At 45.4% G+C, this 101,177-nt stretch overlaps 1 protein-coding gene across 1 annotated transcript; it reads right to left on the bottom strand.

The window, feature by feature from the left end:
* Positions 1-30,604: 30,604 nt before the first annotated feature.
* Positions 30,605-99,142, bottom strand: TRIP11 (thyroid hormone receptor interactor 11). The gene is made up of 21 exons (XM_056133647.1): positions 98,945-99,142; positions 92,992-93,041; positions 87,519-87,629; positions 86,003-86,281; positions 82,103-82,171; positions 80,386-80,551; positions 78,086-78,367; positions 73,243-73,283; positions 72,366-72,449; positions 67,337-67,543; positions 63,277-66,246; positions 60,382-60,522; positions 59,485-59,678; positions 55,369-55,532; positions 53,373-53,476; positions 47,408-47,507; positions 42,494-42,575; positions 40,217-40,331; positions 39,309-39,425; positions 35,131-35,275; positions 30,605-32,496 (listed from the first exon to the last, which is right to left on the bottom strand). The coding sequence occupies exons 1-21, from the start codon at positions 99,081-99,083 to the stop codon at positions 32,276-32,278; spliced, it is 5,781 nt and encodes a 1,926-aa protein (XP_055989622.1). The 5' UTR covers positions 99,084-99,142; the 3' UTR covers positions 30,605-32,275.
* Positions 99,143-101,177: the final 2,035 nt, after the last annotated feature.

Raw genomic sequence — 101,177 nt, 5'->3', positions numbered from 1 at the left:
GTCCTGGTTGTCAACGCCCACAAACTGCCTAGCGCATTAATGGCCATGATCCAGAGACTCACAAATGAACCTCGAAACTGAGCAGCCCACTGCAGGGATAGCTCCAGACCCTAATAATTTTAGAATTCCAGGAGTGCGTGGCTGTTTAATATCTCACACTACTTTTTTTACTTTTTTGTTGAATCACTGTGAGACAGACATTTACAGACATCTTATACATTCATAACAAGCAATACAAAATAGATTATCTAGCATCTGCCTGTAGGGCAGGCTTGAGTGATGGTGGGAAACTTCGAGATAATGGTGGTGGGAAGGTGTAACGGTGGTGGGATTGGGGTTGAAATATTGAATGTATTCAATTACTGTGAACAACTTTATGAAAATAAAATGTCAATCTTTTTTTTAAAAAAAGGGGGGGCTGGAGTGATAGCACAGTGGGTAGTGCATTTGCCTTGCACGTGGCCAACCTGGGTTCGATTCCCAGTATCCCATATGGTCCCCCGAGCACCACCAGGAGTAATTCCTGAGTGCAGAGCCAGGAGGAACCCCTGTGCATTGCCAGGTGTGACCCCCAAAAAAATTTTTTTTAAAAAAGAGTACCTGATCTCATTAGTAATCAGAAAAATGCAGACTGAAACCACAAGAAGATAACTAGGGCCGCAGCTCAGTTTAACACACTCTGCTGTTGGAGCCTACCTCAACCACAAAAACACAGCCCTCTCCACTTCAAGTTCCAAAATTCTGACAGAGCTGAGAGCTGCCAAGGATAGCAAGCAGAACTCTTAGACACCACTAGAAGATAAAATGGGATAACTGCTCTGGAAAACATTTTGGCATCATCTAATAAAGTTGACAGTGCTTAAAATGCAATCCTTTTTATATTGCCCTGATATTTCCCTAAATCACTGGACTAACACAATATTAAAACACGCTTTTTAGGCCTGGTGAGATAGTACAGGCACTTGCCTTGCACGAGGCCAACCCTAGTTCAATCCTCAGAACTGTGTATGGTCCCCAAAGCACTATCAGGAGTGATCCCTGAGCACAGAACCTGGAGAAACCCCTCAGCACTGTCAGGTGTGGCCCACAACACACACACTCACACACACACACACAATAATATATTTGACGTATAAAAAAAATTTAGTTATGCTCTCTAGTCTTAACTCTAAAGGGTCTAACTGCCTGCCTGCCGGCTTTTCTTCACCCCTTGGACAGGCAAAGAACCTCACCAAGATTCCCTAGACCGAAAATCTAACTGAGGAGCTGGAGTGATAGCACAGCGGGTAGGGCGTTTGCCTTGCAGGCGGCGGACCCGAGTTCGATTCCCAGAATCCCACATGTTCCCCCGAGCACCGCCAGGAGTGACTCCTGAGCGCAGAGCCAGGAGTAACCCCTGAGCATTGCTGAGTGTGACCCAAAAAGCTAAATAAATAAATAGATAAATAAAATCTCACGGAGTCAGCCACAGTCCCGGGACAGGCGGCCTCTGCCTGGCTCACACGCACCCTGCTGGAAGTGCTCCAGGACCATCTGCAGGTTGCTCAGGGACAGCGCGTACTGCTTTCACCTGCTCCCACGCTACGGCCAGCTGTATGGTGTCGTCCCGCTGCCTGGTGATCACATTCAGCTGTTCCTGCAAGGACTCCACCTACACATTGGCTTGGTGGCTTCAAATAAAATGGAGAAAGTCAAACTGCTTCTATCTGCCTAGGTCCTTCAACCAGATAAATACCTTTTCTATGCTTTTATGTTGTGGTGAAAAAAGACAGATAGACTTCACAATTTTAATGATTTGGGGGTAGACATCTCAATGGTACTATTTTTTTTTTTTGCTTTTTGGGTCACACCCAGCAATGCACAGGGGTTACTCCTGGCTCTGCACTCAGGAATTACCCCTGGCGGTGCTCAGGGGACCATTTGGGATGCTGGGAATCGAACCCGGGTTGGCCGCATGCAAGGCAAACGCCCTACCCGCTGTGCTATTGCTCCAGCCCCCCAATGGTACTATTTTCATTCAACTTCCACCCTCCTCTAACTCTATGAAGCATTCTCATCCTCCCACGTCAAAATTGCATGCCTTTTGAGCAAAAGTTCCCCCTTCCCCCAGCATTTTATGCCTCTGTGGGTTTACCTTTCCATAGCACTGTAGCACTGTCCTCCCATTATTCATCGATTTGCTCGAACGGACCCAGTAACGTCTCCATTGTGAGACTTGTTATTACTGTGTTTGGCATATTGAATACACCACGGGGAGCTTACCAGGCTCTGCCGTGCGGGCAAGATACTCTCGGTAGCTTGCCGGGCTCTCCAAGAGGGGCAGAAGAATTGAACCCAGGTCAGCTGGGTGCAAGGCAAATGCCCTACCTGCTGTGCTATCACTCCAGCCCTACTTTTCCATACATTTGATTAAATTCAAATGACATTTCAAAGTAACTAGCAGTTCCTTTGATCCTCAGTGTGTCTGCTTTCATTCATTCAATTATGCTTCCTAGAAGAACTTTCAACAAATAGGTGACAGTTGAATGAGTGGCCTGGCCCCCAAATAAATAAGTAACTTAAAGCTGTTTATTAAAGCAGCTACCTGGGTTTATATCATTTATGTGCTTTATTAATGTCTAAACATGTCCCTTCGAAATATTGAACTGGCCTTTCCCAGGTTAGAACTGCTCACTTTGAAGACATTTTACCCTATGGCGCCCTCTTGTGGAATGAAGGGTAAACTGGTAATCAAGTGTTCCATTTCTTGTAAAGAAAACTTTACAAATAACACAATTTTCATGTTTCAAGCTAAAACTCCAAGTGTAAGTTAGCATTGTATTTTGAGTTACAAGGTATCTTGGAAATCACTTTGCCTTACTTCCAACCTAACTATCAATGAATTCTATAAAACCCCTTCAACGGGCAATGGATTCTATAAATCCTCACCTGGGATAGTTGCAGTTACAGGGTCCTCACAGTTTCCAAGGGCTATCCTACCTAGAAGTTTCTTAGCTAATTATTAGTAAATTGTTTTGATTGTCATCATCCTGCTTATATGAGTATAAACCATTTTCCTGGCTCCAAATAAATCAATAATCTTGAACGCTATTTATTAAAGCACCTACCGGGGGTTATATCATTTATTTACTTTTTTCTGATTTTTTTTGGGGGGGTCACACCTGGCGATGCACAGGGGTTACTCCTGGCTCTGCACTCAGGAATCACCCCTGGCAGTGCTCAGGGGACCATATGGGATGCTGGGAATCGAACCTGGGTCGGCCGCGTGCAAGGCAAACGCCCTACCCGCTGTGCTATTGCTCCAGTCCCCTATTTACTTTATTAATGTCTAATTTATCTCCCTTCAAAATGTTGTACTAGCCTTTCCTAGGTCCTTAATTTCCAGTTAAATGATTATTCAAGAACAGCTCACTTTGAAGACATTTTACCCTGTGGCACCCTCTCGTGGAATGAGTGGTAAACTGACCATCTGAAAATTGAATTCTGCCCCCTGGTGTCCCTGACCTTCAATTTGACTGGTTAGTATATTACAAAAGGCTGAGTGGAAGGAATGAAATGTGGTGTTACCCAAAAAATTAGTAAAAAATCAGGTGATACTACTGTCAAAGATAGATACTTTTGAAGATACTTTCAATTGGTCTTAATTCAAATTGTAGATTTGAATTGCTGACCCAAATTTATTTAGCACCTAGTAAGCTATATGCAATAATATGTGAACAAAACGGATACCATCAATCCTGTATGACTTTACATCTCCTTTAGTGGGAGAAAGTATAAAACAAGCAACAATTTGTATCCTTGGTGCCAAGGAAAATATTAGATCCAAGTATTTTGCAGGTTCAAAAACAAATCATCCCAAGGTTTGGCTCCAGGTTTAAAGAATGGGGTGTGGAATAAAGGTTGTTTTTTTTTTTTCGCTTTTCTTTTCAAATAAGGGCACTCCCCATGGTGCCCCTAAGAGATACCTGGCCTGATAGTGTGCACAAGTTTGTGTTCAGGACTGCCAGGGCCACATCCAGCCGGGCTTGGTGACCACCAGGACCACAACTGCTAGTACTCAGGAAACCATGCAGTGCCGGGGACCAAATTCACAGCCCCTGGCATGTGCTATGCATCTTTTCTACCCCAAGTCCTTTCTCCTGACCTCTGAAGAAAGTGCTCTTTAAGAAAGACATACTACTTGAAGAATAGGTGTGATTAATAAAATAAGACAAACTCATAGGGATCAGGCCTACTCTTCAAGCAGAAAATGAAATATGAAATAAAAAAGCAGGGAAAAATAGGAATGCCATAGCTCAATCTAAAAAAAACAAGCAATAGAGTTTAGCTCTGGACACAGAAGGAAAAGTGACTAACGTGGTAGGTGGAACCAATTCTGAACGTTTCATCTGTTTCGTGTGGTGCAATTTTTTATTATAACACCGTGATCTACAAAGTTGTTGATGATAGTTGTTTCAGATATACAATGTTCCAACACCAATCCCACCACCAGTGTGACCTTCTCTTCACCAATATTCCCAGTGTACCCCCCATCCTCCATCCCAGCCTGCCCCCTTAGCGGGAATAAAAATGTTTACTTCATATTGCTTGTTACCACGAAATCACACAGAATTCTCAGAAAATTGATCAATAAGAGTCAAAACTGTGATGACTGTTCTATCTCACAATGGTCTTACTAAGTTTTTGTCTGGGGATTTACTGAGGCGGATGGTGCTAGCTGAGCCTTCTTTGTTACTGTGTTTGCTCATTGATCTTGGTGGGTTTCTACAAAACTCTCCTGCCAAATTTGATACTGAGCAGTTGGAACTGTGAAATTTGGAGGAAGTGGCAGGAGCTAGGGTTGGGCCGTTTATATGGCAGAAGAGGTCAGGTGTGGCCGCTACTGGGCCCATCCAGAAAGGAGGGGAATCTGCCTCTTCCAAGAAGGCCACAGAATTGTCAGCCCATAGTTGGATCTACCTGGGATGGTTTGGCAGCTTGTTGAGATCTTGGTGTTTTGTTTCTGTTTTTTTTTTTCTTTTAAATTTTTATTAGTGAAACACCATGAGGTGCAGACTTACGATTTTTTGTGCTTGGGTTTCACTTATACAATGATCGAGTACCCATCCCTCTGCCAGTGCCCATTCTCCACCACCACTAACAATAGCTAGAATCTGGAAAAAACCTGAGTGCCCGAAAACAGATGACTGGTTAAAGAAACTTTGGTACATCTACATAATGGAGTACTATGTAGCTGTTAGGATGAAGTCATGAAATTTACATACAAGTGGTACTACATGAAAAGTATCATGCTAAGAGTCAGAAAGAGAGGGACAGACATAGAAAGATTACATTTATCTGGGGAACATAAAGTAACAAAATAGGAGACTAACACCCAAGAATAGCTTAGATAAATACCAGGTGGTTTTGTTTTTTTAAGGAAACTCATGATACCAACTCTAATAAGCAAGATTACCCTGGTGGTTTATTCCGAAAGAGAACAGAAAGGAAATGGAAACTAGAAACTATTGGTAGGTCAGAGGATGTTTGGGCCACACCCAGCTATGCTCGGGGCTTACTCCTAGCAGTGCTGGGGAATCATATGTGGTGCCAGGAATTTGAACCAGAGTTGGCCTGTGCAAAGCAAATGCCTTACCCCCGTACTTATCTCTCTGCCCACCCTGAAATCTGTTCTAATTAGGAAAATGAGCAGCTGAACATTGAGAGGAGAGTTTGGGGAAGTGGTTCACTTACAGAAGTGGCATCTTTCCTGGTGCACAATCTCCTCTTTGCCATTTCAAAGTGTGTCTTTACAACCTGAGTGCCCAAGATGACTGGTTAAAGAAACTATGGTACATCTACATGGTGGAGTACTATGCAGCTGTTAGGAAAGATGAAGTCAAGAAATTTGCTTATGGTCATGGAAAATATCATGTTAAGTGAAATGAGTCAGAAAGAGAGGGACAGACATAGAAGGACTGCACTGATTTGTGCAATATAAAATAACATAAGATGAGACTGACACCCAAGGACAATAGACACAAAGGTCAGGAATATTGCCCCATAGTTGGAAGCCTGCCTCATGAGCTGGGGGAGAAGGCAGCTGGAATAGAGAAGGGATCACCAAGTCAACGATGGTTGGAGGGATCGTTCGGGATGGGAGATGTGTGCTGAAAGCAGGTAAAGGACCAAACGTGATAGCCTCTCAGTATCTGTATTGAAAACCATAATGCCAAAAAGGAGAGAGAGAATATGGAGTAAATTGTCTGCCATGAGGCAGGGAGAGGGTTGGGATGTGTGTGGGGAGAGGTACTGGGGACATTGGTGGTGGAGAATGTGCACTGGTGGAGGGATGGGTGTTTGATCATTGTATGACTGAAACTCAAACATGGAAGCTTTGTAACTATCTCACAGTGATTCAATTTTTTTAAGTGTGTTTTTAGTTGAGAAATGTTGAGTTTGCAAAGAAGCTAGCATACAACACATTTCTAGTCAGTGTTTCTATCACTATATCATTCTCTTCCTATTGTTCATGGATTGCCTCGAGCAGGCCCCAGTAACATCTCCTTCGTCCTAGTCCTGAGATTTTAAAACGTGCCACATTTGAGGCTATTTCAGGGTTGGGAGAATGAAACCCATCATTGTTACTGGGTTTTGGCATATTGAATACACCATGGGGAGTTTGCCAGATTCTGCCGTGTGGGCAAGATACATTTGGTAGCCTGCCAGGTTCTCCAGAGTAAGAATGAAATGATAAGATGTCACGCGGCCACAAATGCGGCCACACGCTTCCAGGAGCAGGGTTTTATAGTCTCTGGGTCTTGGCCGTTGATGGGATTACACGGCGCCGGGGGCAGTTGGTGGGTGTAACACCTACATACTGGAAGATGGGGGATCTGGGTGGAGGAGGCCCCAGTCCCAAACCAAGCAGACTTGGAGATCTACGCCCCGGGTCCCGCACACCTGGATTCCTCGGCCGGTTCCTTCATGCGTGAAGCTTGTCCGAATGTGTGGAGATTGGTCTTAAGCATGGCTGTGGCTAGAACCGGAGGTCTTCAGCTGCCGGGGCTTTGCTCGGGGTGGGGAGGGAAACTCAACCCACCCTCCTCCAAGGGTCCCCGGTGAGGAAAGCCAGGCGCATTTGCCTTGCACATGGCCAACCTGGGTTCGATTCCCAGAATCCCATATGGTCGCCTGAACACCGTCAAGAGTAATTCCTGAGTGCATGAGCCAGGAGTAACCCCTGAGCATCGCCGGGTGTGACCCAAAAAGAAAAAACAAAGCACATGGGGACTCTGGTGCCCCATCCTCCATGACAGAGTGACACAAAATTCTGGCCTGTGGGTGGTCCCTGGAGGTCTCTTGCATTAGGAAGACTGAGGCTTGGCCAGGGCCTGTGACTTGTTTTGGTGAAAGTGTTGGTGGTTTATATGGGTCACACTCTGGGCTACTCTGGTGTCAGTACTCAGAGAGCCGTGCTGGCCTCCTGCTGGCCCCGCCCATGCCCCGCCCCTTGAGTCATCTCTCTGGTCCAGGAACTCCTTGGCCCCTGAGGAAGCAGAGTCTCTTTGGCAAGTCAGACAGTCGTGCAGTCTTCCCCAGCCAGGGCGGAGCTCTGCGGGACAGGTCTAGAGAGGCCGGATGGGTCTGCAGGAAGGGAGTGTGGCCAGGTGGACACAGGGCAGGCCTTGTTTTCGGCCCAGGAGAGCCACGCACCTGATCCCACACGGACCCACTGTGCCTGGAGGTCTGCTCAACCCCTCCCTGCCCATACAGACAGCTCTCCCCCGGGGGGGGGGCCCTGCCTGGGAGCAGACCCCCACACCTTCCTCTGCCTGCAGACCTTGTTAAACCCGGGACTCCAGGTTCCCAAGCAAAGAGACGGACAGAAACACTAACTCAATAATGCAACAGCAGTAGGAGTTTTTTTCCAGTATACTGGGGTCGGGCTGGAGCGATAGCACAGCGGTAGGGCGTTTGCCTTGCACGTGGTCGACCAACTGACCTGGGTTCCATTCCTCCGCCCCTCTCGGAGAGCCCAGCAAGCTATTTCACCCGAACAGCCAAGTCTGGCAAGCTCCCTGTGACATATTTGATATGCCAAACACAATAACAACAAGTCTCACAATGGAGACATTACTGGGCCCGCTCAAGCAAATCAATGAACAACAGGAAGACAGTGAGAGTGACATACTGGGGTCAACTCTCTCACCCACAGAGTGGTCTCTTGATAGCGACCCCGACTTCAGGCAGCAAGCAGTTTCTGTAGGGTTTGATTACATAAGCAGTGCATGCCTTATTGTATCAGAAAGAATCTTAGTTGCCAAACAAAGGTCTTTTGGCAAGTGTCTAGGTCAACAGTGGTCAGACAACAGTTAAACAATAGTTTCCACTCGCAGTTTATGATTACATAAGCTAATCATTCTTTGGGGGGTTAACAAAAGGCAATTTCTGGGGCATCGTGATTGATTGATTGATTGAACCCACTTGCTGAGCTCAGAAAACTTTCCAGATGGGTTCAGGTTGGCTAGTTACACGTTGTTTCATTGCTGGGAAACCGAGACTGTTTCGGTTCCAGGAACTGAACCTGAGGCTTACCTGAGTTTTCTCATTTCTGCACCTGTCATGGCGTCAGTTTTGCCCTTCCAACCTGTAGGTCCAGTGAGGACAGGGCTCCATGGTGGTGTGTGCCTGGCCTCTGGGGCACCCATAAAGATTCACAGGTCTGGGGGTGTGGGTGTGGTCACATGTTGACCCCGCTTCTGGGCACCCAGTGAGGGCCCCAGGCGGGGAGGCCAGGCTGCACCTTGGGGTGCAGGTCAGGGGTGGCAGGTCTCCACGGCTGTAGACGGCGGGAATTGGGGGTCCCGGTGGGCTTCGCTCTGTCTCCCCAGGCTCTCTGACAGCCCCGCCGGGGATGCTGCGTCTCCCGTCTGTTCTCTGACCTGCAGCAGGTAGGCACGGCTGCTGGGGAGAGGGTTCGCCCCACCCGCCTTGTGGCTTCATGGACTGCATGTGGCCCATGAGGGCCAGGAAAGTCCTTAAACAGCCCCTGAGGGCTCTGCGACCCCAGGCACCAGCCTGACACCCGTGGGGTGCTTGTGGCTGTAAGGCAGGGGTCCCGGGCCCAGGGTGCTGGAGCCAGGGGTGCTGCTAGGGGCCTGGGAGAGGGTGGGTAGGACACCCTAACTCCCAGGTGAGGGACAGAGGCCGCCGGCTCCGCCTTACTCTGGGAACAGTAAGCTGGAACCCTGCCATTTGGACCTAATCTTTCTGAACCCAGATTCGAATCCAAATTATACCCTTTACTGCACTTACATCAAAATCTATTGAACATCTGTTAGACAGGGTTTCTTCACCTAAGTCCTGACTAGGAAGAGTTGGTTTTTTCTCCAGTTGATTTTACTGTTGTTGGTGTTCTTTGGAAATCAGGAAGAATTGTTTGTGTTGATTTGGGGTCACACCCAGAGGTGCTGCGGGTTCCCTCGGGACCCTGTCTCAGGGACCCTTCCACACCTCACTGCCCAATGCTGTGGTCCAGCCCCCATGGGCATAGGGTCCACTGGTAACTAATAAATTCCTTCAGCATGCAACCACGTCTCCTTGAGAAAGACCGTGTTTGAGACTTCACCATCAAGAATTTTTCTTTGGTATAGTTACACCCAACAACTGCCGTGTAACCCCAACAACAGCCAGGATCCAGAGATTATCACACCAAGCTCCCGGAAGAGAACAAAGTAGAGTCACCTACCCCATGCCTGACTGTTCTCAGTAGGGCCCGACAGCTGAAGACCTCCGGGACCCAGCCAAAGCCATGCAGAGACCACTCTCCACACACTTGGATGAGCCTCACACATAAAGGAACTGGCAGAGGAACCCAGGTACCTGCAGATGAACAAAGGCATGTGGGTCCTGGGGCTGAGATCTCCAAGCCTGCTCAGATCGGGGCTGAGCATCCTCCACCCAGATCCTCCATATTCCAGTAGGCAGGGGTCACACCCACCAACTGGCCTCCTGGCGCCGTGTAATCACATCAATAACCAAGACCCAGAGACTATAAAACCCAGCTCCTGGAAGCTCGTGGCCGAATTTGCGGCGGTGTGACATCTTATTATCTCATTCTTACTTTGGACAACCTGGCAGGCTACCGAATGTAACCTGCCCACACGGCAGAGTCTGGCAAACTCCCTGTGGCGTTCCCAGTATGCCAAATACCAGTAACAATGATGGGTCTCATTCTCCTAAACCTGGGACAGCCTTGAATATGGCACTTTTTAAAATCTCAGGGCTGGACGAAGGAGACGTTACTGGGGCCTGCTCGAGGCAATCGACGAACAACAGGATGACCATGATCGTGATAGTACTTAGCAATTATTTTTTATTTTTTGCTTTTTGGGCCACGCCCAGAGATGCTCAGGGGTTACTCCTGGCTCATGCACTCAGGAATTACTCCTGGTGGTGCTTCGGGGACCATATGGGACACCAGGGATCGAACCTGGGTCGGCTGTGTGCAAGGCAAATGCCCTATCCGCCATACTATCTCTCCACCCCCGAGCAATTTATTGAATGTATTGGTAGACTGTCAGTTAGAAAGCATGTTTAGTTCAATTCTGCACTTGAAGAATGCATTTGTAAGGAACTGGAACTTGAAAAGCAGGACTTGTGACTACAGAGTCTAGAAAAAGTGTGATTTTTATCCATTATAACAATAATAATGGTTCTGGTTTTTTTGGGGGGGGTTTGGTTTTTTTTTTTTTTTTTTGCTTTTTGGGTCACAACCAGTGATGCACAGGGGTTACTCCTGGCTCTGCACTCAGGAGTTACTCCTGGCAGTGCTCAGGGGACCATATGGGATGCTGGAACCATATGGGATGCTGGAATCCGGGTCGACCGCGTGCAAGGCAAACGCCCTACCTGCTGTGCTATCTCTCCAGCCCAATGGTTCTGTTTTAAACCAATCCTCCAGTTACTCAATTAAGATCAGGAGACTGAAATGCAGATGGTTCAGAGGGGTGCATAAACACATCTCCCCCCCACTCCCGCCCCTGAGCCCGAGCCCCACCCAGCAGTCATCCCCATAGAGAGAGCATGGGTTGGGCTCTGTCTGTGCCAACGGTGGGATCCTGTCCACTCATGTGCATCTGCAAAGCCCCAGACTTCTGCGTAGGCGCCTTTACACACACCCTTTCGTTTTGGACCTGAGCAGTGATTTGCTTACACCACTTCCAATCATCCCATGTAGGTTTTATTTTGCCCCTTTCCTTTATAGTGTACTTTCACGTTTCTTTTCTTTCTCTCTTTTTCTTTTTCTTTCTTTCTTCCTTTTGTTGGGGTCAGGAGTTCCCTAGCCCCGGGAGGCACGGAGAGACCAGACAGACAATGTTCCTGCAGGAATTCAAGTGGGGTTTTATTCAAGCCAGCATGCTGGGGCTCCACAGCGTACCCAAGAACGGGCAGAGGCTGGGAGCCTCGAACTCAGAAACAGGTCATCTTTTATACAGTTTGAGAACAAAGACCACATATTGCCAATACGTGTTATTTTGCACATATTTTGCCAAGTCGTGTTTTGCTGGGTTCCTTGCGGTTTTTCTTGGAGTATCTCGACCCAAACTTCTTGACCGTCACATAGTTTCAGTTTCCAGAATGGTCAAAACACTCTATCTATCTTTAAATAGTTATGTCTTATTCTAGCCCATACCTTACACATCTACAGGGTTCAATCCAATTTTGTGACCTCAAGGCTGCTGAACTGTTTGCAGAAAGCAATTTTGCAAGTTAATTAACTCCTTCCTAGCCTTCCTAGCTCCTTTCACCTTTCTTTCTTTTTTCTCTTTTTCTTTCTTTCCTTTCTCATGTTTCCTTCCTTTCTTCTCTCTCTCTTTCTTTCTTTCTTTCTTTCTTTCTTTCTTTCTTAAATGTAAGAGTACTCCTATTATTCAGCCACTTATTGAGCTCACTGAAGCGGTCATAACCACCACATTACTTTTTTTAAAATTTTTTTAACCACATTACTTTTTTTTTCTTTTTGGGTCACACCTGGCGTTACACAGGAATTACTCCTGGCAGTGCTCGGGAGACCATATGGGATGCTGGGAATCGAACCCGGGTCGGCCGCATACAAGGCAAACGCCCTACCCGCTGTACTATCGCTCCAGCCCCCCACATTACTTTTTTAAAAAAATTTTTTTAATGAATATTTGTGAGATAGACCATTACAAAGCTGTTCATAATTGGGTTTCAGTCATACAATGAGCCAGCACCCATCCCTCCACCAGTGCACATTTCCCACCACCAATGTTCCCCGTTTCACTCCCACCATCCCCCAACACCCCTACCACAGCCTCCCTCCCTTAGGGGAGGCGCTTTCCTTCATACTCTCTCTCTCCTTTTCCTTTTGACTCTTACCTTTCTGAGTATCATCCCTTGCATTCAGTCTTGTATCATCCACTCATCCCTTGTATTCGGTCATGGAGCAATGGCCCAGAATTCCTTCCGCCTCACTGACAGGCTATTTTTTTTTATTGGGTACAGGTATGTGCACCTCCTTTGACCTGATGCGGACTTACTCAAAACACGTTCTAAGTAAGCACTGAGGATGTGGCAGCCCCAATCCACAAGGCAGGGGAGGCACAGCTCTCAGTGAACTGCATTTCGGGAGGAGGAGGGAGTCGGTAAACAAGAACTGGATCAGTAGATACCGGTGAGTATTCATTGATTGATTGAACTGAGAACCAGAAAGTTGTGCTTTTTTATTTAAAAAAAAACAAAAAACCTGAAGCGTGGCTTGAGAAATAGTATGACAGGTAAGAAAATTGCCTATAGGGAGCCAACCCAGGTTCGAGCCCTGCACCCCATACTATCCCCTGATCACCACCACAGCACAAAGAGCCAGAAGTAAACCTGAGCACTGTGGCTGTCTAAAAGAAATTTTAAAGAAAGGGACAAAAAAAGAAACTGAATATAGGTAAGTTACCCAGAGTTGGTTTTAACAGCAAAACCCTATTTTAATTAGAAGAGTATCTCAGTGTAGTGTGTAAGTTAGTCTGTCTTAGGTCTTGGGAATGAGCTCAGCACCCTAAAATGCAAAACACAAAATGGCAATGAAACATTGGAGGGCCGAGAGAGAGCTCAAAAGGTTGAGTGCAAGCTTTGTAGGTAAAAGACCTTTGCATGTAGGAGACCCGGGTTCAATCCCTTGTCCTCCTGATGCCCCGAGCTGGCAGTGAACACTGAGCAGAGATCTGTCAGAATATTCTCTGAACACCACTAGTACTGGCCCAAAAGCAGGAAAAAAATTTGATTGGATAGTCACTGTCACTGTCCTCCTGTTGTTCATTGATTTGCTCGAATGGGCCCAGTAATGTCTCCATTGTGAGACTTGTTGTTACTGTGTTTGGCATATTGAATACGTCACGGGGAGCTTGCCAGGCTCTGCCGTGCGGGCGAGATACTCTCGGTAGCTTGCCGGGCTCTCTGCGAGGGGCAGAGGAATCAGTTGGGTAGTATATGATTTAATTTGAAGGAAAAGTTTTCACCACATTAATTTTGTTTTACTGAATCTTTAAATGTTTGTTTTGTTTCTTTCCACTCCATATCATAATATTTTTAATCTAATAACATCACTTGTGAATTTTTGCCAGTTGGGTCTCTAAAAGTCCATGACTACTTTCTTGGGGGGCTTTGTTTGCTCGTTTTTTGTTTTGGCTTTTGGGGGCCACACCCAGGGATGCTCAGGGGTCTTTCCTATTTCTGTCTCTGCACTCAGGAATCACTCCTAGTGGTCCTCGGGGGATCATACGGGGTGCAGGGGATCGATCCAAGGTCATCCACATGCAGGGCAAATGCCCTACCTGATGTATTATCACTATAGCCCCTTAATTCTTCCTTTGTATCAGTGTAGTTTTTCAAGTCTATACAGTTGTTGAAATGACTTACAGGCCAGACTACGGTTCAGAGGCTATAGTGCATGAACCCCACAGGGCATGGCCCCGTTCCACACTCCTAGCCCCACTCTCCACCTCCACCCCAACACACTTCACTAGGTGAAGCCCTCCCTAACACCTTGGTGTGGCACACAACTAAAACCTGAAATGATTTAAGATTTGGATTTGGGGGATAGGGGTGGATGGGCTCTAGGGAAACTAGCAATGCTGATGGGGCCAAGGGTCCATTCCCTGCAATGCTGTTCTGGCTCGGAGAGCCCAGCAAGCTACCAAGAGTATCTCGCCCACCCAGCAAAGCCTGGCAAGCTACCTGTGACGTATTCAATATGCCAAACACAGTAACAAGTCTCAAAATGGAGACGTCATTGGGCCCACTTGAGCAAATCGATGAACAACAGGAGGACAGTAACAGTGACAGTGACTGTTTTGGCTATCCTCAGCAGTACTCCAGGTTACTCAAACTCGGTGCTCAGGGATCACTCCTAGTTGTACTCCTGGGAGATCTTATGTGGTGCTGAGGTCGCACCCTGGTGGACCTTGTGCAAGGCAGTTTCCTTAGCCCCGTCACTGTGTCTTGTCCCCTTTGTGAAGTCTTAAGTGCCATTGATATCAAGACAGTTAAGTGCCATCACCTGGCTGTTTATGAGTCTAAAGTCTGTCATAAGTTTTTTGGGTTTTTTTTTCTTTATGGGTCACAGTCAGTGATGCTCAGGGGTTACTCCTGGCTCTGCACTCAGGAATTACTCATGGCGGTGCTCGGGGGACCATATAGGATGCTGGGAATTAAACGTGGGTTGGCCATGTGCAAGGCAAACGCCCTACCCGCTGTGCTATCACTCCAGCCCTGTCACAAGTTTTATCATGAAAGATTATTGATTAAATTGTTAACATTTTTGTAATAGATGCCTTTGTCACAGAGTGCTAGTTATTTTGATCATAAGTCTCTGCAGAAAGAAATTACTCCAGTGGCATGACCAGTTATTTGTATTAGAATAGCTGGTACATTTTCTTATTTAAAGTCAATATAATTTTAATATCTGCCTAACGTTCATTTCTTGGTGCTTTACAAAACTTTTTGCTAAATATATTGAATTCAGTCTGCTCCACCGCCAAAACTTTCTGTACCTGATCTGAATCATCTGGACATCACACGAATCACGAATCACGACCATCCTGTTATTTGTTAATTGCCTCGAACGGGCCCCAGTAACGTCTCCTTCATCCTAGCCCTGAGATTATATTCAAGGCTCTTTAGGAGAATGAGACCCATCATTGTAACTGATATTTGGCATATTGGGTACGCCACGGGGAGTTTGCCAGACTCTGCCGTGTGAGCAGGCTACATTCGGTAGCCTGCCAGTTTGTCCAAAGTAGGAATGAGATAATAAGATGTCATAATAAGATGTCACGTGGCCACGAATGCAGCCGCGCGGTTCCGGGAGCTGGTTTTAACAGTCTCTGAGTCTTGGCCGTGGATGGAATTACATGGCGCCAGGGGGCCAGTTGGTGGGTGTGACCCCCGCCCTCTGGAATTTGGAGGATCTGGGTGGAGGATGCTCAGCCCCAATCCGAGTAGGCTTGGAGATCTTGGCCCCGGAACCCACGTGGCTTTGTCCCTCTGCCAGTACCTTCATGTGTATGGAGAGTGGTCTCAGCATGGTGGTGGCTGGTCCTGGAGGTCTTTGGCTGCTGGAGCCCTGGTTGGGGTGTTGGGGAGGAAAGCTCAACCCGCTCCCCTCCAAGGGGCCCCGGCGAGTGGACATCACAAGACATAGAAAATTGGATGCCTGGGCTCAGAACTCTGCCTAACACCATGTACAAAGGTAAGATCAAAATGGATTAAAGACCTCAACATCAGACCAGAAACCATAAGATACATTGAAGACAAAGTTGGCAAAACCCTCCATGACATTGAGGCTAATGGTATGTTCAAAGATGACACGCCACTGGCTGAGCAAGTGAAAACAGAGATAGATAAATGGGACTATCTTAAACTAAGAAGCTTCTGTACCTCCAAAGAAACAGTGACCAAAATACAAAGACAGCCTACAGAATGGGAAAGAATATTCGCCGAATACACATCTGACAAGGGATTAATATCAAGGATATACAAAATACTGGTTGAACTCCACAAGAAGAAAACATCCAACCCCATCAAAAAATGGGGCAATGAAATGAACAGAAACTTTCTCAAAGAAGAAATCCGAATGGCAAAAAAGCACATGAGAAAATGCTCTACATCATTAATCATCAGGGAGATGCAGATCAAAACCACAATGAGATACCATCTCACACCTCAGAGACTGGCCCACATTCAAAAGAACAAAAGCAACCGTTGCTGGCGTGGATGTGGCGAGAAAGGGACACTCCTTCACTGTTGGTGGGAATGTCCACTGGTTCAGCCCTTCTGGAAAACAGTATGGACGTTCCTCAAAAAATTAGAAATTGAGCTCCCATTTGACCCAGCGATACCACTCCTGGGAATATATCCCAGAGAGGCAAAAACGTGTAGCCGAAGTGACATCTGCACTTGTTTGTTCATTGCAGCACTCTTTACAGTAGCCAGAAACTGGAAGAGACCTGAGTGCCCAAGAACAGATGACTGGTTAAAGAAACTTTGGTACATCTACACAATGGAGTACTATGTGGCTCTTAGAAAAGATGAAGTCATGAACTTTACATACAAGTGGTACAATATGGAAAGTATCATGCTAAGCGAAATGAGTCAGAAAGAGAGGGATAGACATAGAAAGATAGCATTCATCTGGGGGATATAAAATAATAAAATATGAGATTAATACCCAAGAATAGCTGAGAGCAACACCAGGAGAATTACTCCATAACTTAGAGGCCAGCTGGGTATTCTAGGGGAAAGGACAATTCAGATAGAAAGGGGAACACCAAGTGGAGGGTGTTTGGAGGATCCTCCCAGGAGGGGAGATGCAGGTTGAAAGTAGACTGGACTGAACATGTTCGCCACTCAATGCCTCTTTGGCTGATCACAGCGCCCAGGAGGAGAGAGAGAACAGGGGGGAATGCCCTGCCACAGTGGCAGGGGGGGATGGGGGGATGGGAGGATGGGGGGGGAGGGATATTATCCTGGTGGTGGAAAATGGGCACTGGTGGAGGGATGGGTATTTGATCGGGGTATGACCGAGATCCAAGCACAAAAATTTGTAAATCTACAACTGTACCTCATGTCGTTTCACTAATAAAAAAGAAAAAAAATAAATAGAAAATAAATAATATACATCAGATCTGAAAATTACCAGTTAGAAATAGTATGACTAAGACTAGATCTCTGGAAGGTATATTGCTTTATTTTACCATTCACTGAGCAACTAGATTAATCAAGAAATCAACTCTGAAATTGCTTATTTGCATTTGCTTATTTCCAAGATTCCTTAATAGTATTGTAGTTATAGAAAATATTCACTAAATATAGTGTGGTCACCTCAGAAATATCTCTCTATATAAGGAACAATTATAGTATGGATAGATTGAAAAATAAATGTAGTTAACAATGCAAACTTCCTCAGTGATAAACTTGACGACAGAACTCTGCTCAAAGTGAATACTTCACTTTCCACTTTATTCATGCTGTTTACCTTTTTTCCATGTTTTATTTGGTTAATGAGAAATAAGGCTAATAAAAGTGGAAGATTCAAAAAAAAATTGGATGCCAATTTCTGGGAAAGTTTTAACTATGAAATGGATCCAGTCATTTTTATGTTTTAATATTCCAGGATCATCTAAGCCCTTGAAAGACTTCTATCTGGATGGTAGGATGTAAAGCCAATCTCAGGGCAACTGAGGCAAAGGCAACAAAGCCCATTATTTGGTAGGAGAATATTATCCACCATCAGGACCCACGTGTAGCACTTGTATTTTGGAGTAAATCACTAAATCCCTCTGGTTTCCAAGTGTCCTGGAATTCTAAACCCTTCCAAGGGTCTATTTTGTCACTCCACTCCTAGACTGGAACCCTTTGAAGAAGGCTTTAAGCTTTTGAAGAATAACTTTTGGTGGATGTTATTCTTAATTCCTAATGTAATTTTCTTTTTGATATTCCAAAATCTTAGGAATATAACTAGTCATTTATGATAAAAAGGATTTCTTCCCATGCCTCTAAGACATACTGAAAATATACTAATGGTCACTTGATCACTTGATATCCCATTACTCATCGATTTGCTCGAGCAGGCACCAGTAACGTTTCCATTCATCCCTGTTGCGTGCTAGTGTAGCCCAATGGCGTCTGCTCATTCTAGGAACACAAAGAGCCTCAAACTGATTGTTCAGGGTCTTGACGAAGACTGACCATCTCGTAGGTGGGCAGTCACGTGATCTTTTGATGTCCTGTGGAATCCAGTCGGTAACGCTCTAGTCCAGCAGTAAAGGTAAAGGTAAAGCCCTCCCGTTGTTCATCGATTTGCTCGAGCGGGCCCAGTAACGTCTCCATTGGAGACTTTGTTGTTACTGTGTTTGGCATATCGAACACGTCATGGGGAGCTTGCCAGGCTTTGCTGTGCGGGCGAGATACTCTCAGTAGCTTGCTGGGCTCTCTGAGAGGGGCGGAGGAATTGAACTCGGGTCGGCCATGTTGGCTGCATGCAAGGCAAACGCCCTACCGCTGTGCTATTGCTCCAGCCCCAGAAGTAGTCTCCAAATCTCATTATGTGTCCAACCCATCTGATTTTCGAAGCCTTGGCAAATGAGACAGCGTCCCTGATACTTGATCGTCCACGGAGGTCGGAACTCCGGATTCTTTCTCTCATTTGAGTGAAACATGATACTCCAAGCATAGCTCTTTCCAATTCCTCTTTGGGAGACCCGAATAGCGTTCTCATCCTGTTTGCGTAGTAGGGCCCAGGTCTCTGAGGCATATGTTAATGCAGGAAGAACAGTGGAATCGAAGAGATGTGCCTGGAGCCAGAGGTTCTTCATCCTCTTAGCTATTTCTTTGACGTTCTTGAAGGCGTTCCAAGCCACTCTCTTCCTCCTGCACAGCTTGGGTGCCAAGTCATTTGTCATGTTGACTTCTTGACCTAGGTACACATAACTGTTGCATTCAGAGATGTTCGTTCCGTTGAGAGTGAATGGAACATCAGGAACTAAACTGTTTCTCATAAACATTGTCTTCATAAGATTCAGCTGTAGTCCAACTTTCCCACCCTCATGGTCGAAGTCGGCCAGCATTTGTGTCGCTTGGCTAATGTTTGGTGTTATTAGAACGATGTCATCAGTGAAGCGGAGGTGGTATAGTTGCTGACCACCTCTTTCTTCACTCCCATTCCTTCCCATTCCAGTCATCACATGACATTCTCGAGGGTGGCACCGAAGAGTTTTGAGAAATGGTATAACCCTGACGAATCGCTCTCTTGACATGGATGATCACTTCTTTGTAGAATGGTGAGATCCTGGTAGTGAATCTGCAATACAGCTCACGGAGGATCCTGATGTATTGGGCTTGAATGCCCTGATTGGCTAGGGCTTCAATGACCGCTTCCATCTCAACAGAATTAAAGGCCTTCTTTAAATCAATGAACGTTAGAGCAGCATCTTGAACTCCCAAGAAACCTCAATGAGCTTGGTAATCGTGTGGATATGGTTGATGGTGCTAAATCCTTTTTGGAACCCAGCTTGCTTGCATGGTTGTCCTTCACCTAGTGTTCTGCTAATCCTATTCAGGATGACTCAAGTGAACAGCTTGTAGATGACAGACAATAGGCAGATTGGGTGGTAGTTGCCAATGTTGTGGATGTCTCCCTTCTTGTACAGTAGTACAGTCCTGCTGGTTTTCCATTGGGACGGAACCTTGCATTCAGACAGGTAGCATGTGAAGAGCCAAGCCAGTGTATTGATGAGTACTGATGGTAGGTTCTTCAGGTGTTCAGGTCTGACCTTGTCTGGGCAAGGTGCTCTTTGTTTCTTTACTGACGAGATGGCGTGTCAGATTTTAGAAGGGAGAATAGTGGAATAGTGTCCTGCAGGGCCCGAAGCGTTTACTTTGAAAAAATTAGAGTGTTCAAAGCAGGCCCGAGTCGCCTGGATACCACAGATAGGAATACTAATGGTATCAAGAAGAAATGCTTCAGTTCTATGAATGATAAGACACAATTTATCAGATTGTTATAGGTGATGATTATTTTCATTCTCAAGATTTTATTCAGCCTCATGTAGAAAATCTCAATATCCTGAAGAAATAAACGTCTAGGTTTTTCATGACTACTGTATATTTTGCTTTAATTTCATAATAAATCTGTGTGCTGGAATATCTGTCAAAGTTATATATATGTATATAATATTTATTTCTTCTACACTCTTCTCTGAACATGAGCCATTGGAAAAAAGAAATGGCAAAAGACTTTAGGAAGCTCACACTAAAAAGATCCTATTATAACCCAAATGCAAGAGTGTGCTTAACCTTGTGACCTATAATTTCTTGAACATTCCTGGTATTGCCTGGTTGAGAATTTTTGTTTGTCCATTTTGGAGTTATTTGGGGGTTCATCTGGCTGTGATCAGAGTTTACTCCTAGCTCTGCATCAGGGATAACTCCTGGTGTTGCTTGGGGATGTTGGAGTTCACCCTGGCACGACTCCTTGGCCACTGCTAGAGGTCGCTGGGCCTATAGGGGATGTTCCGAGTTCCGACTTCTCTGGGACCCAGCCTGTTGCCAGGGAAACCCGACATTTTCCAAGAACAACATAGATTAATTAGCCTTGATTGCCAGTATTGGAATTGGCTGGAGATGTGGGAAACAGACATCTTAGGGTCAGCCACGCTTCAACCTTGCCTCTGCCTTAGCGCATCAAGGACAGTGCTCTAGAAGCTTCTTCCTAGTCATAACAATACCTGCCTCCCTCTGCCACCTGCTCATTAGTGCATGTGGGCATTTTCCCTCCGCCTCTGTTTAGCCATTGCCTTTCCTAATAAACTTTGTCATACGACTGCGAGTGTATGGCCTGTGTGGGTGCATTTGGGGGAGATGCCACAAGTCAAGCACTGAAAAAGGAGCAGAGCTCCCACACCTCTCTGGTCCTGTGCTCCCCTGCTTGCTAACTCACTGACCAGAAGCTCCCCCACCCCATCTCTTGCGTGGTCTTTTTTCTTTTTTTTTGGAGGATGAAGTTTCTCGGACCAGACCCAGTGGTGCTCAGGGGCACTCTGAGCCCAGTGCTCAAGGATCTCCCACTGGTGCTCTGTTTTTGCTTTGGGTTGTTTTGGGAACCACACCCAGCCATGCTCAGGGGTTTCTCCTGATTCTGCACTCAAGAATTACTCCTGGCAGCGGTCTCAGGACCCTATGGTATGCCCAGGATCAAACCTAGACTGGATGCATGCAAGAAGCAGGCTAGCGCCCTCATCACTGTGCTATGTCTCTGTCCAGTGGTGCTCTGGAACTGAGGAGTTCCTGGGATCTTGCCTGGGCTGCCTTCTTGCAAAACTGCAGGAGAGTCAAGGTTGCATCCTGTGATGCTCAAGGGATTCCAAGGTGCCAGGGACCACACTCACGTGTCTCCTGCTCCAAGACTTACTCTCAGAAGCTTGTTTAGTTTCAGGAGTTGCTTCCTTTGGATGCTTTGTCATAGGTGGGAGTCTAAGGGATCGTGTTTCCCCCTTGCCCAATGGCAGGACCCAGAGCCAGTGGCAGAGGAGGAGGAGGGGGAGGCCCCCTCCTGGCCACACTTAGTCCCGATGCCCCCTAAACTCAGGAAACACAGAACCCTGTTACCATGGCCTACTGTGGAGACAAATGGACACAAGGCGAGACAGTAAGTAAAATAACAATAATCCCCTGTTCGAAGAAAAAAATGTTATTTTAAATTGTCTAATAAATTCTTTTTATACTTAGCATGAATTTCATTTCCCCCCCTTTTTCTGCTTTGACAAATTTGTGCCAGAAGTTTTGGGTCTTTCTATTTACAAAAATACATAAAGGGCTGGAGCGATAGCACAGCGGGTAGGGCGTTCGCCTTACAAGCGGCCAACATGGCCGACTCGAGTTCGATTCCTCCACCCCTCTCGGAGAGCCCGGCAAGCTACCGAGAGTATTCGATATGCCAGACACAGTAACAACGAAGTCTCCAATGGAGACGTTACTGGGCCCGCTCGAGCAAATCGACGATCAACGGGAGGGCCTTTACATAAAGGATGAAAATCCTTCGCTGTGCCACTTCAGACCTTTGTGTCTTTCTCTGGCTTCCAAGTTCATTTCAGCAAGAGGTGGTGCGTCTTTAATGGGAAGGGTTTTACACAAGGGAGGAAACTGTGGAGAACACACACACACACACACACACACACACACACACACACACACACATGAATCTGGGGCATTTACTCTCACTGTTAGGGACTTCCTGGGGTCAGGCCAGAGACAGGTCCCAGAAGGTCCCAGGCATCCCAGGTTGGTTCTGGGCAGGACATGGACATTAGTGTGTCCGCCACAGTCCAGCCCCAGGACCTTTTCACCACAGTAGCCCAGGCCACTGCTTGTCATCAGAGTCACCTTCTAGGTGACCAGGCTTCCCTCAGGCAACCACTGACCACCTTGCTCCTGAGTATTCTGGCTCGCACATGCCTGAGACACATGCTTGCCTGGGAATCAGGGAAGATGAAGGCTGCAGCTGGTCCCAGATGGCCACAAGACTATGCTTGGTGCCCATGGGCAGCACTTGGAAGCACACACATGATCACATGGGCCGGGTGGCACTTCTAACCCTGGAGCCATCTGCCCGGCCCCAGTGACGGGCTCTTGCTTTTTCTACTATTCTGACCTCTGTAATTTGAACAGCAATTTTAGTGGCGCATCTTAGCCAGAATGAGGGGGACCGATGGAGCCTCTCAGGCCATAGAGAGAATCCACTCGTCACCCTATGTGAATGCAGGGACTTGCTCAGAGAGGGGCAGTGTGCAAGTCACAAGAGTTGGGGAGAGAAGAACAGATTTTCTTGGGCTTGGCAACTTGAGAAGATGTCAGGCTCAGAGCCACGCCCCCCAATCCACCAACTGGGCAAGTTCTCAAGGAGCAGTTTGGGGCTGCTTTGGTTTTGATTTTTGATTTTTGGGTCACACCCAGGGATGCTCAGGGGTTACTCCTGGCGCTGCACTCAAGAATTACGCCTGGCACTGCTTGGGAGACTCTATGGGATGCCGGGGATCACATGCAAGGCAAACGCCCTACCTGCTGTACTATTACTCTGAACCCTACTGTTTTGAATTTTGACCCTGCTCATGGGCTACTCCTTTCTCCGTGCTGAGTGGAGACTCAAGACAATTGTCAGGCAATTGTGTCCTGGCTCAAGGGCTGAAGCAGAGTGAGCTTCACACAGCCAGGCCCCTTAGTTCCCGGACGATCTTCGCAGTCCCTTGAACCCAACTCCTGATTCACTTGGGTTGGCTTCAACCCCAAGAACTGTTCATTCTTACTTCCGTTTCTCAGGTGTTGCAGCATGGAGTCGGGTCTGAGTGTGAATCAAACCTGTCTGCTGAGAACAGCCAACTGACCTCTCCAGTTGGAGGTCTTTGGGGTCTTTGGGGACTTTGGAATAGGCCTGTGGCCATTCTCAGTCCATGCGAGTCAACTCAGAAACAAAAAAACTAGTTCAAATGTTCAGAGCCAGTTTGAGAAAAATTCAGAATTCCATCTAGTTCGCAAGCAAGGTCTTTCAAAATCTGAGGATGAGAGTCATAATTTGACCTCCACGAAAGGGCAGAATACTGAAACCCATTTTTCTCTTTGCCTTCCACTCCTAATCTGCCAAGAATTGCAGGAACAGATAACGCTCATTTCTGATCAACAAGGCCCGCTATTTTGCACAAGAACAATAAGAACTGCTGTAATTATACAGATTTCTTTCACCTGGAACAGTAGATTGGGAACAACCAACCAACCAAATTAGAACAAGGAGGCTAACAGCAGGAGCGGTCGTCATATTTTCCAATCTATAGATCTCAGGCAGGTTGAGCTTTTCCTAACCCCACAGAGCCCCAAGGTTTCAGGGGAAAGAGGAAGGGCTGAGTTGGACAAAGCTTTGATATTTCCCCTCCGGGCAGAGCCTGTGCCACAATCACAATTATGGTGACCAAATACAGCTCTGTGACTTGCGGCCCATAGACTCTCCTGGTCCAAGCAGAGTTGCTTGGTGACCTGCTCCAGGTCCATCTAAACCCTTCGCGGGACTCATGTTTGGATGGTGGGAAGTAAAGACAATCTTAGAGCAACGGAAGCACTAGTCAGGCTAAGTGACCAGGGCTCAGGGCTTTAAAAGAAAACGTTATATACCCTGTGGACGCCCCCCCCCCCCCCGTAACACTTGTATTTCAGGTTTAATCACTCAATCCTTGAGGTTCCCCAAGGTCCTGGGCTTCTTGGTCCTTCCAAGGAGCCACTTTATCACTCCACTGGAAACTTTTGAAGGAAGCATTAAGCTTCTCTTTATTAAGGGTACTCTTGAGCTGCGCGGGAGGAAGAGAGAAGCTTGGAATGCCTCCAAGAGCCTTGAAGAAATAGCTAAGAGGACGAAGAACCTCCGGCTCCGGCTCTGGGCACATCTCTTTGATTCCACTGTTCTCCCTGCATTAACATACGCCTCAGAGACCTGGGCCCTATGCAAACAGGATGAGAACGCTATTCGGGTCTTCCAAAGAGGAATTGAAAGAGCTATGCTTGGAATATCATGTTTCACTCAAATGAGAGAAAGAATCCGGAGTTTCGACCTCGATGATCAAGAATCAGGGATGCTGTCTCGTTTGCCAAGGCGTCAAAAATCAGATGGGCTGGTCACGTAATGAGATTTAAAGACGACCGCTGGACTAGAACTGTTACCGACTGGATTCCACGGGATGTCAAAAGACCACGTGGCCGCTCACCTACCAGATGGTCAGACTTCTTCATCAAGACCCTGAACGATAGGTTTGAGGCTCTTCGTGTTCCTAGAGCGAACAGACGCCACTGGGCTACGCTAGCACGCGACAGGGACAAATGGAGACGTTACTGGCGCCCGCTCGAGCAAATCAACTATTGACGGGAAAGCAAGTGATCAAGTGAATCTTGATTCCCAAATTACTATCCTTTTCCGTATCCAGCATTATAACCAGTTCTCAAATTTTCTATGATAAAGAACGAAAGAGAAAAAGAAGAAAGGGAAAGAGCGAAAAGAGAAGGAAAGAAAGAAAAAGAGGGAAAAAAGAAAAAGAGGGAGGTAGAGAAGAGGGGGAGAGGAAGTGAGAGATGGAGGGAGAGGGGGAGAGATGGAGAGATAGAGGGAGAGAGGGAGGGAAGGAGAGGGAGAGAGAGAGAGAGAGAGGAAAGAGAGAGAGAGAGAGAGAGAGGAATCAGGGATAGAAGGGACCAAGAACCAGAGGGAACCTGGGTCCTTGCTGCCTTTCCTACCCGCTTTTGTCTTTTCAAACCCCCTTTCACTTGCTGAAACCCCCTTGGAGCTGCGGGGGGCTTTTCTTTTCACTGGAGAAAGTGCCCTTTACCTGTCCTTAACTGCTCTCCACTGCGGACCAGGTGCCAGATCAGCGACCCTCGGGATCGGGATCCTGGAGCCTGCGAGGGCCCCGCGTGCCCCGCTCCGCTCCAGACCAGCTGGGGGCTGCGGCTGCATCCCGCCCCCTCCCGGTCACCCCCAAACCTCTCTCCCGGGACTCCCTCGGACGGTGCCGGCCCGGCGGGCGTGGGGGCGGGAGAGACGCGGGCTAGGGGTCCCGGCCAGCCGGCCGGCCGCGCGGGGTGGGCAGGAAAGGGTCAACAGCCCCCCCCAGCCCGCCCCCGCCGTGCCCTCCCATCGCCCGCGGGGGGTGCGGGGCGGGGCCGGCCCCCACACTCGGGCCTGGCAGCCGCCCCGGGCCCGCCGCGCCGAGTCTGGCCAGTGGGTGCGCGCTGTAATCCGAACCAGCTGCGCCCGGCCCGGGCCCCCGTCCGCATTGTTTAACATACTTCGAAAATGAAGTGTTCATTGCTGACATTCCTCCCGCAGCTGGCTTGATGCGGACCCGCTGAAGAGGCCGAGCAAAACCAGGTGCCCGCCGCGTGGGCGCTCAGTGCCCGCCGCCCCCGCCGCCCGCCCGCACGTGCCGCAGGTCCCGCGCCGGCCCCGCCGCCCTCGCTGCCCGCCGCGCCCCGCGGCCCCTGCCTGGACATGCCGGGAATGCAGAGGTGGGTCCGCGGCCGGGGTGGGCACCGGCGCCCCCCGCCTTCCCGCGACGCGGTCCGCGCCGGCCCCGCGGCGGGCTCCTCCGGGCGGCGGGACCTCGACGGGGCTCGGAGACCCCGGACGCGGCGGCCCGTCCCCGCCCGTCCCCTCCGGGCCCCGCGCGCGGCCGCCTCCCACCCCGGGCCGCCTCGGCGCAGGGCCGGGGGCAGCGCAGACCCCGACGGGGGCAGCCCGGGAGAGCCGCGACCGCGGGCAGGAATCGGGCGAGCCCCGCTCTGCTCTTGCCGCCGACGGCAGCTCGGTCCCGGCATCCCGAAGCTTCCAAGGGCTGGACGGAGATCCCGGCTGCAGCTAGTCAGCCCGCAAGCTCCTGCAGACGGCGATGCTTTGTGCACGGTCGTGCGTGTGCGTGTGCGTGTGCGCGTGTACTGAGAGCTCAGCTCCCGCCTCATCCCTCACCGGGACCAGCTCTCCCGCACTCAGCCCCAAGAGTCCGCGGGGCTCCCCGCAGTCCGTCCGGGGACGCACACACGGGTGGTCCCTCCTGCCCTGGAGACTGACCAGCTGGGCGCACCAGAGGCTCCCCAGGACCCCCACAGCCAGGGGGGTGTTCTCTTGGGGTTTTCTCTCGGCTGTTTCCGCGACCAGCTGCAGCTCTCGCGCGCGCTGAGGGCGGCGCTGCGGCTATGATTTCCTAGGTGGAGCCCCCCTAACTAGCCCGGGAGCCCCCCAGCCCCGCTGTCTCTCCCAGCAGGCTGGATCTCTGGCAGGAGCCCTTGCGGGGATGCGCGGGGTGGGAAGAGGAAACGGGGCGGGGGCGTGTGTGTTGGGGCTTTAGGGGCTTGGGGGGGGGGGGGGTCGCTGCCTTTTCCACCAGCTCTTGGACAGGGCGCTGCATCCTGTCCCCTCCTGGGGGGGGGGGGGGCATGGGGGACCTTGGACTTCAGAACCCTGAAGGAAAGCCGGGAGGCTGCAGGGAAACACTGACCTTCCTCAGTGTCCCCAACAACCCCCCCCCCCACCCCGCCTTTATCAGCACAGCTGTGTCCTAATTACTCAGGACTTAATAGATACTGACAGGCGGGGTGAGGGTGGGGAGGAGCACTTGGGAGGAACCCAGTTTTCTATCTAAAAAGGAATGCTTAGAAATGGAAGCGATGATTTTTAGTTTGGTTTGGAGACCACACCTGGTGATGCTCAGGGGTTACTCCTGGCTCTGCACGCAGGTATCACACCCAGTGGTGCTCTGGGGACCGTATGGGAAGATCAAACCCTGGTCTCCTTGCTTGAGACAAGCATCCTACCTGCTGTACTCTCTCTCTAGCCCTGGAAGTGATGATTTCCATATACGGGATAAGGTCACCATCCAGAATTTGTTCATTCTCAACAAACTAACAATACTAAGCCTAGAAGGTTCCAGGGCATTAGTTGGTTTGGTTGGGGGCCTCCCCCGGAGGTGCTCATGTAGAACTGGAATAGAATCTGGGCTCCTGCCTGCAAACTAGGCCTTCCCACCCTCTGCACTATCTCTTCTCTAGAAGGTTCTGAAGCCTGCCCCGCCTGCACCTAAACTCATTTTAAATTTTTATTTCATCTCGATGGGCCCAGGGATTGTGATGAGTCAAGGGACTCGAAAGCATTGGACAAAGGCTTCAAAAACTGAGGATGTAGTTAGATTCCAAAAGCACATTTGAAAGTGTTGATTAGAATCTCGCAGGATTAGCGACAGTTACTTCCAACACCCAAAGAGTAGGACACATTTCACCCGGAGGAACACATGGACCTTTTCCTGCTCTGGTCAGAAGAAACTTCTCCCAGTCCTGACCAGCACAGAAGCTGCCTGGTCAGGGTACATACACCACCCAAATAATCTAAAGAAGCAGCCCTGGCATCGCTGGGCGGGGCCTCTAGGCCACGTGTCCCCCTAACTAGGGTATCCCTGGAGACCCAGAAACTTCCACGCTCCTGGACCCCGTCAGACTTCTCCTCCCCACCTCAAGACTTCTCAGATCTGGGCCTGCCTCCCCACCCTCCAGGAAGGTGCTCTCCCAGTGATTTCAGGGTGCTCCTCTCCATCCCTGACTGCTCCCCCTTGTCTGTGATGGGCAACTGGGGCTCCATCTCCCTTTGGCTGTGTTCATGACTTGCCAAATGCCAGGCAGGGGCTTTGCCCACGGTACCAGTGCTCACCTTTCAGTGGGAGCTTTGTAAAGCCTTTCAGCATTTCTAGAATTTTTTCTAATGGCTTGTATTCAGAAATGCTATGGAAGAAAAGATGGATACACCAAGTACTGAATCATAATCGTAAATATGCCCTGCTCATAAAAATACTGATTGCTTAAATCTTCAGGAGGATGCAATTTTTCATATGGGATTGAATGGAATATAGAGGATGAATAGACCTTTGACCTACAGGAATCTGGCAAATTGTGTCTTATTGTTAATAGAAAAAATATGGGGAAGGATTCTTTCTCTTTGTAATAGAAAAACTTGAAAACTCACTAAATTCCTGAGACTTTGGAATATCAGAAAGAATAGTACTGTAGGACTCAAGATTAACCTCAATAAAGAGTAGCTTAGTATCTTCTTCAAAGGGTTCAACTACCAGTGAGTGACAAAGTAGCCCCTTCGAAGGGCCAAGAAGCCCAACCCAGTGGGGAACCTCGGGGATTAATCATCCCCAAATTACAAATGTCGCAGGTGGATCTTGATGGTGCAGGACACTTAGGTGCACCATCAACTCCTGGTCCCTAAATCCAGAGGATTCTTCTTAAACTGGAGCTGCAGGCACTTCATGCTTTGGGTTCCTGACCTTTGACACTGCGCCTGGCTTTATTCAACCCCACCTGATAGTCTTACCCACTTTCTGGCTGTAACAAACACAGCACCTAGCATCTGTGCGGAACTGCTGTCTCATGAAGCATTTCCGTAAGTGGTAATTTAATATGCTATGAGTAAGTGTTGACTCCTACAGCCCATGAAGGCAAAAGACAGAACTGATTATCTCGAGAAATCACAGAACCACCTCTGAAGAGAACAAAGGCTGCTGAACCCCTCGGCTCTTCTCTCCCAAGATCTTGGGCACCTGTGAAACTGTTCACACTTAGCTTCCCGAGGCTCAGAGGGGACCCCAAGAAGAGTGGACATCCCAGGCAGAGCTGAGACGTTCGCTGCAGTGCTAGGTCATCAAACAACACGCGAAAGTCGGTTCTCCCCCTTCCAAAGAAAAAGGCGGCAGCTGTTTGCTAAAATATTTTTATTGTAGATGACCACATTGCCAACCTACATACGTTATTTTTCATTGGAATATAGATTTGTAATTTTTGCCTTGCAGTGCTCCTGAGAAATTCAGTAAATGCATGGGCGTGAACTCTAAGAAACACAACCCGGTGTCAAGGTTGGGCTGTAAATTACCCACATGTAGATATTTCCCTAAAATCAAATGGCAATTCAGTGAATTTTGACTAGAGAAACCTTTTATAAATTAAAAGGTAGAGTACTGGCAAAGAGTCACAAATGTCAGGACATTAAAAGTACCATTATTTTTCCATAGGAATATATAATGTGATTATCATTTATAGTTCGTATTTGTAAAATTAAAGGTAAGTTTTTCATGGAAGATGTTTTCAATACTGGTATATGAAAAACAGTAGCTTTAAATGCAAACTCAAAATCTTTGACATATAATAGCGCCTTTTCAGTAATTGTTATCAGTCCTTCTGAAGACTGTTCCCCAGCAACCCATGGCATGTGTATTAATTATTGTGTCTTGGTCTTACTTTTCAACGAACCACCCAAAGATAAAAAAAATCACTAAAGGCTGTGTTTGGGGAGATCCTCAAAATTTTAATTGGCTGGTTATAAGCAGGTCATTTCTTTTCCTACTCACACTCTTGCATGGTTTTACTTTGCTTCCTTCAAAACTAATGACAGGAACTGAAAGTCAAAAGACCACAGGGTATAAGATGATACCAAAACCAAATTATTGACTGGCTGGATTGCCTACAGTCGAAAGGCTGAGGCTATTTGGAATGTTGTGGAAAACTGTAGCAGCTAAGGCAGCTTCAACCACCTATTTGGGTAAGTTGAGGGAGAAGCTGACAGTAAGAGGACTGTAGTGGAAACTACAGTAAATGTACTGAGACTGGCGAACTACGGCCTCCACACTGGCCGGCCGTGAAGACTCCCAGGGGCCTGCTTCGGCTCAGTCACACACTGAGGTGCAGTCCAGCCCACTATACCTCCAAGGACAGGACAACAGAAATACAGGGCCGTTTGGCTTTCAGATGAGGCCACATTGATAAAGCGGCCAGGGAAAGTAGGCCAGGGAAGTTTAGGCAGGAGTCCCCTCCCCCAGACAGCTCCGAGAGAGGGATGGCGATGTCCAAGCTATCCAAAAGGCAGTTCAGACAGGAGGACCTGCAACGTATGTACCCACCAGGCCTCTCCTTTAAAGGGAAGGGAATCGGGAGGAGACATGGTCTACTTCTCAATGAAGAACTGATTGTGGCTTAGAGGTTTTTAACTTAGAAACTTTTATTTCAGACGCTCCACACTGAAATGAAACTTCAATGGCAGGCAGCAAATAATTTAGAGGATCGATAAAAGTATCTTTCAAGGGATCATATAAAAACGTATGAGTACTCATTTCACAGAAAAATAATGACAGGTAAGAAGGACAGGAGGAGGCAGCTGACTGTTCTAATATAGAACTCAGTGACAACTACCTTTAAAGGGAAGAAATAAAGCATGGGAACAGAAATAAATTAGCAAAAAAGAAAGAAAAAAAAAGAGAAAGAAATTAGCTAAAAAGATGAAGCAGCAATGACTCGTTAATAAATTGTTCAGAAAAACTACCCATCACACAGACACAGTTTGTTTTCTGATACAGTAGAAACTATACATTAATCACAGCAAAATTTACAAACAACCCGAGTTAGTGCTGGTATTTACACAGCTGGATTTAGTGTCACTTCTCCCTTCGTAACTATACAGGTGTTTTATTTTAAAGGCATACTGAAATTCACAACGTTCGCCAGAAATGTCTTTACATGTACAACTTCGGCGACCAACGCAAAACCAACATCCTGACACGGTTCAGTTCCAAGTCTGCACTTTGTAGGACAAGTTGATAAAAATAACCCAGATGCTCCTTTACTTCCGGAGTTCCAGGAACTATGGGCTGGTGCTGAAGTGACATCCCTGCCTCGGTGAGGATGACGGGAGGATGGGGGTCCCGGAGGAGGGGACTGCTTAGAGCAGCAGCTCGGATAGAGGCAGCGGGGTCCTATCCAGGACAATGCCGATGGGTCTGACCACAGCAGCCGCCCTAACCCTTTCCCGCTGGGAACTGTGTCTGTGGGTGAGAAACATTTAGTTTCAAGATACCCTGAAAAGATATGTTAATGCTTTAAAAAAAAAAGAAATCCTCCTACCTACAGTTCAGATCCCATGAGAAAAAGGAACAAATGATCTGGACAAGGCCCAGGGAAGAGTCCATCTCTTAAGGTTCTGGACAGCGGATTCCACTTCCAAAATGCCCTTGAAATACACCGCCATCCAAAGACAGGGCCTGCGGTCAGTGGTCACCTGGGGGAAGCCTGGCCCCGGCAAGAAGGCGGTGCTGGCAAGCAGTGGTCTGGGGCTGCCGTGAGAGGTCGCTGGGCCTGGACTGTAGCGGGCACGCGAATCTCCACATGGCATCGTCCTGCACGGATCCACGCGTGCGCCCTCCTACCTGGGACGCCTGTCCCTGGCCAGTCCCCTAACGAGAATAAATGCCCCAACGTAAGTAAACGTGGCTGTATGTTGCGGGTGCCATCACCACTGTGTCCTCCTTTGTGTAAAACCCTTCCCGTGAAACCACGTCTCTAGCTGAAAGGAACCTGGGGACCAAAGAAAGACAAAAGAGCCGATACGGAGCAGCAGGGACTTTTTTGTCTTTCGCCTATCTTTGTACAAAGAGCATGAAGAGCTTCTAGCTAATTTGGTCAAATCAGAGAAGGGGGCAAGTAGCAGATGCTGCAGCTCCCCAGCACCGGGACCCTGCCACTCCGACGAACACGGAAACCACCTTGATTCGATCCCGAAAAGCTACAGTGTCAAACCCTTGACTGGTTCAGAAGGCCGCTTTGTGACGGGTTTTCATAAAGTGCTGCGTGGGCCGTCCTCGGCGGCAGGCGGGGGTCACTGTTTGAGGAGATCCTTGAGTACAACTCCAGCGCTGTTGTCTGCCGACACGGGCAATGGCGTGAACGTGGGCAACACGTCTGAGATGGGCTTCAAGAGCAGGTGCCCGGGCGTGCCGGGCCCAAGTCCAGCTGGGTTGAGAAGAGGCACGGCCGAGGAGCGGGGCACCAGGAAGGAGCCGCCTTCTGTTCTGCTGCCGGGCCTGGGTCCTGCCGTTTCTGAGGGAGGAAACATGAGGGCTGAGAGGGTCCGACTGAGATGGCTTCTGGCACCAGACAAGCTTCTCAAAGTGCCGTCTCGGGGCCCGGGGACACCCACCAGCCAGCGAGCAGCCTCGCAGGGGTGACTCCTGGCCCCGTTTGGTCTCCTGAGCGCTGCTGGTGTGACCCTGGAGGTCCCCAGCACCTTCGGGGCAGCCTGAGCACTGCGGGGCCCAAGCAACACCATATCGTCAGGCCCCTGCAATGAAGCACTGACTGGTCTGTGGGTAAACCACCAGGGGGCCCTGGGCGTCCTGTCCCAAGGCACACCCATGTCGTTTATGAACATGGATATGAACGGCCAGCTCACCTACCATCTGTGCCAACTGCAAACTTCCACCCTGTCATTCAGGACGCTAGACAGTACTGGGCATTCTTTTGAATTATTCAGAAGTTATTAGATGCAAACTCCAAACAGGGTATTGAAATGTAATGTGCAGTGCAGTAGTGTGAAACCTTTTCTGTAGAAACAGTGTTGTCAATGTGCTATTCAGGCTCCCAGATTTGACACCCCAGTCAGTCTAACGTATATGCTGCTGCGTGCTGAATCTGATAATAGGACTTATGAACCAAAGAAGGCAGACCAATGAGAAAGGACCAGGAGACAGAAAAAGACAGAGAACACAGGAAGGTACATGGACACAATCGTCCACAGTTTCTATTTAACCACCCGATAAATAACTGATAAAAAATTTACTATAAAAACTTTTTTCCAAGACACACAGAAGAATCTTGGAACCGAGCAGCTCGCTGCAGAGACGCCTCCAGACTCTGCACCAGGCCACTGTCACCGGGCTACTGAAGACAGGAGCAGGTACTGTCCCGCCGCCTGCCCCCTTGGAATCCCGGTGGCCACCACCTTCCAGAACCCGACGAGAAGCCCAGGTACGCAGGAGCAGTAACAGCAAACGCCAGGCCTCACGGGACAGGGGAGGCGCAGGTCACTCTCCTCTCCGCCCCCCCACTCCGCCCCATGGGCCCCTGAGATGACGCCCACGAAATGCCCCTGGCTACTATTTAAATTCCTTAACGGCCAGGATCCAGAGCCACACAAAAGAATCTCAGAACCAAGCAGCTCACTGCAGAGATCTCTCTGGACCCTAATTACTTAAGATTTTAGAATTCCAGGAGCATGCAGCTGCTCTTGTGGTCAGTGAGCTAGCAAGCAGGGGAGCACAGGGCTGCAGAGGTGTGGGAGCCCTGCTCCTTTCTCAGTGCTCAGCCCATGGCATCTCTCCCAAATGTGCCTTCGGGATCCTTTATATGGTCCTCTGGGGCTCTGCATGTTTCCTGTGTGCTGCTCTAGCACACAGAACTTATTGGGGTGGGGGGCTCACATCTGGCCCAAGGTACAGCTGGTCGTGGGGGGTGTGGGATGACACCTACATCACAGAAGAGGCCCAGAGGGACCTGCAGTGGGGGACCCAGCCTGGGAGACTGAGCCCTGGGGGGTCTGGAGTGACCTGACCTCTGGAGGCTGGTGGCAGGGCGCAGGGCACCTCCCAGCCGCTGGGGACCCTTAGAGTCCCTGCCAGCAGGGGAAGCTGGGGACCCACACCATCCAGACATCGCCTCAGGGTTCTATTTGCAGGGAACTTAGCTTCCCCAAGCCCGTGGGCGGGTATGTCCATCATGAGCCCTGCAGGTACCCTACAGCAGAAAGACTGGCATGAAGAAGCCGCGGCAACAAAGCGCGGCAACCACTCACTCTCTCAGGCTGCTCCGGGCACATCCCAAGCCGCACTTTGCTACAGACACTTGAAAATTTTTTAGTTTTTTTGGGGTTAGGGGGCACCCGCAGCAATGCGTAGGGGTTCTTCTAGGCTCTGCACTAGGAATCATTCCTGGCAGTGCTCAGTGATGCCTGGACCCAGCCAGGCTGGATGCCTGCAAGGCAAGTGCCTTCCCTGGTGTCCTCTCTCTGGCTTCTCCTGCAGATGCTTCCAGAGCTCCGGAAAGCTGCAGGGGCGGGTGCAACTGAGTCAGCGCTGACTCTCAGCCAACTCTTGAATTCAGCTCAGGGACTCAAGACTGAGTTTTGCTGCTTCCCTGCAAATCCACACCAACCCAGACCACCACTGGGCTGTAGATCCAACCGCTGAAGCCGAATCAAAAGCTGGGCAGGGCGCTAGTCTTGCATGAAGCAGACTTGGGCTCAATTCCCGGCACTCAGATGGTTCCCTGAGCACTGAGGGAATGCCTGAGTACAGAGCCAACAGTAAATCCTGAGCACCACAGGGTGTGACCCAAAAACAAATAAAATTTTTAATAAAAGAAGACAACAGAACATGAAAGTGGAAAGAGAAGAAAGAAGAGGGGGACAAGGGAGGGGAGAAAGAGAGGGGGCTCAACTCTGCTCTAATGGATTCTCAAACGTTAAGATGTTCCAGAAACTAGTATGAAGGTTTTAGAATAGTCTACATCTTATAAATGATCCAATACATAAACATACCTTTTATATAAAGTTCGCAATTTTGTTGTACACATTCTTCAAAAGCACAAAGTTCGCAAGAAGCTAACAGCATTGTTAAATATAGTTATCCAGTATTCACTAATTTCACTTGTAGAAAAAAATAAACAAGTACACTTTACCTTTAAAACTTTCTGAAAAGTTGGTATCCATTTTACTCCGTCCGGGGGAATCCAAAAGTTTCAGATCACGAACAGAAAGTTTTGGTGGTGGAATGGTGGGATGCGACTCTGTCTCGAGAAATTTAACAAAAAGTTCTGAAAAGGACTAAGAAAAAAAAATGTTCGTTTTATTAAGCAGATATTAAAATGATAGTCAGATCACTACTAAAATATACCAGCAATTCTAATATGAAAATATTAAATTGATCGGGCTGAAGTACAGTGCAAAGGGCAGTTGCCTTGCATGCGGCGGACCCAGACTTGCTCCCCAGCACCACAGATGGTCCCCCACACCCACCAGCAGTGACCCGAGTGCAGAGCCAGGATGGGTATGAGCAAGGATGTGTATGGCCCCCAAATCGAAAAATAAATCACTAAATCAATTAAATAAAAACTAACCCTGCCCCTGGAATGATTTCTTTGTAAACAAGCTTTTAAGGAAAAATAGCTGTCACTCTGGGACCAAGGCTTAGATTACAAAAACGTTAATAACTGAATCAATAAATCTGTGATGGCTGTTGGGTAACACTGGTTTGTCCTTGCTCCTCTAAGAGGGAGCCTAGGTTTATTGAGTTACTCCCACAGCTGGGCTGGAGTGATAGCACAGCGGGTAGGGCGTTTGCCTTGCACGCGGCTAACCAGGGTTCAATTCCTCCATCCCTCTGAGAGAGCCAAGCGTATCTCGGCAAGCTACCGAGAGTATCCTGCCCACATGGCAGAGCGTGGCAAGCTCCCCGTGACGTATTCAATATGCCAAAAACAGTAACAACAAGTCTCACAATGGAGACGTTACTGGTGCCCACTCGAGCCAACCAATGAACAACAGGACAACAGTGCTACAGTGCTACTCCCACAACAGTTCCCCTGAGATACACCCAATTCCATCAAGAACTAACAATTCTATATTGCTTTTCTCTTTCCTTGTCACTTGCATGGTTTAGCAATGTCCTTTTTATATAGACACATGAAGACAAGTTGATGCTATACTTCGTAATGAGAGTTAATTGACTCCAAATAATATTTACTTCTGGGCATCCATCATATTTACCTGACTTAAACCTTAAGCTTAAAGTTGCCCTTACTTCCTGACACCCCCTGAAGAAGCAACGGGATAGACCCAGGGCAAGCTGTAAGGTAGCCTGGCATCCACAGGGGACAAGCTAAGCAGCTTAAGTATAAATAAGTTATGAGCACGGTCATGGAACAAACTCTGTCATGACCCAAAAAGACGTAACTGAATCAGGACCCTGCGTAGGCCTGACTAACCTGGCCTGAGGACTGTGGTCTGGAATATATGGCGATATGTCCCCAGGAAGAGCCAACCTTTAAGCTAAATATATCTCTTACTGTGTTCATACAAAATGACTAGAAAGATTAGTAAGAAGTAAATTTACTGTGATTGTTTAAATGGATTACTAGCTGAGGAAAGGAGAAAGCAATACACCCTGGATGGAATCCGGCCTTTAGCAGATCTTCTAGCAATCTTGAGTGCTGAACCCGCAGATGAGATTTCTGTCCTTGAGTTAATCTCCTAGAACTTCCCCTTGAAAGAATGGCTTTACCTCTGTTGTTATGACAATGTCCAACCCCGCCTGTGTGTACCCACCCTTCGTGATTGCTATATAACTATGCTATAAGGGGAAAGAGAGTGGTTGAAGTCGAGAACTATGAGAAAGACTGGGCTAGGAGAGGACTTTGACGTCTATGAGGAAACTAGGATGATGGAACGATGATGACTGGAACCATGACCAAAACTACAACTACGATTGTGCTGTAAAGGGAGAAATCGAACTACATTGGGGAGGAGAGAGAAATAAACCAACTACCAACCAGCCTGGGGCCCTGTTTCTCTGTTCCCCAGTCCTTCCTCTGTTCATCACCGTGGGCCTACCAGGGGAACGGTTCTCTGCTACCAAAACCTCAAGTTCCCTCCCCGACCCCACCTCCCGTGCGCCTTTCTTTTGGACACTCACTGATGACCACTGGTAACTGTCCTCCCGTTGTTCATCGATTTTCTTGAGCGGGCCCAGTAACGTCTCCATCATCAGACTTTGTTGTTACTGTGTTTGGCATATCGAATACGTCACGGGTAGCTTGCCAGGCTTTGTCGTGCCAGCGAGATACTCTCGGTAGCTTGCCAGGCTCTCCGAGAGGGGCGGAGGAATCGAACCTGGGTCTTCAATGTTGGCTGCTTGCAAGGCAAGCGCCCTACCTGCTGTGCTATCTCTCCAGCCCACTGATGACCACATTTATTATAAAGCCCTATACTCATATGCAGCCAGGTGACACTTAAGTGACTAGCCATCAGGAGCAATTAAGAGACCACAAAGGGGACCAGGGACACACAAGGGATAGGGAAACTGCCTTGCACAGGGTCGACCCAGGCTCAATCCCTGTTCTATCCCTGCTAAGGTCGCCTGAGCACCACCAGAAGTGATCCCTGAGCACAGTAAATCCCAAGTATCACTGGCTATAACCCAAACCTCAAAATAAACACTGCCCAAAAAGGGTATGGGCAAGGTAATACAAAGGTTAAGGCACTTGTCTTGAAGGCTGGGACTGGGAAGGACTGCAGCCCTTTCCCCAACACTACATGGTCCTTCAAGCACCACCAGGAGACGCTCCCAGGCACAGCAGCAGGTGTAATCTGGCTGGCTACACCCAGGGGTAGGCAACACATAACTGCAGAAATGGCCCCTGGGACCCACGAGCAGTGCTAGGGAGCTTGGTCCTCCACAATCCATCCTCACCCCACAAAGAAAGACCAGGCCTTCAATTTTGTTATTTTTGGATTTTGCGACACACCAAGTGATTGGGGTGGGGGGTCCCAGCAAAGTACTGGGGGTGCAGGTCAGGACAGGGCCATGAGGTACTGGGAATCTAATGGGGTCCATGAAATCCAGCCTCCGAGTCATCATTTGGAACTTAAATCATTTCAACAACAATTTTATAGATATATGAAACGTTATGCTACAGAAAATAAGTCACAGTCACAGATTTTTAAAGACCCTGTAGCACTGTTCTCCTGTTGTTCATCATTTGCTGGAGCGGGCCCAGTAACATCTCCGTTGTGAGACTTGTTACTGTGTTTGGCATATCGAATACATCACAGGTAGCTTGCCAGGCTTTGCCGTGTGGGCGAGATACTATCAGTAATTTGCTGGGCTCTCAGAGAGGGGCAGAGGAACCAAACTCAGGTCAGCCAAGTTGGCCACGTGCAAGGCAAATGCCCTACCGCTGTGCTATCACTCCAGCCCTTTTATCGCTTCTCGGCCTTTTGGCTAAGATCAAGTGTTTAAAGAACCAATCAGCAAAAAAATCACCAGATTAAAAACTTACCATATTTACAAACAATGCAGTGGGAGAAAATATAATAAACTTTTGAAATAAAGTGAAGGAGGGCCTGGAGAGATGGTCCAGCAGGTAAGGCCCCTGCCTGGCATGTGGCCCACTGGCTCACTCCCCAGCACCAGAGCCCGGCAGGAGCGACTGCCTCTGCTGTGAAACCATTACGGGGTAGAAACTTTGTTCCTGTTGAGAGCTCAGAGACCCTGAGCATGTATACAACATCCCATGAAACCATGCGCTTCCCCTCTGGCCTTTCCTTACCACAACTCCTTGTTCTTCAGGTACTGCATTCCTTTGGTTTCTGTACAGTCACGACTTACCGTGAATAAACTTGTCTACTGTGCCACCAGCCTGCAGCCAGAGTCTATTGATTATCATCATAGACTCCATCAGAATTGGCTTCTTGTACCAGGTCACCAGCAGCGCTGGACAGTCTCTCTCTCTTACACACACACACACACACGCACGCATGCACGTACACACACCTCGCATGTGCATCTAATAAAACTTGTCTCTGGCAGTGAGACAAAAGGGTTTCTGAAACTACAGCACCATGACTGAATACAAAGGATGAACTGAGATACTCCTTAAGGAAAAAGTACCATACAAATAAAGGGATAAAATAAAACCTATATGCCACAATTCAAAATGGCTTCAAGTGAATCACCTCTCAACTCCAAAACAAATGGGCTTGTATTAAAGAACCTGAAACACAGGAGTCTGCTGCTTTGCAAGTGAACATGGAGCACTGTCACACTATTGGCACTGAGAAGAGTAAACTCGGCTCTTACGCTGTTCAGGACAGCCTGCTGACTGGGTCTCAGAGGCGTGTTGGGGACGCTTTTAGATCCTCCACCAAGCCACCCGCTCATCCACTTGGTGACTCCGCCCTGATCTTCGTTGAGCAACTGAAAGATTATTTTAAAACCAAAACATGTTATTAATGGTACAAGAAAAGAAAAACATACTTTTAGTTACTCTCAGGGAGTAACAAGTCATGCTTTGCAAGTTCAAATTCCTTACAGATTACTAATCCAGAATCCGAATACAATGAAATGTTCATGTTCCACTGAGACAAGCTACAAATACAAGGAAATATCATCCTAAGCCCTATATTTAAAAAACACAACAAACTGACGGGGCTGGAGAGATAGTCCAGCAGGTTGGCGCCTGCCTTGCACCCGGCCAACCCAGGTTCCATGCACAGCATCCCATATGGTCTCCCATGAACTGCCAGGAGTGATATTTGATTTTTTTTTTTGGCTTTTTTTTTTTTTGGGTCACACCTGGAGATGCACAGGGGTTACTCCTGGCTTTGCACTCAGGAATTACCCCTGGCAGTGCTCAGGGGACCATATGAGATGCTGGGAATCGAACCTAGGTCGGCCTCGTGCAAGGCAAACGCCCTACCCGCTGTGCTATTGCTCCAGCCCCAGGAGTGATACTTTGAGTACAGCATCAGGAGTAAGTAACCCCTAAGCACCACCAGGTGTAATCCAAAAAAAAAAAAAAAAGAACTGAGAACTGAGGATTGTCAAGTCTCAAAATGTTTTCTTTCTCATGGAGAGGTAGTTTGTAAGCTGACCAAATTTGCTAAAATGATTACTGAGAAAGTGCATTCAGAAAGACTGACATACAGAAATAGAAAACAACATTTTATGGTGCCACCATTTTAGGTGCAAACGTAATGTTCATTTACCTGCTCCATCTCCTCCCTTTTGACACCTAAGATGCTTCCCATCAATCTGAATACTTCACGGCGCTGGTGTTTTGGTGTATGAAAATGTCCGATGAAAAGATTTCGCATGAGGACTCTGAAAACAAAGGCAGAAATTGCTCCAGCTAATCCAACAAGCATCCCAACAGAGGCGCACAAAATAAATACTAAGCACATACTCAACTAAACAATAACTTGTCAGAAATTATTTCCATATAACTTGAGACTTGACTGTCCATTATTATTACAACCACCCACTTTCTTCAATGCAGTAAATTCAAGACGGTGTCTCATTTGTAATTTTCAATGTCCATCTGTGTTGTTTGCTGTCCACCTTAAGAAGTCTCTACGATTTGCCCTCCCCACCTTAAATGGTGATGTAATTCTTGTTCTTTATAGCTCTATTTTATCTCTTCACCTCTGGTTTTCAAATGATGCGATATCTGAATCTTTAAAATATTAATGACGGGGCTGGAGCAATAGCACAGTGGGTAAGGCGTTTGCCTTGCACACAGCCAACCTGGGTTCGATCCCCAGCACCCCATATGCTCCCCTGAGCACCGCCAGGAGAAATTCCTGAGTGCATGAGCCAGGAGCAGCCCCTGTGCATCGCCAGGTGTGACCCAAAAACCAAAATAAATAATAAAATAAAATAAAATATTAATGAAATGACATGTACCTTGCCTTCAGATCTAACACATTTGAATATCATTATGTTCACTAAAGGAATGTAAAGAGTAAAAAATGTACAGTAAGAATAAAATTTTTATTTTTCAAGCTCCCCGTGCTGTGGTAATGTTTGTTTTTTTATTTAATTACTGTTTTGGTTTTTTTGGTCATACCCACCAATACTCAGGGTTTACTTTGGGCTCTGCATTCAGAAATTAATCCTGGCGGTGCTTGGGGGACAATATGGAATGTTGGGGGATCGAACCTGGGTTGGCCACATGCAAAGCAAATGCCCTACCCGTTGTATGATAGCTCCGGCCCAGGTAATGTTTTAAAATGTTCTTATGGGCTCAAGAAAATACCTGAACTGGAGGGAAAAAAAAACTGTATTTAAAAAAATAATGCAAGCTGGAACCGGGACAAACAAAGCGCCTGCCAGCCAAGCACCAGGCAGCAAGTTTGGTCATGGTGCCGCCCACAAGCTCTGGTCGTGGTCCTGGCGGCTCTGCTGTCTGGGATCCCTGATGCCGTTAAGTGCACGTGATCGCCAGAGTCCTGCAGCCAGGTGTGTGCAAGTACCACACTCAAGTATGGGATGCCCAGAATGTTCCAGAGCTAAAACGAGGTATGTGTGTGAGACCGCCAGTTGCTTTAACAACGAACACCAGCAAAGGAAAGCGGGGAAAGAGAAGGTGGTCTTCCACAATCTGCCTCCAGGCTCCATCTTAGCGCACCAACAGCCCTGGCCCAGAGACTCCCAAGTTGCATCCCAAAATGGATTAGTGCCATACAGAGATGTCTCCGGAACCCAATCATTTACAATCTAGAATTTTACATTTATAATCGTGGCCGGGCGAGCTCTCATGATATTCAAAAGGAACAACAGAAAATAAGTTATCTAGCACCTGCCCCTGACAGGTAGGCTTGAATGGTTGGTGGTGGGAAATTTCGAGCAAAACATAATGCCCAAAATTTGAGAGAGAGTATTAGGGAAATTGTCTGCCATAGAGGCAGGGTGAGGACTGGGATGTGGGTGGTGGAAAATGTGCACTGGTGGAGGAATGGATGTTCCATCACTGAATGGCTGAATCTCAAACATGAAAGCTTTGTAACTCTATCTCATGGTGATCCAATTAAAAAAAAATGTAATGTGGAGTTCATGCCGAATTCAATCAGCTTAATCAACGGCTGAACAAATAGTAGTACTCCTACATTATTAGAGAGAGAGAGAGAGAGAGAGAGAGGGAGGGAGGTGTTCTACTGACCCTCATTTAAACTACCTACATCTCATCACTACCTATAAACAGGCGTTTTAGGAGCCTAATCACGGCCGGAGAAGGCTCAGTGGTGGAGGGCATGCTGTGCGTGCAGGAGGCCTGGGCTCAATCTCTGGCACCGCCTGGTGCCAGCTATGTCGAGAGCAACCCCTGGGCACAGACGGCCAGCAGCCATCCCAAGCCCTAGTTGGATGCGTACCCAAGCCCCAAATAAAAGAATGAAAACCTAATCACAAACATCTACAAGCAGTTGCGTTTACCCTAGAAGTGAGTCATCTCTATAAAACATACGAAGTCAAAAGGCAGCGCATACTTGTCCACTTTTCCTTCTGTCGAGTGAGCTAAGTTCATCAGCTTCTTTTGGGTGTCATCCAGCATTTCTTGTCGGAGATCCACTGTTTGGAAATATGCGAACAAGGATGGTTAGTAATTTACCCCTGAGCTATGCAGCACTTTCCTACAGCAGCTGAACACACGTTCCCTAATCTTACTTTCAAAGATCTTCTCCCATTCTGTGAGTTGCCATTTTACTTTTTTGCCGGTACTAATTTAAGCACAAAAGTTTTATTTTGATTAAGTCCCTCTATTTCACCGTTGCTTGTGTTTTCAATTTCCCTACCAAGCTCTCAATGCTGAACTCATTATTAAAACTTCCTGCTGAGACCAATGAAACAGAGTTGAATATTCTGACACAGAGTCTCAAACATATGATCATTTAATCTTTGATAAAGAAGCAAGAAATGTGAAGTGGAGCATGGAAAGCCTCTTCAGCAAATGGTGCTGGAAAAACTGGTCAGCTACTTGCAAAAAAATGAACTCAGACCTCTGTCTAATGCCAGGCACAAAAGTCAGATAAGGTGGATTAAAGATCTCACTATCAGGGTGGGAGGGATACTGAGATCATTGGTGGTGGAGAAAGGGCACTGGTGGAGGGATGGGTACTCCATCATTGTATAACTGAAACCCAAGCACAAAAATTTGTAAGTCTACAACTACCTCATGGTGTTTCACTAATAATTTTTTTTTAAAAATTTAAAAAATAAATAAAACATTTATATGAACAGGCAAAATACACTGGGAAACATGCTTTTAGCCAAATAATATTCCTAAAAAAAATCTAATGTGCTAAAATAATTCTTTGGAAGTTAAATTTTTTTAAGAAATAGAAATATAATTTGAGTAATAAAGCAATTCCACGTTCTTGAACATGTATGTCACTGGCTTGTCTGTTTCTTTGCTATAGCCTATGTTCACTCTGGCGAAGCCTGTATTCTCTCTTGATTACCTTTCTCTCGCCTTACCTCTCTAAAGAAATTTCAACAAATCTACCTTGCTACTAGCATGCATGCTCACACACACATGCACGCACGCATACACACACACACACACACCTGAAGATAAAATAAAACTGATTGCAAGTCATCTCCTCAAATCTTACATTTTACTTAGGATTAGTGACACTGCGCAGGATAGTAATGCAATCCAGAGAACACCATAAAATGAAGTCACTCCTTACACGCCACTTGGCTTTCGTGACTAAGCACCCTTAGACATGACTCAACTCAGCTTCTGCTCACAGTCACCTGACCGAGAGAAGGGTGGCCGGAGCAGGAATGAGACCAAAGGCTAGGGTATGAGTCAAGGCACTGTCACAGGCCCGGGTCTGAATCATGGCCCAGGTGACCAGTGTGTCTCTGTGGCAGTTCTACAGAGTGTGCTCATCTCTAGAGATGTCATCACTGTGCTGAATGACTAACTGTGACTTTCCTCAACAGTCCAGAATTCTACACAAACTCTCTGTACTGTTCAGCAGACGTATTTAAGTTAGTCAGGGATTTGTCTTTCATCCGAGCCTTAGTATCAACAAGCATCACTTTGGTTAACATTAACATGGATCATTTGCATCTGGTTTGCCTAATTCGTCATCTTTATGAGGCAAACTAGTCAAGAAATGTGATTTCATTTTGAGCTACAGAAACAAACTGGGTCAAGTACCTGATCTGCACTGGCTTCCTTAAAAATAAGCTGACAACTGGGACTGGAGCAATATAGAGGATAGCGTGTGTGCCTTGTAAGTGGCTAGCCTGGATTCGATCTCTGGTACCACATATGGTCTCCAGAACCCAGGAGTGATCCCTGAGCACAGAGCCAGGAGTAAGCCCTGAACAGCACATGTGACCCCCATTCAAATAAAAAAAAGGTTAAATGAAAGGGTATGAGCTGTGGCTCTAGTGGCAAAACACATATTTTATGTCTGAGGTCCGGTGTTTGATCTAGGGACTGCATGACCCCCGAGCACCAGTGCCCCCAGGCCCACCCCCTACACTGCTCCTACAACAGGTATGGTCCCTGTCCTTTCCTTCACTGGCTGCAGAAGCAAAAATGGAGCCTTCTCTATAGCTAAAGAGACTCCATAAAGTGAGACCAATGCTTCTAATTATTTATAATGAGTACTAACAAAGACCAGGGCAACCAAGGCCTAGTCCGATATAATCAAAATGCTGCTACTGGGGGTCCAAGGGGAACCTAAACAAGTCCTCAAAATTACAGGGACATAATAACATTTATCATACAGCAAGTCATACAATTTATCTCCCCATTGCCACAGAATGATTTGGACAGAGGTCCAGAAGGAGGATGGAGCTTTAGATATTAACGACATGATGCCCAATATCGAGTTATCAAAAACCAGTGAGTTTTTTCAAAAGACCACCTCTTCACCGCCTTAGTCTAGGTGGAGCCAAGCTATCGCTACTGGGCTAACCTCTGTGGTGCTCTGCGTCGAGTACTGTCTCAGGTCAGAGCGATGACCTTTCCAACATTTAAGCACAACATAGAGAAGGAGAAGGGGAGATGCAGAACAAACCATGAATCAGACTATATTTAACCATTTTCTTAACAAGAAGCACCACAGCAGCATAGAAAGATCATGAGCTCTGCTCAGAGCAAGGTTTAAATCTCAATTTCTTTTTTATTTTTTCCTTTTTGGGTCACACCCGGCAATGCGCAGGGGTTACTCCTGGCTCTGCGCTCAGGAATTACCCCTGGAGTGCTTAGGGGACCATATGGGATGCTGGGAATCGAACCCGGGTTGGCCGCGTGCAAGGCAAATGCCCTACCCGCTGTGCTATTGCTCCAGCCCCATAAATCTCAACTTCTTTAACCTACATAATGGAACTCATCCACCTGCCTCAAAGTTATTTATGAAAATGACCTCAAAGGCTAAATAACACGGTGATGTCATATAATATGCCCATAATATGTAAAACTTAGTATAAACTGGTTTCCATGCTGCCCATTTCCGATTCCTCTACTAGATTTTGGGTTTTATGGCAAGCCAAGGCTTACAAAGAACCGAATTTTTCCTGGGCAGTAAGTAGCTTAAAATCAAGTTACCTTGAGGACAACGGCTTCACACGATCTATTCTGTTGAGAGTTTGGTTTTGTCTAGTCTTAAAAATTGCTCACTCCCGTCTCCTGCTGGGGCTAAGACAAGTGACTTTGGTTCCTGCTTCGGTATCTGTGCTCAGGGGTTTATCTGCCTGCCTCCCCAGCGTCTAGGTCACTGCTGTTTGGCACGATCTCTTCGGCGCCTTCCCTTCCACTTCAGACTATTTCTAATTCCTATTTTATGTTGGTGGTTACTTCTTAATCCTGTGCCTTTCGAGGTCCCATTAATCACCTTCTGACCACCTGAAATCATTAGCTATTAAACGCAGCCCTGGAATAGCTTCAGCTTCTTGAGGATCCTTAAAATCAGACACTGAACAAGGACCTGCCCCCTGCCAGCTGCAGACTCAAAAAATATATAAATCACCTGATTATCTGAGGTTCGACTGATAAATGCAGGGAGCAACAGGGCTTCTGAGGAAAGTTGCAAGAATAAAAAACACACTATTAGTGACTACGCAGGAGCACTGTCTAAAATCATAAAAAGCTAGCGGAGGGCAGAGAGGCAGCACAGAAGGTAAGGCACAGGTGGCCTTGGCTCAAAGACCCAACAGCACATATGACCCAGCCCCATGACCCCAAACCCAGCCAGGGGTCTCGCCTAAGCACAGAGCCAGGAACAGTCCCTGAAAATTGCAGGGTGTGGCCGCCCCCAAACAAAACAACAAAAATAAATTCACTTGAACCCAGTTATTCCATAAAAAAAAAAACACTACATTTGAAAATACTGCCCTGAGGCTGGCCTCTGCGTCCAGTTCCCTGGCAGGCTGTTTGGGCTGTGCGTGTCCCTGCACCCCCCGAGGTTGGCCTCTGTGACACGGGGTACCCGGGCTTCCCGCGCCCCACTCCTGGGACAGAGAGCACTTAGCCCTGCTATGTTTTGTTGTTATTGTTGTTTTTTGTTTTTAGCTTTATGGGTCATACCCGGCGATGCACAGGGGTTACTCCTGGCTCATGCACTCAGGAATTACTCCTGGCGGTGCTCAGGGGACCATATGGGCGTTTAGGAATTAAACCCGGGTTGGCCACGTGTAAGGTAAATGCCCTACCCGCTGTGCTATCGCTCCAGTCCCCTGCCCTGCTGTTTATAAAGCCACCACCCCCCCCCCCCCCGCCATTTCCCCCTGCCCCACATACACATACTCCTCCTTCCATCCAGCCATGCCTGGGGAGGAGCCCTGCGTCACTGGCTCAGCACCCACCCTGCTGGTCTGTGCCCATTAAAGGTTTCCCTCCCAGGGGCTGGAGCAATACCAAAATGGGTAGGGCCTTTGCCTTGCACACAGCTGACCCGGGTTCAATTCCCAGCATCCCATATGGTCCCCGAAGCACCACTAGGAGTAATTCCTGAGTGCATGAGCCAGGAGTAACCCCTGTGCAACGCCAGGTGTGACCTAAAAAGCAAAAAAAAAATTAAAAAAATAAAGGTTTCCCTGGCGGGGGGGGAGGGGAAGGACACATATCACAGGAAGGGTTTAGATAGGGTAAATACAGACTGATCAGGGAGAAACCATAACCAGAAAAAGTTGGGTAAATCAATCCAATATTTCTATGGTCAACAAGCTGCAGCCAAAAATAAATAAATAATAAATAAATAAATAAATAAATAACAAGTTACAGCCAAAACAAGAATGTCTTGATATCCAGGAGAGCTAAGCTAAATGGACGGTCAAGCGGATGGCAATGGAAGGCACACATTAACGGGGGCTGCACCAATCACGCAAAAGACAGCATTTGATTCAATGCTGTGTAGAAAAGGACAGGAACATAAACCTACTTTGCTTCTTCAGTTCTTCTATCTGTTCTTCCTTGATGTCTAATTGTTCAGTAAGTCTGGATGCAGAGTCAAGTGCAGCATTGGCCTCGTCCAGTCGTTCCTGAGGGAGAAAACTTGATTTAAGAACAGTCATGCACAGGCTGTTTCCACTTAGAGAAGCCCCGGTTCTCTCTTGAACGTGGATCGTTCTAGCTCTTTCTCTCCCCTGACTTTTCCCTACAGAAATAAAAAAGTCAAGCTAACTAAAAACGAAGTCACAAACTATTGTGCTAGGGGACATCTTAAAGTCAACCCTTCTTAAGAGTCAACCTTTCCGTTCAGCTGGTGAAGCTGAATCTCTGAGACCATGGCAAGTTCATGGAACTAAAAGTTATCAAAGGTAGTATCAGTATCAGTATCAGACAGGGCACCCACATTCTTCACTGCCCAGTATCATCTTTTATAGGCGCTAAATTGAAAAACCAAAATCCCACCGAAGAACCACGTGGTGAAAAAAGTCGAGGATAGAAAAGCTACAAAAGGCAATTCTATGCTGACAGTTCTCAAGTTGGCTCTCTCTTAGACCATACATTGTCTTCTAAATTTCCTTGCAAGAATGGTTAAGGGCTTATTTAAGGGCCAGAGAGATAACACAGCATACGCAAATCCAGGTTCAATCCTCGGTACCCCAACACTGCCTGCCACAAGGGATCCCTGAGCATAAAGCCAAGAGTGATCCCTGAGCAATTCTGGGTGTGGTCAAACTACTCCCCTCAACCACCACCATCAAAAAAATTTTTTCATTTATTTATTTTGGTTTTTGGACCATACCTGGGGGTGCTCAGGATTTACTCCTGGCTCTGTGCTCAGGGTCCTTCTAGGCGGTGCTCAGGGGACCATATGGGGTAATGGGAATTGAACCTCGGTTGGCCACATGCAAGGCAAACACCCTATCCATGTATTATACAGCTCCAGTGCCCCCCCAATAAAATTTTAAAATATACACATATCTTTATATAGTGTTTCTCAATGGGAAATGCCAGAAGAGCTATCCAATCACTGAAAACAAACAAACAAACAAAATCTCCAGAATGGGAAAGCCTGCGTTAGACTTTACCTTGTGTATGGTTTAAGATTTGAGTTTGATTTTATTTTCTCCACATAACATAGTGTTATGTTAATATCACTAATTAAAACTATACTTTCCCAAATTAACATAAAAATCAGAATTTACTATTAGACCTGCTATTACCTGGATTCCACTTCCACATTCTCCTTCCGTCCCACTGATCAAGTCAGGACAGGACTGACTTTGGGCTCGGATCTCAGCTGGAGTTGGCCAGTCCCTCCTCAGTGCTATTTTCTCACAAAACCTTCTTGGACAGTGTCAAGTACTCACCCATGTAAATCTCAGGTCACATTTTTATCAACTCAAATTTGTGTGATAAGCTTTTCTAATAAGTCATCTTCAACAGGCTAAGAGTACACAGCTATTTAAATAAACTACAGGTTGCTGTGACGGTGCTCTGCAGATGAATCAGAGGCAGGCACATTAACATGGATAACAAACTGAATGAACATCTCACTGAACGAGATCCGTCTTGGAAGCAGGAACAAGGCTTTCGGCCTGCGAGAAGAAAGTCCTTCTGTCACAGCACCTAGGTCCCTGGCCACGGACTTCCCTCTTGCTCATCACATGGGGACCATGAGATTCAGGGATCAAACTGGGTCTCCAGCATGCAAGGTGTGTGCACAGCCTTTGAAACTATTGTTCTGTTCCTACCATCTGGCTTAAATTTCATCAATTTCAACTTTTTCTTTACTAGTTCCTTTCTTATTCCTTCTGATTTATTTTGGTCTTTTTCTAAACATGTGCTATATTTAAAATTTTAAAAAGAGCATGCTCAGAGACGGAGACAGTTAGAGGAAAGGTGCTGATCTCTAATACCACCTAAGGTCACCCAAGTATTGCCAGGAGTGATCCCTGAGCACAGAGCCAGGAAAAGCCCTGAACAGGGCTGGGTATGGTTCCCAAACCATTAAAAAAAACTAAAAATAAATAATAATCAATCACTGTAGCACTGTCCTCCCGTTGTTCATCGATTTGCTCAAGTGGGCCCAGAAATGTCTCCACTGTGAGACTTGTTGTCACTGTGTTTGGCATACCTAATACGCCACAGGGAACTTGCCAGGTTTTGCAGTGTGGGAGGGATACTCTCGGTAGCTTGCCAGGCTCTCCGAGAGGGGCGAAGGAATCAAACCTGGGTGCTACAGTCCCAATTTGCAATAGTCAATCTATTTGGAAAAATCTGGACTTTTAGCAGCATATCAGATTTGATATTTTGAATCCACTGGAAATAACTAAAGTGTTAGATAAAACTTTTTTTTTAGGAGGCAGAGCAATAATACAACGGGTAAAACGCTTGCTTTCCACACAGCTAACCTAGGTTCAATCCCCAGTACCCCTTATGGTTGCTTAAACCCCTCCAGGAGTAATCTCTGAGTGCAGAGCCAGGAATAAGGTCTGAGCACAGCCTGGTGTGACCCTAAGACAAAAAAAAAACATAAACAAACAAAAAAATCCCTAAATTAGTTTTTTAAAGTATTCAGGAATTGATCAGAAATTATGCATAAAAGCTCAATAGACACCATTAAGGATGCCTGATCTCATGAGAAATCACAGAAATGCAAATTAAAACCCCACAAAGACAGCTATGGCTGCAGCTCAGTTTAAAGCTCACGCTCCACATGTCAGAGCCCACAATCAACCACAAGAACATAGCCTCAAGTTCCAAAATTCTGACAGAGCTAAGAAGTACTCCTAGACACCACTGGAAGAGAGAAATCAGGAAAATATTTTGGCATCATCTAATAAAGTTGACATTGCCCATATACATATCCCATGACTCATCCATTTCAATCAAGACATGATCCTATAACTCTTTACATATACACAAGGAGCTATAAATAAGGAAGTTCATAATCACACTGTTTGCAGAGCAGATTATAGAATGTCTTTATAGGTAAAATGGGTGATAAACTCATGTAATGAACAATGCTGTGAAAATAATAAATCTTCCCTACACTATATCATATAGTAACGTGCCTGATACTCCTTTTTTTTGTTTCTTTTTTGGCCTTTTGGGTCACACCCGGCGATGCTCAGGGGTTACTCTTGCCTGTTTTTGCACTCAGGGATTACTCCTGGCAGTACCTGGGGGACTATAGGGGATGACACGGATTGAAGCTGGGTCAGTCATCTGCAAGGCAAACGCCTTACCTGCTGTGCTATTGCTCCGGCCCCATGACTAAAGCTCTTAAACTTAAACAATGCTAAGAAAAACAAGACCAAAGTCTTTGAAGTCTTGCACAATTAAATACATGATTAATGTCCCATTTATATACTTTGAAACACACTCAATATTGTCAACAGGTTACTGAAAATCACTAAACTTTGAAAGGAAGACCTATAACATTTCTAGTACTAAGTAATAATATGTATTCATTTTTCTAATTTATGGTTCCAGTTCAGAGTTTTGGGTGATAGACCCTATCAAGGCTCAAGGGTTGAACTCTTTTTTGCCCCTATTAATGTTATAAAATGATATTGTTGGGCCAGGGAGATAGTACAGTGGGTAGGGTGCTTGCCTTGCACACTGCCAATCCAGATTTAATTCCTGCCACTACATATAAGGCCCTGTATATTGCCAGGAATAATCCCAAAGCATCACTCAGTGTGGCCCAAAAACACAAAACAACCAACAACATAAAATAAAATTCTGTTATTTGGGACTCCGTGTGTGAAACCAGCCATATGTTGTTTAGAGATGCTGTGATTAAACCATAAAGAGGGGCCACAGAGATAGTCTGAGTAGGGCACTTGCCTTGAACAACGCTGACCCCGATTTGATCCCCAACACCCAGTTATGGTTCTCTGAGCCTGCCAAGAGTAATCCCTGACAGCAGAGCCAAAAGTTAGCCCCGAATATAGCCAGGTGTGGTCCAAAACCAAGCAAAAAAGAAACAGAATTAAAAAAATAGAAGTGATATATGTCACATTTTAAAAGAGAATAAACCTAACATTTTGAAGCAGTAGTTATTTTCTAGGTGGCAGGAGCAGGATGGGACGGAAGAAAGTATAAACAACTCCAAAGAGAAACACTGTACCCCTGACAATGAGTGGGGTTATATGGGCAGATCTTTCTCTTTTGGGCTGGGGGATTGGCCCAGGGCCCCACCTGTGTGAACCATGATGTACTCCAGCACTGAACTGTATCACTGGTCTTGTATTGCTATTTTTTGATCCTTTTTGTTTGGACTTTTAGACCATTGCCTGCAGAACTCAGGGCTTATTCCTGGCTCCGCGCTCAGGGCTCGCTCCTGGCAACCCTCAGTGTACCACGTGTGGTGCTGGTAGTCACCTGAGTCAGCTGAATGCAAGGTTAGCGCCTTACCTGCTGGGCACACCACTCTGGACAGTACTCAGCCCTGCTGTATGTCCCTGAGAATAAAGCACTCGGGTGAGTGGTGTGCAGCTGCTGAAGCCCTGTGGGGCTGGGGACACTGGGATACCCAGGGGCCATGCTACGCCAGGGAGAGAACTCAGGATCTCAGGCAAGCGCTCCAGTCCTTTGGCTATTTCTCCACTTCCTATTCTTATATTTCATACATATTGAAGCCACCAACATTTAATAAAAATTCAACTGTCAACTGTCCTCCCGTTGTTCATCGATTTGCTCGAGCGGGCCCAGTAACGTCTCCATAGGAGACTTTGTTGTTACTGTGTTTGGCATATCAAATACGTCATGGGGAGCTTGCCAGGCTCTGCCGTGCGGGCGAGATACTCTCGGTAGCTTGCTGGGCTCTCCGAGAGGGGCGGAGGAATCGAACTCGGGTCGGCCATGTTGGCTGCGTGCATGGCAAACGCCCTACCGCTGTGCTATCACTCCATTTTATTTTTTACATTTTTGATGCCACACCCAGAAGCACTCAGGGCCTTCTCCTGACTATGCCCAGAACTTGCTCCTGACTCTGTACTCAAGGGTCACCCACAGCAGTGCTCAGAGGATCATATGGGGTGCCAGAGATCAAATCTGGGTCAGCCACACATAAGGCAAACACCTTATCCCTGTACTTCCTCTCTGGCATCAGTTTTAAAATTTAATCAAGGAATTCCATCTTCACTTATTCGAAATATTAATGTGCCAGAGCAGCAACAACATTAATGACAGCTAAATAAAAACTCACTATTTTCTAGCAGCTATCACTAGAGTCCACTTCTGACTTAGAAAGGTTGTTGCTAAGCCTAGATGCACACGTTACATTAGTGTTCCTATCTCTTTGAGGGAGACTATTATATTTGTATCCTGGATGTTCCCTTTGCATATTTGATGTTAGTGCAAGAAATAGCATCTGAAGAATTATAGTAGGAAAGAAAAAGATGAACTGGAACAGCACTCTCTAATTCATGTGAAATAAAGTTCTCCAAAGTTGAAAACTATAGGTTAACTTTGGTCCACATTCTAAAATACCCATCCGGGGGCTGGAACAATAGCACAGCGGGTAGGGCATCTGCCTTGCATGCAGCCAACCCGGGTTCGATTCCCAGCATCCCATATGGTCCCCCGAGCACCACCAGGAGTAATTCCTGAGCGCAGAGCCAGAAGCAACCCCTGAGCATCGCTGAGTGTGACCCAAAAACCAAAATAATAATAATAATAATAATAAAATAAAAATAAAAAATAAAATACACATCCGCACCAAGCTTGGAAGAAGACACCCTAACATTTCACTCATGTGGTCGGCACCATGTGTCACAGAAAAATCTGGGCACCTTGTTTCCTGCTAAGCTCTAGGACGCAACACAGAGCAGTGATCTGTACAGCATTTACTAAATTACCTGTTCAGGGATTTCCATGACAAAGATTCTTTAAGTAATTATTTCACAACTAAAAATTTTAGGAGGGAAAAAAAAAAGTCAACCAACCTGTAGTGGTATGATTTTTTCTTCCAAGTTTTCTGCCTTTTTCTTCCAGTCCGCTACCTGTTGTTGGTACTTTTCAAGCTCGGCAGAGTACATAGCTTTCTCCTCTATAGACAAAAGGAAAGCTCTGTGAGTTTGCACTGTGATGAAATAATAATAATAATAATAAAATTTAATCTTAAAGAATTTGAAGTTTAAATTGTTCAAATAAAAATAAAAAATAAAATACACATTTTGCATCAAGCAAAGTGTGCCTTAGATAAGTTAATTAAAGTGGTGGTGAGATCCCATTCCTCTGCCTAAACTCTCCATCACGTCCGTCTCACTCTCACCTCCCCTCAATCCCACCCAAGGATTTCTCCTTGGAGGAGCTTTCCCTTTGCTCTGTACCAGACTATTTGGCATACATATCCATGCTAACAGGGGCGGCACTCATATTCCACAAATTTAAGATTTTACTTGGACACAAACCTATCACTCTCTGTTATTTCGTTTCTCACACCTTTATAATCGTGTCTCACCTCCACATTTCATCCATCACTAAGTGTAACGTGGAGACAGACGGTGAGTGATCTAAAGAGGGTAACTCTGAGGACAGGAGTCAGAGCACACAAAGGCTTATTTGGTTTTCAAGGTGAAAATATTCTTGGGGTGAGGGAGGCCAGAGGGAGAGCTCAATGGACTGAGTTCAATCCCCAGCACCACATGGTCCCGAAGCATCATGGGGAGTAGTGACCCCTGAGTGCTGGGCCTGAGTTGCCCCCAGGACTGCTGGCTATCGCCTCCAAACAAAACAAACACAAATAAAAGCCAACTCTAGTTAGGGTGCATGATCCTAGAGGACTCTTAACACCTGGGTGGTCCCGAGAAGCAGCGCATCCTTGGGTGATCAGACTGAACTGCAGCTCAATACTGCTGACAACTGCCAGGAGAGACCCCTAGGTCTCCTGAGCACCACTTAAGAACCCCCACAGCAGCTCCCCCCCCCCCCATTCTAATCACCGTTGTACGGTTTTCATCTGGGGTCAGGAGGTGGCTCAGTGACAGAACATCTGTCTTGCCAGAACATCTGTCTTGCATGTATGTGTGAGGCCCTGAGTTCGATTCCCAGCACCAACCACATGGTCCTCTGAGAACCACAGGAAGCTGAACCAAAGCATCAAGCTGGGAGCATCTAAGCACACCCAGGCCCCCAGCACTCCAATTTTTTTTTTCACCCGAAAAGGAAAATATAGCTACTGTAAGCGAAGCTCTTCAACAATTCAAAGAACAGCAATCACTGAAGGATTATTAGATCTCTGAGAAAGCTCAATCTTTACCCAGAAGATCACAAAACCATTTTCATAGGCTTAAAATGCAATCCGGGGGGGCTGGAGTGATGGCACAGCAGATAGGGCATTTGTCTTGCATGCGACCAACCCGGGTTCGATTCCCAGCATCCCATATGGTCCCCCGAGCTGCCGCCAGGAGTAATTTCTGAGTGCAGTGCCAGAAGTAACCCAAAAAGCAAAAAAACAAACAAACAAAAAAATGTAATCCTTTTTATATTACCCTGACATTTCCCTAAATCACTGGACTAACATGATATTAACATATTTCCTAGGCCTGGAGAGATAGTACAGGTGGTCAAACCTTGCATGTGGTCAACCCCAGTTCAATCCTCAGCGCTGCATATGGTCCCCAAAGCACTGCCAGGAGTGATCCCTAAGCACAGAACCTGGAGAAGCCCCTCAACACTGCTAGGTGTGGCCCACAACACACACACACACACACACACACACACACAATAATATATTTGATGTATAAAAAAATATTTTAGTTATGCTCACTAGTCTTAACTCTAAAGAGTCTAACTGCCTGCCTGCTGGCTTTTCTTCGTCCCTTGGACAGGCAAAGAACCTCGCCAAGGTTCCCCAGACCGAATCCCCAGACCGAGTCTAAAATCTCATGGATCAGCCACAGTCCCGGGACAGGCAGCCTCTGCCTGGCTCACACGCACCCTGCTGGAAGTGCTCCAAGACCATCTGCAGGTTGCTCAGGGACAGCGCGTACTGCTTCACCTGCTCCCGCGCCATGGCCAGCTGCACGGTGGCGTCGTCCCTCTGCCTGGTGATGACATTCAGCTGTTCCTGCAAAGACTCCACCTGCAGATTGGCCTGGTGGCTTCAAACAGAAAGGAGAAAGTCAAACAAATTGCTTCTATCTGCTTAGATCCTCCAACCAGATAATTACCTTTGTTATGTTTTTCTGATTAAAACAGACAGACAACCTTCACAAATTTAACAATTTGGGAATGTACATCTCAATGGCACTGTTTTCATTCACAAGGCTGTACAACCTCCACCCCCATGGATTAGAAAATTTCATGCCGACTGAACAAAAACTTCCCCTTCTCCAGGCATCTTGTCTTAGGACTCTGCCCTTCCATACATCTGTTTAAACTCAAAGGACATTTCAAAGTCACTCGCACGTCCTCTGATCCTCATTCTCCTATGACTATCACCCCAATGTTCTTAAATTCGCTCGAGCGGGCCCAGTGATGTCTCCATTCGTCCCTGTCATGTGCAGGTGTAGCCCGATGACATATTGGGGGCTCCTTCAGGGTCAGGGGAATGAAGACCCTCATTGTTACTGTTTTTGGCATATCTAGTATGCCACGGGTAGCTTGTCAGGCTCTGCCATGCGGGCAGGATACTCTTGGTAGCTTGCCAGGCTCTCCGAGAGGGATGGAGGCTTTTGGGGCAGCTTCTAATCACCTTTACAAGTGTTCCTGGTCAAGCATATAGGCGGGTATGATACTCTCAGTAGCCTGCCGGGTTCTCTGAGAGTGAGAACTAGAGAATAAGAGGTCCTCCTCATTCTCCTGTTTTCATTAGTTCAATCATTCTTCCTATGAAAAAGACTTTCAACAAATAAGCATTTTTTTTACTACAAACTGAACTAAAAAAAAAATGTTACATTTCTAATAAAAAGTGGTACATTTCTTATAAAGAAAAAATTTGCATACAACTTATAATTTTTACATTTCAAGCTAAAACTCCTAGATACATATTATCACATTTTAAGTTGCATGAAGTCATTTTACCCAACCTTCAACCTAGAAAGCAATGGATTCTATAACACCCCCTGGAACGATGGATCCTATAAGACCCCTTTGGCTTGGAATATCTACAGTATGGTAGACATGCAGTATTGAATAGGTTTCCAAAGGCTGTACCACTGATAACTTTTTCATGGTGACTAATTCATTGTTTTTATTGTCATCTTCCTACTCATATAAGTCCTTATGCCTGGCCTCAAATCAGCAATCTCTAAGATACATATTGCATCACATATCCAGGTTTATATCATTTATGTACTTTATTAATGTCTAATTATCCCCTTCAAAATATTACACTAGCCCTTCCCAGGTTCTTAATACCCAGTTAAATAATTATTCAAGAACAGCTCATTCTAAAGACATTTTATACTTACGGCACCCTCTTGTGGAATGAATGGTAAGATGATAATTCAAAAACTGAACTCTGCCCTGTAGTGTTCATGGACTTTGACTTAAATGGTTAGTAAATTACTCGACGTGTGTAAGGATTAATGAGATGCGGTGTTACCCAGAAAGTTGATAAGTATCAGGTGATACTACTGTCAAAGGTTTGTTGATACTATAATCTGGTTTACAGAAATCTTACGGATTTCTGTAAGCCAGATTATAATAAATTGCTTACCCAATATTTACTGAGCATCTATTAAACTATATATATGTAGAAACGGGATACAATCATTCCTGTCCCCATAGCCCAGACTCTCCTTTGATGAGAGCAAGCAGAAGACAAGCAACAATTAATTGCCTGTACTATAGAGGAAAACATAACACCAAAGTATTGTGAAGGTTCAAAGACAAATCATACCAGGGTTTGGATCTAATAGGGGCAATTCTCCCTGAAGAAAGTAGGCCTGGTGGTGTGGACAGTTCTGTGTTCAGGGCTGCCAAGGTCACATCCAGCGGGTCTTGGGAGCCACCAGAACACAAGTACTAGTACTTAAGGAAGCGTGCAGTGTCAGGGTCGGATCTCATGACCTTGTACATACTAGGCATGTGCTCTACCCCTTGAGTTTTCTAACTTCCAAAGAAATTGTTCTTTATGAAAGATATATTAGTTGAAAAATAGGTGATGTTGAGTTAAAAAAAAATGATAGGGATCAGGCCTACCTTTAAAGCAGAAGAAACAATATAAAATAAAAGGCAAACGGAAAAGGAACAGGAAAGCAGGAAGTAGCTTGATGTGAAAAAACAACACAGTTTGGCTCTAGATACAGTTGTGAAATGCAACTAAAAGTGGTGGGCAGAACCAAGGGGCAGCAGAGGTGATGTTTGAGCCACACCCAGCTATGCTCAGGGCTTAACTTCCTCCAGTGCTGCTGGCTCTCACCTGGTGTGATTCGAACCAGGGTCGGCCATGTGCAAGGCAAATGCCTTAACCTCTGTACCATCTCTCTTGCCCCTAGAAACTAATTTTTGGTTGTTGGCATTTTTATTTTTGGGTCACACCTGGAAATGCTCAGAGATAATACCTGGCTCTGCATTCAGGGCGCTTGCTTTGAATATGCCCAACATGGGGTGTTCCCAAACAGGCTTGGGGAACATTTTTGTTTGTTTGTTTGCTTTTTGGGTCACATCCGGCAACGCACAGGGGTTGCTCCTGGCTCTGCACTCAGGAAATACTCCTAGTGGTGCTCGGAGGATGATATGGGATGCTGGGAATCGAACTCGGGTCGGCCGCATGCAAGGCAAACACCCTACCCACTGTGCTATCACTTCAGCCCCTTTACCATCTTCTTATACCTACCTGAGCATCATACACAGTGGAAAAAGATAGAAAGATAAAAAGAGACAATAGATACATAAAGAATATAAAGATACACAGAACACTACTGAAAACATAAATTGAAAGGAGTGGATGGCTTTACAAAGTAAAGCTTCTATGGGACCAGAGCAATAGCACGAGTGGAGTTTACCATGCACACAGCCAACCCAGATACAATTCCTAGAACCCCATAAGGTCCCCTAAGCTCTGCCAGGAGTGATCTCCAGCACCAAGTAGCACTGAGCATCATCTGAAGTGACTCCTGAAGCACTGCCAGTTATGGCCCCAAACCAAAAGAACAAACCAAAAATCCAAATGAAAGAACAATATGTAGCCTTAAAATATTAACTATAGAAATAGATGGCTTAGGGGCCAGAGCGACAGCACAGTGGATAGGACATCTGCCCTGCACGCGGCCAACCCAGGTTCCATCACCAGCATCCCACATGGTCCCCTAAGCACCGTCAAGAGTAATTCCTGGGTGCAGAGCCAGGAGTAACTCCTGAGTATTGCTGGGTGTACCCAAAAAGAAAAAAGAAAGAAATAGATGGCTTAATGTATACTCATATGCAGATTATAAAATTAAGCACTAGAAGCAGGTTCTAGAATAATACAAATAGAATGATCCCTATGTGCTTTTTAAAATGCACTAAAATAAATAATATATACAATCATACCACATATGTGTATACACATATATTTATCATAAAAAGGCACAAAAAGATTTAAACTGGGTGAATGAAACTATGGCTTTCTTTTGGTTTGTCTGATGTTCCTATAGTGGATAAAAATTTGAAATACATTAAAAATACATCTCAAAAGTTCTAACAAACGAAGAGTTAATTCTTATAAGCTGAGGTCTCCATTTAATCTTTCCTTTCTAAAATATAAACTTAGTCCAATCTTATTTCACTAAATTAGAAAGACCAGAGAGAGTAAAGCCTGTAAGTTTGGCCAAACCCCTAAAATGATAAGAGGCAACAACCTGGTTATAGGCTGAAGGGTTGGACCCCCTCAACTAGATGGCAGATCTGGAGAAGATCTGTAAGTCTTAGTGTGACCTCCCCACACACATTCTCATGAGCAAGCCGCCCTATATCAGCATCTATATCCCCTCATTTTCCTCATTGGCAAAATAGGGAGAAGTCAGTGGTAATGAAATAAGGTAACATGAAAAATGGTTATTGACCCTGACACTTCTGAAGAGTTCAATTAATGTCTAATGCTTAAAAAAAAAAAAAAAGCAAAGTTACCTTGCATTTTCCATTGCATCCGAGGATGAAACCAGCTTTTCTTCCAACATGCAAACTTTCTTTTTCAGTTTAGCCTCTCTATCTTCAGCTGCCAGAGCTTCACGGGTATAAGAGTCTTCTGATTCTAAAAGATGGTTACGTAACCTCTCTAACTCTTGGTTTAAGCGTGTTTCTTTGTCACGTAAATGCTGAACCTAGACAGAGAACAAGGCAAATTTAATTCTCTCTATAGAATGTCCTGTCCCTTCCCCAGACCCAGACACACTCACACCCCACTGTGTCAAAAAAATTCTTCTAGGGTTGGAGCTATAGTACAGTGGGTAAGGTGTTGGTCTTGCTCAAGACAGACCTAGGTTTGATAGCTCGCATCCCACATGGTCCCCAAGCACTGCCAGGAGTCATCCTGAGCATAGAGCCAGGAGAAAGTCCTTAGCACTGCTGTGTGACTCCTCCCTCAAAAAAAAAAACTGTTCTCCATATTCAAATGAGCTGTGTATTATTTTCTCAAGCTGCTCAAGTTGTATTTCAGCTAAGAAATCATTTCCTGAAATCATCTTGCAAATTCTGGAAGCTTTACTTTGCAAGACCATTCAATCCCTTGGTTTAAATGGGATTGACAAAGCAGTGGACTTCGGGGACAGTCTTTTCAGTGAATCTCATATTCTTCATACTTGATGAGTTCCCTTCCCCATACACTTAAGACAGGTAGTCATCTTGGAAAACGTTAATAAAATGGACTCCAGGAGATCAAAATTCTACTAGCAAACATCAGGTGAAAACTAGGGGGAAAAAAAAATCATGCAAGACAAATTCATTTTAACTGATAATCTTTCCAATTTTCTTCATGGTCATTAAGCTCAGTTTGTCAATCGTAGTTTCTTCAGAGTGAAAGTATACCTCATTCTGTATGGTACTGGTTTCCATCTGCTTCTGCTTTAAAGCCAACATGACTTGATCTCTCTCTTTCTGAAACATAATGTTCTTCTCCTGCATTGATTTGACTGCATTTAAAAGCTGGTTTAACTCCCCAGACTTGCCCTTTGGAAAGAAACAATGTTAACCTTAGAGAAAAATTAATTTTTTTGGAAAAATTAATTTTTAAAATACTTTCTTCATTAAATAATTAAAAAATACACAGTTTGCTAAGTCAAGGCTGATAAAAACAAGTAAAATGTGAGAAATAATAATCTTGAAAAGACACAATGACTAAAATGTAGTACACTGGATGGGATATTGGGATACTGGATGGGATGCTGGATAGGATACTGATGGGATACTGATGGATATTGATGGATACTGATGGGATGGGATTCTGATGGGATGCTGGATAGGATACTGATGGGATACTGATGGATATTGATGGATACTGATGGGATACTGATGGGATACTGGATAGGATACGGATGGGATTCTGATGGAATACTGAGCGCTGCCAGAGGTGGCCCAAACATACACACAAAAAAGATGCTATTATATATAATATTAATAAACAGTTTTTCATTTTTTTGGCAGTGCCAGGGATCAAACTCAGGTCTCAGACATGGAAGACATGTACATGACTCCTGAGTCACATGCTCGAACCCAAAATACATTCTAGAGGTAGTCTTCAAATTATACAGTCATTATATAGTGCAGTTCTATACGTGAAAAACAAACTCAATCTACAGTACCACAAAAGGAAAAAAAACAAGAGAGGGGTCAAAGAGATTGCTGAAGCCAGAGTTCAATTCCTGTCCTGCGTGGTCTCCCAAGCACCAGGCGAAACCCCTCCTTCCTCCAGCACCACCAGGTGAGGAACAACAAGACACACAAAAAAGCAAATGGTACAGTCCATTGGAAGAAATCAGATACAAAGTAGCACAAGAGTAATACAAAAGTAATAAAGTGGATAAAAGTAATACAAAATTAGATACAAAATTAAGTAACAAAACTCAAATGGAACTTTAAATTTGGGAAGCATCTATTAAGGGAGGCAAGTTTTAACACAATCACTTCAAGTAAAATCAAATTACAGAAGATCCAAAAAGTTCAAAAGATTAAACTATGTAAAATAAAATAACTCTGTTGTGGGCCAGACATAGCCGACCCAGATTCAATCCCCAGAATCTTAATATGGTTCCCTGTGCACCGCCAGGAGTAATTTTTGAGTGCAGACCCAGGAGTAATCACTGAGCATCATTGGGTGTGGTTCAAAAACTGAATAATAATAATAATAAAATAAAAATAAAATACTGTAGGTGTTGTAGAGTGGCCAACCCAGGTTCAATCCCTGACATCTCTTACAGTCCCCTACGCACCACCAGGAGTAATTCCTGAGTGCAGAACCCAGAGTAATTCCTGAAGACCACCATATGTGGCCCAAATAAACAAACAACAAATTAAAAATAGTAAAATAAAAAACTCTACATTCCTATTATATTCTTATAACCCTAAGATGCTAATTCAACTTTTTGGTCAGTGAGAAAGAGAAAGTTTCTATACTCCTAGAGTTGTAGACACAAACATATACACGCATGCACGCACGCACGTGCACAAGATAGGATTTATAAGTACTTCTTAAGGGTTGAAGGACCTATTTGTACCAATTATAGAGTATTACCATAAAGGTAGGAAGCTAATGCTCCAACAAAGAAGACCTCAATATTCTAGTGTGTCGTATCAAATAAAAACCACAGCCAAGTGTTTGCAAATATTCTCCTCCCCTATGAAAGAACTTATGGGCCTAAAATGCTAACTCACTTTGTATCAGACTTTGCATTCTGAAAACATTCAAGAGCACTTACAGAAAAAAAAAGCATTTAGAGGATTTTCTACTGTTCTATCATTTCTTTTCCAAATTTCTACTGAAAGTACGTAAATCACAGCATATTTTACTATTATCAAACAAACAGTGTCTATCACTGCTTCATACACTAGAGGGCTTCAAATAGATATTTATAAAAATCTAAAATAACTGCATTTAAATATTTAAATACATCAGAATCTACTGATGTTTTATTTGGGGGGTACAGGGGTGCTCAGTCACCTTACTCGCCAGTCTAATTTGCCAACATTTCAAATATACTGCTACAATTTTCCATTTTCTGTTTGAATTAACATACCAATAAGGTGATCCAAAGTCACATTAGTGATACAGTAGTGATACTGCTGGAATTGGAGTATTTGCTAAGCATACTATGCGAAAAGTCCTTCTCATGGCTAACACTTTCCAAGCACAGGTGGTTGCTAACTGATTTATAAATATTTACTCAATCAATCACATCTAGCATGTTCTTCCTTTGTAATAAAGCAATACAGTAAGATTAACTTCCAGATTCTAGAAATGTTTGTCTGTGACACACACACAAACATGTGTGCACAAGCTAGAACTTTTAAGTACTATTAATATATCAATGTAAAATGGATTTGTAACTGCATATCGGGGACAGAGACATAGCATGTCAACTTTAAGACTGTTATTGGCATTACTAATAACGACTTGAGTATGCCTAAAAGTAGGTGAAAGTGGACTTATTTCCAAATTCCCTGTTGTGACATATTTCTATTTTCCAAGAAAAATATTAATTGCTATAAACTTTTCTCTACTTAAGCTTAGTTGGATATTAAGAAAATACTTCGTAACTGAAAAGCGAAATTCCAAATGCCTCTAAGAGGAATTTATTTAAATCAATCACAATGAGTTGAAGTCAATATTTCTAAACAAACAATGGTGTAGGCCCCCACAAATACCACATCAGTGAAGTGGTCCCTTACCATATCCCCCCCACCTCCCCCAAATCCCTCCAACCTTACCTCTTCTTTCTCCTTCAGTAGTTGCTCTAAAGCCACCGACTTCTCCTTCAGTGAATGGCACTCAAATTCCTTTTCTCGAAGCATCATAGAAAACTTCGTATTAGTTTCTTGTAATGCTTGATACTCGGTTTCCTTTTCTCGGGATGCTTGTACAATTTTTTCGTTTTCCTCTTTTAGTTTAGAAATGTCCATTTCCAGTATTAATGTTCTTTCCTTCAAATTTGTTACCGCCTGTCGCAAAAGCTGATTTTCGTCCACTTTGTTGGTGAGGTTTTCTTTGGAAGAAAGCAGCTCGTCACTTTTGGCTTTGATCAAAAGGTCCTTCTCCTTAAGTGACTTTTGTAAAACCTCCTGCTTCTCCTTCAGCTGCCTCAGTTCCGAGTCAGTCTGCTCATGCTCTTTTCTTTCCAGCTCCGAACTGGCGGCAATGGAATCTGACAGTCTGTGATTATTTTCCTGGAGCGTTTTTATGGTTGCATCTTTTTCCTGCAGTGATCTTCTGAGCTCCTCTATCTCTTGCTGAAGCCATCTGGAAGCATCCCCTGAGAGGCTAGGCTTCACTGCGGGAGGGGGCTCTGCTGGCTGGGACGCTGGGGCCACCCCAGAAGAGAGCTGCGGTGAAATGCTGCCGAGCTTCCCGAGAAGAAGGTCTTTGGTGTTGCAGAGCTGCCCGAGGCTGTGCTGAACTTGCGCTAGCTCCTGTCCAAAAGTTTTGAGTTTGGCCTCATTCTGTTCGTAACTCTGGATCAGGCCGCCATAGTCTACCTGTAACTTGGAATTATTATCACTGTCCACCAAGACCTGGGCCTGAAGCTGCTGCAGTTCCTCCTGCAGCTGGGCTGACTCGTGCTGCATGTTCTGCACCGTGGTCATCACCTGCTGCTTCCACTCCTCCATCTTCTTGACCTGCTGCTTCAGCTTATCCCGCTCCTGGAGCAGTTCCTCAAACTGATTGCTGTTCACTCCTCCGGCCTCACTGCCGGTGCCGGATGCCTGGAGCACTGTCAAGAGGGTCTGGCACTTCTGGCTCAGGGCATCGATTTCGATATCCTTTTCACGAATGATCCGAGATAGGTTCTGAATCGTCTCTCGGAACATGTCTTGCTCGCTGCTTTCAAATCTAGTGGAGAGTTTTTTATTCTCATCCTGCAGCTTGTTGAGGGCTGCTTCCTTAGCAGACACGATATCCATCAAGAGGTGGTATTCTGTCCGTAAGTGGCTGTTTTCCCGGGTCTTCTCGTTCAAGACCGCTAGCACGGTCTCCCTTTCCATGGCAAAGGTCTGCAGCTGCTGCTGGAGGGAAACGACATCCTGAGGAAAGGACGCGGAGGCGATTCTCGCGTGAAGGTTTTGGATTTCCAGATCCTTCTCCTCTATGATCTGAGTGAGCTTCCCGACCTCATCTTTGGAGAGCTGATCAATCTGCTGAGTTAAAGATATGTTCTTCTCATTTAGAAGTTTAATCTCTAGTTCCCGTTCTTTGATACCTTTCACTAACCTTTCTGTCTCGGCTTTCGACAAGTCATGCTTTTCACCTCCATTGTCTAGGTTAAGACTCTGCACTTTGGTTTCCTGGAAGATGTCTGAGTTCTCTGTCGGGATCCCCTGTCTTTCCCCATGCAGCTGGGTTTTGATCTGCTCAACGGTTTTTTGCAGGTTCTTAATCTGCTCATCTTTCTCCAGGGAGAGTTGCATATGGGTGCTGTTCATCTGGTCCAGCTGGAACTTTAATTTGTCCGATTCTTTTTTATGGTCCTCTAAGGACTGAAGGAGCTGACTCCTACTCTGGTTCTGGTCTCTGATTATCTTCTGGTGATGCTTCAGTTCCTCTTCCAACTGGCTTTTCACCATGTTCAGGTTTGTCACCTCCGACTCCAGGTCCGTGATGCTATCAAGGGGTTTGGGCTCAGCTGCGGGCCCAGCTCGACTCTGCTGCTCCCGAAGTCGTTCCAGCTCCTCGTGCAGGTGGTTGTTTTCTTCTTTCATGGACCCCAGGCTTCTTTCTTTTTCCTCGATAGTTTGCTTTAAAAGTTCACTTTTTCTTAATTGCTCCTGCAATTCTGAAATGCTTTTGTTCAGTTCTTCGATGCAGACTTCTTTCTCACTTGTACGCTGTGCCCACTGCTTCTGCTCTTCCATACTGGAGGACAACCTTTGTTTGGTTTCTTGATGAGCGGCCTCAAGCTGCTCAATATTTTTTTTGAGTTGTGCTATCTCAAAGTCTTTCTCTTGACTGACCTGGCTTAACTTTTCCTGGTCCAGCTGTATCTGAGAGGTGCTCAGGGTATGTGCGTTTGACAGTTCTTCAATTGTTTGCTCGTACTTGCTCCTGTCTTCTGACAGTTTCTTTTGGACTTGGTATAATTCTGCTTCTAACTCTTCTTTTTCAGACCGTAGAGCCTCCACTGCAGTGGTTTTGTCGAGAGCTATCTGTTTGCTCCCCTCCACAGACTCTGAGAGCTTATGTCTTAGATCTTCACATGCTGTAACTAACTTTTCATTTTCCCCTTTGAGATCAGAAGCAAGTTTATTTAAATTTTCATTGAGCTGTTCAATGTCTGAAAGCTTTTGCTTCAAAACACTTGCTTCGGCCTCCCTTTCCTTAAGCAATTCCTCAAAACTGCTGCCGGAGTCTTGATGAAGAAACTGAGTTAACTCACTCTTGACGGAAGTAAGCTCTTCCTCCTTTAGTTTAATTTGTTCTGTAAGTTCCAAGTTCTTCTTCTGGATGTCTAAATTACTTTGCTGAGATTCTTTTAGCTGTTCTATTAAATTTTCTGCTTTATTATGTTTTTGCAAATCATTTACGACAAGCTTCTGCATTTCTAACTCTTTAGCAATGTTTATTTTATCCTCTTCAAGTTGTTGAACTCTCTGTTTTTCAAAATCCAAATCATTTTTCAGTTTATCAGTGACAGCCTCGGCTTCATTTTGCTGTTTTGTCATCTGATCTTTTATTAAGATCACATGCTGAAAGAAAAATTGGCAGAACTTTAAAATTTCTCTCATTTTTCTAAAGAAAAAGATTTTAATGTCTTAGATTATCAAATTCTTACTTTTTTTCAAACGTCTCAAAACAAACTAAAAAACCAAAAACCCAATCCCAGTAAAATTAATTACACACTTTTTTTTTTTATAACAAATCCACATCACCTTTAAGATGAGCATTCGGGGCTGGAGTGATAGCACAGTGGGTAGGGCGTTTGTCTTGCATGTGGCCCGACCCGGGTTCGATCCCCAGCATCCCATATGGTCCCCTGAGCACAGCCAGGAGTAGTTCCTGAGTTCATGAACTAGGAGTAACCCCTGAGCATCACCAGGTGTGACCCAAAAAGGAAAAAAAAAAAAAAAAGATGCGAATTCAAAATCAAAGGTGATGGATGGATGTCAAGTCTTGCACCAGAGACTGTGTTAAGAACCTACAGTCGCCTTGCCGCTTTACACTCTCTCAAATATGTACTTACTTCTCCCTTTCACTCCCCTGACATCTTTCAAATAAGCTTTAATAAAAACTCTCTCGCTTTATCCCCTCCCCGCCCCCTGCTCCCCCAAAAAAAGAAAAAAGAAAAGAAAACCTACAGTCTCCGGGCCGAATCAGGCCTTCCATCTATTTGGGAGAAGTAACATTTTATTGAACACAGCCAAGATCTGTGTTAGGAGGCTGGAGTGATAGAACAGCGGGGAGGGCATTTGCCTTGCACGCAGCCGACCCGGGTTCAATTCCCAGCATGCCATATGGTCCCCCTGAGCACCACCAGGAGTAATTCCTGAGTGCAGAGCCAGGAGTAAGCCCTGTGCATCACCAGGTGTGACTCAAAAAGCAAAAAAAAAAAATTGTGTTAGATCACAATAGCAGAGTTGAGCAACCACAACATTAACAACACACAAGCTACAATATTGATTGTCGAACACTTCACTAAAAAGCCTCTATATCCCGAAGGAAGCAAAGGACATGAAATATGGACCAAATCACTAAACTGGGTCACAGCAGTCCCTTGCGCTCACCCACCAGTGACCAGCAGCAGCGCCACTGCACTGACTTTGGCAGAGCATTCATTACCTTTGTGACTTCTTGGTTTTGTCTGTCCAGTTCCTCTAACTCAGACATCAATATATTCTTCTCACTAATGTTCTCGTTGAGTGCTTGTTGCTTTTCCTCCAAGCTAAGTCTTAAATTCTGTAATTCTGAACTCACATTCAGATCTTTTGTGTTTTTAAGTACGTCATAGTCTTCATTTAGTTTTATCAATGTTTTCTGAAGTTGTTCCTTAAATAATAAAAGCAAAATTTAAAAGTAAATCAAACTGTCAGCAGGCAGGAGTCACCAAATATTAAACAATGTTCTGTTTCTATAAATGTCTATTTTAATACTGTAATAGAAACAGTTTTGGACAATACCTCAGCAAGGACATGCAAAATTCAACAAACCAGAAATTTTCATCCTGTGCAATTTTATTGGAAGCTTCCAGTAAAACTATTTAGCCCCAGACAAGATGTAATGCTCTTTCAGCTCAACTTTTTTTTTTTTTAATTTTTATTAGTGAGACACCATGTGGTACAGTTGTAGACTTACAAACTTTTGTGCTTGGGTTTCAATTATACAATGATCAAGTACCCATCCCTCCACCAGTGCCCATTTTCCACCACCACGGATCCCAGTATCCCTCCCACCCCCCACCCCCCACCCCCCTCATCCCACCTTGCCTCTGTGGCAGGGCATTCCCTTTTGTTCTCTCTCAGTTCAACTTCTTGATATAAAACCTTCCCATTTGAGGGGCTGGAGAGATAGTACAGTAACTAAGAAGCTTGTCTAGCACATGGTTCAAGGGATTCGGTCCCTGGCATCTCATATGGTCCCTTAAGCACTGCCAAGAGAGAACCCTGAGCGCAGAGCCAAGAATAAGCTCTGAGCATGGCCAGGTGTGGCCCAAACCAAAACCAAAGACACCTTCCCATTTGAGTGCCTTTCGACCCCTGCCTCCCTCGCTTCTCTTTCACTCCCCAACACACACACACACTTTTCTCCAGTGCCCTAACTCTTCTGGCACTCTTCACTTCCAATCTCTAACATCCGTCACCAGGAACCAGCCAGACTAAAGAAAAATATAAGGTCAGAGCAATAGCACAGTGGGTAGTGTTGGTGCTAAGCCAGGACATGAGGATGAGCCTCTGGACGCTGCCCTGCAAGCAGGAAGCAGAACCGAAGCCCCACTTCTCACTAAGTGGGCAAGCCAAAACTTGTGAGTCCGATGATCTAAAGAAGTCCAGCATGCTCTCATATACCTGCCTAGTCATACACTATCTTGGCAGCACAAGGCAGCAGTTTCCCCCTCTCTTACACATCCTTAATCTGGATTGACTTTCCAGTATCAGAATGAGCCTTCTCTTTGCCCTACGTGTAAGCGACCACAAGACTGTGGGGGACGTGATCTGTAGAGCCTACGTGTTCAGTTCCATATCATCCTCTGACATTTCTAATCATAACAACATAGCTTTGACAAGACAACATACACCCTAATGTTCCTTTGACAAATGTTCATCCTTTAACTGTTTGCACTCTCATTAGTGATCTTTTCTCTGTGATGAAGTCACATTAGGATGTAACTGACAAAAAAAAAAAAATAGAATAAAAGGTGGCCTCTGGCAGTCGCTCTTCGCCTCGAGCCAAAACGAGACCTGGCCCTCGGTGTTCTCTACATTCCTCTCGCATGTTCTATCTCTGTGCCTCCGACCAAAAGAATGTTCATGCAACAGGGTAGGGTACCTGCCTTGTATATAGCCGACCCAGGTTCAATCCTCAGTATCCCACAAGATCCTCAGGGTCTGCTAGGAATGATCCCTGACTGCTGAATCCCTAAGCACAGCAAGGTGTGGCCCAGAAACCAAAAAAAGAAAGAAAAAGAAAAGAAAAAAAGAACATTCTAGAAAATCAACACTTGAGCTGCAGGCAGCCGGACCTGTGTTTGGTTCCCAGCATCCCATATGGCTCCTGAGCACTGTCAGGAGTAATTCCTGAGTGAAGAGCCAGAGGTAATCCCTGAGCACCACTGGTGTGGTCCAAAAACTAAAACTAATATATAAAATGAAATAAAAAGATCCCTATCCGGATCCAGAGAGGGTAAAATGGTAAGGTGCTTACCATGCACGTGTCCAACCAGGGTTTAATCCCCAGCACCCCGAATGGCCCCCTGACCCACGAGGAATGACCTCTAACTCAGAGTCCGGAGTAAGCCTTAAGCTCAACAGAGTGTGGTCCCAAAAAACAACATTCCTATCAGAGGTCTGTCTGAACAAAGAATCTTTCTGTCATTTTGATTTCTGGGGCCACAGGGCTGGGCAGAAGTGAAATATGCGGTGTCCAGGGCCGGACTCCAAGGCCTCCCACACAGAACATGTGCATTACCACTCGTGTCACATCCCCAGCCTATGAATCTTTTATTGAGCAAAAAAAAAAAAAAAAAAAAACCCAAAAACAAAACGCTTATGTCCTTCCTTTACCTTCTAACCTGAGTATGTAACAAGGTTCCCTCTTTTCAAACTTACCATTCCGAGAAATCAATCTACACAAAAATTTTAAAGTACATTCTGTGTTTTACTTCATGAATATTTCATGCATTTCCTCAAAAATCCCAGCGTGAGATAGATCTCTATGCTTCAACATTATTTCTATTCTTTTTCTTTTCGGGTCACACCTGGCGATGCTCAGGGGTTATCAGGAATCACTCCTGAGTGCAAACTGCTCAGGGGACCATATGGGATGCTGGGAATCGAACCTGGGTCAGCTGCGTGCGAGGCAAACGCCCTACCAACTGTGCTATCGCTCCAGCCCTTCAACATTTATTTCAAACTCTGACGACGATGTCTGTTAAACCAGTTCTACCCTGTTTCTTCTTCCGGTCACTGCAGCAGTGCTCAGAGGACCGTGCAATGTCCAGACCGACCACAGGGTTCCCGTACGCACAGCATGTGATTCTAGCCCTGAGTCATCTCCGTGGCCATGGAAAGCCTTCTTTCATTGACATTTTTAAATTTCTATTTCTATGGCGCTACAATTATAAAACAGTGACTACAAGACTATAATAAACTATAATAAACTCAATTATAAATAAAATTTCTGGGGTCAGAGAGATTGCACATTGGGTAGGGCATCTGCCTTGCATGTGTCTAACCAGGGTTGGATCCCCGCACTCCATATGGTCTCCCAAGCACCGTCAGGAGTGATTCCTGAACACAGACCTCGGAGTGAGCACTAGGTAAGTAGGATGTGGTCAAAAAAGAAAAAATTTCTGGGAGCTTGTCATACACATGGCCAACATGATTCAATTCACTGGCATTGCATAAGGTCTTTTTTCCCTCCCCCTCCCCTTCCAACTCTGCCAGGAGAGATCCTTGATGTGGACCAAAACAAAACAAAAAATGGAATCAGTACTTGTTCATGTCTTTCCAAAAGTAGCTATATCCCATTAGGAGACCCACACAAAATTATTTCATTTTGGATATAAGAACACACAAGGTCTTGCAGGTACTTTTGGCATTTATAGTCAGTGAGCAGACCCAAAGAAGACATAATGAAAGAAAAAGTTACAACAGGTTATTTAAAATGGATTTCTTTCAAAGGAAAGGAAAACAGCTGTAGTTACAGGGAAATAGTTACAGATCTATGCAGAGATAGAACAAAATACACAACAAAATACACCTAAGCCAATTAGAGAATAGAGTATCTTAGAGAATAGAACGCAATGGGAACAGAGAAAGATCAGAAGACATACAAATATGCAAAAGAAATTACTGGAAGAGTACTGGCTGTTAGTGGGCAGAAAGGAAGTAAGGATCCTACAATGCCTGACAGTGTACACACCAAGAATTTTCCCACGCATGAGTCAGAGCAATAGTACAGAGGGGAGGGAGCCTGCCACGAACACAGCTCACCCAGGTTCAATCCCCATATGGTCTCCCAAGCCCCGCCAGGAGTAATCCCTGAGCACAGAGCCAGGAGTAAGTCCTAAGCACAATTGGGTGTGCTCCCCACCACTACCAAAAAAAAAAAAAAGGAATTCCCACCCAAATGGCAATGTAAATAATGCTTATATACTGCTATAGAATACTGAAAATAAAATCTTGAAGTATATAGGAGCAGTGTATATATACATATAATTTTTTATGGTGGGCTTTATTATGGTGTCAGAGTTAGAATTCGAGGCCCTCATCAAAACAAGTTGCATACTCTTTCACTGATTCAGAGTCCCAGCCTCAGTATTTGATTTTTTTTCCCCAGTTTTTCATACATGTACAAATACGCTCAGAAAGAATCTACATAAAACTGGTAAGAACAAGTACCTCTTGGAAAGAGACCAACCAACAGAGGTTTTGAGTACTGATTACCTATACCAGTAAGTATGTTAAAAATATTTAAAGGTTACGGGACCAGAGATACAGTACAGGGGATAAGGTGCTTGCCTTGCTTATGGCCAATCCTGGTTCAATATCTAACCCTGAGCACCGCTGGGCATGACTTCAAACAAACAAACAAACAAACAAATAATAATAATAATTATATAGGTCTGAAATCGAGATACTGACCTAGAACTTAATACTACTCCTTACAACTATTCTGATGTAGCCAAGGAAATACCGAGTGGTACAAGCATAAAACTAACTCTTCCTATACCAAATATTCCATTAGGTACTTAGATCAACCTTGCTAAATAAGACACACACAAAAAGATCCCATCTACTACTATCATTGAGAAAGACCCGCGTCCCTTGCCCACTAAGACATTCTGTCCACCAACCGACCACACAAGGTTTGAGCACTAATCTCTCCAGACTACCGACCCACCTGTGTCTGCTGCCGCCGTCAGGACTCCTGAACCCCGATCTTTCCGCTCCCACGTATGGATCTATTACTACTGCCTTATCTGTAAACGTAAGCTCCAGCCAGCCTCTCCTACTCTGAACCCTGGCTGTACTTCAACCTGCCTGACAAGTATCAACAAGATCAGCTTTCCCCGGGACTGAAGGAACTAGATAAACATTCCACTGGGATAGCAACTGGCCTTTAGCTGTTACCTATAAATATTTGCACCTACCTTTTCTTGAATCATTAATGTATTTTCTTTTTCTAAAGCTTGAACATGCATTCTCAGTTTTAGATTGTCGTCAGCAAGATTAGCCTACAAAAATTTAAAAGGGCGTTTTTCAGATGAAAAATTTTACGTTTACAAAAGAGCTAGCATGCAATGCATTTCCAGTCAGCATTTCTTTAGAAATATATAACATTAGAAGCGTGCACAACAGGATCACATTAAGACAGTCACTCATTTCATACACATTCCTACAGAAAATTTCTTTATTTGAAAATATTTGTCCTATATATTTATAAAACACTTGCAATTATTGGAAAAAGAAACAACTCCCTGAATTCCTTATGGGAACTCAAGATACTGTATCTTCAATTGATGTGCTTCCACTGGGTCTACATATATACCACTTGTCAAAAGAGTCTTCAGAGGTAAAACCTGCACTTTAGAAAATTACAGAACCTTTGGGGTCGGAGCTACAGTACAGCAGGTTGAGCTCTTGCCATGCATGCGGTCAACCCGTGTCTGATTCCCAACACCCATATCATCCCCAGAGACTGGCAGGAGTAATCACTGAGCACAGAGTCAGGAGTAAGCCCTGAGCACCACTGGGTATGGCCCAAAATAAAACAGAACCTTAAAAGTTATGTCAATTTACAAACAGCGCTGTAATGGTCTATCTCACAATGATTCAATAAAAACGTTAAAAAAAAAAAGTTATGTCAATTTATGATGCAAGTCTGCTACTAATAAGTAAACGAAATTGCTGACATGAAAGTATCTAGAGTAATTTCACATGAATTTATATAAATCACAAAAACTATGGCAAACAAAATACTTTCTCTTGGTAAACCTATGCCAAAAGTTTTCTCTCTTAATGAGTTACCTGGTTTATATTATTCAACCTGCTAATTTCGGTTTCTGCATCTGTAAAAACACAAATTAATCTAATATTAAAATTCCTTTAAAATATTTTATAATTACCTATTAATCTAATATTCTTTAAAATTTTTGATAATGAAACCCAATTAAAATTATATTTATTACCACAATTAGCAAGCCATAAAAAAACGTTATCTATAATCATTTGCACCTAAGTACTTTGGCAATCAAAATATTTTGATTTTAAATATAAAAATACATTTACTAAAAATGTAAATTTTTGATTGCCATAGTTTTTTAGTAAATGTATTTTTATGTTGTATTTCTCTCTTGACAAAAAAATAACTGTTTAATATCTATACTTTTTAGATAAACAGAAAAATCATACTTCACTAAGTCTCAACTTAGTGTCTTGATAAAAAAAAAAATATTAACCTGTGTCAAAGCAATAGTACAGTGGGCTTGCCTTACATATGGTCAACCCAGGATTGATCCTGGCACTACCTATGGTGCCCCAAGCCCCCAAGCCCCCAAGCATGATCCCTGAGTGCAGAGCCAGGAGTAAGCCCTGAGCACCTCCAGGAGTAGCCCCCCAAACAAAAAATTAACGACTACTATGTTTCAAAATGAGATGATTAGTTTGTGTACCAGGAAATTGTGTAAGAACTAAGATTAGGAGAAAGCTTAAAATGAAGATATTATCGATAGCACGATACATTAACCTCACAGTTTTCTAAAGTGACTTAGACTACTGATCTAAAACTTCACTTGGGGCTAGAGATAATAAGTGGGTAAGGCATTGGCCCTGCATGATGTCAACTCAGGTTTGATCCTCAGCACCACTGCCAGAACCGATTCCTGAGCACAGAGCCGGGAGTAAGTCCTTAGTATGGCTAGGTGTGACCCCAAACCAAAAACTAAACTAAAAAAATCAACTTTTGTATTTCAGATAATTATATATAAGTTATATATGTAATATATATACATATATATAGGGGGAGAGAGAGAGAGAGAGAGAGACATGCAGTGTTGGGAAGAGGCAGCAAGATGTACCTAGCAGTGAAGTAACACCTGAAATTAATTACCAAAAGTTAGGAAAGAAACAGACACACCTCACCGTAACAGCTGCAAATGCAAAGACAAGCGAGCTGTGAAAAGATTCTCCCCCACTGCCCTGGAGGAACCCAACACTGCTCAGGACTTACTCATGCCTCTTGTGCTCAGAGATCACTTCTGGCAGTGCTCAGGGGATCATGTGGTTCCAGAGATCGAACCCAGGTTGGATATATGTAAGGCAAGCACCCTACCCACTGTACTATAACTCCAGCCCTAAGTAATTTCTTTATATAAATCTTCTTACCTGACTAAAAGAGAGAGAGAGAGAGAGAGAGAGAGAGAGAGAGAGAGAGAAAGAAAGAGAAAGAGAAAGAGAGGAAGGGGAGAGGGAGGGGGAGAGAGAGGCAGAAGGGGTGGGGAAGAGAGAGAGAGAGAGAGAGAGAGAGAGAGCGAGCATTACAATGGGAAGATGGCACTTAACCAGGGACAGAACATAAAAAATGTTTATGTCCAATCAAGTGGATTAGACTTAATTTTTTAATTTTCTTTTGTTTTATTACTGGGCCACACTTGGCAGCAGTCAAGAGGCCACATGTGGTGCTAGGGGTCAAACTGAATCAACCCCTATTTTATCTTTGATCCATGACCTTTAAATTAGTTTATTCACAAGGACTAAACATTTTAGATTTCTGAAAAAATCATCTGACTGCAGAATATGTATATATATGTATATCATATATATATATGAGAAATAATCATGGAAATCAAACTAGGCTGTGGCTTGGTGGTTGGGCCCTTGCATGTGTGAGGGCCACAGGCTCCTGGCTCGACACTGCATACAACAATGCACAAGCCCCAGTTCTGCCAGTGTGATCCTCAGCACTGCAGCCAAGTGTGTGACCACAGAACACCCCAACATAAAGGGGAAAAGAAGTCATGGAGAAGGGCTGGAGCAGTAGCACAGCGGGGAGGATGTTTGCCTTGCACACGACCGACCCAGGTTCAATTCCCAGCATCCCATATGGTTCCCTGAGTACCACCCGGGGTAATTCCTGAGAGCAAAAACAAAACATCACATTCATAATGCTTACTGTGGGCCAGACGCCATTCTAAAGAAAACTCCACTAGTAACTAAAATCTCACTGCGGGGGCTAGAGTGATAGTACAGTGGGTAGGGCATTTGCCTTGCACGTGGCCGACCCGGGTTCAATCCCTGGCATCCCACATGGTCCCTCAGCACTGCTGGGAGTAATTCCTAAGTGCAGAGCCAGGAGTAACCCCTGAGCATCGCTGGTGTGACCCAAAAAGAAAAAAAAAAAAAACCTCATTACAATTCTAACAACTGTGAAGATAGTTTCAGTATCCCAAGCAGAGAGATAAAAATTCATACACAAACATGTCAACTTGCCCACCGTTGGCTAGTGAGAGAGCTGGATTCTAAACTAGTCATATTCTTGGGGTTGGAGCAATAGCACAGCGGGTAGGGCATTTGCCTTGCACGTGGCCGACCCGGGTTCGATTTCCAGCATCCCATATGGTCCCCTGAGCACCGCCAGGGGCAATTCCTAAGTGCAGAGCCAGGAGTAAACCCTCTGCATCGCCGGGTGTGACCCCAAAAGCAAAAAAAATAATAATAATAAAAAATTAAAAAAAAAAAAACAACTAGCCATATTCTTAAGGGCTGTGCTATATGTCTCCTGTAAGAGATCAGTCATAATCATGCGAAAAGAAATTGACTGAAGTTAATCACCTACGGTGCAAATGAAATCCAAGACAAGCACAGTGGGACCTTATATCCTATAAGCAAATAAACTATATGGACCACCTCAGTGCCCGCTCAAGCAAATCAATGAACAATGGGAGGACAAAGCTACAGTGCTATACTTTTAAAAGTACTGGGATGAAGAGAGAATGCAGCAGGTAGGGTGCTTGCCTTGAAAGCAGCCAACCTGAGTTCGATCCCCAGCATCACATACGGTCCCCCCAGCACTGCCAGGAGTGATCCATGAGCACACAGTCAGGAAATAAGCCCTTAACATCATCAGGTGTGGTCGAAAATAAAAACAAACAAACAAAAAAATGTATAGACCTACTTTGAATACAGCCAAAGGAGAAAGAAGTTGAGAATCCTAGGGGAATGTCTCCCAGGTCTGCAGTGCCTCTAAGAAACCCTCGGTTCCTCTGAGCTCTAATCTCAAAACAGCTCTGAACTGGAGAGAAGTTCTGTCATGGGATGGCTCTATGTCGTGTTGGGAGACTGGGAGACTGCAAACTACCCATCACCAATATGGGGGGGAAAGTGGACAACAACATGGTACCTTTACTCTGACCTTAAATTGGACAGAAAGTCTGTCACGCAGGTGAGGATCTCCAAACAGCTAAGCGAAGAGCACAGAGGCCAGGGACTGGGGGTGCACACATTTGGGGACGAGACAAACAGGAAGGGATGCTGGAGTCCGGAGACATAAGCTACCCAGGGATGCTGCCCCTGTGGGGGTCCTGTGCCTGTTTGCTTGTCTGGTCCCCAACACACAAACACACAAGGGTTATAAAACTCCAGAAAGGAGGGCTGGAGAGATAGCACAGCAGGTAGGGTGTTTGCCTTGCATACGGCTGACCCGGGATCGATCCCCAGCATCCCATATTGGTCCCCTGAGCACCGCCAGGAGTAACTCCTGAGTGCAGAACCAGGAGTAACCCCTGTGTATCGCCAGGTGTGACCCAAAAAAGAAAATAAATAAAACTCCAGAGAGGGAAAGAATGAGTTCATTAAATAGAAATTCATATTGTAAAGACAAACTGCAAAAACAACATCAAAAGCCCTGCATCTGGGGTGCAACAACAGTACAGCGAGTAGGGCCCTTGTTTTGCATGAGTCCAACCCAGATTCAATCCCCATATCACATCTGGTCCCCTGAGCCTACCAGGAGATTCTTGAGCACAGAGCCAGGAGTAACCCCAAGTACTGACAGGTGTTGGCCATAAACAAAAAACCCTGCATCTTCTCAGCTCAAGAGCTCCCATTATGTGTCCTAACAAAACTGAATACTGGTATTTGGTCGATTTCACTGAAAAAAAAAAAAGTCCTTTCAAAAGGTGAGCAGTTTTGGGGGCCGGAGTGATAGTACAGTAGGTAAAATGCTTGCCTTGCAAGTTGCCAACCGAGTTAGAGCCCAGAACCCCATATGGTCCCCTGAGCAATACCAGGTGTGTTGAGCACAGAGCCAGGAGGAACCCCTGAGCACCTCCAGATGTGGGACAAATACACACAAGCACACACAAATTTACTAAAGGACCTGAGCCCTAATGAGTTACAGGCAGTATTTTGTCCTGTATAAATTCACAGAACTAGCCCCAAACCTCACCCCAAGAATGTCTATATGAGCCCCAAACCTCACCCCAAGAATATCTACATGAGCCTCAGATGTCTAGTTTGTCACCTCAGAATGTTTACACAGCCTCCAAAACAAGTAAGTTCCAAGAAAGTGAGGAAGGTGCCTGAGGAATGCCTACCCTTTCCTAGTACAAAACTTCTAGTTTTGGTCTACTAATTACGGCCATAAACCTAAGCCAATAAGTTTCAAGTGACACAGCATTTCCATCCACACTCTATTTCTATCTATCAGTGAAGGGGATATCTCTAAAACAGTTACGATGCGATGAAACACCCATGAGAATGAAGCCCCAAACATTCGGAGGCAGGGAGCACTTTCTGCAGCTGGACCACGTCCTCCGTGGCCGGGCGTGAGGAGAAACTCCTCCTGGTTCCTGGTGTTCCTTTGCTGGCTCACCTGCACTCTGCCCCGGGACAGAAGACTGCAATCTGTTACACTCCAGTTTTAAGCTTTCGCATTCATTCATTATTTGTCTGTTTTCCACAGTTAGACGTTCTTGTTCTTTCCTTAATGCATCTCGGTCATTCTCCGCAAAGGATAATTTTTTCCTTATGTTTTTTATTGTTTCTTCCAGTTCTTCCATTTTTTGGGCAGACCCAGCTTTCTCAGTCTGCAGAGCCTGGATGGTATGTGTCAGTTCTTGGATTTTGGGCCAGCCAGTGCCACTCCCCGAGTCACCTGGAATAGAAACATCAATTCAATGAAGTCAGATATCAGGTACAGGAGATGAATAGCTTACATCCAACTGAAGGACTTAACAGACCTCGGGACCTCTCAAGATGACCAAGAAAACAAAACAAATGAAATGGCAACACCACACTACTTGGAGAGTGGCCATAATCTAGAGCACCAACAATCCCAAATATTGATAAGGTTACAGAACCAAAGGAATTCCCATTCTTGCTGTGAGAATGCAAAATGGTACAGCATATTGGAAGAGAGCTTGGTAGTTTCTTATAAAACATACTCTCTTCATATGCTCCAGCAATTACAGAACTCCTTGAGATTTATTTACCAAAAGGAGATCAAAATGATGTCCACTGAGCAAGAATGTTTTTAGCATTTTTATTCATGATTATTAGTATTTAGCAGTTTTATTCATGATTACAAACTTGAATGTCCCTTGGGCGGTAAATGGATATAAGGTAATACACAGGGGACGGGGAGATAGTACGGTGGAGGCACTTGCCTCGCACATGGCCAACACAGGTTAGGTCACCAGTACATGAAGGACTCTCAGGGGTAAGTGACCCCTGACTATAAAGCAAAGAACAATCTCTATTCCTCCCCTTACTCCCCAATTTAAGTCTCTGGGCCAGAGAGAATGTGCTGGGTGGGGTAAGACACCAGACTTGCGTCCAGTCCCCTACCGCTACTGGGGTCACTCCTAAGCAAAGCCAATAGTCCCTAATGGCCAAGTCACGCCAGGTGAAGAAAAAACAAAAAATGATTAAAAATGTACAAATGTACAAATTAAGTCACTAAAAAAGAAGTTAAATCACTATAATAAATTCAGCATTTTTAAAGGGAGCAAAAATCAAAAATAAATAAAAACCTTTAAAACCAACAGTTGATAAAGAAAAAGAGGAAATTCAGGGACCAGAAAGACAATACAGTGGGTAGGGAGCTTGCCTTGCACGTGGTCGACCCAGGTCCCTGGCATTCCATATGGTCTGCTAAGACCACCAGGTGTCATCCCTAAGCACAGAGCCAGAAGTAAGCCCTGAGTACTATCACATGTGAATCAAAAACCAAAATATATATAATTCATACATATATATATTTATTTTTTTTTGCTTTTTGGGTCACACCCGGCAATGCACAGGGGTTACTCCTGGCGGTGCCCAGGGGGACCATATGGGATGCTGGGAATCGAACCCGGGTCGGCCGCGTGCAAGGCAAACACCCTACCCGCTGTGCTACCACTCCAGCCCCTATATATATTAAAAAAAAAAAAAAAAAGAAAGCAGAACTTGGGATATTCTCAACTACTGAAAAGCCTAGTTTTTTTTTTGTTTTTTTTTTTTTGCTTTTTGGGTCACACCCAGCGATGCACAGGGGTTACTCCTGGCTCTGCACTCAGGAATTACTCCTGGCGGTGCTTGGGAGACCATATGGGATGCTGAGAATCGAACCCGGGGTGGCCGCGTGCAAGGCAAACGCCCTACCCACTGTGCTATCTCTCCAGTCCCATAGCACCTACATTTTTAAGCAAGTGAAAATATATTAAACAATTTAAAGAAATCTATGTATTAAAACAAAAAACTTTCTATAATAAAGGCAAAAGAACATCATTATTTCAGCCAGATCTCAACAGTAATGCTATCACCACAAACTCTACACATACCCAGAAATGATCATTTGCTTATTCTTTTTTGATTTTTTGCTTTTTGGGGCCAAACCCAGAGATGCTCGGGGTTAATTCCTGGATCTGTCATCAGGGATCACTCCTAGCAGTGGTCAGGGGGGCCATATGTGGTGCCTGGGAACAAACCCAGGTTGGCCAAATGCAAGACAAGTAAGTGTCGACCTGCTGTACTAGCCCCATTTGCTAGATTCGTCACTTAATTACATACTCTCCTAGGTTAAACCATATACTTTTCTCTTGTTGGTACCCAGGGTGGAATCCAGGACCCCCATCCACGTGAAGCATGAACTCTATCACAGAGTCAGGTTCCCAGTCCCAAAGTAATAACCTTGCTGTACAAGATTCTCTAGTTCTTCAATTCTTCCTTCATAGTCTCTCAGTTCCTCTCGATGTCTACGACTTATTTCTGTTAATTTTTGTTCATATGTACTCTGCAATACGGACATTTCGTGCTGATGATTATCAATCTCCTGACTCCGGTTTTGTTTGAGTTCCTTAATTTAAAAAAGAAAAAAAGCAGATTTATAATCAAAGAATTCACACAAGTTCCAGTCCCTAAAACAATTTTCTAAACAATTCTCTTCAAAGCTGAAGAGAATTTAAAAATGGTCTAAAATATGAATAATTTTGGAGCCAGAGAGACAATACAGAGGGTAAGGTGCTGGCCTTGCTCAGGGCAGACCCGGGTTTGATCCCTGGCACCCAATATGATCCCCCAAGTCTTCTGCATGTGACCCCTGAGTGCAGATCCAGGAGTAAGCATTCTGCACTGCCGGTGTGGCCCAAAAACCAAAACACAAACAAAATTTGAATAATTGTTTAAGACTCCACACTTTTCTTTCTTGGGCCATAAAAAAAAAAAAAAAAGCCTCTTCTACCTCCAAGGTGTAGAATTGGTAAAAAAGAAACAATCAAAACAAAAAGTAAAAACAAATCTATCCTGGTTCCTTAACACGTATAGAATGAGTTTCTGCTAATGACATATGCCACAGGTATCATTGTCAACCTTCTGGCAAATCTGCTTTCTTTCTCTCTTTTTTAATCTTTTGGGGTTTGGGCCACTTCCCACAGTGCAGGGGGCTAATCCGGCTCTGTGCTCAGGGCCATGCAGTGCCAAGGACCTAGCCCAGGCTCCACATGCAGGGTTTATCTGTTTGCTTAGGAGTCCCAATCTCTTGCTGGCGGTTTCTTTCACCAGTCTGGACGGGACGCCCAGACTGTCAACCACTACAACCGGCTCCCAAGGCAAGACAACCAGGCTCACTTCAGAAATCTGGACCCTGAACGGAGTGGCTCAGAGAGGGGAGCTGCACCCTGAAGTGTCTGTTCTCTGGGCGATCTACCCTGACGCTGGCCATTCCTATCCCCCAGGAAGCCACCAAGTTCCAATGGACTGACTACCCTGGGCCCTGCCAGCAAGCTCTCTTTTGCCCTATTGAGATATTATTTTTGTTGCTTGTAACCAACCTGTCATTAAAGGACAATGACAAAGTAGTAACATTATACACTGTGTTTTCTCTTATGGTAGACTCTGCTGGTTTGTATCAATAATAAGGTAATTCTTTACAGGAAAGTCTTAGTTACAGAGTCTTGCCATGGTAATGCATTTTTTAGTATGCAAATTATTGTCAGGTTTGGGATTTTTTTTTTTTTTTTTTTGGAGGCGACCTACCAAGGGACACTCAGGAGGTCCAGGAGCCCAGCAGTGATTCTAAAGCAAACGTGCCGACAGTTCACTGCAAGGATGAGCTGCTGCTCAGGCTCTTCTTCCTTCACTGCTGGCCAGGCCAGGGCCACAACAGGGTGCTACAACCCAACAGTGCTAAGGGAACCATGTGCTGCTGAAAATAGAACCCGGCTCAGCACACACTAGGCAGGAACATAAACACGAGACTATCTCTGACTCCAGGTGTACAACCTGAGTACCACTTGGTGGCAAAACAAACAAAAAAGAACAAAAGAAATAGAAAACACTGTAAAGAAATGTAGAGATTTATATATTTTATTAATTTAGATTTAACCACAATTTTAACAACCCACCTTACCTTGATTATATTCTGCAATTTGCAGATTTCATTGACATCTGCGCTATTTGATCCTTGTGTTTTAGGAGTCTAGATTTGAAAAAAAAAACATGAAATAGTTATACCAACTCTTAAAAGGAAAAAATTCACAAACAGATTTTATTAAAGAAGTTGTATTTTAATGAAAAATAGATTATTTTATGTGCTACTAACAAATGCAAATCTAATGATCATCAAGCACCTTCCAGAAAGGAAGTTTCTAAATTAGCTGGTATCAATCTAATAACAAAAGTTTTTTTAACTAGGGGGTGGGGAGGTTTGGGTCCCAGTCGACGGTGCTCAAGCTGATGACTGACTCTGCTAAGTGGTCACTCTGGAGGGGCTTGCAGGACAATATGTGGTGCTGGGAATTGGTCAAGGGTCAGCTGCACACAAGGCAAGATAACCCCTGAACTATCTCTCAAGCTCAATCAACTGTTTTTTTTACAGATTATACCTTGACACCACTTTCAAACAAAATAACCTTTGGTTTGATAAGTAAATGGAACTTCTGAGTTTTCCTTATTTAAAGCTGTATACTGTTCAAATATAGATTATGAAAGCATCAAAGAAAGGATGAAATGAACACACAACAGAATTTGGAGTAAGAAGAAATGTTCGAATCCCCACTAAGTTACTCTGATAATGGGCATATATATTATTTGAATTTTTATTCTGATTCTCTGTAAAACAGATAACTCATATTTACTAAGGTAATATTATTTGAAAGCATCTTGTAAAGTTCAATACAAAAATAAATTTTTACTATGCATTGCTAGAAAACTGTTCCTGTGAGGTACCAATTAAGTATTTTTCATCTTGGAGTCAGAGAAATGGTACAGCAGGGAAGATACTTGCCTTGCATGTAACTGACCCAGGTTCAATCCCTGGCACCCCATAGGGTCCCCCGGATACCTCCAGATGATCCTGAGCACAGAGCCAGGAGTCAGTCCAGAGCATCAAAAACTAAGAAAGTAGGCATTCAGGATGCTAAAGTGCACATACCTAGAACACATTTATACAATCTTCTACTTTTTTCGTTGTTCTTTTGGGGCAGTGCTCCTGTCTCTGCATTCAGAGATCACTCCTGTCTCTGCACTGAAGAGATCCCTCCTGTTGGGACTGTGGGGACTATTTGGGATGCTGGTGACCAAACCTGGGTTATTGTATGCAAGGCAGGTGCCCTACCACTGTACTATCACTATGACTCCGACAATCTTTTACTAATTCCTGCAGATACTTAATACTATCTATAATAAAGCCAATACTCCCTTTTTGGGATAAAACACACTTTTACTGATTTATACTTTCCCTTAAAATCTTCTGAATTCAGGGCTAGAGAGATAGCACAGTGGGTAGGGTGTTTGCCTTGCATGCAGCTGACCCAGGTTCAATCCCCAGAATCCCATAGTTCAGTACCCTGGGCACTGCCAGGAATAATTCCTAATTGCAAATCCAGGAGTAACTCCTGTGCATAGCTGGGTGTGACTCAAAAAAACAAAACTAAACAAAAACTCTTCTGAATTCTCTTCTCCCTCTTATTAAACTGTTTATCTATAGGATTTGTCTATTTTGATACTTACATATATTAGTACAGGGGCTGGAGCCATAGTACAGGGAGTAGGGTAAAAGCCTTACACATGGCCAGCCCATGTTCAATCCCAGCACCCACTATGATCCTGCGAGCTCCCGGGAGTGATCCCTAAGCACAGAACCACACTGCTGAGTGTGACCCTCCCCCTCTAAAAAAATGTATTACCAAAGAATTCTTCATGCTCTTAATTTTTAAATGTATTTATCTACAAGCACAGCGGGTAAGGCGTTTGCCTTACATGCAGCCAACCCAGGTTCGATTCCTCTGTCCCTCTCGGAGATTCCAGCAAACTGCCGAGAGTATCCTGCCCGCATGGCAGAGCCACACAAGCTCCCCATGGCGTATTCGATATGCCAAAAATAGTAACAAGTCTCACAATGGAGACGTTACTGGTGCCTGCTTGAGCAAATCGATGAACAATGGGAGGACAGTGCTACATTTATCTACAAAAAGAAAGACAATTTTGGAAAAAAAAAAAAACAACTATCAATTTACCACTGATACATAATTCTGTGTAACTTCAAAAGTTCAGTTTTAATCGTCTCAGTATGTTTATAGGAATCATACCATGTCTGCAGAGCCTAGAATAATCCCTAAGTAATTCTAGGTAGGCTCCACTCTCCACCCCACCAAAAAAAAAAAAAAAAAACAACTCTCACATAGATGGAATCTAAAGAAACATTTAAATAAATAGCCAGTCATCAGAGCTAGAGGTTAACTATAGAACTGAGCTTGCATGGGACAGGGAGGAGCCTGGAGAGACCCTTGGACTGTAAAAGAGCACCCGGCTCTCTGCTGACTGGCGTGGGACCGGAATGATGTCTGCATGAAAAGTATAATTAACAGTATTGTGAATCCTGGTACCTCAACACAAATGGTTAGGGAAAAAAAAACCTTTCTTATAAAATTTTATCCTATATAGTTTCTTAAAATATATTTCCATCATCATGACCATCACATTTTTCATTACTCAGAAACCTCAGGAGCATGTATTTGTTAGAATGACATTTCCATGACCCTCTAATAGGCTACGAAATCTTAGTCTCTTCAATTAGGATGAGATTAAGAAGACTTAATTTTAATCTCTCTAGTGAGAAACCAACATCATTATGTTTTACAAGTTATTCTTACACATACAAACTATAAAAAGATCAGAGCCCACGATATAGTACAGTCTTGTATTGTACACAAATTCTTGAGAGCAGTAACCAACCCCTGAGCAAAGCTAGGTATGACCCAAAAACAAACAAACAAACAAACAAACAAAAAAAGCGAACAACAAAACCAAAAAAATCCTAAGAATCGAAAGACCAAGTCAGGGGCCAGAAAAAGAATATAGCATGCAGGGAACTTGCCTTGCACATAAGTAACCAGGGTTTGATCCCTGGCACACATCCCCAAGGATCCCTAAATGCAGAGCCAGGAATAAGTCTTGTCTATACCCAAAAACAAATCGTAAAAAGATCATACACATGTGTTTTTGGTATGAGTACTCTAGCATCCATCCTGAATGCCTATTGCGTAAGAGATCTGTACTGGGATATAAAGATGAAAAATACCTAATGGGCACCTTACAAGACAGAACTGCAAAGTATCACACAGAGTGAAGTCAGCCAGGAGAGGGACAGGTACGCTGTGACCAATCTCAGTTGTGGAGAGAAAGACGCACAAGAGGGAATAACAAATGGCCCAAAGCACCGGACTCTGTGAAGTGATGTAGAGAACTGAGTTGACCATGATGGGGAGATGGGGGTGGAAGGCGACAGGTGGGAGCAGGACCCTGAGACAAAGGTGGAAGGAAATGGAACATTCGGGGGGGGGGGGGGTGAATGGGTTGTGGGAATGTTGCATGCATGAAACCCTGTCGTTGACAGCTCTGTAAATCATAGCACTGTAGCACTGTCCTCCCGTTGTTCATCAATTTGCTCGAGCGGGCACCAGTAACATCTCCATTGTGAGACGACTTGTTACTGCTTTTGGCATATCGAATACGTGACGGGGACCTTGTCAGGCTTTGCCGTGGGGGCAGAATACTCTTGGTAGCTTGCCGGGCTTTCCAAGAGGGGCACAGGAATTGAACCCAGGTCTTCGGCTGCATGCAAGGCAAACGCCCTACCCGCTATGCTATCGCTCTGGACCCTATAAATCGTGAGCTAAAAAAAAAGTGGAAACTAAAAGCTGAGAAAGATGACCTGAGCAAATACCAGAATACGAATAAGGTTCTGTATTTTTTGCCCAGGTTTCCCGCTGCACAAAGCAGATGAACCTGACTCATAAAACTGAACTACCTGAGCGATATGTTTCCAATGGTCCACTTCAGACTCCAGCCTTGACACTTCAGCCGATAATCTATTTATTTCCTGCTGTGAGGAGATGATGTCACTGAAATCCATGTCACTGTCATGCAAGGCTGCAGACTGAGGACTGAGGCCCAGACTGAAAGAAGATGACACCGCTGTTGCAGGGCTGCTGCCGGCTCCCGAGGCGGCTAACTGAGCCGCCGACTGCAGCTTCAGTAGCTGGTCCTGCATCGCGAGCTGCCTCGCCTTCAGGTGGCTGATTTCCACCTGTTAGGAATACACAACCCACAGTTTAGAGAAGGGACTCTCAAACAACCAGTGACCTTTTAAAAAAAATTAATTTGTAATATTAAAAGTTACATTAATTTCCTTATGATTCTCCAATGGTGATATTCTGTAACATTTTTATTTTTTAAAAAAAAAAGATTACCACAGCTAAAGATGTTTCAGACAGTATACGGGAATTTTATATATAACAGGAGCTAGGAGGACTGGTCAATGGTTGGACCTAACCACCAGTGAGTGTGGGGCTGAGGGTTGGTAAGATAGAGAAGAGATCGATATGACAGTAATAGCTGGGAATTATCATGCTGGACAAGAGCTGAGAGTTAAAAATAGGTAAGGGATAGTCTGGATAACCTTTCAGTATCAATATTGCAAACCACAGTGCCCAAAAGGGAGGCTGGGGAGGGGAGGGAGGGGGGAGAGAGGGAAAGAGAGAAAGAGAGAGAGAGAGAGAGAGAGAGAGAGAGAGAGAGAGAACACCTGCCATAGAGTAAGCAGATAAGGAATTAGGTTTTATATAACCAGAAATTATAAGCAATCAAAGCCTGAAGATATTTTATTTTGGGGGTACCTACACACAGTGGTGCTCAGGGGTTACTCCTGACTCTGCATTCTGGATTATTCCTGGTGGGCTCAGATGACCATACGGGGTGCCAGAGATCAAACCCGGGTTGGCTGCATGCAAGCCAAGTGCCAACCCACTGTACTATTACTCTGGCCCATCTTAAGATACTTTATACAAAAACTTTTCTTCCTTGGGAAGAAAGGTTAGTGTATGGAATATCAACTTAATAGAAAATATCAGAGTTCTTAGAAATCAGTGATGTCAAACTGCATTAGGAATTAGTAACTTCAATTTTTTTCAAAATTTTTAAGGCTCTAAATAGTTTCAGTCATATTAAAATGCATAGCACAGCGGTAGGGCGTCTGCCTTGCACGCAGCCAACATGGCCGACCCGAGTTCGATTCCTCTGGAGAGCCCGGCAAGCTACCGAGAGTATCTCGCCCGCACGGCAGAGCCTGGCAAGCTCCCCGTGACGTATTCGATATGCCAGACACAGTAACAACAAAGTCTCCAGTGGAGACGTTACTGGGCCCGCTCGAGCAAATCGACGATCAACGGGAGGGCCTTTACCTTTACCTTTACCTTAAAATGCATAAAAACACTTGTAGCTAAACTGCAATGAAACAACTGTGAAATAACTGAAAGAAGCTTTACCTCTTTTTGCTGTAGTTGATTTCGGTAACTTGTAGATTGATGCTTTATTTGGAGTTCTGAGGCTTCATGCTTCTCCTCTAAATCGCTACAGAGGTTCTTAAGTCTCTCATTCTAGAAGCAAAGAAAAAAAGCATTTTTAACAATAAGCATTATGTATATGGACATCATGTGTATATCATGTGCATGTCACATGTATATCATGTGTGCATCATATGTGTACCATATGTATATCATATAGATATGGAAACGACAAATTTTGGGTTTCAGATTTTTTTGGATTTTTTTTTTCATTTTGGGGTCACACCCAGCTATGCTCAGGACTCAATCCTGGATCTGCTCTCAGGACTCATTACTGGCAGTCTCAAAGTGCCATATGTGATGCCAAATCCAATTAGGTCTCATGCAAAGTAAGCACCCTACTTGTTGTACTATCATTACTCTCATTCCAGGCCCAGGACACAAGAGATAGCTGAGTTACACTGGGCTGTGGGTGGTAGTTTGGGTAGTTTTGTTGGGTTTTTTTTTTTTTGGTCTTTTTGGTTTGGGGACTATACCTGCAATGTTTGGGAGTTACTCCTGCATCTGCACTCAAGAATCACTCCTGGCAATGCTCGGGGGACCATACGGGATGGCAAAGACCAAAATCAGGTCAGCTGCATGCAACACAATTGCCCTACCCACTGTACTCTGGCCCCAACAAGATCGTTTTCACAAAACAAAACCTATTTAGAAAGATGTGAGGAAGGAGAAGGAAGAAAGACATGTTCGAGAACACCAGCTTGAAAGAGCAAGCAAGCAAGGAAAGAAACAGAGATGTGTTTCACTGAGGACACTGTCAAGCAAATATATTGAAGGAAAACAAGTTAGAACAGTTAAGTATATGACACTAAAAAAACTGCTTCTGGTCTAGAGCAATAGTACAGTGGGTAAGGCATTTGCCTTGCACACGGCCGACCCATGTTCAATGCCCAGCATCCCATACGGTCCCTGTGCCAACCTGGAGTTATCCCTGAGTGCAGAGCCTGAAGGGGACCCTCAGCACTCAGGAGTGTGACCACCCAAAAAAGAAAGAAAATGCTTTTTACAAAAAATAATTTCAAATATAAGGGGTTTCAGGCCGAATTCTGACACTTAAATATACTTTTGATTAAAGTTACCAGTGCAATAAGCATTATTACAGAATTATGCCTAATTCCAAATCATAGTAAAAATAAATATTTCGCTGTTAAGATTTTGCTTTCTAGTTTTTGAGTCATAATTGGCTATGCAGAGGGTTTATTCCTGGCTCTGAATTTATTCTATGAGTACTCAGGGGCCACCCCTGGTGCCAGGAGTCAAACCCAGATCAGCAGCACACAGGGCCAACAGCGTACCAGTATACTCGCTCCAATCCACAAACAGAAATTTGGTGTTTTTTTAAAAATAAATCTTTGCCATTAATTGATATATTAAACAACTACACAATGATAATAACTCAAGGGTACCTGGGAAGCCACCATCTCATCCTCCTTGTCTATCACTCACCCAGGTTCCTGAGAAACCTCTGACAAATCCATTTGAAACCAATCTAGATTGTATCATAACTGACAAACACTACAATTAGACAGGCAAAAAATACATATGGTGAATCTAAACATTGGTCTTTTCCTTAAAAGTCACAGAAAATATTTTTAAAAAAATCTTAAATCTAATGTACCTAAATATTGCATTATCAGTTTCCTGCCATTTGAACTAATAAGGACATTAACAGAATAAGAGAAACCAACACTAAACTTTTGTAGAAAAAAGAACTTACAAATTAGCACAGATAATAAGGCTTAACACTAATATGCCCACAGCACAACTGGACAATGATAACTAAGACACCGCTGGGAAAGCAAGTTCCAATTCAAATGGGGAGACCTCTGTCATGTCGAAGATGTCATGTTTCCTTCTTAGGCTCTGGGATCTGGGGGGTGGGAGTCCCACTGACTCCTCACTCCTTAATTATTCCTCACTCCTGCTCTCATGATCACTCCTAGCAGGAATCTTGGACCGAATGTGGTGCTGGCACTTGAACCCAACAATCACTTTACCTACTGTAATGTCAATTTCTGTCACCAACTCTAGGAAATCTTCATCAAAGGTGAAAATTGTGATCAAAGGAAAAAGTGTGAAATTCCAGGGGGGGAAAAAATCAATGAAGCAAATCAAAAGGAAAATGACAACATAAATAAATCTTACACTTGGGCCAGAGCGATCATACAGTGGGTAGGGATTTGCCTCACACACAGCCAGCCTGGCATCCCATATGGTCACCCAAGCACCCCCACAAGTAATTCCTGAGTGCAGAGCCAGGAGTAAACCAAACAAAACAAAACCACACCCATTAAGCAGAGTGAGGGGGATCAGAGTTCTGTCACACAATGCCTCCTTGATGAGAATGTCATTTTTGTTTGGACAGTGCTGTTGATCTCACCCCGGGACTCACACAGAGTAGATGTGTGCTCTACCACTGAGCCACAGTCCTTGCCTTCTGTATTTCCTTTCTGCTCTAAAAAAAAATACCTTATTTAGGGCCTGAGAGTGTAGGAGGTCAGGCACTTGCCTTGCATATAGCTGTTGACAGCTGTGACCCAGAATTAAATCCCTGGCCCCACCCATGGTCCCCTGAGCTCTGGCATGGGGCACTCCTGAGCACAGGCAGGAAAAGTCTCTGAGAACCATCAGATTTGACCCAAACCACCACCCGCTGCCACCAAAAGCTTATTGATTCTTGAATCGAAGGAGCTTTATCTAGGATATTATTTCTTTTCAAAAACAATTATTAGGGGGGCAGGAGATAAACTGGGGACATGGGTGGAAGTAGTGGGAACTGGTGAAGAGATTGTTGTTAGAACAATATACATCTGAAACTCAATTACATATATCTTTGTAACTTTGTAATTCACGTGATTTGATGAAAAAAAAAGTCAAAGGAACATAACTAAGACATTTAAGTGAGGCTGAACACGGGAGGAAAGGCACTTTTAGTCGTATCTCTATTTCTCTCTTCAATATGCCATACTTTCTTGTGCCTTTATGGTTTTGTATACATCGGTCCTTTCACTTGGGATGCTGGTGTCTCCTATTGATAACTTTTAACTGCCACTCAAAAATCTACTTCCCTAGGAAATTTTCATGATTCTTCCCTACACACAGAGGGCCATACATGTAGGTAAGTAGATTTCTATGTATGTACACAGTATATACAATCTCTATATAGACAGATATTTGCCAACTTCCCCTTGGCAGGCTGTTTTAAGAGTTTTCTAAGATTTCTTTAAGAATTACAGAACAGGAGCAGAGTAGGTAGGGCATTTGCCTTGCACATGGCAAACCCAGGTTTGATTCCCAGCATCCCATATGGTCCCCCGAGCACTGTGCCAGGAGTAATCACTGAGTGCACGAGCCAGGAGAAACCCCTGTGCATCTCCGAATGTGACCCAAAAAGAAAAAAAAAAAAGAATTATAGAACAGGGGCTGGAGCAATAGCACAGCAAGTAGGGCATTTGCCTTGCACACGGCTGACCTGGGTTCAATCCCTGGCATCCGATATAGTCCTCAGCACCACCAGGAGTAATTCCTGAGTGCAGAGCCAGGAGTTACCCCTGAGCATCACTGGGTGTGACCCAAAAAGCAAAAAAAAAAAAAAAATCATAGAACAATTTCCTATATGACCCTTAAAAAGAAAGAAGCTTTTTTCTTTCTTCTTAGGTAATTCCCTAAATTACCTATTATTAGGAAATTAGAGAGAAGGTCTCTAAATGAGACCAAACTGGCACCTTTACCCAAGGCCAAGCGACTTCTTTTCCCTCCTCAAGATGGCCCTCTACCTTCAAATTCCAGTATCACTTTCATCAATGAAGAACAGAGGTCAATATGCTTGTTTGTTGGTAAATAGTTTTTAAAAATCCCAACCCCTCCCCCTAGCACCCCACCCTGTTCCTTCATGTTGTTATAGTGCAGCGGTGAACCAGTCAGAAGAAGACCTGCCTTCAGCTGTGGACCTCACATGCACCTGCTGCAGGGGGAACTCTCTTCAACTGTAGCTGTGTTGCTCGCCAGGGGTCCCCGTGGTTCACATACATGCTTACCTGGCCCCACGAGCACTGAATTTCAGTGGCAGTGACGCCCCGCCTCACTTACCCTTGCTGTGCTCACACCAAAGTGGATGTGATGCAGGTGGAAACCGCATGTGGGGCTGGGGATCACGGAGAGTGGGGCAGGCCGGGTCATGCATAGGACATGCGGCAACACCAGGGGTTGAATCTACGACCATCCACTGGCAGGGGAGGCTGCTCAGTCGCTGTTACTGCGCTGAATCAGAACCTCTTTGCTCATCTTTTTTTTTTCCCCCTTTTTGGGTCATACCTGGCAATGCTCAGGGGTTACTCCTGGCTCTGCACTCAGGAATCACTCCTGGCGGTGCTCGGGGGACCATACGGGATGCTGGGAATCGAACCCGGGTTGGCCACGTGCAAGGCAAACGCCCTACCCAATGTGCTATCGCTCCAGCCCCCTCTTTGCTCACCTTTACTTTCCTATTTCTTTCTCTGGCCTCAGCAAAGGGGCCCAGTCCCAGGGAAGACCTGGCTCCTGACCCAGCTCTCTAGAAATGCCGCTGGTCGAAATATTATTCCGTGTTTCCTAACTCCTCTTAGTCATACTTTAAATAACTATATGTACTCCTTTATGTATCTCCCTCTTTCAAACGCTCTCATTGTTGTGGCCTTCCCCTGAAGCCTTTCCAAGTTCGCTTCATCCTCATTAAGTACAATGCTGAGAGTTAGTCATCACAGAAAAATTAACCTGCTGCTCCTCTAAGTATTATTTGTTGTACAAAAAATTATTTTCAGGCATTAAAAAAATTCTAGCATTCTCCACGTTACATTTAGTACTTTGTTGGAACTGAATACAGTGTTGCAATAATACATTGTTATCCTTAGAATTTCTACTGTTGCTAGTTTCCTATTCCTGGTATATAGAAGAAACAGATAGAAACACTAAACTGCTATGTACAGGAACATGTAAACCCACATCTACAGAAAGAATGAAAAATCAATAGGGATAAAGTAACTAGCAGTGCACTACAATAAAGTAAGAATAATTTTTATAGGCTGGAAAAAAGAAAATGAAGTTCAAGTGATTCTTGGTTTTCTGAAGCAAGAAAGTTTTTACTACAGAAATTAAATTTAAAAAGACATGAAGGGAGAACCAGTGAAATAATACAGAGGGTAGGGTATTTGCCATGCATGAGTCGAATCCAGGTTTGATCCCCAGCACCTCATATGGTCCCTAAGAGCAGTTAGGGCTAAGCTCTGAGCAATGCCGGGTGTGCCCCCCTGAAAAAATTTTAAAAAGACATGAGGGGAAAGAGAGGAATATATGTTGAAGAGAGAATGCAGTCTTGAGAGAGCAAGCCAGTTTAAAAGTTGTTTTTAATTTTCCTTACCTCTGATCTTAAGATGGCTTCGATGTCCTTTTGCTGAGAACCAGATAATTCTGCCATGAAAGAAACAGCATATACTAAATATTTGATCAATCCTACATGAATTAATTAAAAGGCATTTTAAGAAAAATACAGTGCACAGAGCCATAAACAAAATAGTAGCCGATCAAAAGGATGTAGCACTTGATTTTTTCATGATTTTCTCTTACAACTAATGTGCACATAATTTTTTTGTGTGTGACCTATTTTCTATAGCCTAGGAAATCTAAACTAACCTTTCCTAAGTGCTTCTTAACATTTTGGAAAATTCCATTTAAATCTCTCAGTATAAGTGTAGATAAAACTTGTGCTAATAAGGCAGAATAATGGCCTATTTCTAACAACTTCTACTCCCGGAACTACCAAATAATTAATGACCTATAAATAAAAATGCACTAAAAAAATACTTTTCAAGTAACATGAACACAACTAAAAAGGGAAATAAGCTTGGTCTGGTTTCATCCATTTACAATGAAAAGCAGAGTCAAGACCAGCAATACCGAAACAGTACTATGGATGCTGCCAGAGAGAAAAATCATTAGCTCCAGTTTGCTATTTCCCAAATACTGATAATTTTCACTACAGTACTTTCATGCTATAAAAATAATTTCCTTGAACTCATTTAAATCAAAAGAAAATAAAGTGGCATTTAATAAATAATAGTGACAAACCTACTCTTCCTGTTTAGAAAATTAACAGGTAGGGTTGCTTCTGGTAGTTTATTCATCTAGCTTGAAACTCTGAGGGCACAGTCTAATTGCTACTTGGGCAAGAACAAATTACAATGTAATCTGTTTAGGGAAGTAATTGGCAGAAGCAGCACTAGTTTCAAAAGGGATTCAGTTTATGCAGACCTCATTTCCCATGCCCACCCACCCACCCTATTCATCCTCACACACTGGCCCTATTAAAAATAAAAGGGGGAAATGTTATGCACACAACAAAAAATATTCTTTGAGGGGAAACCAAAACAGCCATTGCTAGTTCATGCTTACTCATTCTAGGCCCAGCTCTGAGTATTTTACACTCATGATTTTATATATATATATATATATATATATATATATATATATATATATACATATATATATATTTTAAATTGAATCACCTAGAATTACAAAGCTACAAGGTTCTATTCATTACTGAGTTCCAAGTGCACAAAGTTGCAACGGCAATCCCTTCCCAGTGTCCACTCCCCTCCACCAATGTACCCAAATTCTCCCCACCCCACAGCCTACCTCTACTGCAGGCAATTACTACTTTTTTTTTCCCTCTTCTTTCAAATATTATAATTTACAATACTCTTACTCATACACTCATGATTTTCTCAAGTCTTTAGGTCACACCCAGTGATGCTCAGGGCTTTCTCCTAGCAGGCCTGGAAGACCACACATACCGGGTATGCCTTGTGCAGGGCAAGCGCCCTACCCACTGCACTACCAAACCAGCCCATGATGACTTCACTTTACATTCAGCTTCATGAAGAGAGTGAAGAAGGAAATCCAACATTTTAGAGATTATTTGCTAATTTGCCAAAAGATCCCACAATTTTTAATGCATGACGTAGAATTTTACTTCATGTCTGTCTAAATTAAAAGATCAAGTACCTGGGCTGGGATGCAGCTCAGCATTAAAGCATTTGCCGCATGTCTGTAAGGCTCTGGGGTTCAATCCCAAGCACCACAAAGAAATAAAAGCAATGTCCAAGCAACCAACAACCCTGCATAAATCAGTACAGTCTGATAGAACAACAACTGATACTGTTAACACTATACTACTGCAAACAGAATAACAACTTTCTGACACTAACAGGTTGTAGCAACACTGTTACTTTGGAAATGTTGCCTTGTTACCCACTGGCAGAGTAGTCACCCCTGCTGAATGAAAGAATAAACTGTTTCCTGACCCCACTGGAAAGATCTTTAGGGGATCAGAGCTGCAGCATAATGGGTTGCTAAACTGTGCTGCATGCTGAAGGCCCGAGTTCAGTCCTCAGCACCACATAGGTCCCTGAGCACAGAGCCACCAGGAGTCCCTGAGCACTGCCAGGTACAGCACCCCCAAACAACAACAACAACAACAACCAAACACAACAACAACCAAAAAAGCAATGGGCCAGCGATAGTACAGAGAGGTTCAGGTACTTGCCTTGCAGTTGGCTGAGCCTGGTTTGATCCCCAGCACTGTTCATGGTCCCCTAAGCACTACGAGTGACTCCTGAAGAGTCAGAAGTAAGTCCTGAGCACAGATGTGGTCCCCCGAAAGAACAAAAAAATCAATTAGGTATCTAGCAAGTCACATTATAATATAAAGGGGAAATGTGGGGCCAGAGAAGGGTGCTACCTTGCATGCTGCGGATCTGGGTTCGATCCCCGGCACCCCACATGGTCCCTCCCAAACAGCAGCAAGAGTGCTGCGAGAGCACAGAGACAGGAGTTAAGCCCAGGGCACTGCCAGGTGTGGACCAAAACAAAGACTACTTGAAGACCCTCGCAGATTTTGGGGGCAGGGGGCCACTGCTGAATGACTCAGTCCAGCAGTTGGGGCTGAGGGATTCTGTGCTTGAAGTCCACCAGGAACACACCCAACAGTTCTCAGAGGACTTGGCAGTGCCAGCGATCGAACTCAGGGCCTTGAATGCTTGAAAGATGCTTGACCTCTGGTGCAAGTGCTACCTTTCCAGTCACCGAAGACTCATGCATCAATCTTTATTGCGTAACCTCTAGACTTATTTACCTAGCGACTGCCCAATAATATTGTAAGACTAAAGTCTCTACCTGAGGCATCAAGGAAAGCAAAGCCTCATATTGTGAGGCAGCAAGTCACAAAGTATCAGAACACCTACCATCTACAACCAACTCAATCTGCCAAGAAGTGAGAATGGTTTCATCAAATTCCTGAAATCCAAATAGGAAAATGGGGTTTCCTGACAAAGGAAGGTGGAGGAAGTAGGACTGGAGGCTTTCCACACACGGGCTCGGAGTCATGTAGGCACTTCACAAAGTTCCACAGAGCAGAACGTTTGGTGCAAGCATGCATGTGAATATGCATAAGCATGGCACCTGGGAGAGGAGGGAGGGAGGAAGAAAACAGACTAGAAACAGCAGGTAGAATCCAGACGCGTTTCTAGTATCCAAAACCAATTTCACCATGTAAACAGCAATGAAGATTTGAGGGTTGTTTTTCCTTCTGGGGTAGCTCCCAGCGGTGCTGAGGGGTGTGGGGGCTACCAGGACTCCACCCAGTGTGCTCGGTAGGCCAGTAGGCAGGCATGCAGCTCAGGGCCAGACGTCATGCACTGCAGCCCACTAAACTACTTCTGGGTCCCCTTCCATCTGGGGGAGACGACTCCCCACAGTGCAGAGGACAGCCAGAGCTACACCTGGCAGTTCGCAAGAGGTCAAGTTCGCCAGGGACGCAGCTCTACAGTAAAGCCTTAGGATTTACTGGTAACTAAAGCCGTAGGCTCTGTTCCCAACACCACCAAAAAGATAATAAATCACATATATAACATATATAGAATGGGGATACAGCTCAGTGGTACTGCATGTGCCTTACACAGGACCCTAGTTTCAATCCCCAGCAACAGTGGTAAGGAGAAAAGTGGGGGAAGGGGGCATATGGTGCGAGCAATTAAACTTGGGGCCCAGTTCGCGAGTACTCCAGCCTTTAGAGCTATCTCCCCAGCAAGTCAAGACTTTCTATTAAATTTGTGCTTAGTGGGCCGGAATGATAGTAAAGCGTGTAAGGCCTTGCTGATCCGGGTTCGATCATATCAGCATCCCATATGGTACCCTGAGCAACACAAGGAGTAATTCCTAAGTGCAGATCCAGGAATAACCCTGCAGCATCGCTGGGTATGACCCAAAAAGGAAAAAAAAAGTGTTCAAAAAACCAGAGACTCTATAGAAAAAGAGGTCAGTGGGAAAAAATAGGCGTGAAAGGGAAATATTTCGAGAAAGAGAATGGGTTTCTGAATCAAAAAAAGTAGGAGTAATAAAGGAAAGAACAAATATAAGAATACAAGACTCATTCTGGGAAAAGTAAGAAACATCTGATGAGCAACTTATAACTAGAAAACAGAAAGGAGGCAAAATGGACAAAGATTTCTAGTTTAGAAGATTGGATGACAAAAGCCTAAAGACTGAGAAATCATGAGCATGTTTGGTGAGAAAACACATGAATTCCACTTTCATGCAGGTTTTGGAGTGGCAGAGGGAACAACTATGTACTTTCTTTCTGGCTTATGATCAAAGGAAAAACCCAACTACTTCGCCATATCAGGATATAAGGAGAAACTAGCCACTTCCCAAGTTACTCAGCACTTCTGTGTGGATGGCCCCCAAAGTTTCACACCCCAATCGGCCACACACAATGCACCTCTTCTGAGTCCCTCTAAAAGAGCACCCATGAAAATTTTAAATACAAATGCAATCTTTATAGCAAACTATCTTTCTACATTTCAACCAAAGAAAGAAGGAAAGAAGTCGTGTGCAAGACAAGAGCCTTACCCACTATCTTATCTCCTAAATCCCCTAAATCAGGATTAAAAAACAAAACTCAAAACTGGGGCCAAGCATTAATACACCAGGTACATTCGCCCTGCACATGGCCCACTCTGGTTCTGCCTCAGGCCTGCCATTAGGTCCCTAAGTTTAGTCAAAAGTGATCTGAGTGAAGCTCCAGGAGTAACCCCTGAGCATCGTCACTGGGGGGGAGGGGAAAGATTAGGGTGACCGGAGGAGAGAATGACCCAACCTTCAAAACAGAACGTTCATGTATTAATTCATAAAAAAATGAAACTTCCAAAAGAACTGCTCTCATCCAAAAGACCAAGTCCATCATTGGTCCTGAGGCCGGCCAGGATTGAAATTGAAAGCTGTTTAATCTAAAATCACTGGCTTGGGGCACAAGAGACAGTCCAGTAGTGGGGGGGCGCACCTGTCTTGTAAGTGACCAGCCCGGCTCAATCACCGGCATCCCATATGGTCTCCCCCCACCCCCACCCCTAGCACCACCCGGAGTAATGCCTGACTGCAGAGCCAGGAGTCACCCCTGAGCAGCGCCTGTTAAGGCAAAAAAAAAAAAAAAGAAAGAAAATCAAAATTAAAATCCCTGGCTTAACAAAAAGTAAAAAAAGAATCAAAACAGCAATTAACCATCAGTTACCCTGCGACACTCGGGGTCACGGTTCCTGCTGAGCACCCCCTCCCGCGGGTCCTGCCAAAACACAGTGGGAGGGAGTAGTGTGCGATCCTGCACCAAAACACAGTTCCAGCTGCAAGGCGACAGGAGAGGGGGAAAAAAAAAAACCAGCGGGACGGGAAAAGCAGAGTTCGCTGGAAAACAACCTACTCGGGAGTCCCAAAAACATCGCTCCACACCGGGTCGCTTCAACTGTTCGACCTCCCACCCACCCCGACCCCAAATTAAGTCCAAGAGGCGGGACAGCCCGAGCGACAACCGGCCGGGCGGGGGAGAGGGGTGGGGGCCGGCCGCGCGCGCCCGGGGTTCGAGGCCCGGCGTCCCATATGGAGCCCGCGAGCACAAATCAACGGGGCACACGCAAAAAAAAAAAAAAAAAAAAAAAAAAAAGAGGACAAGGGGGATGATGAAAAGGCAGACGGATGCCCTGACCTGGATGCCCAGTGGACACTCCAAACCGGGTCCGCGCCGCTCCTTCCCCCCCCACCCCACCCCACCCCACCCCAAGACGGGGCCGAGCCGAGAGGGTGGGCGGGGAAGACCCCAACAGAGTTGAACTTGCGCTCGGCCGGCGGGTGCTCAGCTACACTGTCGCCCCCCCCCCCCATTCTCCCCCAGTTCCGGGGTCTGTCCCGGGCGCTCGGGGTGGACGCGAGGGGCGGACAGACAGACGGACGAGACGGACAAGACGGGCAGGCGGGCGGCCCCGTACCTGGCGGCTCCGGCGCGTCCTCCATGATCATGTCCTTGGTGAAGTTGGACAGCTGGTCGGTGAGGGACGCCAGGCTGCCCCCCACCTGCCCCAGGGAGTGGCCCAGGCCCGAGCCCAGGCTGCCGAGCCAGGACGACATGGCTGCGCGCCGCGCCGGGCTCCGGGAGCCGCGTCCCCGCCGAGAGCTCTCCCGGGGCCGCCGCCGCCGCCGCCCCCCCACCCGCCCCCGCGGGACCCGCCGCCGCCCGCCCCCGCTCCCCTCCGCCGGGCGCGCGTGTCCCCGCACCCCCCCGTGGCCTCAGCGACCCGGCCCGGGCGACTGGGCACCGCGACCTGCCAACTCGACGCCGGCCGCCATGACACTCGGGCGGGCCCACCGAGAGGCGCGGCCTAGAAGGGCCCCGGCGGCGCGCAAGGGCGTGTGGGATGCCGGAGGACCGCGCGGGGCCTCCCGAGCCCCGGGCAAGGTCAGCCTCCACGTAGCCGGCCTGGGGAGCGGCGTGGGGGAAGGGTCCTGAGTGCACGCTGGGGCTGCGTCTCGGGCCAAGCCCACTGTCGTGAGTGTCCCTCCCCACCCCCCAGCCACGGAAGCACCTGGTTGGCCCAGGCACCTGGCTAGGGGCCGCTGCCTCGGTGGGATCTAGTGTTGCTGGCACTGGGTCGCCGGCGGTGCCCGCGCTCTCCCCTCCCGTGGAAGGACGGGCACCTGGGGTGTGGACATTTGCTGCGAAGATAACGTGGACAGTGGGGCTGGGGCAATAGCACAGCGGGTAGGGCATTTGCCTTGCAAGCGGTCGACTGGTTTGATCCCCAGCATCCCATGTGGTCCCCCAGCACCGTCAGGAGTGATCCCTGAGTGCAGAGCCAGGAGGAACCGCTGAGCATCGCGGGGTGTGACCCAAAAAAGTGGAAAAAAGAAAAGATAACGTGGACAAACAAACGATATCTGACCGCAGAAACTCCCACAGTTTGGGGCCCTTGAAGGGAATCAATCAAGTGTCGGGTCTTTTCAAGCACGGCACCCTGGTTTCTCTCCTTTTTTTTTTTACTAAATACACAGGAGGGCCCGGTCGATGGCACTAGAGAGAAAGGGAATATCGGGAATGCCTCCTGTATCCCTATCTGGAGCACAGAGGTCTAAGTGCTCCCAGAAAGAAACTTACCATCTCAGGGGGCTGGAGTGATAGCACAGCGGGTAGGGGTTTGCCTTGCACGCAGCCGACCCAGGTTCGATTCCCAGCATGAGCCAGGAGTAACCCCTGTGCATTGCTGGGTGTGACCCGCCCCCCCCTCCCAAAAAAAAAAAATCTCATCCTGGAGGTGTGGGATACTTTTCATGTGCTTATTTGAAAGACAACATTGCCGCCTGGGTTAGGTGTACTGACTTTAGATCTGGATGTCTAAGTCTTTCCCCTTGATGCTAGTCAGGTTCCCTGTGACTTATATGAAGTGGAGAGAAGAGAGAGAGCAGCCTGGGGAAGGGGATCTGCTGTTTTCTAACCATTCACTTTTGCCATCCCAAAAGACGACTGGAAAATAGATCTAAGATTGAACCTTCTCCTTGCAAGAAAGGAAAAGTCAGCTCTAGATCTACTACCCACCTTTCAGGGTCTTGCCTTTCAGAAAAGAATTTCAGAAGGGGGCTGGAGCGATAGCACAGCGGGGAGGGCGTTTGCCTTGCATGTGGCCGACCCAGGTTTGATTCCCAGCATCCCATATGGTCTCCCAAGCGCTGCCAGGAGTAATTCCTGAGTGCAGAGCCAGGAGTAACCCCTGAGCATCGCTGGGTGTGACCCAAAAAGGCAAAGGGGGGGAGCAAAAGGGGGAGAAAAAATGAATTTCAGGAGAAGGCGATCAATGAAGTATAAAACAGATTTTAATTAGAAGTTTTGAGGAAGGAGAGAGAGAGAGAGAGAGAGAGAGAGAGAGAGAGAGAGAGAGAGAGAGAGAATGCGCTCTAGAGAACAGGGGCTTCTCCAGAGTGGAGTGGGATTTGTCCCAGTCTTAGACATGAAAGTATGAAAGTCCGCGTCTCCAGAGGGAGATGAAGGTGACATGCGGGCTTGGGCATCACATGCACTCAGCAGCAACACATAGGCACAGGCAGCACATGGGCTTAAGCAGCCCAAATGCACATTTCTTCTGTCCAAGGTGCTTTTATAGGGTTTCTCCCAAGCTGCCCCACCCTGAGCATTCTACCCAAGTAAGAACCGGTTGCTAGGGTAGTTGTCGA

Source organism: Sorex fumeus, unplaced genomic scaffold, assembly GCF_029834395.1.
Source record: "Sorex fumeus unplaced genomic scaffold, SorFum_2.1 ptg000098l, whole genome shotgun sequence".
NCBI classification, from domain to species: Eukaryota; Metazoa; Chordata; class Mammalia; order Eulipotyphla; family Soricidae; genus Sorex; species Sorex fumeus.
Note: the sequence above shows the minus strand (reverse complement) of the source record. Positions and strands in the feature narration are given on the sequence as shown.

Coding starts and splice junctions, on each gene's coding strand:
- TRIP11 (XM_056133647.1), bottom strand. CDS start 99,083: ATGTCGTCCTGGCTCGGCAGCCTGGGCTCGGGCCTGGGCCACTCCCTG. Junction 87,630..92,991: donor AAGCCATCTTAAGATCAGAG/GTAAGGAAAATT, acceptor CTTTGCTTCTAG/AATGAGAGACTTAAGAACCT. Junction 67,544..72,365: donor CATTAATGATTCAAGAAAAG/GTAGGTGCAAAT, acceptor TTATTATTTAAG/GAACAACTTCAGAAAACATT.